This window comes from Misgurnus anguillicaudatus, chromosome 22, assembly GCF_027580225.2.
Source record: "Misgurnus anguillicaudatus chromosome 22, ASM2758022v2, whole genome shotgun sequence".
NCBI lineage: Eukaryota > Metazoa > Chordata > Actinopteri > Cypriniformes > Cobitidae > Misgurnus > Misgurnus anguillicaudatus.
In genome coordinates this window covers 38,112,921-38,222,962 of record NC_073358.2, presented here as the reverse complement: position 1 = coordinate 38,222,962, position 110,042 = coordinate 38,112,921, and the positions used below count along the sequence as shown (strand labels likewise).

The 110,042-nt window shown below is 37.0% G+C and overlaps 11 protein-coding genes across 25 annotated transcripts; 4 read left to right on the top strand and 7 right to left on the bottom strand.

Annotated features, from left to right (window-relative positions):
• Positions 1–202: 202 nt before the first annotated feature.
• Positions 203–12,769, top strand: tp53 (tumor protein p53). Of its 9 annotated transcripts, none has more exons than XM_073860487.1 (11): positions 203–354; positions 1,059–1,175; positions 1,457–1,508; positions 1,601–1,777; positions 7,037–7,220; positions 7,352–7,464; positions 7,579–7,688; positions 7,780–7,920; positions 8,577–8,670; positions 8,808–8,911; positions 11,827–12,769. In XM_073860487.1, exons 2-11 carry the CDS (start codon positions 1,120–1,122, stop codon positions 11,921–11,923), a joined length of 1,128 nt encoding a protein of 375 aa, XP_073716588.1. In that variant the 5' UTR covers positions 203–354; positions 1,059–1,119; the 3' UTR covers positions 11,924–12,769. The 9 variants fall into 9 exon arrangements, with proteins under 9 accessions (XP_073716588.1, XP_073716591.1, XP_073716587.1 ...); XM_073860490.1 differs by having other exon boundaries at positions 207–363; positions 1,604–1,777; XM_073860486.1 differs by having other exon boundaries at positions 207–363.
• A 1,240-nt stretch (positions 12,770–14,009) lies between these two features.
• On the bottom strand, positions 14,010–29,249 carry LOC129439991 (butyrophilin subfamily 1 member A1). Of its 5 annotated transcripts, XM_055199000.2 has the most exons (13): positions 29,150–29,183; positions 28,199–28,219; positions 26,035–26,055; positions 24,482–24,537; positions 24,254–24,378; positions 24,071–24,151; positions 22,669–22,785; positions 20,335–20,463; positions 20,130–20,252; positions 17,377–17,428; positions 17,252–17,278; positions 17,132–17,158; positions 14,010–16,916 (listed from the first exon to the last, which is right to left on the bottom strand). In XM_055199000.2, exons 4-13 carry the CDS (start codon positions 24,504–24,506, stop codon positions 16,384–16,386), a joined length of 1,239 nt encoding a protein of 412 aa, XP_055054975.2. In that variant the 5' UTR covers positions 24,507–24,537; positions 26,035–26,055; positions 28,199–28,219; positions 29,150–29,183; the 3' UTR covers positions 14,010–16,383. The 5 variants fall into 5 exon arrangements, 3 of the variants coding, with proteins under 3 accessions (XP_055054975.2, XP_055054974.2, XP_055054977.2); XR_008642979.2 differs by lacking the exons at positions 26,035–26,055; positions 28,199–28,219 and having other exon boundaries at positions 14,010–14,628; positions 14,938–16,916; positions 29,150–29,249; XR_008642980.2 differs by lacking the exons at positions 26,035–26,055; positions 28,199–28,219 and having other exon boundaries at positions 14,010–14,628; positions 14,994–16,916; positions 29,150–29,249.
• Positions 29,250–29,374: 125 nt separating this feature from the next.
• On the bottom strand, positions 29,375–39,428 carry capga (capping protein (actin filament), gelsolin-like a). Of its 2 annotated transcripts, none has more exons than XM_055199014.2 (10): positions 39,290–39,428; positions 35,801–35,954; positions 33,951–34,147; positions 33,576–33,730; positions 33,290–33,451; positions 32,367–32,516; positions 31,239–31,325; positions 30,457–30,589; positions 30,283–30,374; positions 29,375–30,097 (listed from the first exon to the last, which is right to left on the bottom strand). In XM_055199014.2, the coding sequence occupies exons 3-10, from the start codon at positions 34,141–34,143 to the stop codon at positions 30,032–30,034; spliced, it is 1,038 nt and encodes a 345-aa protein (XP_055054989.2). In that variant the 5' UTR covers positions 34,144–34,147; positions 35,801–35,954; positions 39,290–39,428; the 3' UTR covers positions 29,375–30,031. The 2 variants fall into 2 exon arrangements, with proteins under 2 accessions (XP_055054989.2, XP_073716596.1); XM_073860495.1 differs by having other exon boundaries at positions 33,951–34,143.
• LOC129439990 (uncharacterized) lies at positions 39,358–49,506 on the top strand. 2 transcript variants are annotated; one of them, XM_055198998.2, is made up of 10 exons: positions 39,358–39,439; positions 41,831–41,894; positions 41,988–42,656; positions 43,022–43,663; positions 45,458–45,588; positions 45,686–45,764; positions 45,871–45,919; positions 46,031–46,102; positions 48,591–48,743; positions 48,902–49,506. In XM_055198998.2, exons 2-9 carry the CDS (start codon positions 41,851–41,853, stop codon positions 48,732–48,734), a joined length of 1,830 nt encoding a protein of 609 aa, XP_055054973.1. In that variant the 5' UTR covers positions 39,358–39,439; positions 41,831–41,850; the 3' UTR covers positions 48,735–48,743; positions 48,902–49,506. The 2 variants fall into 2 exon arrangements, with proteins under 2 accessions (XP_055054973.1, XP_055054971.1); XM_055198996.2 differs by having other exon boundaries at positions 39,382–39,605.
• A 1,335-nt stretch (positions 49,507–50,841) lies between these two features.
• Positions 50,842–54,357, bottom strand: mrps31 (mitochondrial ribosomal protein S31). Its single transcript, XM_073860264.1, is given in 7 exon segments — positions 50,842–51,282; positions 51,412–51,549; positions 52,534–52,607; positions 52,695–52,841; positions 52,946–53,099; positions 53,441–53,838; positions 54,100–54,357. Coding segments are annotated over 7 exon segments (1,248 nt in total). The 5' UTR covers positions 54,210–54,357; the 3' UTR covers positions 50,842–51,055.
• A 62-nt stretch (positions 54,358–54,419) lies between these two features.
• Positions 54,420–61,577, top strand: slc25a15b (solute carrier family 25 member 15b). Its single transcript, XM_055199016.2, has 7 exons — positions 54,420–54,626; positions 55,396–55,525; positions 56,951–57,209; positions 57,480–57,617; positions 58,950–59,125; positions 59,835–59,993; positions 60,144–61,577. Exons 2-7 carry the CDS (start codon positions 55,471–55,473, stop codon positions 60,263–60,265), a joined length of 909 nt encoding a protein of 302 aa, XP_055054991.1. The 5' UTR covers positions 54,420–54,626; positions 55,396–55,470; the 3' UTR covers positions 60,266–61,577.
• tm4sf21a (transmembrane 4 L six family member 21a) lies at positions 61,454–65,026 on the bottom strand. The gene is made up of 5 exons (XM_055199018.2): positions 64,759–65,026; positions 64,169–64,234; positions 63,127–63,260; positions 62,843–63,029; positions 61,454–61,864 (listed from the first exon to the last, which is right to left on the bottom strand). Exons 1-5 carry the CDS (start codon positions 64,933–64,935, stop codon positions 61,856–61,858), a joined length of 573 nt encoding a protein of 190 aa, XP_055054993.2. The 5' UTR covers positions 64,936–65,026; the 3' UTR covers positions 61,454–61,855.
• Positions 65,027–68,238: 3,212 nt separating this feature from the next.
• Positions 68,239–70,925, top strand: mpdu1a (mannose-P-dolichol utilization defect 1a). The gene is made up of 7 exons (XM_055197966.2): positions 68,239–68,652; positions 68,881–68,946; positions 69,271–69,403; positions 69,485–69,570; positions 69,651–69,769; positions 69,862–69,972; positions 70,510–70,925. The coding sequence occupies exons 1-7, from the start codon at positions 68,565–68,567 to the stop codon at positions 70,654–70,656; spliced, it is 750 nt and encodes a 249-aa protein (XP_055053941.2). The 5' UTR covers positions 68,239–68,564; the 3' UTR covers positions 70,657–70,925.
• Positions 70,926–79,693: 8,768 nt separating this feature from the next.
• sox19a (SRY-box transcription factor 19a) lies at positions 79,694–82,102 on the bottom strand. The gene is made up of 2 exons (XM_055199019.2): positions 81,107–82,102; positions 79,694–80,974 (listed from the first exon to the last, which is right to left on the bottom strand). The coding sequence occupies exons 1-2, from the start codon at positions 81,760–81,762 to the stop codon at positions 80,734–80,736; spliced, it is 897 nt and encodes a 298-aa protein (XP_055054994.1). The 5' UTR covers positions 81,763–82,102; the 3' UTR covers positions 79,694–80,733.
• Positions 82,103–87,710: 5,608 nt separating this feature from the next.
• Positions 87,711–97,912, bottom strand: eif4a1b (eukaryotic translation initiation factor 4A1B). Its single transcript, XM_055199020.2, has 11 exons — positions 97,802–97,912; positions 97,179–97,227; positions 96,611–96,743; positions 96,287–96,426; positions 93,916–94,084; positions 93,709–93,818; positions 91,838–91,981; positions 91,521–91,658; positions 89,283–89,372; positions 88,925–89,004; positions 87,711–88,610 (listed from the first exon to the last, which is right to left on the bottom strand). Exons 1-11 carry the CDS (start codon positions 97,822–97,824, stop codon positions 88,466–88,468), a joined length of 1,221 nt encoding a protein of 406 aa, XP_055054995.1. The 5' UTR covers positions 97,825–97,912; the 3' UTR covers positions 87,711–88,465.
• A 626-nt stretch (positions 97,913–98,538) lies between these two features.
• senp3a (SUMO specific peptidase 3a) lies at positions 98,539–108,329 on the bottom strand. The gene is made up of 11 exons (XM_055199021.2): positions 108,139–108,329; positions 106,470–107,175; positions 104,568–104,723; positions 104,361–104,472; positions 104,122–104,269; positions 103,621–103,668; positions 103,370–103,447; positions 100,517–100,654; positions 100,320–100,403; positions 99,361–99,411; positions 98,539–99,203 (listed from the first exon to the last, which is right to left on the bottom strand). Exons 2-11 carry the CDS (start codon positions 107,131–107,133, stop codon positions 99,093–99,095), a joined length of 1,590 nt encoding a protein of 529 aa, XP_055054996.2. The 5' UTR covers positions 107,134–107,175; positions 108,139–108,329; the 3' UTR covers positions 98,539–99,092.
• Positions 108,330–110,042: the final 1,713 nt, after the last annotated feature.

Genomic DNA, 110,042 nt, shown 5'->3' with positions numbered 1-110,042 from the left:
ACGGAAAGAAATAGACACTTCAAAACGACTTCCTGATCCGATTCCGCATATTTAAATCATATTCGGTATTTGTTTATATACCCGTCAAAGTGAATAATAAAATAAAAGAAAAAATATAATGTGTATAATAATCATTAATTATGTTTTTAGCAATTTCTTACATTTTATTCTTTTACGCTGTCCGTCATGTGACGCTGACGTAGACAGGCTCCTCCTGTAGGGAAATCCCCTCAAACGCGTGGCCTTTGCTTTTGGGTTTAACAGGAAATTAACTTTTCTGTTTTGTTGTTTTGGTCGGTGTGTGGGGAAAATAATCAGCGAGAGTCGCACTGGAATATCAAGACAAGCAGTAAGGTAGAGGAGGTCAGAATTGTTTTACCATATGGTAAAAGAAAGACGTTTAGCAATTGAATTGTAATATATGTTAAATGCCGAAAATCTTGTTTGTTTCGGAGCGGTACGGTTATCGTGTATTAAAGTTTGTATTTGAAGCACAATAGTATAATATGCTTGCAAAGTCGGTAAATTAATACTAGTATTTAACGGGCTAATGCTGTCAGTACAGAAAACGGGTGTAAAACAATTTCTTTTCACCCTAATTTTAAGCGTAAAACTGATGAATTAAATGTACGACCTGATCAGTAAACGTTACTGGAACGTCAGTGATTAGCACAGTGCAGGTTAGCTAGCTAGCTGTGGGAAAATTCATTCAGTATTTATATTTGAGCACGTTCTCGTATGTTTTAGACAACGAGGTCAAAACGTTTAACTTTTTGGTTGTCTGAACGCAAATTGGTTTGTATGATTAACTTAGCTTGTGAAGTAAATTAGCTAGCTAGCGCTTAGCTAAGCGGTAAATTCGCGAGTTTAATTACACGAATTTGACAATAATTCGTACATTCCCTTAATATTCTTCGCTATTAAAAGTGGTTAAGTTATTTAGAAATTTATTTCACATAATTAATCGCGCGGCTACGTCAGTTGCCTACAAATTGCTAACGTTATCTAAACTAAGGTGTTTATCGTAATACCGTATTATCTTTCACCCCTTTATTTAGCTGACTGAAGTTTTGTTTCTTGTCTGTAATCGTGCGAACCTGAAACAGAACAAGAAAGACCATGGCGGAAAATACAGATAGCCAAGAATTTGCTGCGCTCTGGAGCCAGAACCTCATGTAAGTTTGCATTCACCTGTCCAGGACGATTATCACTTATCTTTTGTCCTGCAGTGTCCTCGGTCTTATGTGAATGCAGGAAGATTTCTGTCAGGTCGTTGTCATTTTACACCCTGTGGGAATGGGTTTTTAACTGATACTGGTCATGTATGCATTTATCTGTATTTGTTTGGTCGAGACACATCCATTGAATTACCATTGCACACCAAAGCTTGTGATCAAAGTACATTGTGTTTAAGGTTCAAATGCTTTCTTTTCTTTTTCTTCTTAATTTGTTTCAGGTCAGAGGCTATTGAAACACCAGGTGTCGGCTTCTGGGAACCCTACGATGAGGTATTGTTTCAGTGTTTTGCATGTACATATATACTCTATGCATTTAAGAATAAAATGCTTATTTATCACTTTATGTCTTATGTTTTTGTAAGCAGTACCTTCCGAGCTCATTCGACCAAAATATTTTTGATAACGTGCCGACCGAACAGCCTCAGCCATCCACCTCCCCGCCAACATCCTCTGTCCCGGTATCCACCGACTATCCTGGAGAACATGGCTTCAAGCTGGAATTCCCACAATCAGGCACTGCCAAATCTGTAACCTGCACAGTGAGTAAAAAAATGGCATGCCATCTCAAATACTCTTGCATACAGTGCTGTTTTATATATATTTTTAAAAATCATAGCGTTTGATCACTCTTGTATACCACACATTACATCACACATTCTTACATTAAGCCATGTGCACACTGTTCAATATTAAATATTTATGGAGCTTAAATGCAAAGCCCCTAAACACCACCTAAGTCAAAGAAGAGATGATGATATTAACTGAATGCTTTTATTATGTATGTATTATACGTGCATCAAGTACTATTGCTTAAAATCTGCTTAATCCCAGCCTCTGGTTGGTTAAATGTATGTATGCACGTATATGTATATTTGAGAGAAAGAGAAAGATAGAGAAAGTGAGAGAGATAAAGTTGCCATAATGTGGTCATTATTGGTGTACCTGAGGTACTGTAGAGACTCCTTCTAGTGAGCGCCGAATCGTAATGTTGCCAGGATACCACGAGACTTCATTCATTCTTCACCTCTTCCTCTCCTGAATAATACTTCTGACATCCCATCATTTGTGTGTTTGCAATCCAGTTCAAGATAACTGTTGTAGTCATTCAGTTTGTCGATTTAACTATTAGAGCCGGCAAATATGAAATCAAATTTACCAGTTTCGTAAAACATCAACCGAAGACATGAATGGGCATGTTCTTGCACAACGCGCTAAAAAGTTTTCCGGCAGCGACGAGGTTAAAAAAGTGCCGCCCCGCCGCCACCCACCCCCCTCTGATATCTTTATCTTCTTTCTCCTGTTGCGCTTTTTGTTTTAGAACTTTTAAATCCTTTTCTGGAAATATTTACTTAATACGCTAGAAAACAGATTTAAACATTAGTTACAAGGAGTAAACAGAATATGTTTGGAGAGGTTATGAGGTAATTTTTGTGATTTTTATGAATGTAGTTTAACATGCTTATTCACTATTCTGTCTGTGATATATCTGGAAAGAGGTGTCTCTCTAACCTTGCAACCTTTGTTCATCGTCAAATAAGCTTTTGTTACGTAATAATGAGTCATATAACTTGCTGTTCAAGTTTGTAAGTTATGTTTAGCATATATAACATCTCTGAGTTTGATATATTTAGGGCAGCTATTAATAAATTGGAGTGCAATGCAGGAATGTCCTCCTAATTAATTTTCAGTGTTTTCTCTTTGTGCCTTCATTTGTTTAATCTGAAAAGCAAGATTTTTATATTTTTGTATTATCAAGGCAGTATTTGTACAGTGTGAACATGTCTGAACTTGTCCTCCTAGAGATGTGGGGGGAGGGAGTGTCTGGTTGTACCAAACCACAGACTCCAGTCAAGACACAAGACTTTTGGCATCCTAAAATTTTCATTTTAACCATTGGAGGGAGAAGTGGGACATGAAAGGCACGACTGGAGTTTAAGAACAGATAGGTTTGGTTTAGAGTGGGATAGGTGAAAGATAGTCAACTTATGCGTTTCAGATCCTGTGAGGAACTACAGGACAGGATATGACCCAGAGGGTAAGAAGGAAATAACAATTTAAAAACTACAAAATAATCTGAAAATAAATTGATTCAATTTCATAACACAAAATTTAGTTGTATTTTTGTTGGCTTCTCAGTTGTGTGGTGAATTGTGTGGATGTTTGCTAACCTCTATTTTTTACCTATCTATTTTCTTTATTTTGCATGATTTTTTATTCCTGTAGTTTTTTAAATATGGATGTACAAAAATTAATGTCTCCATGTCAAGTTATTGACAAGAAAATCTGCTTTTTGTACATCTGTATTGTGTGTTATTCCAGAAAAATATCTATAGTCTCTGGAAACTAAAATATAAAGTTTATTGCCAAAGTCGGTAAATTTATCACATATTTGTAAGTAGTGCTTATAAAGGGGACGAATCAATGTAGTGACTCCATTACAGAAACTCTTAGCATGTTGTCAGCATTGTTAAAGGGGTCGTGCCAGTTTCTTTTTATTATGTTGTTTGTTTTTCTGAGGTGTACTTATAATATTACCTAAGTTTTTGCCGAAAAACTTACACTTTTAAGTAATTATGACCTTTTTTCACCCTGTATTTCATCCTCTGATTAAAACTGTTTTTTGCGTTTACCCTTTAAGAGCTTTCGGCTTGGCTCGGTGTCCTGCCCACTTCTATGATTGACAGCCTGCGTGCTGTTATTACTGTGAAGTTTTACTACAAACGCAGTCTTATTAAGTTCACAGCTAGTGTGTACAACCACCACATTGTTTTTAGTCTTTTAAAGGAGACGTATCATGTAAATCTGGCTTTTTCCATGTTTAAATGCTATAATTGGGTCCCCAGTGCTTCTATCAACCTAGAAAATGTGCACAAGAACAACCCAGTAACTCGGCAAACCATTCTCTGCAAGCATGTGAAAAAGTAGGTAATTGAAATTTGGCTCCCCATGTGATGTCAGAAGGGGATCATCTTATAATAATTCCGCTCCTTAAAGGTGCAGTGTGTAAATTTTAGCAGCATCTAGTGGTGAGGTTGCGAATTGTAACCAACGGCTCAGTCCACTGCTCATCCCTCACTTGTGTAACGCATAGAGAAGCTATGGTAGCCGCCAGAGTCAACTTAGTTAAAAAAGTTTGGCTTCTGTATAAACATGGTGGCACAAAATGGCGACTTCCACGTAATGGGACCCTCGGTGTATGTAGATAAAAATGTCTCATTCTAAGGTAATAAAAACATAACGGTTCATTAATAAAAGGTCTTTATACACCAATGATAATATAGTTTTGTATATTATTTTGCATTTCTGTCAAGAGATCCTTCTAAAAATTACAAACTGCACATTTAATCGGCACTATCCAACCACGGCACTGCCATTTAGTGCAGAAATCAGCTCATTTCCATTTAAAAGGACACGTTTTTGTTCACGTCTACAAAGTGGCAATGTTATAATTAGGGATGTCAATTTATGCAATTGTCCATATTCGATGATCGTTTAAATTAATCAATCAATCAGTCAAGTAATCGTTAACAGTAATAGTACAATAAGCCTTTACTGCAGTGGCATATAGCCAATGCCATATAAGTGTTCTTAAAAACGACAGCTTTCTCACACGAATTAAAATATTTTATTTTGTCTAAATAACATGCTAGTGGGATTGTAAAATGAGTCAATTTAGTTGGTGTTTTGGTAAAATCATCAATTTAAACTTATCTCATAATGAAATATTATGACTAATAGACACAATGTATTACTCCGCCTCACGTGGGCACTCTGCAACAGTCACATGAAAGTCCATGTGTCCATAACAAAATAAAAGTTTCATTATCATCAATTGTAATATTTTTAGTTGTTCACCTCGCTTTCCGAGTCATTGATACACAGTTTGTTGTAATTATATCCAAGAAGCACACGAAGGGCACTTTTACCATTGTCACATCAGCTTAGACCTGCGGCGTACTTTCAGCAAAGATGCTTATATTATGGAGGTATTATGGAGACAACCTTTCATTAGAAAACACGCAACAGTCAGCTTGGCTAGTGTGCAGCACCTCAGCCAGTCAATAATGACAAGTGATATATGTTGCGGGCATTCAGAGAGTTAACAGTTAGTTACTTGACAGAATTTAAGATTACATTTTTAATCTGGTCATTAAAACAGGACTTTTGGCCTTCTTCCCTGTGTTTAGCAGCGTTGCTATGCTAATCTTGCAGGCTTCCCTGAAGAGGGTCTTTGCTTTCAGTATCCTACGCGTATTTGCATTTTCTGTATTGGACCCTCTCAGATCAACTCAGGATGTAATTTAATTGCTTTGGCAGCCAGCCTCATCCGCATGACGTTAAAAAGCCCAGGTGTGTGTGTGGCATCGAGCGTCGTTGTGATCATGGCTAGTTTAACTTCTGTGCCGCGCGCTCACTTCATTTTTTTCTCCGGCTGTATGTGTTTTGCGCAGGTGCTGCACACACATGCATGATCTTGCATATTCAACAATTGTTACGTTTTATCGATTTAATTCTTATCGACAATTAATCGAAGATCGATTAATTGTTAACATCCCTAGTTATAATAAATTATCTATATGGAATTTTAAGCTAAAACTTCACATACACACTCTGGGGACACCAAAGATTTATTTTACATCTTAAAAGTCTTGTGAAATGTCCCCTTTAAACAGAGATTTGCACCCTAAATAATGCACTTATTGGCAGCAACTATGAACACAGATTATCAAGATCTCTCAAATCCAGCTTGCGCGATGTAATTCAGAACTCAAGGAAAAATGGGTCATTATCGGTGGCAATATAGTATTTAAATGTAATGCGTTACTTGCAGTTTGCTGGAATTTTGTTTAGTTCAAAACGGTAGTAGGCACATAATTGAGCGCTGATATGACATCCATTTCTCTCTGATGTCGGGATCCTTCAGAAGCCTTGCAAAGATGCTTGTTTTCCGCAGACAGCAACAGCACAATATCCGTTTGGCATCGCAATCTTACTGTTGTTACAATCTTGTCATGAGTGTAAACAACTACTCCTTCAGATCCCTTTGACTGGCTGCCCTGCCTGAAGTTCAGTCACTGAACGCCAGTGGGCGGAGCCAACGATAGGATGATGTGCTGTGTCTTTCTCTGGGGAGGCTGCAGACAGGTCATATGAAAATTAAATTAATATATCTATATGTACGTCACTGATCCAGCCATTTTTTTATCCGTGCTTTTTTCTGGAGAGTGATTACATAAATGCTTGTAGGATGTATTAATGATACCAAGACCTATATGTCAATAGATCAGGGCAAAATTGATTCCTAGTGTCATGAGTACTTTAAACCCTTTATGTAAATATTTGTTAATTTATTAAATTCATATTTTTATAAAGACCACAGTTAAATTATTTAGGTAAATAAGTTGCCCTTACTTAGGGGTGCCCAAATGGCTGTTGAATGTGCGCAGCATGTATCGCTGTAAAGTTTTATATAGAAACCCAAACCATGTCCATACCACAGATGGCCACACCGTTTACAACAGTAAGCTTCTTCTCCTGCTTGGGGTTCATTTGTGGGCCATTATGATCTTTGTGTTTCTCTGTGGTCAGTCTTGCATGCATTGTCTCGTTCCATTTTATGTGAAGTAATGCTATCTGAGTTAGTCAGGTTTAACTTTTATTTTGTTGCTATATATTTTCATGTTGCCTAACAATAACCTTACTAAATGACTACGTTGTACATCCTGTCCCTTGAACCTATCTCTTGAATTTAAATTTTTTTCCTTAATTTTATTCTTCCTCTGTTTGTCTGATTGCAGTACTCCTCAGACCTAAATAAGCTCTTTTGTCAACTGGCGAAGACGTGTCCCGTTAGGATGGTGGTGAACACTGCTCCTCCCCATGGCTCACTGCTCAGAGCCACAGCCATATATAAGAAGTCCGAACATGTGGCTGAGGTGGTCCGTCGGTGCCCACACCACGAGAGGACCAATGACACTGATGGTATGAACAGACACAACATACTCTTAAACTATTGTATAAACTGTACAGAAAATACTGGAAAATATCTTTCAACTGTCTCATTCCTGTTGTAAAGCAAAGAGTTTAATAGGTATGTTTAACTCTTTGCTCAGGACTCGCTCCCCAAGGTCACCTAATACGAGTGGAGGGAAACGTGCAGGCTTTTTACAAGGAAGACGACGTCACGTCGAGACACAGTGTGATGGTGCCATATGAATCTCCACAGGTCGGTCTCAATCTTTGGAGCTCTTATAACATTTAGATTGTTTGTTTAAAAAGCAAAATGCATAGACAAAAATGTGAAGAGTCGAAGAGATCGTAATGGTAATTTTTTTCGCAGGTGGGCGCAGAGTATACCACAGTACTGTACAATTTCATGTGCAATAGTAGCTGCATGGGTGGCATGAACCGCCGGCCCATTCTCACCATCATCACTTTGGAGACCCCTGAGTAAGTAGTGCATGTTTGGGTTTTCTGTTTGTATTTGGTTTCCTGTTTAGATGACAGGGAACATCAAATCTGCTTTTTGTTTAAATCGTAGCGGACAGTTGCTGGGCCGTCGGTCTTTCGAGGTACGTGTGTGTGCGTGTCCAGGCAGGGACAGAAAAACAGAAGAAAGCAACTTGAGAAAAGAGCAGGAACCCAAACCCTCGGATAAGACCCCATCGACCACCAAACGCAGTAAGTATATGCTTGCGTGCGGTTGTTTTTGGAGATAGATTCACGTCTGACTTAAAGGGACACTCCACTTTTTTGACTAGGAGCTGTACTCTCATTCTGGCACAATAATCAAGTACTTTGCTGTCGTATCATGGCTGCGGCAGGCGCAATGATGTTTCACAGCGCCTGAAAGTAGTCCCCTTAGTGACTTTTAATAGCAGGGGACTATTTTCGGGCACTGTGTACTATCATTGCGCCTCCTGCAGCCATGTTATGGCAGCAAAGTCCTTGATTATTACGCCGGAATGAAAGTATAGTTCCTAGCCATATCTGCCTAGAAAATCACAACTTTTAATTTTCCGTCCGTCTTAGTACACAATATTACTACAGAACAGGAAAAATATCGAAACTCTTTGGTTATTTTTGAGCGTGATGCTAATGGTCTAATCAGATTCAATGGATTAAGCTAAGCTATGCTAAAAGTTGTACCGCCAGACATGGAGATCAGCTGAATGGATTCCAAAATCGTAAAAATCAAAAGTTTAACTGTATGGGAGCTGGAGATTAGCATAAAATTAGCAATTAAGTGGAGTGTCGCTTTAAAGGCTATGGGTTTTATCTGGTGTGCATGTCTTAAGAGAACTCTACATTAATGCCTGTCCTCTTAAACATATGCAGCATTAAGGAAACAACCTCATCAATTCCTCGAGCCGAGGGAAGCAAGAAGGCTAAACTGAATAACAGCAGTGATGAAGAGATTTATACTCTCCAGGTGATTTCTTGCATGTACAAACACACAAAACAGTGGTGGTAAATGGGAATAAATCAAATACTGAGAAAGTGTTAATTTGTCAATGCAACTTTTCACCATGTGTTAGCATGACTCTACTGTTCTCTGTCTTCATGCAGGTACGGGGTAAAGAAAGGTATGAAATGCTGAAAAAAATAAATGACGGTTTGGAACTGAGTGACATGGTGCCCCCATCGGACATTGACAAGTACCGGCAAAAATTGTGAGTTTCGTCCTATAACCACAGCTTACACAAAACTTTTCAGTTTCAGCTCTCATCAATTGTGATCTAGTCTGTTAAATCCCAGCTAAAGTCATATTTTAGTAATTTACTGTTGTCTGTAACATCATTTTACATAATGTAAATAATATTCTGCGAAAAATAACCTTGAAATATTTAATATTGACTAAGGCCATGTCAAAGATTGAGATCAGTGATTTAAATCAAAGTTTGATGCTTCAAATCTCATACTTAATGAAACTTTAGGCTGGATTTTACAGACAGAAAAACGTGATTATGTGATCGCATGTTTTAACGCATAATCAGCCAAAGTCTGCATAATTATGCGGGGGCCACATTTTTTCAAATATGCATAAATTGCAGATTTCCGTGTGCAAAATATGCGGGGCTTGCATGATTTTATAATCTCCGCTATTTTTTAGCAAAAATCACATACATCTTAGCAGAAAGTTGAAAAATGTTGCATTTACTTCACACAAGCACAGTGTAAGGGGAACAAATATGGCCCCAACCATCCGTTTGGCCCAACGACGGAATCCAAACGCTGGCGAAGAGTTAAAACGCGTTCGGTCTTTTCCGGCGCTTATTAAGACAAATTAACGTTACGCAACTTTACACCTGACTCCAAAGATATAAAATGTATTGTTATATGAATCAAATTGGTATAAATATAGAATTTTGATAAACATTTGATCATTCTATTTATGTTAACATTGAACTCATTCATTTCGATTACCAATATCATATCAGCCCACATCGGCCGTTGTGCGGGTTCTGAAACATAAACTTAACCACACCAGAGGTCCTGACTTATATAGCCCACGTATATTAATCACAAATATACCCAACTTAGTTAGGGTTAAATAGTTAAACTTAACCGCACCAGAGGTCCTGACTTATATAGTCCTCGAATAATCATTACAATTACCCACAACTTAGTTAGGGTTAAATAATTAGTCTATCCGTGTAACCAGAGGAAATGGTTGAAGCAACTGCCCCATGCTGGCGTGCCCTTAATTATCATTAGAAAATATTATGCAACCCAGCCAACTATATTCAACTTAATACAGAACTCAAGACTATAATTATAGTAGAGATACTGATCAGAGGTCCTGACTTATCATCTGATAGTCCACATATAGTAAAGTAATGGCTGAACCTCTAGTTCATCGGTATAGACAATTAGCATGAATTTACACCCCGGTTATAGATTTATGGTGACAAAGGATATCGTTATACTGATTGTAATTTAGAAGAGTCAATGATACAGAGCAAATTAGAATGAATGCAAATGTAACAATTTATTAACCAGGTAGGTAGCACATAATTCAGAAGCCAATTTACATTCCAATTCAAATACGAAACAAATGAAAAACCATTGCATACCTGGTAAGAAGATGAAGATCTGGTTACAGATTCCTCAAAATTTAATAAAAAGAAACATGATGCTGTATCAAAGATACAGCATCATGGGGGTGTATTTCTAGATATTGAAAGTCCCGCCTAAATCTTCTACACATCTCCTTAAATAACCAGAGAACAAAGCATATAGGAATTTGGTACTGATTGGTTGTTGTAAAACTAAGGGCTGTCCTTAATTTGTATACAGTGGGTGATTGGCTTAGGCTTAGAATGGGAGTTGTCTATCAACATTGAATGAATTTTCACATATACTTTAACATTGAATTCTGTTGTTATATGAGTGAGACCATTGTAACCACTTGCAATGAGACATTTAAATAGAAAAGAGCTACCCTTGATTGTCAAACATCACATCTCCATACAAATGGTAAATCCGCAGACAGATAGATACTCTTGATTGTCAAACACCACATCTCCATACAAATGGTAGATGAGAGAATAAGAATACAAATGTATGACACCCTAAAGGTGTGTCTTGAAACCCAAATGTGTCGGAAATCCACTGTGAATCGTAGAGAGTTGCTTTCCTGGGCACTCACTTTCCCCCCCATGCAGTGTCCTTTGGGGAGGTGCTATATTTATTCAGGAAATTATCTTACAACAGCCATGTCCCCTGTTGCCGTGGGAACGTTATGAAGTGACGTGATTATGCGACATGAACATCATTGAAAAGCTGCGAACAGTTTTTGCAAGTTACCACAATTTCATTGCATAAAATTGCATAAACATCCAGCATATTCCCACATTTTTTAAGATCAAAGATTTTTGCCCGCAACAATCACAAAAAAGCTTTTTCTGGAAGGACTGACAATGTATAGGAGTGGGAAAGATTGTGTTTTTAATTTCAACACTAAGGGGAAGTGTACATCAAGGTGTATGGCAGGAATGTGTTTTAAATTGTTTCCAATGGAAGCGGCATGCTTTTCAAAAATGGCAGCAACTGGCAGGTTTGTCCGTGCTGAGCACCAGTGCTCTGCAGTTTTTCCACGCCCAGTGCTGAGTGCCCAGAGTTGAAAAATCTTCACCTTTGGGTGCTTGTCAAGGTCACTTTTCACTTAGCCGTCTAATCATGTAGAGAAGGAGCAGAACAAATACCACAACAACCATAAACCGGCGCATCGTACAACATCGCTTAGCTGAAAAACCGCCGGACAGTTGGCATGTGCCAAATGTTTTTAGCCCTGCATTTAAACCCTTTGGCCAAAAAGTAAAAGCGGCTACAGCCTAAACCAGAGGTGGGCATTCCTGGTCCTGGAGGGCCACTGTCCTGCAAAGTTTAGCTCCAACCATAATCAAACACAGCTGAAAAATCTAATCAAAGGCTGCAGGATAACTTGGAAATGACTTCCAGATGTGTAAACTTTGCAGGACAGTGGCCCTCCAGGACCAGGAATGCCAACCCGTGCTTTAAACAGTGATATTAATCAGAATCTTAATCAAAATTTTAAACAATTCACTATTCTTCAATTTTCTAGGCTGTCCAAGAACAAAAAGGAGAAGGATTGCCAACCTCCTGAACCCAAACGTGGGAAAAAACTACTGGTGAAGGACGAGAAGAGTGACTCGGATTGAGATGGAGGGATGTGGAGCGAGAGAATTTAGCTTTTTTTCCACTGGCTTTCTTTCCCTTTGTTTGGATGCTTCAGGAGTTTATGCCCTGTATTGTAGTTGACTTCATCGGACCTTTCTACATGTCATGGATCATCTTGTTTGTTTCACTGGGATGGTTAAGCCAGAAAAGCAGTCTAAGAATGAGGTTATGGACAGCTGGGTGCTGTCTGTGTGTGATGATGTTGTCTGTATTCTCATTCAGCTTGATGGGATTTTGCTTGTTGTTGGTCAGTGCAGGTCACTTACCTCCCAAAACATAAAATTTATGGTCTACGTTAAAGGGGTATCATGTAGCTAGGTTCAAATGTGATGGCCATTTTGTACCAATGAATTCTAATTTTTTGTATCTTGTTTTTTGTATCCTGTTTTTTTTATAAAGAAAAAAGTGTTTGTTAGATGAAATTAGCAAAACTATAAAAAATTTCAGTTTGGAAAATAAATGTGGAAACGTAATTTTTGGATTTATTCCATACAGAATGGGTTAAGTGCTGGTTAACAGTAATTACTGTATTCCATATTTTAAGTTCATATTCATTGCAATTGTATAAATGACATCACTTGAATTCTAGTTGGAATTATGAAGGGTCGTTTTATGCTAATGTTTTCATCTTCCCATTTTAAAACGTTATTGCAGACTTTTGCATTGTTTTTGAATATGACATGTAGATAAACCGGCCGATCAGTTTTGCTATATTCGCTGTTGTTGTATAGGTGGTTATTGGTTGGATGCCTCAGTATGAGTGAATTGTTATACTCAGGGCATGATCTAGTCCCTCCTGATAATCTTGATAAAACAACTGTACTGTACTGATCTTGCTAAATATTTTGTTCTTTCTATGATGTTTTTTGCATTTCTGCTTTACTACTGTATTGTATACACATAGTTTATACATATACCCATGCATTTATTCATCTAGCTGTAATAGGTGGTGTTTTGTAAGAAAAAATCTTTTAATACACATTTTTTGAAAAAAAAAAGAAACATTTAATGTGTCGTCGTTGATTTATTTTGGCTGTTAAAAGTAACAAGAAACAAATATCATATAGCATAATTACATAAGGCAATCACTCACTGTATCTTATATGGTTGTGTATCTAAATCTCTTGAGAGAATGCACAAAGAGGTTCAATTTTTGATTCTCAGCTTTGGTTTGGGGAACTATGTGCACATTTATTGTTTTCCTTTCTTAACAATTCAAATGATCAACTCAATGGATCCATAAACAAAACTGGGTACCCCATATAAGAAAAAAATATACAGTACTGTGCAAAAGTCTTAGGCTACCACCGCCTGACTTTAAAAGTTTTGATCTCCACCCATATTTATTTTCTAATGTATTTTATTAAGATACAAACAGAAAATATAGGAAATATGTAAAAATAAATACAAATGTCTTCTTAAGGTATCGTCAATGTTTAGTGTGACCTTTCTTGGCACTAAACACATCTTGAGCGTTTTTGAGCAGAACTTAGTAAAACGACAAATTTCTTTAAAATTAGAAATTAGGATTTAATTTTATTTAGGTTTAAGAGGTCCTGCAGTTTCCTGCTATTGCTCAAGTGGAATGAGAGTTTACCCTAAAAACTTGACACATCAGTTAACATTTTTATACAGTTTTTAATTATACTACATTCACATTTTCTGTAATTTCTGGATGTATTTTATTAAAGAGACTGAGAAATAATTAGATGTGATCACTATAACATTGCAAAAACAACACATCTAATTCTGGCATGGTGGTCTAAGACTTTTGCACAGTACTGTAAATTGAGAACCTACAATATTCTGGTTTAGATATATAGGCTGTTGTTCCCCTTTATTAGAATGCACTTTATAGTTTTTCTATGCGTGGCAAGAATTGTTGGCCTACCTTTTTAAAGACAACGTTTATAACAGACTAAAAGCAATAAAGAGCCAAAAAATTACTTTTTACAAGACTAATCTAGGCTTAAAATTGTTTCTTTTCTAGTTTCATCCATAATTAAAAAACATTAGTTTTTGGGATGTCCATAAAGTCAACAAACATCATCACACATGAAACAACAATTTGAGTCAATTCAATTTTATTTGCTTTCACAATTGTTTAGTTGTTACAAAACGGCTTTACATTAATAAAAAGGAAGTAGTATTAATGTAACGTAATAGAAGAAAGCTCTAAGTTAAACTAATGTCAGCTGGCTCTCAAGGGGTTGAAAAAACTCCTAGGAGAAAAACCCTGTGGGAAAAAAGTCCTAGGGAGAAAAAAACCCTTGAGAGAGAGCCAGACATAGCTAATCCTATAGAAAATATACTATATATTTAATACTATATTATAAACGTTTATTATTACTATTATTATTTAAAGTTTAAGTTAAAGGAAGCGGTTTCCTATCCAACCTAACATATTTTTGAAAAGACAATCCTTTATTTATTTGCTTAAATCACATTGGTGTTTACCATTAAATACTTCGAAAATTAGATTTAAAAAATCTAGGGCCTGCACTGCTTCCGACCGTCCTACCTTACAGTGCACACCCTACTTTTAACTCTTAGACCCTGGGGTGAACTGCAGCCCCCTGCCCGCCCTTTATCATACAGGCCACTATTCTAGATTCTGTCTAAACCTATGGTCTAAACACAATAAACTATGGACAGACAGCCGCTTGTCCCGCCGAGGGCGCTGCACCTGAGTTAAGAAAAAAAATCAAAGAATCTAAGAGCAAACACCAAACACAACTGTGGCAAATCTCAATCAGGATGGGTTTGTTTTGAAAATGTTTTAGTAATGTAACTTACAAATCATTTTTCATTATGGTCATTTAAAAATCATGTTATTGTTTCATACGATAGCACGTAACGTTATTACCATCTAACATTAAGTTTAATATTTAGATATTAAATAAAAATAATACTTAAATATTACATATAAAACAGCTAACAACATCTAACACAAGTATTTCTTCCACGATTTAACAATGTTTTCTAACCGTGTTACCTTTGAGTATTTTAACCTGGGGTGTTCCAGAAGTTTGCCATCCCGTTGATACTTACCTCAGAATGACTCGATTCGTGGAACGCTGCGCTTTATATACCTTCAGACCGCCCACGCTCTTCTTTATGACGTCATAATAGGAACGTTCCATGGAAACCATGGAAACGCATCTGTGTCACGTTCACTGATCTGGTCACGTTATAAAAGCATATGTGCCACGTGACTGTATTTAAACACACAACGCACACTGAGGATTTATTCAAAATACCAGTGGTGGACGAGGTGCGGATGGCGCTGATAAGAAAAATATTTGCTAGAAAACAGCGCTATTGTAAATACCTACAGCATTTTAACCAATCAGATTGCACTGTCGTATTTATTATTTACACTATGCGTGTTTGACTTTATGCCGCGCTAGGCAGACTGACGGGGTCTGTCAGATCAGGGAGACAATAGGCCTGCTCGACCCTATGTGACACCGCAAGAATCGACAGCCGGATGACGTCAAAGCACCGCGAGAGCGATTCGCGAAATCATACGCAGGAGTTTGCTTTAAATTGCTCTCGCGGAACCTTGACGTCATACGGCTGTCGTCTTCTCGGCGCCGCGTTAAGTCGAACAAGTCTAATATAAAATGTTTCACGAGGTACAGAAATGGACAGTGGATCTCAAACGTTTGATTTTAAGTCCACCCCCTTTGTCCAAACGAGATTTTTGAAAAGTTTTAAAAATGTATCTCATTTTGGAACCAAACTCTTTAATTATGTGAGAGCATATGTAGATGTACATTTGTTATATAAACAATACCAAACACTGAGAAATATATTCATTGTAAGTTAATTCAGTTTAATGCTTGTTTTGTTTTATTTTATGTATTTTGTATTTTAGCCCCCAGGTTGATAAACACTGAGCTAAAAGGGTCTAGAATGACATTTTATCATTTAAATCATTCAGGGCACAATAATTAAATGGTTAAAGTTAATATGGATAAAAAATTACTAAGTCTAATCTGTAAAGATTCATGTAAGCTAAAATGTGTGTGTAAAATCTAGAGACATGCCATATAGCAATCATTTTTATGAGTCGGGTATATTTGTCGGGTGAAATTCAATAATAAATGCCTTTATATCGTAAACCATGTTCACATGGACACCATGACACATTTCTAAGGGTAAATAGTAAATATAATCTACATCTCATATCTGCAAGACCATGATAAAGTTAAAATTTACCACCCAAATGATTTATCTACTACAGTTTCTTAAGGATCTGTTCCTTTAGTTTTGTAAAGAGTTAATATCAGTTTCTCATTTTTCCATTCTGCTGTGACGGCTAAAATGTGGATTATTACCTACAAACTGGTCTCACAAACGTGCAACTTACTTCCCTTCACGAGCCCCTTATTAAAAGAAGTCAGTTAATTGGATTAAAAGTGGTAATTTTTTATTTCTATAACGCTGCTATTTCAGTTGGCGTGGACAGTGTTAAAACCGTGCGTCCATCCAGCGGTGAAAAGAGCGGGTACAACTTTTCACCGAAACTTGTGGTAAATGTGAAGATATGCGACTGTGTCTCTACATTGTAGAAAGACACTTGTCCTTCTTCATAATCCAGATAGACTCCCAGTTTTTTGGGCACAAGCATCAGGGGTAGCGGAGTCTCTGGTTTGGTGCATGCAAAAAACTCCCGTGTGCTTCTCCATATTGCCCAGAAGCCCTCAGAAGGGTTCATGGAAAAGCGGCCATGCCTTTTGGAGGAAGCGGTGGTCACCCCGATACGCCAGTAGCCGTTGTTGGCAATCTCAACTTCCCAATAGTGACGACCGGATGAGAGCCCCTCCCAGCCCAAAACACAAGGCCAGCTGTCGAAGCGCTGAGTGCTGAATGATACTTCAGTTTCACTTAAAGCTTCCTGAACCTTCTTCCTGTCCTCCGACATCTGCAGCCAAGGATGGTTAGTCATGGGGTCCAATGTGATGTCGGCTAAACAGAGATGAGTCAAGATTTGACAAGTTAAGGTCAATTTAAAATCTTAAAAAAGCTCTGGATTAATGATTTCCCCTGCTTTTCAAATTTGAAGAAAAGATGACTTGTAAATGTAATCCAAGACTATTGACCACAATAGAAAAAAGTGTGTATTGTGTATTTCATTTTTGTCTAATAAATTAAATAAAAATGATGTTATAAATCAGTGATACCTGATGCACTGTAGATCCAGCTCCACACTACAGAAACCAATGATAAACTTTATTACTGTTGCAATGTTGTCGTCATTGACTGTAATGTTATAAAGTGTAGACAAATACATAAATCAGTACCTGAGTTTGGAATGTATTTGGGCATTCCTGTCAAATCATACATAACATTTTTTTAGAGATGAGCAGTCAACATCATTTATACAAAAAAACCTTCAGTCTTTTTAAGGGTTCAAGGAAAGTCTCACCTGTTTTCCAGACACGTTGTTTGCTAAGGAGCCACATCTGTGGAACAGCATCCTAAACACATTATATACAAAAAAAGAACAAAAAATGAGTATTTCCTATAAAATAATATGTACACAATTTTAGTTATTTTAGTTATCGTAACATTTAAAAAAATACAATTTTAGTTATCGTAACATTTAAAAAAAGACAATGTCATCATGCCACTGTCAGAAAAAAGGTACAAAAATGGTACCCTCAGGTGGTTCATTTCTATTCCTTTATGGGTATATAACACATTAAAATGTTGTACCTTTTGGGGTACAATATAATACCCTAAGAACCTATTATGTTTAGGGGGAAAAAACAGATAATTGTACATTTAAAGGTACACAATAGATCCTTAAAAGGTATAACACTGTGTTTTGCATTCCTGTAAAGAAACAAAACGGAACATAGGGTACCACCCCAGTGACAGAAAAGGTACAATTGTGTACCTTTATTTCTGACAGTGGAACCATTTTTGGCTGTATGGTTTCTTAAAGCACCTCTGATATCTGTAAAACCTTTTTGTTTTACAAAAGGTATAAAAGAAACAATTATTTTAAGAATCTTTGACTGAATTATGCTTTGGGGAACCAAAAATTGTTCTGGTAACACTTTACTTGAAGGGGTGTTCATAAGACTGACATGACACATTCATAATCATGACACGTGCTATGAACATGAAGGAGATTTTATTCACGTTTATGACAACTGTCATTAAATGTCATTCGTTCAATTATGTCATTTTTAATGCAAAGATGGCATTGTTTGAGATGTCTTTGTTATGGCAGCTTGACATTAACCAATACATCATAACTTGTCGTGACAACTTGAGACAACATAACTGACCACTTTTTCCAGTGATACAAATAGAATTTGTCATTAAAATGTCATTAAGTGTTAATACTCTGTCATATAGTTTTATAACAGCGTCATAAATATTTTTCTTGACCTCAACTACAGTGGTACAAATATAATTTGTCATTAAAATGTCATTAAGTGTTGATACTCTGTCATATAGTTTTATAAGAGTGTCATGAATATTTTTCTTAACCTCAACTACAGTGGTACAAATATAATTTGTCCTTACAATATCATTAAGTGTTAATACTCTGTCATATAGTTTTATAACAACATCATGAATATTCTTCAGTTCTTAATGTTTTTTTTATTTCCTCCATGTGTTTAATAAATAAAATCAATCATTCAGTAGTAGTAGTAGTAGTAGTAGTAGTAATAATAATAATAATAATAATAATAATAAAAATAATTAAAATTGATAAAATTATATTTTATTGCATTTGGAGACTGATTCACCTAAAATGACATGAAAACAGTACAATAATGGGTTAAGGCATGCAGCCATATCGCTGCAAAGTTAATTAAATTAATTAATTAATTAATTAATTAATTAATTAATTACAATTAATTAAATGCTTTGTTCGTTTTTTCTTCTATGTCAGAAAATTTCAGAATTTGTGTGAGGAAGAACTTCTATTAGATGTATTGTGCACATACATAAAGTTAAGTATAATATTTTTACGTGTCTGTTTGCATTGTGTTAAGGTATTTAAAATTATTTGACAGAGTATTAACACTTAATGACATTTAAAGGTGCAGTGTGTAATTTTTAGAAGGATCTCTTAAAAGAAATGCTAAATAATATACAAAACTATATTATCAGGGGTGTATAAAGACCTTTCATAATTAACTGTTATGTGTTTATTACCTTAAAATTAGACGTTTTTTATCTACATACGAGGGTCCCCTTACATGGAAGTCCCATTTTGTGCCGCCATATTTCTACAGAAGCCCAAACTTTTTTACTAAGTTGTCTCCGATGATGACATGGTTATCCGGTTGCGGCTACTGTAGCTTCTCTATAGGTTTCAAAAACAAGAGGTGAGCAGTGAGCCGTTGGTTGTAATTCGCAACCTCACCACTAGATGCCGCTAAAATTTACACACTGCACCTTTAAATGACAGTTTAATGTAATGTTAACCCATAAAGCTAGGTAGTTTCTTAAGTTAGATAATTACTCTGCTGTGTCATGTTTATGAAAGATTTATGACTGGAAAAGTTATGATTTATTGGTTTATGTCAAGTTGTCATAACAAAGACAACAAAACATTGCCATTTTTGTCATTAAAAAATACATAATTAAACAAATGACATTAAATGACAATTATCATAAATGTGCATGAAATATCCTTCATGTTCATGACACGTGTTATGTCATGATTACGAAGGTGTCATGTAAGTCTTATGAACACCCCTTTAAGTAAAGTTTTACCATTGTGCTTCTATGGCATTGCTGTGAAGAACCTTTTGCAGCATCTTTATTTTTAAGAGTCTAAGTAACACTAAATCAGGACACATCATCCTCCAAATAATTTAGGAAGGTCTATTATTTGCAGCTAAATTAAATCTCTACATTTGCATTTATTTCTAGAGGCCTGTCATGTTCGAAAAACTATATTATACACAGCATTTTTCAATATAATGCAATAAGCAGGAGAAAGTTCTGTGGGTGTGTGCTAGGTATGATATAAACTGTTTGTATATTATAGTCATGCTGTTTACATAAGGGCCATAATAAAAGTGTTGCTTACTAATAGTAATATTGAGCAGTTACCATGGATCTGAGATAGTTTATGGTTTTAATCTATGAACTTTAGCTAGGTGTCTTTTAAGTTTATTTGGGCCTTATCTTAAATATGCTCAGTCTCACCTTGTTGTCCTCCTTTAGCACGGACCAAGTTAAGAACTCCAGAAAAGGCAGCAGAACTTTCTTCTTCCTCAGTTCCAGCTGCCTCAACAGCTGAATTAATTCCTCTCTCGTTACACCGAAGCGCTGTACATATACATTCACACATATAATGGCTTTTAATAGTCATGGGTTCACACATTACAACCTACATCTTATGTTCTCACACCTCTGACACAGTCTGCAGCTCTTTCGCCCACTCCATGATCCTCTGGTCTGCGTGTTTCATAGAGTCTGTCTTGCTTTCTTTCTGCTCACTGCTTGCACCTCTTTGTCGCCATGGTCTTTCACTATACATCTATAGGTAAAAGAGAACAGAAAGACTTATACAATAAGTCAAAAAGTGACTTTAATGCTGTTAAGGTGGGGCAGTGTTCTACCAAAATATTAATCCACTTGAAAATATAGAACTCTATGGGGTGGTTTCTCAGACAGGGCTTATTTGCTTGTCCCAGACTAAAATGCATGTTTGAGCTGAAAACATCTTGCCCTGACATATATCAGTGCCATTGTTTTGTCAGTGTTGTTTTTTTAAAGTTATTTTTGTAAAAACTACTTAAATGTCCTTATGGCATAGTCCTGGGTTAACCTAAACCCTGTTTAGGAAACCGCCCCTAGATGAACTCGTAAATGTTTTGTAATGTGAGATGAATATGTTTTGAAATTTTAGCGCACAGCTTGGTTGGCTATGTAATGATCGAGCTGAGAGGGGGAGAGTCTGCCTCTGTCCTCCCGTGCTCAACAGCACCCCATATTTTTCCAATGTAAATTTGTGGTGAAAAATGGAACTGCATCGAGCCCTAATAGAGAGCCATATGGGCAGATTTGAATCTGCCCCTCTAGCTTTTACGCTATGTGAACATAGTTACGTACAATGCTATATTATTCTGAATAAGCAAAGTGCATATCAGCCTGTGGTTGCGTGACAACGTTAGTCAGGTCATGAGCATAGCGAGTGATGCAAATCAACCCGATTGTAATCATGTAAAGTTTTTATTACAGAATTAATTTGAAAGATTTCCAGTTAATGAGAAAATGGACATCAAACAACTGTCCATCAAAATGGAGCAACAGCCAAACGATGAAAGCCGTTCAATATGGCATTTAAAGGGTCGTGGGATGACATAAAGCTTTGGCTGTCTGGTTGTATGGAATAAAGTGTTTTATTTCTCATGCTTACTTTATCATTTTTCAAGCACTTATCTGAAAGGATAAAACCAAAATAGCATTGGAGCACCCCTGTCATGCTGACTTACGAAAGGACACTAGATCTCTGGTCACTTTTATGCATGCGTTCAGTGTTTAAAATGTAAAACTTATACCACTAGCAGTTAATTATAGGTTAGTCATATAGCCTACAATACGACCCCAAATCTGCCCCACCTAAATTTATAGTCAGGAGCAGTGGGGCACTAATTCGAAATAAGTGTTTGGAGTGTCGTGTGTGTGCTTGCGTTTTCAAAATATGTGTTTGTTGCGTCATGTAAACCATGTGCATCACGTGTTTTGTCAAAATAAGTGCCTGCTGCAAACGCGTCAAAACCATTTATGATAAAAAAGACGCTCACATTCACAAAATACATGCAAGACACTCCCTGTAAACTTTGATTACGCATGAGATTATGCGAGTATCTGGCAAACGCGAGCGTCTCTTTTATCATAAACCCTTTAAACGCATCTGCAGCAGGCACTTATTTTGACAAGACACGTGATGGACAAAGGATCCATCGAAGCACAGAACACATATTTTGAAAAAAGGAACCACACACATGACGGTCTACATACATGTTGTGACAAACTTCGCATCAAGCCCCTTGAAAAAAGAAGTCACCTTCCGCCACTGGTCAGGAGCCGCTAATGCTAGTACCGTGTATGGTTCTACATAGGGGCTATACAGCACTTAAAGTGGTTCCCCTATGATTAAGCGCCAGTGAACCACTTTTAGTGCTATTTAGTATCATTTTTTTGATTGTCTTTCTAGTTATTGTTGTCTGTATTCTTGTCTTTTTTAGAAACTAGTTATACAGGAGTTAAAAACTAATCTCATTTGCACCTGTTGGTGCATTATCTGTTGGGTTGTTTAAACCCATTGTTTGGTACAATATGGACAAACCCAACTGATGGGTTTACATTAATTTATGTTGGGTTGTTTCAACCAAAATATTTTGGGTTGTTCAACGCTATCTCACGGAAATTAGTATGTATTTTACAAGGTGGCTAATTTATATTAATTCGTATAATGATATTCGTACATTTTCCCCTGTGACGTTGGGGTTAGGGGTGGGGTTTCATTTTGTTTTTCACTTCATACGAATTCATACAAATTAGCCAACAAATTATCCAATTCATACAAACTAGGCTTGGTTGTTTTGACCCATGGTTGGGTCAAACATGGACAATGTAACCCAACAGATAATAAGGGTTACATTTCAAGGTTAATGTTACCCAACGGTTGAGCTTATCTATATTTGACTCAAAAATGGGCTTTTACCCATCAACTCACATTTTCAGCTTTCTTGAGCTCCTGTGCCCATTCAAGGATAAGCTTTCGACATTGCTCCAACCTCCGGGGCTCGGCATTCACATAAATATTTTGAACTTCGTCTCCATTGGTGTCAGGCTAAAAAAAATGCACACACATTATTTTTTTGTAATTCAGCAGTGTTGGGGGTAAAGCATTACAAGTAACGTGCATTACGTAATAATATTACTTTTCTGAAGTAACGAGTAAAGTAACACATTACTTTATAAATGTACACATTAATATTTGAGTTACTTTTTCAAAAAAATTATGCAAGTTACTTTTTTTGTTTAATTAATTCTACTACTAATTATAATTTAATTAGTTTAACATAATTTGAAAAATGTATGTACTGAATTAAACTAAATGTTTAGAAACAGTTTGAGTCAGAAACTGAGATGGCAAGCCAGGGCTCGACATTTTTGTGTTGAAATATGCAATTTCTGAATGCAGAACTTTTCAGTCATAAAAAACACCTGCAAGGCCTGAAAGAGATCAAGCTTCAGCCAAGACAAAGTAAGGCAAAAGTAACTAAAAAGTAACGTAAGCATTACTTTCCATGAAAAGTAACTAAGTAACCCAATTAGTTACTTTTTTGGGAGTAACTTAATATTGTAATGCATTACTTTTAAAAGTAACTTTCCGCAACACTGTAATTCAGTGTACATTCATAAACAGAGGACCATGCAATGCAATCATATATTTCTATATTACAGTTCATGCGGTCCAAAACATCCCCCTCCCAATGCTTTACAAAGGTTAGCTGGATGTTTAGTGTTCCATAATACGGAAACCATACCTATCAGGTGCAATCTTCATGATCTGTTGTTATCAGTGGCTTTATGGCACATGAAGATGAGTTTTGGTTTTCCAAAGAAAGATAAAAACTTGTTCATGAGCATATAACCCTTATAAACATTATATAAATACACTGTCTGTTTACACATGTCATATTATCAGTACATTTGTCACTACAGAGGGGTGATAAATATGTAATTCAAGGGCAATTCTTATAATTTTTTTGTGCTATTGCATCTTTTTTCTCATAAAAAAATTATTGGTTTGTGTACTTGTGTATTGATTTGAGAGCTTTGCTTGATGAGATGTTACAGTAACTACTGCTGTGTATACTGTAGTTTAGGTGGAAATATTTAAAGAGATAAGTCAATCACACTATAGAAGTCAATGGGTAAAAACAATTGTATGCTTACCATCATTTATCAAAATATCTACTTTTGTGTTCAAACTCATAGGTTTAAGCTACATGAGGGTGAGTAAACGATGACATATTTTTAATTTTGGGGCGAACTATCCCTTTAAGAAACAAAAGTTTCATTAGGTTAATGTAGCAACCAAACCTTCGAAAGAAAGAATCACACATTACCTTGCACACCTGTTCCACCTGCTGTTTCCACTGAGTGATAAACTTCACACATTCCTGCAAGCTCCGGAGATCCTTCAGGTCCTGTAGCATAACAGAAATATAGTTTTCTCTGTATCTAGACTCTAAAAAAGGTTGGGTTATTTTCAACAAAATGGGGTCTATCAAAAAGGACCCATCTATTACCTTTTGTCTAGGAATGGATGTTCTCTTGCTGGGAGCGGAGCTGTGCAGCGAAACATCCTCATCAGGCAGAGCCCATCGTACAGCTCCAATAGAGTTACTCAGACTGGCCTCAGGCTTCTGAAATCCTATTATGCATAAATAAATTATTTGGTAAGGGCCGCTTTTGCTGTATTGCGTTAACTTATCTTTTAACATTTTAAACATTCAGACTTACGTTGCTGAACTTACGTTTGTCCTTTAAGATACTCTTCATTTTTTCTTTCCTCTCGAGGAGCTCAGCCTTGCTAAACAAAAACTTTTTTAGTTTTCATTAAACATGTTTTGGTTAGAGATGACATCCAATTCACACTGAGTTGTTGTTATTTTTGACCCATGCTCATTTCCCTCTGTATTTATGAAATTTAGGCTAAAGTCTCATAATCTAATCATTCGATTCGGAGCAACAAAGCTTGATTTGACTTCATTGATTTCACATTAATTAATTTTTTTTACATGACCACACAGTTAATATTAAAGATATCAAGGTTAAATTTTCACAAAATGATCTTTATATTTTGCATTGGGCTCCAGACTAACTTTTTTTCACTAGGAGCACAGTGGCCCCCAACTGAAAATTTTAGGGGCGCAACCAGAAAATTTAGGGGCACATACCGTAAATCAACATGCTAACCAAATATTCACATTTCTACTAAGTAATACACTGTATTACTAATAAATACTTTGATGATGATAGATGCAGAAAGTACAAAAAAATCACAAAAAAAGGTCAGATTTACTGGTCGCACATGTGCGACTGGATGTAAAATTCAGTGGCACACTCTCAAATTTTGGTGGCAGTCTAGAGCCCTGATGCAGGATGATTTTAAATAAAAATGTGACCATGGACCACAAAAACAGTCATAGCCATTGATGTATTTGTTAGGATAGGACAATATTTGGCCGAGATATAACTATTTAAAAATGTGGAATCTGAGGGTGCAAAAATTTTAATATTGAAAAAAATCGCCTTTAAAATTGTCCAAATAAAGTCCTTACACGGTAAAAAGTGAAAAGTTGGATTAATTTTTTTAACTTAAATTTTTCATTTAAAGTGTTTTTCACTTGTATGTTGAAACAACTTAAAATCAAGTAATTTTTTAAGTCGATCCAACTTTTACTTTTTACATTGTATGTATACAATGTATTTTTGGCTTATATACATTGAAAAAACCTTGTAAAATTTACTTTGCATGCACAAACTTCTTTTAAGTAAAATTTACTGCTTTTTTAATTACAACTTACCTATCAAAATCAAATAAAATTTGTAAGTAAATGTCACTTAATTATGTTTGTTTTATAAGTACCTAATCGTTTAGGTAAAGTCTATTACTTTTTTTGAATATTGAAGCATTGCTGTCCTAACAATTTAAAATAAATCGTATGGTAGATTGTATTAACAGTTTGTTATTTTTTTTAACATGGTTGTATGGACTTAGTTACTCTTAGTGTTATACATGGCATTGAATAAACTTGATTCTCCACATAAACACACACACACAACTGTGCATTGTCAGGAGAGAAATAGGCTACAATTAGGGGTGCACCGATAAATGCCGATATACACTTATAATGCGTGGCCGATAACTATTCTGAATCGCACAGAAGATATTATTCACAGCTATTTCATTTACTATGGCTTTTGATCAGTAAGTCCTTATCGATCTGAAATCTCTTTTCGCTTGACTCGTTTATAGCATGCATTTGAAAAAGCAACACTCAACAAACATAATCATTATACATACCCTTTATTATCATGAAAATACCTGAAAAGGTTTGAAGAACAGCAATGTAAAATATATCCTTAAGCCATTTCCTGGATGTCATTAGCGATTAGATGCGTGTGTATGGTTCTTCGTCTACAGCGCAAACTGAGTTTCTGCACGAGATCGCCCTCTGGCGTTTGGATGTACAATATAATGTTCTGAACAGGGTTCATGTGATTAAACACTGATTACCTGAACAAGGACTACACAAAATTATCATTTACAACAAAACAACATCAATAATATAATCAACATGAGCTCACGGCAAAGGAGTGTTATAGTCACAAAAAATCTAATTAATTTATTCGTGTCCACGACCCAAAATTCAGCTCCTTTCGTGCCTTCAAGTTCAAGTTCGTTTATTTCTATAGCACTTTTTCACAGTTCAGGACTGCCCAAAGTGCTGTCCATAGTGGCAACAGATCAACACATCAACAAAAGGTAGCAGATACAGAGAAAAAAACAGCGGAGATAGAATTGAGCCCTGTAGAAGGCCACATTTACTAGCAGCAGAGGAAGTGCAGTTACCAATTTTGACTGAGAAATAACGGTCAGTTAAAGGTGCAGTGTGTAATTTTTGGAAGGATCTCTTAAAGGCGGAGTCCACGATGTTTGAAAAACGCGTTGGAAAAGGAGACGGGCCGACTACCAAAACACACTTATAGCCAATCAAATCAAATCAAATGCCGGGTTGCGTATGTGTGGGGCGGGTCTATCAACAGAAGGTCCAGATTCTATTGGGGTAGGGGCGTGTTTGTTTGGGTGATTTCAAATATCAACACTGGCTTTCAAACATCATGGACTCCGCCTTTAACAGAAATGCAAAATAATATACAAAACTAAATTATCAGGGGTGTATAAAGACTTTTCATAATGAACCATTATGTGTTTATTGCCTTAGGATAAGACGTTTTATCTACATACACAGAGGGTCCCCGTACATGTAAAGCCACCATTTTGTGCAGCCATGTTTCTACAGAAGCCCTTAATGGACAATCTTTTTTACTAAGTTGTCTCCAACGATGACATGTTTGTCCGGTGGTGGCTACCGTAGCTTCTCTATGTGTTTCAAAAGCAAGAGGTGAACAGTGGACTGAGCCGTTCTTTGCAATTCGCAACCTCACCACTAGATGCCGCTAAAATTTACACACTGCACCTTTAAATAGGAATGAAACCACTTTAGAACATGGCCTTTTAGACCCACAAATTCATTTAATCTCGATAAAAGCAGCTGATGGTCAATAGTATAGAAAGCTGCAGTTAAATCAAAAAGAATTAAAATCACAGAATCCCCTGAATCAGTGGTAACCAGAATGTCATTCAGAACCCTTAATAGGGCTGACTCCGTACTGTGAAGCCCTTTAAACCCCGACTGGAAGCATTCAGAGATGTGACAAGTGCTGAGGAAGGATTGAAACTGTAGTAACACAATTTTTTCCAATACCTTTAAAATAAATGGTAAAACTGAAATTGGACGAAAATTACTCTTTATAGACGTATCAAGAGAGGGCTTCTTGAGCAGGGGGGTAACAGCTGCTTGTGCCTTGACCACTAATGTCTTTTTCCTGTCACTCAGCGCAAATTAGTGTTACAAATACCCCTACAACATATTTATTGTAACATCTATAAATAGTTTTTTGTGTCTTTGGCACGACTTTTTATTTCGTGTCATTTTATGTATTGTTTTCTCATTCCCCTCCCCCTATTTTTAAATCATTGTCGCTTGGGGTTGGGGTTAGGATTTACGTTACGTATTGGTTTCTACATGTTTTTCTCCTTCTTTTTTAAACTATTCTCGCCTGAATTTGGGGTTAGAATTGGGGTTTGGGTTAGGATGTCTAAAAATGTAAAAGAAAGTGATTCTAACCCCAACCTCAAGGGACAATGGTAAGAAAATACAATGATAAAACAATACATAAAATAACACAAAAAAGAAAGTCATGCCACAGACACAAAAAAAACTATCCATAGAAATTCCTGCGAGTGACACGAAAAAAAGCTTTTTGTTCTATGGACACGAATAAATCATCACATTTTTCGTGACTTTAACACGACTTTCTTTGAAATCAGTCTAATATAATAGCTTAAACCATTATGACATGTTATTAACAAATATTTAAGTAAGTTTTTAGTAAGTTCTTACCAGTTCTATTGTGTGAAAAAGCTTAAATAATCAAAATATTCAGTCAGAAAGGATTATAGGTATTCCTTACAACATGTGCTAATAATTTTAAGTTCATTTCACTTGAATGTTTTAGTTTAATGGATTTTTTCAGATTTTTGACCTGAACGCGGTAAAAGTTTTGATTAAAATTGACTTGATTATTTTTGCAGTAACTATAAAACAGTTCAATAATACAAGAAAATATATAATACAACTTACTATTCCCACACAGTTTATATTGTACATTAATTAATTGTGTATTTATTGTCATTTTACTTAGGAACATCTAATTCTCAATAAATGTTAATATTACTATGTAGAAATTATGAGGGTTAATTTAATATATTTTACTGCTACCAAAAACATTTTTCAGTGTACCCATGCGTGCTACTTAAGACTGATTTTGTTGTCTACGGTCGTATGTCCAGCAAGTGCATAACATAGTTTAAGAGGCATTTACTGTACCAGTTGACATTGTGATCCTGGTTTAACATTTTAAATGTTACAAATCTAAAAAAATATGAGTGTTCCCATAATTATTTATTCGAATAATAACCCAGTATTTACAGTCGGTTTACCTTTACACATGTTTAATTTTTATTAATGTAAACTGAACACGAGCTGTATACAACTCAAATACAGGTCTATCTGAATCGAAAGAGTTAATTTAGATAACATTTAAAGAAATATATATACAAATAAAATGTATAGAGTATTTTATGTTTTTAGTAGTGACAAGTTTACTAGGTTGTGACAAAGTTCTGTTTTACTGTTCAGGAAATGATCATAATTAAGTTATGTTTAGATACGTTTACCTACAACAAAGGATTTAAGTATAAAGTTCAAGTCAGTTTTAAAGTCCAACACTTACTGTAATTTTGAATTGGTATTCAACCTGCATTCATATTTAAAACACATAAGGAACCTTACCTTCCCTTTTGGGAGCAGCCCAGACACTTGTGGTGCACACCAGCAGAACCCGAGTACAAGAGCACAGAGACCTGCAGTATCATTTCATCTTTAATGACTAGACAATGACCTTTGCCTCAAATGCATGATTTCTCATCTACCAACTTATCTTGGGCTGTGCTTCCCTTACAATCTTTAATATCATAAAACTACCCTTAGTGTAAATTCAGTAATGAATCATGTGAAACTGTTCATATCGCATAAATGACAAGTTATTACAAATGCAGTTTCATTTTGAACTAATGCAGAAATATTTGGCACAATGTTTAATGTGTAAAGTTGTATACAGACCCAACAAAATGTGTTATGTATTTGTCACACCTCTAACTGCGAGTCCATTTATGTATCCTTCATTGTGATGTTGCTTCTGAAAAGGCAAGCTTAAATAAAACTACTTTGGCCTACCGTATATTCACCTTCAAGATATATGACAATCATAAACAGTTTATGGAATGATCACATTTGGTTATATAACTGTTATTGCATGGTGTCTGTGCATAAAGTTAATGCCAATATGAAACTACAATTTACAGCAGAATAGAGAAGTCATGTGAATAATAAAACATAATGTAAAAACAACAGGCGGTAGACAGTTTTTTATTATTATTATTATTATTTTATAGGTTTTTACTACATATCTAACAGAAAATGAAACGTTTGCTTTGTAAAAGGCCTTGTAACAGTCTTTTTATGCATTTGACAGCTCAATAATTCTTATTTTACTGTGTATCTTTGCAATCTTGGCTAAAAGCAAATATATTCCAGATCTTACATAATTAACATGCTGTGTTATCATACAAAATGGGTGAATGTTGTGCATGCATGTTATATAATGGTGCGTATTTAACTCCAGCTCTCAAAGAACTGTTTGAAGAGGACAGATTCACGACCCTGAGGGAGAATTTCCACCTGTACACAAGAGAAAATGCTACATTTATGCATTTGGCATACCAAAACAACTTACAAGTTATACATTTTATCATGTGTGTTCTTGGCGAATCAAACCCATGACCTTAAACACGCCCAGCGATATCACAATATATAACAATGCACTTTCAGTTTATGTAAATGAAACATTGATCAAATTATTATACCTGTGTTCGCATTCTGGGATAGTTCATTTTTGTAATAAACTCATCTGCCACCTTCAGAGCAACTCTCTTCTCCTCTGCATTGGCTCCATGACCTGTCAGTCAAAAAAGAAAAGCAGTGACTCCTACTGTGAACCTCATCTACACACACATCCACACACAAATACTCAGATTTACCCTTCCAAACATAGATCTTCCCATTAGATCCATTGTCCAGTATGAAGCAGTCATCCTTCTCCAAGAGCTCTTGACTGAACGGTCCTCTGTTACACAGTTTTGTCAAGGTCATTTGGCCTGTTGCATTGGAAACCTGAGAGAGAGAGAGAGAGAGAGAGAGAGAGAGAGAGAGAGAGAGAGAGAGAGAGAGAGAGAGAGAGAGAGCACATAAGCATGGTTTTTCATTCTCTGTCCCCTTTAACTCATTCCCCGCCAGTTATTTTTTTTAAAGTTGCCCGCCAGCCTTTTTTTGTGATTTTCACAAAAGTTTCACAAAATTCCTTCCAGGAAAAAAAATTCTAAAAATAAATGAACATACAAATATATCAAACGAAAGAACAGACCCTCTGCTTTCAAACAAACAACAAACAAACAAAACGGGGGAAAAAATTTTCATCCTATCTATATTTTTTTCTCTGCTTATAAACTCTTAAATATCTGTATTTCTCTTTAAAAATATTCTTTTTTGCAAAAAGCTGAAATAATTGCATTTTGTGAGGGAATTTTGTAAGAGATCAGATTCAGAGCGATGATCAAAACATACACGGAGTTTAAAATTAGTAAATAACGTTTTAGCTTTAGTTTTTTCATAAATTGGGTAAGTCCATCTAGTGGATAATCGCGGAATTGCAGATTAAAATAAAAATTCATCAGGAACACGATTTTTATTCAAATTTGCATTAAACATGGAAAAAAAAATCAGATTTTCACGATATGTCTCCTTTAAATGAAATAGATCTGACCTTGTAAAGGGAGGCAGAATTTGAGATGTCAGCTGCAGCGTCCTCCTCTGCTGAGCTCTCTCTTAGAGCTGGGATTGGACCAAGTGCCTTTCAGTTAGAGAAAAAGCTGGTGTTAAGATTTTTCATTTGTTCGCTAAATTTATGCATTTACCTATACATGGATTTCCAGTACACTCTCTATAGATTCCTAAATCTTTGTGTTAAAATGTGTATGTAAGGCTTGGTCCACATGTACACAAGTATTTTTATAAACAAAGTTTTTCCCTCCTTCGTTAAAAAAATCCACACCATAGACTATAAAAAATGGACGTAGTGTCCGTGACATCACCCATAGGTTTCTGAAGATCGTTTTTGAAGCCAATAGTAGGCGGTGCCTGCTGTTGCCATTTTGGCCACGCGTCACTGTGCATCACTTGCGTATATCTGTACATGGATAAAGAGGTGGGACGTGGGTGAAGCTGAGGTGGCTGGTTGCTGAAACCACACCCGCCTAGCTTGACTCTAGTGACAGCAGTGGCAGTTCACACCTCACTCAAGTGGCCACACCCTTAATTATGCAGAACTTTAAGGCTTAATATCATTTAAACAGATGAGTTAAAAAAATTCACCCCCTCACATTTGTCATTAAGAACAAAATTAGCTATACAGCAAAAAAAAAAAGTTGTACCAAGCTGCAAACATATTTATTTCTACTGCAAAGTTGGGCATTTTAAGATAGGGGTTTTGGGAATTGACTCTCTTTGGAGCCAGCCTCTAGCTGCCAGTCGATGAATTGCAGTTTAAATCACTACTGTATTGGCTTCATCAGAGAGATAAGGTTGCCCCTCGGTCCACACGAACGTGCAAAAACCCGTTATGAACCCAAACCAACAGAAAGCAATTTATCCCTAAGCCATGTTGGCCAATCAGAAGCCATTGCAGAGAGCCTCGGCACAAACAACAACGTCACAAGCCAAACACTATGGTTTCACTGGCTACACAACAACACTGCAACCGGAGTTTTTAAAAAACTTTACCCTAGCAGGAGTTTCGAAAAAAGTTTGGTTTCAGTCACCTGATACTGCGTTGGTGTGGGCAAACGGTTAAACCGAATACAAAAGCTACGTTTTGAAAATAGGGTCTAGTCACCTGGACCATCTCTAGTGGTTCCTCTCCCTCGGTCACATCGATGATGTGAGCTTTGCCGTTCCTCTCCGTGTCTCTGATTAGCGATGCTATTTCACGCACCTTCTGTCGCTCGAACATGTTGGCTTTGGAGCCGCTCCATGCTACGATGGTCTAAGCATATACACACATACATATGCACATTAACTATTAAACACTAACACAAGACAGTAAGAGATAACAATATAGTCAAAAACCATTAAAAACACACCAATTGTTTTTTATTCTTAGTCTTTTTAAGGTGCAATGTAGGACTTTTATATGAACTTTTATGTGGTGAGAATGTGAATTGCAACCAAAGACTTACTGTGCGTTCACACCAGCCACGGTAGAGGTGGCAAAAATGCGCTATTCGTGCATAGTTGGACTCTTGAACATTTTGAGTCATTTGTGCGTCAAAGCGTGCAAGAAATTCTAGTCATTCGAGACATTCACATGGAATCCCGCTGCAACGTTCCATTTGCGCGAAACGCACCATTAGCACCACTCGCATGTACTGTGCCGCAGGACGCCTATTTGCATCTTTGCATTGACTTAAAATTTAAATCACTCGTGCTTGCCGCCTCTTCCGCGTCTGTGAATCCCACATTAGTCCACAGCTCACCCCTTCTTTTCAAAACGTATAGTGTAGCTATGACAAATACGTCATTGTCTGAGGCACCGTAGTAACAAAATGCAATCTATAGAACAGTTTGTCCATGTATGTACATAAAAAATAGCTCATTCTAAGGTAATAAAAACAATACAGTTCATTTCGTAGGGTCCACTGATGATATAGCTATGTATATTATATTGCACTTTAGAGATCCTTATAAAAGTCCCATATTGCACTTTTAAGTATATGATCATAAACACAAATACACACACACATGTACACACATACATACCTCTCCCAGGTCCAGTATGAAACAGTCTCCCTTGTTGAAGCTTCCCCAGCTAAGCTCCACCTCCCTTGCTCTGATGTTTTTCTTTCCTTTGACCTGGTAAAGATGCGTAACGGGGCAAGTCCTTGACCTGGCACTCTTGAACCCAGACTCCACCCCTCCCACCTGAGATACAGTAGAAGAAGAAACCACTGTTTCCGGCGTTCTCCGACAAACAAAGTTACACCCCAGGACATGTTTAACGTACATATTGATGCTCTTCCTTACTTCCAAATTGACCCACACTTACCCTGTAGCTGATTCCTTTAGGAAAAAGTGTCATGAACTCAGGTGACTCAAAGCCTTGGACCTGTCTGTGTTGTACTGGCTCTCCTCCTAAGAAGCTGTCCAATTGCGTGGCGAGCATAGCACATGCACCCTGCTCATCCGGAGATGACTTCTCACCTTGATTGAAGTACATTAAAGTCTTTAGATAAAAAAATGTAAGAAATTTTCCTGTATACAAACAACATCAGAAGGAAACGTCCCAATAGCCGCTCACTGTGTACAAACACTCACTTGGTAAATAATGTTACATAACATGTGCTAGCAAACAGGTGGTATGCCTTTATAAATTTGCCACTGTTCTGCATCACAAATCTCCATTCAACAAACAAATACACACCCATCCACATGTGCAAGTCACTTCCATCTTTCCCCTGGTTGTTGAGCACAATGTATGCATCTCCATTGTAGAAGACACCGTACAGCGATGGATCAAGGAGCACAGCCTTCATCTTTTCCACCCTCCAGATCCACAGCCCCGGCTCTCGCACATCATGGGTAAACTGTCTGGGTGCTGCCTGCAGATGGAGCATCTTGCTGAAAGAAACAAAAAGAGTAGGAAGTGTGTACAGTACGTGAAGGTCGGGGAACTGATGCGACTGTGTTATGAAGAAGGCAACAGGTGAGGAGGAGGTGAGATAAGAAAAGGGGGAATGAAGCGAGGAGAATGCTGGATGAGAAAGTGGATGAGAGAAAGAGAGAGGGAGAAAGAGAGAGAGATAGAGAGAGAGCAAAGTTACTGGTTAACAATTTAAAAAAGGAAATTTAGATTGTGTGCATGATTTTTAAGGCACAATACCCAAATAAAAGATGAAAGGATAGAGGGTGGAGAAAGATAAGAAGATAAAAAAGGTCCATAAAGGGAATAAGCAATAGAAATAAAAAAAATAAAAAAATTAGTGATGGAGAAAGAGACAGAAAGAGTGGAGAGTGTATTGCAGCAGCGACGATGGGGCAAGCCTTGATCCAGAGAGCAGAGGCGGAGATCCTTAAGGTCAAGGGTCAGAAATGGAAGCAGAACCGAGGATTGCAGGCTCCATTTAAGAGAGACAATAGGAAGGCCAAGGGAAGGTGAGAGCAGAGAGATCACATATAATAGAGCTGTAAAATGAGATGCAATTGTGCCACACAAATTATTTATGAGACCAACTGCTGCACAGCCATACAGACACGCAGATACATAGACCCGGCCACGCACCCCAGAGACAGACAGACCGAATAAGTTCTGCGTTTACAGTGATTACTTAATCGCATCAGCCAGTCAGATGTGAGGTCACAAAAAGGAACTAACTACATGAGCGTGACGGATCATCTTATGACCGGTCCAACAGTGTTGGTGTTAAAATGTACACATATTTACCATCTCCAAATTAAAAACTGGTCTTTTAGATATTGCGAAAATGAGATGACTACAATTTGTATTGTGTCAGTGAGCATGAATCACGATGGAGCAGATGTTGCACTTGCTTTGATGATATATATGTAGGTTACCCCTCCTTCTTTCACTTCCATATTTTAGTCAAACCTAGAAGTATTATGAAATCAGAGCCAAAAATATAAAATCTCGAATGGCTGTGTTTTGAGTTCTAGAAACAGCTCGAATACGCCCTTTAAGCTTTGGATGTTAAAGAAATTCAGCTGTGTTATATGTGATCCTGCTTGTGACAAACCAGCTATATAATATTTTGTGATCATTTTTTCTATCTTCCACATCTCTTATTAAAATTTACTACAGTATTGTTTAATACAGTAACCATGTTTTTTGTATTAACCATGTTTTTTGGTTGAACTGGGTTGATAAGGGGTTATCCTAAAGAAATATAACCATGCTATCTTTAATATTAATATTAAAAGTAAGGCCATGTCGAAGATTGAAGTCAAATTTTGATATTTAGATTAAAACATAGACAGAGGGTCACATATGTCCAAGCAGCTGAACTTTGAAGTAATAAAACAAATAGTGTAATAAAATTATTACACAAGAAAATAAAACAAATCTGAAGACACAAAAGTACCAAAAATACATTTGTCAGGATGCAGAAAGGAAACCGCAGGAGTTGAAGATGTACAGTTCACATAACAAAAAAATAACTGAAGAATGACAGAGAATATATTGTTGATATTTTATACACTTGCACCCAGACAAAGCAAAATATTAAAAAACAATGAAAATAGGAATTTATAACTTACTTTAATTCAACAGTTGTTGTCGATGTCAATCCAACTCCAGACTGATCTTAAATGTAACTGCTGTAAATACACTTGACTGACTTGCTTCCTGTCATTTCCACTTCAGTAACTTCCAAAGGCTGTGGACAGTTATTGAGGCATAGACTGTATGGTGCTGTTGATGGAAACACAAAAGCATGTCAACCAAATGATTAGCCACAGGGTGAGTTTCATCATCATCATCTCACATCTGTTGGAAACAAGTTGTATGTAAACACATTTGTTTTTGAGCAAGGTGTCCTGTTAACTGCATAAGCAAATGTATTTGGCCATAGCATTTACACAAAGAAAGAGTTAGGGTAAGAAAGAAATTATTGTCCTATTATTATTGGTTTTTATTATAGGCATCCTCTTAAACAAACAGACCAGGAGCCACAGTGTGCCAGTTCCCATCAGAGACCACACAGCCTGACTGGACCCAGGTCACTGCACATCACCATTAGTCACATGGTGAAATGGTGCCTGTGATAAAAATCGACCAGGACCACATAAAGCGAATAAAACAATGACACTGACAACAGACGAATGACACTAGCAAAACAAAATATGATGATATGCATCTTTCTTGCTGCCACCATTCTGCAAGTGCTAAATAAATGTACATAGGCCTACATGTATGTACTATATACATAATGTAATTGGCTTCATAGACATTTGTCATAAAACAAGGGCTAGAGTACACTCTAAAAAATGCTGGGTTGTTTTGGGTAAAAATGGACAAGCCCAGCAGCTGGGTTGAAAATAACCCAGCATTTTTTTTTAAATATAGTCTATGCCGCTGGGTGGGAAAGATTCAATGTGTAGAGCAAATGGAAAAACAAAAATAAAAACAGATGTTATGAACATATTTGGTAGAGTATGTTACTATTGTATAATATATATTTATTGTTTTCCTAAAGATTTTTTTTTCATGGTTTCAGGGTGTTTTGGAGCACTTAACATAACTGCAAAAGTTGGCACACATGCCAGAGTCGTGTGCCATAGGCATGGGCAAATGTTGGCAAATAAACTTATACAAATATACAAAATAAATAATTAAAAGAAAGAAAGTAGGAAAGAAAAAAAGAAAGAAAATTGTCCAGTTGAGTTTAGAAATTGCATTTATGCAACATATTCTTTATATATTTCTGTTTCTAAAAAGTTTCTCTTGTTTGAAATGTGACCCAAAAAACCGAGGGCTCAGCACTTTGCATTTCATGTTGTATAATCTGCATAATCATATTATCTGCCACCAGAGGACACCAGTTTGACACTGTGATCTGAGATCTGTTCAAATAAATGTTGCTGTGATTGTAAGTGTTTTCTTGATGGTTTCTTGACTAATTTTCTTAACCACATAAGCTAACGCAAGCATGTGTTTAATCCAAGGCTAATTTTACACAGCCCTATTCCTTATACAAAGCAAAACATAATCTTGGTCTTGTAAATCCTGGTAGCTTTAAAGGGAACATATTATGAAAACATGTTTAAGTGCTACAATTGGGTCCCTAGTCCTTCTATCAACCTAGAAAACGTGAAAAATAACAATCCAGTAACTTTGTTTTGGTAAACCATTCTTTGCAAGCATGTGAAAAAAATCGTTGTGACATAGAAAGCGGATCTTATTGCAATAATAACCCTTAATCTGCACTATACAAGCACAACACTGTCATTTAGTGCACAGAGAGAGAGAAAGAGAGAAAGAGAGAAAGAGTGAGAAAGAAAATAATTGATGGTGATCAGCGTTTGCAATTTACCAGCCCATTTGCATTAAAAGGGACAAACCCCAAAACAGCAAATTTTTTCTTACACCTACGAAATGGCAATTTTAACATACTATAATAAATTATATTTGGTATTTTGAGCTAAAATTTTACATATGCACTCTGGGGACATCGAAGACTTACATCTTAAAAAAGTAAATTGAGAAAACACTACTTTAAAGGGGACATTTCATTTTAAAGGCGGGGTGCATAATCTCTGAAAGCCAATATTGACATTTGAAATCACCTAAACAAACACGCCCCTACCCCAATAAAATCTGGACCTTCTTTTGATAGACCCGCCCCACACATACGCAACCCAAGCAACCATGTCGGTTAGTAGACATGCCCCTTACTACTGATTGGCTACAAGTGTGTTTTGGTACTCGGCCCGACTCCCTTTTCCAAAGTGTTTTTCAAAAATCATGCACCCTGCCTTTAAAGTGAAATGTCCCCTTAAAAGTAGTGTTTTCTCAACCAGGGGGCAGAGCCACTAGGAGGCCTCAATAAACTTTGAAGGGGACTTAAAGGTGCAGTGTGTAAATTTTAGCGGCATCTAGTGGTGATGTTGCAAACTGCAACCAACAGCTCAGTTCACAGCTCACCCCTTGCTTTTGAAACGCATAGAGAAGCTACAGTAGCGGTCACAGGACAAACATGTCATTGTTGGAGACAACTTAATAAAAAAGTTTGTCCGTTAAGAGCTTCTGTAGAAACATGGCGGCACAAATGGCGTCTTTAATGTAAGGGGACCCTCTGTGTATGTAGATAAAAACGTCTCATTCTAAGGTAATAAAAACATAACGGTTCATTATGAAAGGTCTTTATACACCCCAGATAATAAAGTTTTGTATGTTATTTTGCATTTCTGTCAAGAGAATCTTTTAAAAATTACATACTGCACCTTTAAAGATGACAAAAATGCATTGTTTTTTTATATTTACATATGTATGTAAGGTATGTAACTTTATTATGTGCAAAAATTATCTAGAAAGTTTGTACATGTCCATTTACAACTTTAGGATTTGTCCTTTGAATGAAATGGTTTATATTTGCCCTATTTGAAAGGGTCAAGAATAATAATGTTTAGCTCTGCTCTGAGGCTCATGCCAGTAGCTCACATTAGTATGTTGGTCTTATGTTGAGATTGGCCTGTTTTTCAGCAGTCTTTTGCATGCACAAGGTTTACATAAGAATGAGGAAACAAGAGTTATGTACATGTCACTACCATGTACATAATTCTTAATATTTATCTATGCCTAGGTAAATATAGTTTTGCATTCTATGGCACCTTTAAAATGATAAACGCACACAACACAACAAGTATTAAAAATTAACTAAATACACTTAAAATAATATATTTAGTGTTTATATGGTGTTTGGTTATTTTATGACAAATGTACATCTTTGGGTAGAAATTGAAAAAAAAAGATGCTTTAAAGACAAGAACCAGGCAATGTGGTCACCATTTTTTTTATGTAGACAGAAGGAAGGGTTCACTTTGGCAAATTACACTGGGTTAAAAAAATGTTATTGACAGACAGAACAGGTGAGGTTTCTGGTCCCCAAATAAGAGAGTAAAAATAATTCAGGGTATTATCACCATTCCTCTATGTACTGTATTTCAAAAATAAGATTTTTTAAGAATTTAAGATTGTTTAATCTTTCCTATTAGATATAATTTTATGTGCATTAAAAATATGCTTACATGGGCGCAGTCAATCTGAGCCCGTAAGAGTGAGTTCACGTCCCAACGTAAACGCACCCTGATCCGGTGACGTCATGGCCGCAGCTGTTCCTGTCTGACTACGATTTCGTAGAAGACGACACTTCGCTTTCTCGACTCAGCAGCTTTAATGTAACGACAAAAAGACGATTTTCTGTTATTTAAAAGCAACATATGGTTTAGTTTTGGACAGATGAGGAGCGACATTCAACTGAAGACGTTTGTTAGCGGTCATCGATAAGCCTTTAGCGAAAACCCAGATCTGGTTTGTTGAGCAGTTTTTACTGTACAACCTTGGGTACGTTATGTCGAAACAACTCAGTTGGTGATGTTTTATTGTTTTGTAACTTTATATATTTATCGAACTTAAGGACGTTGTCGTCAATATCGTTACATTGTTTTGTTCGGATAAGCGGTTTCGCTTTGTCGTAGTTTCACACTTTCAAACTAAAACCGAAAGATAACATTACTTGTATGTATTTCGGTGCTTAACCGTGCATATTTCACGTATATAGCTTTATTTTAGGTTTATTTGGTAAGATATTATAAAAAGTGTACTGAATAATATATATTTGTTACGTTTTATCCGTCTGAATGCGAAACTTGGGGCCTTGTTAGGGCCCAGAGAGACGCCATCATGTTAGGCCAGGAATGCGCCGCGGTGTCGACGCTTTCGTCTTAATTCGCGTTTGTCCCTACATAATTTAACAAAATAACTGTTACTTATTATAATTTTATTTTAGGTATACTGATTTTGAAGTATGAATGCATTTTAAAAATTAAGTTGACTAATCGTGCAAATCATTATTTGGTCTACCTATGCACGTGCCCATGCAATGACGGACAAGGCAGTGCTTGATATTGATTATTGATATAAACGCAGTTTTAGACTAGATTGTCGTTTGTGGTAAATATGTTAATATTGTTTAAAAAGCATTGGCAGCAGATACCTTTAACTATCTTATTTTATTCAGATGTTTAATAACAAATTTTTTGGACGGGGCGTATCCTAGTCCCAGTCTAAAATGCATGTTTGAGGTCCCTTAATTTAAAAACATCTTGATTTATTTAACCTACATCAGTGCCATTGTTTTGTCTCAATTTGCAGACCAGTATTGTTTTGTAATGTATTTTTGTAAAAACTACTTAAATGTACTAAAATAACTAAGGCCTAGTCCTGCCCCTAAATGTTTTCGCTTACAGACACGCATGAAGAATGGCATGAGGTGCTTTACTCATTGTCTTTTTATTTGCTTCGATGTTTGTTTTTTACTTGTAGGCGGCCCTTAAATTTGTTATGCAAAGATTAGTACAGGAACTGGTTTTTGCCATCACAGTGCCAACTAGGGCTGTGTATCGCCAACAATTTCCCGATACGATGCTAGACTACTTTGAATTACATTTTTTGTTCAGAATTTAGTAACATTATTATTGTTGTTATTAATATCTGTTTATTGTACATTGAATAAGCAGTGTTGTAACAGTTGTGTTTTTGCCATTCATTTATTAGCTTTTGGGGTAACATAGAAATGCTTAAAATCCCAGAGTTAGTACTTATGTTTTTTTTAAAGCAGTTTTACAAAGATTGTGTCTTACTCTAGGCATTATATTTGTCTCTCATTATTCTTTATCTATGAATATATCTATAAACATGCAGTCAGAGTTAATACTATTTAGTAGAAATCAGATTATTAATGTGAATGCTATAGTTTGAAGTAGCTCTGTATCTCTTCTCTAGACGGACACTTTTCACATGCAAATCTTTGTCGTGTTTCTTCTCAAATGCGTTAGTACTGTTTTATAAGAGAGTGCCTAATAAAGCCCTTTGCAGTGGTATAGGCTAAGATATCTGTGCTTTCATACTGAACTCATTGATTTTAAATACGCGCGCGCCAGCGAGACAGACACGCAAAGTGAAAGTATACTCCGCTACCTTTAACTCTACGTACTCCACGGGACACATGTGTCCTATCCATATGGATCACGGATCAACAGCGATTTGTCACGTTACTTTCAAAAGTGCATCCGAATCGATACGGAAGGTGCTGTATTGATGCGTGCATCGTCAGGCGTCCATGACGATGTATCGTCGTATCGATATTTTGAACACTGCACTAGTGCCAACCATGGCCACTTTTACTTTAGGATTGTAAAGGCAGACTTAAAATAGACTTTTATTTTTTGGTAGTTGTATGTTGGTCTTATTAAAGCAGTGGGGTTTTTTTCGTGGACCTCAACAAACTTTCAGGTGGGCCTGAAAAAATGATCAAAAATTAGACACAACAAGCACTAAAATAAACAAAAAAGTAAATTAGTTTTGTTATTTATATAAGAAATCTACATCTTTTTAGCTAAATCGTTGTCAATTTTAGAACTTTAATGTGTAGAAATTGTGTGTGAGGAGGCTTCAAATGGTGTTGTAGACAATGGGGGAGCCTTGAAGTAAAAAAATCGAGTAGTCATTGTCATTAGTTTACCTTGCCCAAAGTAATTTTTAATGTCATTTTTTTTATTTCACCAAAGGTAGGTGATAAAGGCCAAAAATGGTGAGACGACGTCGTTCAGGATCTCCTCGTTCCAAACACGGGTATAGTTAGCATTAGATTATGATATAATCTTGAGTATATGCAATTTGTAGTACGTCAAGATGTTTACATTTTCACATTTGTTTCTCTTGCAGGCCTTTTACAGATAACTACAATGCCATGAATCACGAAGGGCGATTTGGCCCCCCTTCAAGAAGTCATAGAGGTTTCAGAGGACCTCCTGGAAAAGCCCCACCCAGCTGGAGAGAGAGCAACAGTAGTGGACCCCAGCCATACCCCAAGAGGCCCTCACACATGGGTGAACATAGAGAGAGACCTGGACAATGGATGCAACAGAACCAAGATCACTTCCACGGATTTCCCAGGTCACAGGATTCACAGCGGGGCCGCAGAAGGCCTTCTCCACCCCGCTCGAGCCGCCCTCCCCCAGTGCAGCACAGGCAGTCCCCACACGGCGGTCCTATGCATGGACCACCTAGTCACAGAGCACCACTCTTCCATGGAAACCACGTCAACCTCCCATCTCCATCTCGCCATTTTCACGGGCCACCATCAGACCGGAGGGTTCCATCTCCTCACAGTTCCTTCAGAGGTCCGCAGCGACGCCCAAGCCCTGCTCAAGAGCACGAGAGAGGCTGGGGTCCTGGACCTCGGGAGAGGCCTTTCGGAAGATCGGCATTTGGAGGGCAGAACTGGAATGGGCCGGGGGGTTACTCACACGCCCCCGGTGGGGATTCTAGGCCCTCTGGCCCACCCCAGAGAAAACCCAGAGAGTTTCCTGGAAGGAGTTCATATCAAGAGAGGTACACGAATGAAGCGGTGCAGGCTGGGTAAAGTGATAAAGAATTGAGGCTTTAAATGTGCAGTTAAGTGTTAAGATTGCAAAATCCATTACACGGCAGGGTGATGATGCGAGTAAAACCCAGCTTCCTTCAGCTTTCTGTCATTGTAAAGTACCACAGGATCTAATGATAAAGTCTGGAGAAAATGTAAAACCATTTGAAGTTTTTTCACCTTTAAGTTATTCGGGCAAAGAAGTGATATGGCAATGAGTCAACAGCCTGGTGCTGGATCTAAATTAATAGAAGTTAAAACCTTCCTCACAGCTCGAGCAGCAGAAACTGGCATTGTAACCCACATGTTTGTATTGTTTGTAATGGATATGTAGGTGGTCTGGAGAGAGAGATCAACGTGCCCCGTATCATGGAGAAGCTGGAAGGGAGTCTCGTCGCCCCAGCCAGGATTGGGGGCACAGAGGAGAGGCCAGTCCAAACTCTCGACCCCCTTACAGATCACCGGCACACAAGCCAGGTCCACCCTCATTGGTATCATCTTCCAGATTCTATCCTCCTCTACGACCCCAGGACAGGCCCGGCGGACGGCCAATGAAGAGGAGAATTCAAGACTTCAGATGTCCAAGCGATTTGGATCACGGACCACCGAAGCGCTTCCGAAGAGAGTTTTCAGTAAGACCTCTTCCTCTCAGAGGCTTCAGAGGTCACGGTTTGACCCTTAATGATAAGAGTCGACTGCTAAAGGTACGGAAGTTTAGGGAAGAGTCAGTGGCCAGGTTCAAGCTGCCCCCACCGAGGCCAAGACTCGCAGACAGATCCCAGAATCCAAAGCTTCAGACAACACCACGCAATAGCAAAGATTCCACAGATGGTCAACCACGCAAGGTCTCCCGGAAGAAAGATACGAAGATGTCATCACCCAGAGAGTCATCTCCCAACACAGACTCCAAGACAGCTGAGCCAAAGAGGGACTCCGAAACAAAGGTGGAATCCCGTCGCTCTGTGAGCGCACACAGGTATGGTATCACCCCTCATACTGTGGCAATGGGCGCGTGATGTTTAGAAGGTCAAGCTTCCTGTTTTTCAATAGCACAACTTTCATCAAAGGGGTGTCACCTTGTCAGATGAGATGGATGAGGAGAGAAAAAGAAATCGTGCCTTTGTCACCAATAAGATGTTAAACGTCTGTGGTTACCTAGAATATCTCTGTCCTTGTCAAGAGAATGTGATGATGAGAGATCTGAGCAAGTGGTGTTTTTCAAGGTTTCAGAATTGCAGTTCTACCTCAGAACAATGTGCATCCATGTTGACTCGGGAGAGATTTTTAAAATGTGTTCCGGGGAGAAAAATATTTTTAAGCCTTAATCTTAAAAACTTTTTGGTTTGACCTACATTGGCTGCAATTTATAAGGCGCAAAATAAGAAATGCCCTGCCTAAATATTGCAAAATAACTGGTGTAACACGCAAATGTCTATCAGTCAGACAGTGGATAGTGCCGTGAAACTGGGCATAGAAAGGACATTTCGTTGTTTTCCTCGAGAATTGAGAAGAACAGCAAAAATGCTGGATTTTGATTATAGCCAAGCACCAGTTTTGCAGATATTTAGAGACAACGTAGGCATTTTCATGGGAACGACATAAAAATGATTTGCTGGATGAAGAAACAGAATGACTACAAGGCTAAACATCACAACAAGCTTTCAGCGTTTGCCCTTGATGCAGCATAAGCACATTTATATGTATGTTTAAAGAAGAAAAGGTGCTGGAAACAGTTGCCACATACCATACCGAATACAATAATGCAAGATTTGGTCCAAAACAGTTGGTCATGATCGCAGAAATAATCAAAGCTCTGCAAATAACTTCAGATCTGAAGAAACATCAATCCAACTGCAACCAACAAGAAACCTTTTTTCCCCCATTTTCATGTGAAAACTACAATGATGAAGACCGTTATTCTGAAGCTAAGGCATTGATCCAAAAGATGTTTGCCATGATGTCAACAGCTGCTTGTAGTCACCATCAGCAGATATCCTGCACCTGAAGAATAATCCAAACAATGTACAGATGTCTACCTGCTGAGTCTATGCACATTTGTCTATGGAGATTTTGATTTGAAGATTCTGCAGTACAATCAATGGAAACGTCCCAGAAAAATACAGAAGGTCATCGCTGCTTGATACCATGGAAGAGCACAGAGCTACAAACCACCATCAATTTCTAGTTTGGATTTTGGACTGAAATTTGAAAGACACAAGTGTTCAAACTGAACTCTCCGATGTGCAGCAAAATAACTGCATCGAATGCAGAAGATTGAGGAAAAATGCTACAAGAAACGTCTCTGGCTTCTCAAGTCTGGATAATGAAAGGAATCTGATCCGTTTTTTGGAGCAAATGATGATTTATAGATGCCATTCTTCATTCAGTCTGGCGATATATTATTCGCATTAGAAAGGAAGGCAGCTAAAGGCCAAGGTGAATGAAAATTAATCTACCAATTCAAACTGAAGCGTGGAGATGAGATGATGGGCTTGCTTTGCTGTAAGTACCCATGTAGTAATCCAATATTGGTCCTGCATTTGCTTCAGTACAGTTGGCTTCTTGAGGACTGTGAACGCTTGAGTAATTTAGTTTGAAGTGTTTTTTTTCTCTCCTCAGTTCACAAGGCACAATTTAGTTCAATTTGAAAACAAAAATGACATTTGCATGCATTATGTTTGTTTTAAATACGGTACTTAATTCATACTTTACTCCATGCCATGTTGTCAAGAATATATTTGTTCATGCAGCTGATTGGTTATCTTTTCAGATCCTCGCCAATAGACAGGAGACTTTCACGTGACCTTGTTGTGGTTTCTCATTGGGAGGCGGGACACAAACCAAGCACTAGCCCTAAAAATAATGCACCCTGGAGGAATAGAGCCCCAAAGAACAAGTCAGGTAAAAGTCTGCCACTTACAATGATATTTTACTCAGAATTTGTTCCTTAATATGTGACTTCAACGCGTTTCATTTTTCTTTATTTTTTTAAATGCAGAAGGCTCAGAATCTGATGGAAGTTTAACTCTTAATGAACGCTTTACCAAGCTTAAGAGTCCAGAACAGAAGGACAGACGGTAAATAGGCTTTTTATTCTTGTTCTGTAAAGGTTTCAAACTTGAACAATGTTGTCTTCAACATTTAGGTTTTTCAAGGGCTTTGAAATATTTGATTGTGTTGTAGGCCTTCTGGAGGACCGGAAAAATCCCTGAGAAAGCCTGGTCCATTTCTGGTAATAAAATTATTAAAATTTCTTCAAAAATTAACTTTGATTTTTACTTTGATTACTTTGATACTTTTCATGTGTTTTATTAAATTAAAAATAAACACTTTCTGTACATAGCGGCCTAATTTCCGGCCAGTTGGAGTAAATACTGGACCAGGCCCACTTGAAATTCCTAGGAAACCCTTGATGGTAAGTGATACTTTTAAAATGGTTGATTTTTAAAGGAAAACAACACAGTTTTTCGGTGTTTTGCTGTGTTCTTGCCTAAACTTAGATGATTTAATACATCCCTATCTTTTTTCAATGCATGCACTTTAATCTTCGTGCAGTGGTTCTTGGGTGTGTTGGCATTTAGCTTAGCCCCATTCATTCCTATGGCTCCAAACAAAAGTTTTATTTTGTGCCCCCATACTTAATCGTGTAACTACTCATGTAACAGTCTTCAAATAGGAAAAACATGGAAGTGTTTGGTGGCCTCTAAATTCCTCCCTGTTTGGAGCCATATGAATGAATGGGGCTGGGCTAAATGCTAACACATTTACAAGGTGCTGTACAGGGATTGAATTTGCACGGATTGATAAAAGATAGGTATGTATTCATTCATCTACGTTGAGGTAGGAACATGGTAAAATGTTGAAAAACTGTGGTGTTTTCCTTTAAGGAGGTGTAGTATAGTCTAGTAAAGCACTGCTGTTTGAATGTAGCAATGTCTGAGAGCATTAATTGCAGCCCATGTAGGCAAATAGTGGACTGCCTAGGCAACACTGAGAATATGTGTCCCTACCTGTGAAAACGTGTGAAGGGATGGCGTCCGCGCCTCTAGTCCAATACAATGGTAACTCCGGTGCGTAACTCCAAAATATAGATCAATGCAAAGAAGAAAAGTCCGCACACAGAAATCCTACTAATGTGAAACATTTAATCAATGCCGAAAAAATCGAATGGCCAAAGATGCAAAGATACAGAGATACAAACGTTTCGGGCTGTGAAAAAACAGCTAAAGTAATTTAGGGATGTACGATATATCGGCCGATAACTGCTTATTTTTAATAGTATCGGTTATCGGTCTGATAGCAAAATTAGGCCGATAAATGAAAGCCGATAAACTATGGATTATTATAAAACGGGCAGTTCTGGTTCTTGATTCTGATTGGTTGAAACGCGTTCTAAGCCGTGATAAAATACACCGGTAACCTCACGGTTCAGACCACATTACATAAGTATCACTGCGCCACTGTTGCTGCGTACTGATTTATGAAAATAAACACCACAGTCTTTAATCATATTTTTAATTTGTCTACAATTGCACAATTAATGGCGATATCCAGATAAATGTCAATAATATTGTTGAGTCATCTCGTCGATAAAGAGAAAACGTTGTCTGAGGATTTTATAACTCAAGTTCATACGTCCGCTATTATCCACTGGGTGGCGATCTTACCCAACTTAAACACTGACGCATTCACTGAAAACACCGTGTAGTACTGTTCATGGCTCCGTCTGAATCTGATCTCTTACTAAAGTTCTTCACAAAAATTGAATTATCTCCGCTTTAATACAAAAATTTGAGAGGTGATAAGAGAACAAATAAAGGTAGGACGAAATGTTTTTTTGTTTGTTTTTGTTTGAAAGCGGATGGTCTGTTCTTTCATTTGATATCTTATGTTTTTAACTGGGTGGCAACTTAAAAAAAAAAAACGCTGACGGGGAAAGAGTTCAGCATGCTTCCAAGCATATTTGATCATCACTTCAACAGTTGCATCTAATTTATACATTAATATAAATGTTAATGTATAAATTAGATGAATGGTGATTTATAACATAAACACCACAGTCTTAAATCATATTGTCATTGTGTCTTTGCTGCGTCTGTGTTGTTTGTGAACTGCGCTCTGTTTCAGTCACACTTGATTCTGAGGAACTACTTTGTTTGGCGGAAGAGCAATATTTGTACTAAAATAATTACAACTTATTTGGGTTTTATTTGATAAAATCCCGCTAACGTTATGCATATGAAGTAACCGTTTTATAAACGCAATAAACCACTCGAAGCGTTGGGTTACCAGTGCATTTTATAACAGCTAAGGGGGTTTTAGGCACTCCGCTTCGCGTCGTGCCTAACAACGCCTCTTAGCTGTTATAAAATGCACTGGTAACCCACTGCTTCTCGGGGTTTATTGCTTTATTTTGGTTTGTTGAACCACTTCACTTGCTCATTGCTGGCCATGTGGAGTTTTGATTAGTGCTTTCTGTGACATAGCACGAAGATGACACGTGTTGCGGGCTTAAGAAGAGTATGCTAGTCTAGCGCAAAGACAAGATATCCGCTGAGTTTTTCATTGTGAAAATAATATGAATATTTATCGGCCCCCAAATTTAAAGAGTTATCGGTATCGGCCAAAATTTCCATATCAGTGCATCCCTAAAATAATTTTTTTCTTACATAATGTAAAGAACATTCTGTGAAAACTTTACATTGATATCCTAAAAATATTGACTGAGTAATATCATGTTAAAGATTGAAATCTAACTTGTGTGCTCCTGATCTTATAATGGGATTTCACATATTTTTGAAGTGGGTTATTCTCAATCTCAGCACTGATGGTTATATAAATTGCTTTTCAGTAGGTGTGATTGAATTACTGTTAAATCCTACATTTTTCTTCACCGTTTTAAGGCCACTATTATTCCAAGACCACCCTTTAGTTCGAAGCCTGTCTTCAAGAAGAGCCAAAGTATCATGTCAAAGTACAAGAACTTGCAGTCGCTACGGCACAAGGTTCCCCATCAACGGCAGGCCACTAGCTATCGCCGGTGGTAATGCACAATGGTGAGTCATATCACACACATTCTTTTTATTCAGGAAGGTAGTGGTTGGCCATTTAAATGTATTTTATCAGTAATAATAATCCTTTAGTTTTTCAACTGCTGTATTATCTGTTAAAGTTTGAAGTCCAACAGCTAATGTGTTTTGTGTATTGTTTTTAGATCACGCATCATGGCAAGTTGTCTATCATCTCTGCAGAGCTTCCCTACTTTTGACCCCTGTCCTTTATCTCTTACTGCAAGGCAGTATTAATCAATGTAAAAATGGCAAAAAATCACTGTCTTTATTTCTTCTATGATTTTGTTTTATGGAGTTGTTTTTCTTTGCTATTATTTTGCGCAGTGTAGACCTAAAGGCCTTGAATTTTGTGCACTGGTCCTTTTGGAGATTAAAGAATATGTCTGATGTTTGAAATATACCCTTAACTTATGTACAAAGCTTTCTCTTTACAAGAGTTTTGTGAATCTGATTTTATCTTTGGTTAAGATTCTTTCACATCTCTTGTCGTTTTATGTTTATACGTTTGGTGTCTGAATAGCTGCTTTCCAAAAGTGACTGTTATCAATTATATGATGCCTGTAGAATGCTTTGTATGGTGCTCACACTTTTCAGTTGGTTTCTCTTAATGACAGCGGTGTGTTTCGATTGGCTGAGCTGCACGTTAATAAGTGATTTCACCAAAATGTTTTTTTTTTGTGTGTGTGCAGCTCCTAAAACACAATGTACAGTCTTTGTAGTCACACTTTGAATAAAACTGGAAATATCAGATGTGGTGTTGCTTGAAATTAGATTTTTGAACTTTTAGAAGGATTTTTAAAATCTACACAGCACATTTAATTTGAGGATTTTGTATACTACTAAATAAAAAAACACAGATAATGGTTTTAGATTAAGGAATTAAGATTAGAAGTGGAGTTTGGGCTCTTTCAGTCTAAACTGGTCAAGTTCAGGGCATTTATACAGGAGACTGACAAGTGATAAGCTATGGTGACAGAAAGGTCTTGATATACAACCCCTGGCAAAATATATGGAAACACCACACTTGGATGGTTCACCCAGATGTTTCGAAAGCAAATGGGTGATTCTCGTGAAATTAGACTTGTGAGGTGTCATGAAACATTTTGATAAAGATAAATGCAAAGTAAGAGTCAAAATAAGAAGCTTACAGTTACAAACATCTCTTCACGTACCATTTCGCACATGATTTCAGATAACATCATACAAACCAATTTTGTTGCTTTTTCCACATTTAAGGGGAACATTTTCATTACCGCAACGTGTCCATGACTGGGTTTGGGTTCTTTGACATGGAAATGTTTATAATTAAAAAATAAAAAAGCTTCAGCGCATGTTATAATATAAACATTTACAGTAAAGAAACGTGGTATTTGGTGATCATTGGTAAATGAAGAGACAATAATAAAGAATATAAAGAAAAGTTTTCTCATCCTCCGCAACAATTTTCTATCATTGTTTAAGCCCTCAAGGAACTAACATTTTCAAAAAAAAAAATGTTGGAAGGGACATAATTGACTGCGACACTCAAGATGGCTACCAGGTAAGCAGTTCTTATTTTTTCTTCTCTAGATAAAAGTTAAAATTTTGTTTGTCATAGTACCTAGACAACTTTTTAGTTCTCATTACCAAAACATGAGTTTGTAAATGCATATATTAATGTAATATGATGTTGCGGTAATGATCATTTTTGATAATGACAATCTAAAAAATGTAAATAATTCTATAGGAAAAATTTGTTAAATCCTCTTAAAATAATGGTTAAGTTCAGACCTTGGTCTAATATGTGCAAAAAAAAGTTGGCTTCAAGAGCTTTTTAAAAAATTTGTTGCTGGACACCTATTAAGTCTGGGTTTCGTTAGAATCACACAAATTGACAAATCACAGATATGACACAAAAACATTTAATTGCTTTGATTGGGCAACCAATTATTCTTGATACAATATTTATAGGGTTTGTCATTGTCCTTGACTTTGTCATTTGGGTGGATCATAAGGTAGTTCATTGTACGTTTTAGATCATGTATTGGAAAGAGTGCTGTACAAAGAAATGCAGTTATATTGAGCATAAGCAATGCCCAGACCATTTCTTGTAAAACAGCTTTATTGTGTATTTGTAAATAAGAGACATTAAACAACTTTACAGCACGTTGTACAACACAGCTGACCACAAGGAAACAAGAATTAATGATATAATTTACCAGTTTCCTTAATTATAACAGGAGTTAGGCTTTTAAGAGGCTGGTTAATATGAAATATGCCTTTTCCATTATTGTCCAATCACAAAGCTTGGTGTTCAGTTATGCCTCAGCCTCTTTGAGGACACTGTCTTTCTGCTGGAAATAGTCTTTGAACCAGGTGATATGTTCCTGTTTCTGCTTTACTGTGAGGTGGTGATTCTTTGCAAGTCCTGTAATAACCAGCTCAATGAAGTGCCTGACTGGGCCTTGCCGGGGGAACGATTCATCAAGGTACTTCTCCAGGAACACATGCTCGTGGAAGGGCACATGCACCTCATCCTCCAGACCTGAAATACAATGAAAAAGAAAAAATATGAAAATATGTTGGTTGGCATAAAGAGAACATGTAAACAACAGAAATGGAGGGGGAGGTATTTTTTCATTGTTGTCCAATAGGGTTTTTAGTTGAGACTCACCAGCCTCATTGTTGATCGGATATTGCCAAAGCTTGCCCTCTTTGGTCCACGCTATCAACTCTTCAAAGCCATTACGAGGCATCTGATTTGTTGACTGGACAACCTGATTGGCTTGATCAATGTCCCAAAGGGTGGGGCCTAACGTTCAAAGCAAAGAAAGCACAGTATCATTAAAGTAAATTATTTTACATGGAAATATTTAAATATAATTTTATATGTGACGAGTTCAGATGCAAAACCTGCTTAAGTTTGTCTGACATGTTTTCTTGTAAATTACCATTTTTTATCAGGCTCGTATGTTTAGATTGAGTTATTGCACTTTAACAGCAATGAAAAGGTTATTATTCACTAATTGAAATGCTTTATTTTCACACGTTTCACAAAAAAATTTACTTCTTTGGACAACACAGTATTAAAACACTAAAGATGCAACTAGAGAAACAAAAATGATCAAAATAAGAATTTAAGTAAACAGTAGGTTCAAATGAAGAAACTAAACCACACATTAGGGGGCTCTGTGATGCATGTTTCTGCCACATTCGGGTTGTATTGAGGTCCAAGGGACAAAAGTTTTAATGTGATTTACGGTCGTTTCACATTCGTCTTCCGTGCACTTTAAGAACTTTGCAGAAAAATCGGCGTGGCGTTTAATACATTTCTGCCAACAACCCGGTGTTTCTGATTGGCCTGAGGTTGAGATTAAGCAGATTTTAAGTGAAAGTATTAAATGAACATAAAATAAGTGCAGAGAGCATTTGGTTAAGTTAGTGATCTCATTTTTTAACAGGGGGCTTTTGGCGGCTTTTGCATCTGATCTCTAACGCTGCTTCTAACCATTTCCATACAATATAGTAGGTGAAAAGTAGTAGGCAATTGTGCTGTTCAGCCTCATTCCAGTTAACAACTAACTTCTTGTTATGACGATGTACTGTATGTCACGTAATGCGAATGTAGTACATCCGAATTCATTCATACTATTAATAATCATACAGTACTATATAGTACCTACTGTTTTAACGGATGATGAGTAGGTACTTCTTCTAATTCAGTACCTACTGTCACAGTAGGCGATTTCGGTCGCAGCGTATGTATAACTGTCATGTATTAGAAGCTCTTTCTTACCCAGATCCGACACTGCATCATGCTCCGTGGAAGCAGTGAAGATGTTCAGCCTCTTACCAGTGAAAGGACTCTTCCTTTTAAACAAAATATACACGGGATCGGACCACAAAGATCAGATTTATAAAAGTAAATAAAGAATAAATCACATGCTGCTTTGTTACCGTCTACGAACTCCATCAAGTTCACCAGTAACACCTCTGTCTTGAGTATATCCTCGCCCATCATCATCAAAGCGGATCTGACTGGTCGGCCTGCCATTTGATCTGCTATTTTGCCTTTTTCCTACTTTCATATCAGCTATTATATCTCTGAAACAGAAAAATGAGCTTTACATGGTAAATTCCTCAACAAATAACAATCACAATGTTTTACAGATTATTTTCATGCAATGGTGGCATGAAATGACTCCTACCAAATGTTTTGTCCCTCTGCTCTCTTCTGGGTGTCAGGTATGGCTTCATATTTTCTCAGCTGCTGAAGGAGCTCGGACTCAGCCTGATGGCTGTTGGGCAGCGTGGACGCAGCTGCTGATGCTGCAGTAACCAGTGCTGAATTCAGTGTCTCACTAAAATACATTTAAAATAAAATTCTTTAAAACTATAATATTTATTTTAAAAAATTCATATTTTTTTTAGAGGCGGGGTGCATGATCTCTGAACGCCAATGTTGACATTTGTAATCACCTAAACAAACACGTCCCTACCCTAATAGAATCTGAACCTTCATTTGATAGACCTGCCCCACACATACACAACCCAGGCAATGATGTCGGTTAGTAGACATGCCCCTTACTGCTGAAGTGCTTTCAAAAATCGTGCACCCCGCCTTTAATATATAAAAACACTTTAGCATTTGTTCATTTGGTTCTACTTTAACCAGAGGTGGCAGCTGTGCATGTATAACTCACGCTGTGGTGAACCCTCGGCTGTAGCATGCTGAAACATGCTATGTGCGCTTTCCATTGGCTTTGGTTCGGGTCTCTCACTGGTTCTTGGAACCAATGGTGGTCTTATTTTACGTTTGGTTGTCACCTCCACCTTCATGGCTCCAAGAAGCTCCAAGAGACTCTGTTTCCCAGTTTTCGTCTTCTCTAACCCTTTGCTTTCTTCAGGTGTGTCTGTGGCTTCAGTCTCGCACTGTGTTGTCGACGCTGCTTGTGAAATTTCAGTGCCCTCCTTTTTAACATCTGTGTTAGCTTCTACTTTGTTTTCTTTCTCTTCTGAAAAAGATGTGGTGCCATCTTTAGTTTCACTTAAAGATGTGCTGCTGGTTCCCAGTAGCCTATGGCTTGCTTTACCCGTGGGCCTAAAATAAAATATAAGGTAAGATAAATGTTTGTACCAAGAACCAACAAGAATAAACTCCTGAACATAAAATTTAAAGCATTCAAATATTATACCATCATTGGCCTAATATATGAACTGTAAGGAATAATCTGGTTTTACAATATAAAACACATTGCAATTAATTTTAATATTATAATTATAATCACTTTTTTACAATTTATAAAATAACACACATCAGTCAATCCCATCAATCTGTCACCTGTCAAGATGTGTAACTTACCAATTTATAACCTCTCCCTCTTTACATTTTCTTAAAGGTGGCCGTGGATTTTGTGTATGAATTAATCCATTTCGGACTTGATAAATATTTAATAACAATCTTCTGTACATAATTGTTCTTCTCAGAAAACCTCAATGTCGTCCATGCACGTTTCCTTGTGCAGCACCGAAAACAGTCCGCCAGATGCTCTTGAGCCGTTTAAAGGTTCCGGGTCCCCCATACCTTTTTAACGGATATAACGTTACTGCATTTGCCGTTCCTCTGCAACTTTATCTGTTAATTTATTTGTTTAAAGCTTAAATCTGTCTGTACCACATGTATCGTTACAAACACATTAAATTGGACCGCAACAGGAAGGGACAGAGCTCGACAGTGGTCCAGGAGGGGAGGGGGTTGCTGCTGTCAACCTCCATCCTTTTAATGCTGTGTAAAACTCGTTTTACTCGGATCTTTAAAGAGAGGCTAGACTTTGCATCGCAAATGAACCAGTTCAGTAAAAAACATCTACGACCATCTCGCTTTTTTGGGTAAGCTAAGCGCATGCATGAAATCAGTTTGCGCATGTACAGTTTAACTTTAAAAATATTTTGATTCCCTATAAACAATTTTATATTCAGGCATTGCAAGATCACGTGTCTGTAGTCAACAGTTTTTGATTTTTTGATTTAATCGTATGATAAAACCATACAGTCGCATATGTACATATGTAAATCCATAAATTTCTGTGGTTAAAAAGTATGTTAACTATTTTAAGTCACGTGGCAAGACTTTTGACATTGTGCGCAAATGAACTTTGAATGAAACCTGAGATACAGCTGATGCAACTGTGTACAGTCATGCGCACGGATTACACTTCAAACCTACTGTAACTAAACATTGTTTGTTTTCTTCATATACTTATTGTGTTGTCCACAATAAGTAGGATGGGATTATACACCGTAGAGCCCATGCTGAAAGACACAATGGAAATTCTAATGGTTGCAATTTCAAATACCATTATGAACCATCAGTTGTTTACCTTATAACCATTTTCATTATGTAGTGTGTCATTCCAGTAGGATTTAATGGTGTTCAACTGGTTCCCATCTGCCAGTTAACATCCCACCAATAGAACCCAGCACGTTATCAGTAGAGACCCACAAAGACCATTATAGTATCCATTTAATTAATGCAATTCCTATTAAAATCTAACAGAATTTCTGTAATGGTTTACATTTTTTTTTAACTATAAACTGTGGTAAGCATATAATGATTACATTGTTTTTAACCATGACTACTTTTTATTGTCTATTGCAGGGTTTGTGTCTCTGAATCAAGTCTAGATTAAGATCTTGGAAAAGGGATTTCTGAAACTGCTCAATTCATTTCAACATGTCACCCCATCCAGTGGTTCAGGCAATGATAGACCTCTCTGCTGGGGCTATAGGTAAATTGATTTTTACATCAAAAGCATCACAAAGTCTAAAAATGTGACATTTATCATTTTGTACAGGGTCTCTGTGAATTCAAAAGGCAACCTCACATCAGTCCTGTTTTTTACCTACACTTATCCTTTTGGCCATGTAGGGTCAGATAAGTAATTTGAATAAACAGCATGTGCATCGATTTTTTTTTTTATTATTTTTGTCTTAATGTAAAAACTTGATTTAACATTTAGGTAACAGTCACAAGTACTTTGTATAATGTTAATGGTATGCAAATGCAGTGTAGGGTGGGATGCATTTCAACACCATTTGCAATGTAAAACTTTTCTTTTGTTAGTCTATGTTACACCTTTGGGCTGTGTTTTTGGTTTCATGGGCTGGACCCATTGGTGGACCCTACCCCACAAACACACACAAACATTCCTCACTGATGAAGTCTGTTCTCTTCAGCTTTGATCTAGTCCTGATAAATGCGTGAGGAAGCCTGTAGTACACGTCTCTGTTAATGAATTCATCCTTTAAATACATTTAGGATCTCAGTGTTTTGCTGTTATAGTGCCTGTTTCAAAACCTCTTAAGTTTTTTAACAGCAAGATGAAGCAATCCACAAAGAAAAGAATGTATTTATGATTATTACAAAACATTTAGGGGCGGTTTCCTGGACAGGGATTAGATTAGTCCTAGACTACACTGTAAAAAATGTCTGTAAATTACAGTATTAATTGGTTTTACTGGCAAATAGCTGCCAGTAACTTACTGTAGATTTTATATTTATGTTATTTACTGGCAACATTTTGTTCAAAGTTAAATGAACATGAAACATTTTTTGACTTTATCTTCTACAGTAAGTTACTGGCAACCAGCTGCAAAATTACAGCACATTTTTTAGAGTGTATGTATGTGTATGTAAGCGCTGTCCAAATTGATAACAACTTGCACTGACATATCTTAAAATACATCAGTGTTCTTTGTTTTGCCTCAAAATGCACACAAGTAAATGTGTTTAGTAAGGCATGTTTGTTAAAACTAGTTATATTTCATAAATAATTATTTCACTGGCCCTTAGTTTCAGTCCTTAATTCTGATTGGTCAATAGCTGAGTTTTATTTATGATAAAGGGCCTCTATGTCCACTTCACCCAACGATTCTGCATAACACTTCTAATATATGTCATTTTTCGTTTAATATTTGTATTGTATGGTACCCATTTTATAAAAGCAATAAGGTACTCGAGGCCATTGCTGTATCGTGAATAAATCACAGCTGAAGGCATTGTTTTATGTCGTCCCTAACAACGCCCTTTAGCCGTGTTTATTACATGATATAGCATAGCCTCGAGTACCTTATTGCTTACTAAAAGCAATTCCTAAAATCTTTTTTGAGTGCTTCAGAAGAAAAAATAACCGTAATATCTCTTTTGTCTTTAGGGGGCACAGCTTGTGTGTTTAGTGGTCAACCGTTGGACACAGCTAAAGTGAAAATGCAGACGTTTCCCACTTTGTATAGAGGCTTTGTGCACTGCTTTGTTTCAACGTACAAACAGGTGGGACTTCGAGGGCTGTATCAAGGTACCACTCCTGCCCTTATGGCTAACATCGCTGAGAATTCAGTCCTCTTCATGTCCTACGGTTTTTGCCAAAAAGTGGTGCGTTTCGCCTCTGGTCAAGAAAAAGGGGCTGTTCTCAGGTAAGGGGATTATTTTTTATTTTTTTTGCTTATATTTAGGCATCCTGTGGCTCAACATTTTCTTTTACATCAGACTTTTTTATCCACATTTATCTTACCGAAAGGTTTAGCACAGTGCTAGCAATATCAAGGTCATGGGTTTAAATCCTGGGTAATGCACATGCAAAGCCTGAATACAATCAAAATGACTGAATGATAGCGTCTGATGAATGCATGCATGTCTTTTATTCGCTTTATATCTGCAAATTTGTTTGTTTTCGTGTTATACAGTAACATGCAGAAAGCATGTTCAGGCTCTGTAGCCTCTGTGTTTGCCTCTCTGGTGCTTTGTCCCACTGAGCTGGTCAAGTGCAGACTGCAGGCAATGCATGAGATGGCTTCATCCGGCAAGATCGCAACCCATCAAAAGTAAGAAATCTGTCTTCCAACAATCTCTATGGTGAGGTCATATGCTGTGTTCAGACCAGTTGCGGTAAAGGCGTCAAGCGCGAGTGATTTCAATGTTAAGTCAATGTAAACACGCGTTTACGCGCGTCTGGAGGTTTTGCGGCGCGAATGAGGCGTTTAGCGCGGTAGACGCGAATCTGCTTCATTCACGTGTCTAGTTTGCGCGAATTGATTGTTTGTTGCCGCGGGAAACGCGCAAGTTGAAAAATCTGAACTTTGGCGGAAAATCGCACTGCGTTAACCAATCAGGAGCTTGCTCTGGTAGTGACATGATTTAAAGGGATAGTTTGGCCAAAAATGATATTAAACCCATGATTTACTCACCCCCAAGCTGTCCGAGATGCATATGTCCATCGTTTTTCAGACAAACACATTTTCAGATATTTTAGAAAATGTTTTAGATCTTTCAGTTAATTAAATGTGAAGTTACGGGGTCCACGTCCTTCAAGTCCAAAAAATTTGCCTTCATCCTTTACAAAATAAATCCAAATAGCTCCACGATGATAAACAAAGGCCTGAGGATAATCCGTGCCGCTTTGTTGTAGAAATATCCATATTTAAAACTTTATAAATGAAAATAACTACCTTCCGGTAGCGCTGCCGTCTCAGACTCCTCTGTATTCAGGAGAGAGTATCAGCGTAGTGTACGCACTTTTTTGTGACATATGACAAATTTGGAGGGCGGGGGCACAGAGCAGCAGCAGAGAAACCTTCGTAAGCTGCGTAAGCGCTCATCTTGAATGCGGACGCGACTAAGATGACTGCATTACCGGAAGCGAGTTATTTTAGTTTATAAAGTTTTAAATGTGGATATTTCTACAACTAAACTGCGCGGATTACCCTCAGAAGGCCTTTGTTTATCATCGTGGAGCCGTTTGGATTTATTTTGTGAAGAATACATACAATTTTTTTGGACTTGAAGAACGTGGACCCCATAACTTCACATTTTATTAACTGAAAGATCTAAAACATTTTACAAAATAACTGAAAATGTGTTCATCTGAAAAATGATGGACATATGCATCTTGGACGGCTTCGGGGTGAGGAAATCATGGGTTTAATATTATTTTTGGCCGAACTATCCCTTTAAGGAAGCGAGCGGAGTAAACTCAAAATGTTCAAGCATCCAACTACGTGTGAATAGCGCGTTTTTGCCGCCTGTACCCATTTGGTGTGAATCCAGCATTAGACTCATTCAGTGTCATTCACCTCACTGATCAGATATTTATTACGTGCTGTGTTGTTGGGCATGCACTGTATCTTCTTTACACATCACCTGTCTTTATTTTTCAGCTCAGTTTGGTCAGTCATAAAGTCCATTATGCATAATGACGGTCCTGCAGGGTTCTTCCAGGGTTTAACCACCACTATAGCTCGGGAAGTTCCCGGATATTTCTGTTTCTTTGGAGCGTATGAACTCTGTCGTTCTTTCTTCGCTGACTACATGCACTGTGGCAAGGATGACATCGGTATGGAAACACTGTTATGCTACAACATTTGACCTTACGTAGACACTATTAACACAATGACTAACAGCATACTTAGTTTCTCATTTATCGATAAGTCTGGTATGTTTGTGTTTAATCAGGGAGTTGGCCCTCCTACGTAAGGAGTCAATTATAAGGACATCGTCAAGTATAACGTGCCTTACAAATCAGTCAGGACAGGAAACAATGAGCTTTTTGTATTTAACAGTTGACGGTTTAGTTTGCTTAATCAATAGCACTGACATTCACAAGAGGCTAAAAGCATAATGGATGGAAAGAGATATTTTACTTTTGAACGTTACAGGTCTATAATGGAACAACATATTTTAACTTCAAGTGAACATTTATAGTCTTTATAATTTGTAGCCAAAACAGATCACCCACACAGGAGCATATATGAAGTTAATCCGATAAAATGCTCTCTATACTGAGTATTCCTAATACCACTATGCCACCAACAAGCAAAATCAATTAATAAATCAAAGTTCAATGCAGAACATTAATACAAAAGCTATAAATAAAATCTTAAACATATTCTAACCCAGCTTCCTGTTTTAATAGGATCAAGGTGAATGAAAAGAAATTGACTGAGCTATTCAGTATACACTTTAAGTATCAGATTTGGGATTTTATTGACATTTGTGATGTTCATCGATGGCATCTTTGATGGTTGGTATGTGTGTGTTTTCAGGTGTAGCCCCCATTGTGTTCAGTGGGGGTTTCGGTGGAGCTAGTCTCTGGCTTGTGGTGTACCCAATAGACTGTGTTAAATCCAGGATACAGGTCATGTCAATGACAGGCAAACAAGCTGGTTTCCTCAAAACCTTCATGCATATCTTCAGAACAGAAGGTGAGAGCTTTAGGTTTAAGTTACGGCTAAAGGGCGCTGTTAGGCACGACGTAAAACACAGTGCCTGCAACCCCCTTTAGCTGAGACTTCGATACAGCATTAGACTCGGGCAGACTTGATCAGCTTAATTTGTTTTTTTACACTTTCCAGGTGTAAGGGCTTTATATTCTGGCCTTACTCCCACCATGATTCGGACGTTTCCGGCCAACGGTGCTCTGTTTTTAGCCTACGAAGCCAGTCGGAAGTTTATGATGGCACAGTTTGACAGCTGACCCTTCACTGACATCCATCATGGATGACCAGTCTGGTCTTACTCTAGTACACATGCCATGCGCACAGTCCCTAATATAGACTTTCAATACACAGCTTTTTAATTTATATTTTTATGTTATTTTTATGTTTTAATGTCATGCAGCAAAAAAATATATAGTTGCTTTATAGTATTGTACTATATTTTAAGTATTAACCAAAGTTTTTAGGCCACTGGAGAAATGGTCTTTCATGCTCTCTCCAACTTAAGATTTATCACTACTTTACTCATTTATTTTATTTACTAATTTTGTTAAGAAACTACATACCGTGTACTTTACTTTATACATTTGTGTGTTTTCCAATTTGAAAAATCTAAACAGTTCCGCAGAATAAACTACAACTATGCAACTACATTTTAAATACTTTAACACTAATAGGTAAAGGAAGATTTAAGATTTAAACCCTATGGGGTGGTTTCCCAGACAGAGATTAGCTTAGGCCAGGACTAGGCCTTAGTTTAATTAGAAAATAACTAGTTTTAACAAACATGCTTACTAAAAACATTACTTGTGTGCATTTTGAAGCAAAACAAAGGCACTGATGTATTTAATAATATGTCAATCCAAGTTGTTTTTAGTTTGGACAGCTCTTACATTTATTTTAGTCTAGGACTAGTCTAATCCCTGTGCGGGAAACCGCACCTAAATAACAAGTGCCTTATCTGGAACCACAAATGATGTGATGATATGTCTTTGAAAATGTGTGTGTAGTCTATTCTCCTTTTGTGTTAATATAATTACAAGATCAGTGTTATTGTTGTTTATGTTGTGTACACTTTTTTTGTGTATTTTGAAATTGTGATATTTCCTTGTTCAGGTACGCATTTCTTTTAAATAGCTAAATGTTCCTGTATGTCTTGTTACATTCCATCATATTGCAAAATGAAACAAGCATTTGTGGCATATATCATATTCGTAAAATTTGAAATCGTCTGACTGCAGTTTTTTGCTCTGAATGATATATTTCAATATATCTACCCTTTAAAAATCAAATAACTCTGTAAAGGCAGTATTTTATTTTTAAATGTATGCATATTTTAAATGGTATAATGTTTTTAAATGTTTAAAAATAACGTTACACTAAATTATAGATTCTGTGAAGAAGTATATTGTGCAATATTAAATGTGACTGACAAAACACACACTCTGTAACTCTGTAAAAGTTTTATTTTATTTTAAGTGTTTATATTATAGTTCCTAAAAAATGAGCACACAGACAAATAGAAAACAAGTGCTATTTTAAGTAATAAAGGCAATTTCCTTTACAACATTATTCAGTCTCTGAATCATTTCACAAACAGTATTAATAAAAAACAGTGTCAAGCCAAAATATCAGTGATAAAAATCAATAAGTGTTACTAAATAAGTGTTAACTAAATATGAAAAAGTACCAATAAATTTGTATTGAAATGTTATACATAAGTTACAACATTAATGCATTTAAATGTCACACACATTCAATGAATGAACTACTGAATGATTTAAATATCCACAAGATTCAGGATGGTAGATATTAAGGGGGCGATCTCATTCACCCAAATCAGGAAAGATTTACAGTGGCTGAAAAACAAAACATAAATGTAAGACAACAAGTAGCACAATCTCAAAATGTTTAATTTTTTGATTTCTTAAAGTGCATCCACATTCTGCCCAGTGTTGGGGAAAGTTACTTTTAAAAGTAATGCATTACAATATTAAGTTACTCCCCAAAATAGTAACGAATTGCGTTACTTAGTTACTTTTCATGGAAAGTAATGCTTATGTTACTTTTTAGTTACTTTTGCGTTACTTTTTCAAGGCTGAGGCTTGATCTCTTTTAGGCCTTTGCAGGTGTTTTTTATGACTGAAATTGCATATTTCATCACAAAAATGTTGAGCTCTGGACTTGCATTACTTTTTTGATAAGATACTCAAATATTAATGTGTACATTTAAAAAGTAATGCGTTACTTTACTCGTTACTCCAGAAAAGTAATATTATTACGTAATGCACGTTACTTGTAACGCGTAACCCCAACACTGATTCTGCCTTTATGAACTGGTGATATAAAGAGGCTTTCATATCTGGATATTTTATAGATGTGTATCATTTATCTTTTTATGTGAAATTAGGATTATAAAATATGGTTGCATTATGAATTTGTGATTTTTATTTTTACCCTTTTTTAATACAAATGTGGGTCTTTCAGTGTTGCAATGTGGTATATCATTATAATTCTTGCATTATTTACAGTGGAAAATCCTGCATGCAGTACAAAGAGCTATCTCTGGGATGGTATCCATAAAAAAAGGTCCAAATGTGTACCATTTTGGTTTAGATATATATTTATTTAGCACCAAAATGCACCTTTGAGGTACTCCTACATCCTCTTTAGGTAAAAAATTTGTACTTTTTGCACCCCAGTGACAGCTTTTGAACAGATTTTATTTCTGAAAGTGTACAACATGATTTGTCTATTCCGAGTTTCAGATTTTTAGCTTCAACCGTCATTTGTAGACATATTTAACTGTAGGTAAATTTCATATTGGTGTCTCTTACATCTTTATCTCTGCAGGTTCCACAAAGGCATCCGAAAAGGCCGTTGATCATCTGTATAGCACAAAGGATGAACTGCAGACCGCTGGCCACCAACAGCGTTGAGAACAGACCCACATTGAACTCCACCACATTCTTTGGCTCAGTGCATAATCCCCATAAATTACTATTTTTAAGGTAGCTTTCAGTCCTGAGAGATATAGAGAACACATTTGAAAGAAATGAACAACAATTTAAATGAAAAACATGTCATGACATAATCAAAAGTATATAGGTGTGGCTCTTACTGGTTTTTAAAGGGAGTTGTCCAGATCAAACCGACTTTACAGTAGGGTCCATTGATTAGGCCCACCAGTGCCACTACGAAGCTATAAAGGGCACCAGCCACACCCACTGCTGCAAGTATAATGGACAGAAACATCTAAAACAGAAAATAGGCATCAGATTATTTACATGTGTAATTCATTTTTAATCAGTTGAACTGTTCTAAGCAAGCATTGTATGACTATTATTTAATCAAGCTCAATCTCTAAATCAATCAACAATATAACTACTTTGTGTTTGTATTTAAGTGCGTCTGTTTTGTGTGTGTCTTGTGGACTCTAATCCTTAAATTGCCTCCAAACTGTCACTGTTAAGATTTTATACCTGTTAAAGTGTTGAGGTTGTTAAGCATGCAAATATTTGCGAGCCACAGATATGAAATATTTCAAACCTCAGACTCACGAGTCAACCATTTACAGATTTCCAGTTCCATTACAGGTCTTTTTACAACATAGGAGGGCCTGTGTTTTATCAAACTCATCTGTTTTATTCACTCTGTCAAGCACATGACAAACGTACCTCCCATCACATGTAAACAGTTACACTCCAAGTATGCTCATGTCCTGCGTTATAAGAAGCTTCGCCCCTTTGTAACGTAACTTTGAAGTTATTTATAAAATGCAATCTGGTATTTCTTTATCCTATGGTTCTTATCTGTAAAGGATAGTGAGTTTCAAAATAATTTGGGGGTTTTGGTTCTTGTCCTGATGACTGTGAAAATGATCAAACAAGAAGCAATTTGAGTTCCGGGATCTTATGGTATTGGGATTCTTCAAGTTTGATTAAAATAGACATCGCATATGGGTTTAAATTTAAACTGAAGCATGTAACACAACTCACTTTTATTTTTATCCCGAAAACAGGGCTAGGCCTAGTGTACATTTCATGCTGTTTATAAATGATGTTAAGCGCAGGCGCTTTCTCATAACTGAACTTGTAAAGGATTGTAGATATATTTTAAATTGCAAACAAAAAAATAAATGAGTATGTTGGTTTGTAACTCACCCCACAGCGGTTAGCACAGCAGCCCTGCTTTCCAGTCAGGTGAATATGAAATGCAGGGATCAATACCTGCAGGCAGAGTCATTTTTTGGTTTCATTATTTTGTCATTTCATATATACTGATATCTTTATGATTGTTTTCAATGCTAAATAAATCATCTTGTACATTCCCCATTCAAATATTGGTTCAACGCCCAATTGGTGCAATATCTTTACATATACACATGTGTTGAGTCAGACCTACCCAAGAACCACAGTAATGAGTTTCTCATAAGACATACGTTTTGTTTGCCTACTTTTCTTACATTTTTCATCAAACTGATTAAATAACTGTAACACTGTAAAAAATTTCTGTAGAAATGACAGTATTACTTGGTATTACTGGCAAATAGCTGCCAGCAACTTACTGGCAACAGTTTGTTCAAAGTTAAATGAACATGAAACATTGTCAGTTTTTATCTTCTACAGTAAGTAACTGGCAACCAGCTGCATAATTACAGCTAATTTTTAAAGTGTAAAAGTTATATAAGCATATACATGTAATTACATTTACATAGGATATTAATATCCGAATTCTGTTTCTATAAACTCACCAGTAAACCTCCTCCAACCAGTCCTCCCATGAATTTCACCTCCTCTGTAATTTGTTCATTTTGCGCGTATTTAACATCCCAACCGGGAAAAAACAGTATTATATTACAGATTATGCTGATGAGAGCTAATGGGTACAAACTTCCCGCGACGCACAACGCACACTTTCCCGTACACATATTGCGAGCTGTGTGTTACTCCTTAAGAAGGTTTGAGAAGATTTGCGTGTCACAGATCCACAATGGCTCTCTTTCAGAGTGCTGAGGTCTTTATAAACACTGGCTGGACATTTATTATTGAGTTTAGATAAGACCAGCCCTTGAAATTTTTCCTCTAACCACACCCTGTGAGAACTAACAGTGCAACTCAATAAAACCTTTAGTATATTAATATCTATATAGTATGTTCTTTGGTGTTGTTTTAGTAGTGTGCCTAGAGTATAACATTATAATTTAAAATAAACATAACACACTCCTTTTTACAAGATGGGTTTTCTGCTTCTCCTAACAACCAGTCAGTATCCAATTAAAACCACTGCGTAAAATTCATACACAACACAGGTCTAGCCATTTTATGCATTTAATAAAATCCTTTAAGACCACCAAACCTGGCTCTGGTTATTACAACAAATAAAAACAAAATATCTTTTAGTTGCAGTCTGACTCATGAAGGATTTTATGACATATTCAAACAGTGGTGACAGGCACAGATGTATACAATGTGCCATTCATAGGAAGTGTGATGTTTGCACAGGTTACTCTAAAAGAAATGGGACTTTGGACTGTCTCTGTAGTGAGGAAAACATTGTATAACAAACAGTATTATCAGTATATTGTTTTCTGTGCCAGTATAAGGGCGTGCTCATATTATACCTAACCCAGTGGTCACCAACCCTGTTCCTAGAAATCTATACTTTCCTGCAGAGATCCTCTCCAACCCCTTTCAAACACACCTGAACCTGCTAATCAAGCTTTTCACAGCTACCAAAAAATTAAAGGCATGTGTGCAGGAGGGTTGATTACCAGGAAAAGGGGCAGTGACCTAACCCAACCGAAACATGCCCAAGCGCGATTGCCCACCCCACTCCCCCAAAAGCACGCACTTACACTGTACTTTAAGCGTTCCGGGCACACTTTCGTCATTAGGATGCGATTGTTTTAAAGAAAACAGGAACTTAAGTGCTTTTTAACAATGGAGCCCACCGTAATGTTAAGTGAGTTGTTTGGAGCACAAAGACGCACTGCAGTCTCACATGCCTATCATATTGCTTAGTTGATCTGTCACGTGTGCAGCTCAGTAGGGGGGACAATCGCGCTCGGGCACGGTTCAGTTGGGTTAGGTATGAGTGCGCCCCAAATTATAAAGTTGGGCTTTATACATCTGTGGCTGCGTTCCACTCCAGTTTTAGACACACACTTGCAAACTTCCCTATAGACTTCCCCTCAGGGGAATTCCTGTTGCCATTTTGAAGTGCGTTCCACTTTGTCAAGTGGATGAGGGAAGTTTAGGTGGACAGACCCTCGCTCTCTAGATTTTTTTCTACTTCATATGTACACTTCAGGCAGCTCCATATACCAGAATGCAACACGATTGTGACGTCACGCTTTGCACAGTTCAAATAATAGAGGGGAAAGTAGTTCACACCTGTAAATTAGGGCATTCCATTTGAACCCACTTCAAGTGTTCCACCAATAGTGGGCACTCGTACAACGTAAGCAATGACGTACATCCGAATGAACGAGACTAGGGGAAGTTAGCGTGGGAAGGTCATAAAAAAACGAACTGGAACGCAGCCTAGAAGTGTAAAGGTGTTTTAGTGCCCCCCATTATAGGGCTTGGAACAAAGGTGGTCCCTCCCAATGTTGGCTTTGCTAACCACGCAATTCAAGAAAAGTACTTCTTAATTTATTATATTCAAAACTGCTGCGCAGGAGAATCCCATTATATTTTAACTGTGTTTATCAAACTGCTATAAAACCATATCAGTATGTTCAGCTTTATTTCAGCTTTTGTATGGTGGCCATATTTAAAATCTGTGTTATGATGAGTAACACAACATGTCAGACATAAAGGCAAACACACCTTTTCCTGTTAAAAGCATATGAATCAATGCGTTTCTTTGGTGTTTAGGAATGAAATGTTTCTGTTGGTGTAACACAAAGCACACACAGATTTGTTCAGTCATTTTATTTTGACAGTATGCCTATATTGTGTCATATTCCTAGTTGTCTTGATACATATCTATAGTTTCTATAGAGAACAAATATTAACTATTCATATTATACAGCATACAACAAAAATCATCAATGAAAATGTTTATTGATAGACAAACTTATGCCCAATTCTGATAACTAACAAGACATTTTATTAGTTTATTCAGGAGGCAGGGTGACAGGGAGTAGTTTTGGAGTGTGTATGTGTGTGGGGTCTCCAACCTTTTTTGTGAGCAAGGGCTAAACAACCTTTTTTGATAGTCTACTCAAAAGTTTTTGTTCTACTGATTTTATTTTATTTTGCTTGTTGATATGTTTTATCATTGTTTAAAATGTTAACATATATAGAAGGAGCCAAGCTAATAGAGGGTATGCATTGACGCCACTTTTCCATATGACCACACCGGAGCACGCCCTGTTGAGTGGCAAAAGTTCAATAAAATGCCTGGTTTTCATAGCGCCCGCTGCGAAAATGCCAGTAAAACTGACTATTATCAGCTTAAATTAAATGTAGTTGGACTTGATAGCAGAGGTGGACAACACTTTGTTACATTAGTTACATTTTCCAAGCATCTGTGCTTTATTGGGGTGTTTTTCTTGGGAAAAAAATTACTTCACTACATTCTAAAGCATAGAATTATACTGTGAATTCTTTAATTTTGCATATTAACATTTATTTAATACCCAATTACATAAAAATTGTGTACTTTTACTTGAGTAAAAGTACCTTAATGTACTTAAATATTAAATGTAAAACAAAAACTTATATTTATGAAATTGAAAAAATACTTTTAAGTAGAAAGTAAAACCTCTGCTTGATAGTGACCCTAGCAACTTGTCAACACATCTGTGGTCTGGACATTGGCATGAACGATCAATTTACTTCTCCTTTCGGTGTTTTTTGAAAGTCTGTAAAACGATAGCTCCAAATACTTGTTACTCTGTTAGTCTATCGCACAACAGCTCTTTCCCATTTAAACGCGTTTTTCTCGTGTTTTCGCTGATTTCACACTGTACACAAATGCTGACGCTCTGTCTTTTGCCACTCAGTGGGCGTAACCGCAGTATTTTCGCCGAATGTGACGTCACGTGCATACCCTCTATATAAAATTATTTAATAAATAAATATTAAAATTGAGGCTATTTATAGAATTTGCTTTGGTGGCCAACCTGTTTATTGCTGCGCTTTTAGTGGTCATAAGAAAACTATGGATTTAAAAATAAAGAAAATGTAATTTGTGAAACCGTTACCGAGCTCCTGAGGAAAATACGACCCACTGCAGAATGTTGACTGGAGATTAGAACAGAGAACCTCGCGCCAGCTGACCTGTAACCGAGCACGTGCACGCCCTTCTAAACGTCAAATCCTATTGGTTTAGACCCTCCAGTGGTGGTATTAGTGGAATGTACGAAATAATTCAGGATCGTTGTTTATGAATGGATAGTTGTTAAAAGGTGTAGGTTAGAAGATACAGGCACATAATCAGTCAAATTCGATAACTTATCGGAAATCTACTCTGTACTACAGTTACTGTATAAACTTAACAGGACCACCAACAGGACACAAACGTAAGGACGCATCTGACGAAGAGACGATGCCTCAAGTGAAAGAATTTTTATTAACTTTTTTCATGCCAGAGAAATGTTATGACCAATTTTTCCTTCATTTCAACGTTATTCACGGTGAGGGTAATTTTTTTTCAGTTAACGCATCAAATTGTTTATAAAATTACCATATGAAAGCATTTACCACAGAAGTTATATTACACAGATCACTTGTTCTGTACTACGGGATTTTAAAGATGAGTCACAGTTGATAAAGAAATGTAGGCTTTGATTTGCTGTATGTTTGGCATATACCTGTCTAGACATTTTTATAACTTTAATTATTGTGTCTGTCTTACCCTGCAGTACCCTGTCTGAAGATTGTCATGAGTAAGACTATGGGAATACTGATATTAATGGCAACTGTTTTTGGTGAGTGTTTGTGTGACACTAACATGTCAGTGGATCTTAAATGTTTGATTTCAAGCCCGTCATTGTCCACACATTTATAGGTCACAAATAAAATAATATAATAAAATATTCTACAGCTAAAATAGATGTATATTCATAATTTAAATAACCAATTACTAAGAAATATCTTGATTGATTGTTGTCACTTGGAAGTTTCTTTTTAATCTCTCCAAGTGGTCTCTCCAGAAAACTCAATACAGTCATACATTTCCCCTTTCAGATATCGACCAATTTTATAATTGTTTTATCTATCTTTAAAAAATAAGCTTATGTTTTCTCCCACAGCCCCATTGGCTCAGATTGGGAAAGTTGTTTGGTGTGGGAGTTCGGATGGATTGTGTCTGGAGTCTGTCTTCCTGGAACTGCTGGCCATCTCTTCTTATGGAGGCTTCTGCTACAAACAAAACTTTCCTATTGGGTAAAACAGTGTTTATATTGATGTTTTGGGACATAGTATGTGTATACAATCATTCTAAGACATGCAGGTGTGTTTATACAGAGCCTGGGGGGAAAGTTTGTTTTCACTGATCCAGATTGCTTTCCTGGCTTTTCTCATCCAGTACTACAGAGGAAAAACTATAAAAGGTCAGAAGAGAATCGGTATTGCTTTATTTTAAGTTATATACCCCCTGTTATCTAAATATGTGTTGGTTTGTGTCATACAGGTATATGTCTTCTTGCTCTATACTGTGTCTTCATGTTCCTCCTTGCCTCACCTTTGACCCCTGTGTCAGTGGTTCAGACCCTGCATGATTGGAATGTGCTGTTTGTTATCGCTGGCAGGGTGAGACATGACTTGTGAAGTCAATAATAAGAGAGTGCATGTGTACATTGTCTTTGCAAGAAGCAATCCTTTATTTGTTTGTACATATTTAGTTTATCCAGGCAGGCAACAACTACAGATGTGGTCGCACAGGGCAGCTCTCAGGTCTCTCTGTTTTCCTGGCGTTTCTCGGCTCTTTGGGACGTATCTTTAGTTCGTTACAGGTACACACAAACAAACATTCAGGCCACAGAGGTCAGTGTTGCCAGATCCCACAAGAAAAACAAGTAATCTGACATAACAAGACCAGAATACGAAAAATGAATTGGTTAATTTCTCTGATCTTTCTTTTGTAGCAAACACTTAAAAAAATATAGATTTAAAATGAAAAAAAATTCTTTCATATAACAGGAAGGAGAAGCACTAATTCATGCATTATTGGAAAAGGGGAGGGGAACAGTTAAACAAACTACCATGATTAATAATGACATTATACAGTGTGTGGTCAAAAAGTAGGTGTGGAGATTTGATAGCTGATTTGTAGTTAGTCACACGTTATTGTGCTAGAGGTCAACGAACTAGCCTGAAATATGATCTTTCTGAAAATAAACCCAATAAGCACAATCTGTGACTACCCACATGTACAATTTATATTACAACTATACTGTACTTAACTATCGCAGAAATTGTACATATGTGTGTCATAATACCCATTATTTATTATTATATTTTATATTAATTCTCTCTTTTATATTCTTAAGGAAACTGGCCTTTCTCTCCCAGCTCAGTTGCAAGGAGTGGCCTGTTGTGGCAGTGGGGTGATCCTAATACAGATTCTGTTATACTGGAATAAATGCAAGACACACACAGAGAAAGAGGCGTGTGCTGAGAAACAGAAGGCTGTGTAGAGGAGGTAACTTAACCTCTGCGTTTGTGCAAAATATCTCATAGTGCCTTTTGTAGTACAGTGTGTTGAAACGTTTCTGTGCACCCGAAAAAAGGACATGAGCATTCGCTATATGCAAAAATACTACATTAAACCATTGCCGTGTCAACTGTTGTGCTGTGTTTTGAACAGGACAACTTTGCTTTGAAACTTACTGCATAAATAATATCTCTACACATTTATAGTATACATATGTTTACTGTAAAAATTTGCTGTAGTTATGCAGCTGTTTGCCAGTAAATTACTGTGGATTTGAATTTATGTTATTTGCTGGCAACTGTTTGTTCAAAGTTAAAGGTGCAATGTGTAACTTTTGAAAGGATCTAATGACAGAAATGCAATATAAAATATACATAACTATATTAACAGTGGTGTATAAAGACCTTAAATAATGAACTGTTATGGGTTTATTACCTTACCTTGGAATGAGCCGTTTTTATCTACATACACTGCGGGGTCCCCTTACATGGAAGTCGCCATTTTGTGGCGTGCCGCCATGTTTCTACAGTAGTCCTAAATGGACAAACTGCTGTACAGAGCACATTTATCACTACTGTATTGTGTCTTAGACAACAACATGTTTGTCCTGGTTACTGTAGCTTCTCTATGCGTTTCGGTTAATGGTGGACTAAGCCGTTGGTTGCAATTCACAATCTCACCGCTAGATGCCGCTAAAATCTACACACTGCACCTTTAAAGGCGGAGTCCACGATGTTTGAAAAACGCTTTGGAAAAGGAGACGGGCCGACTACCAAAACACACTAATAGCCAATAAGCAGTAAGGAGTGTGTCTAAAAACCCACATCATTGCCGGGTTGCGTATGTGTGGGACGGGTCTATCAACAGTTGGTCCAGATTCTATTGGGGTATGGGCGTGTTTGTTTAGGTGATTTAAAATATCAACATTGGCTTTCAAACATCGTGGACTCTGACTTTAAATTAACATGTCTTTACGGAATGGGACTATAAGGTGGCAGCCTCATGCAGAGCATTCTGGGAACCAGAAATCCTCATTAACCTTTTTCTGTTTATTCATTCAGATTTTGGATTCCAGAATGCTTTGCATGAGGCTGTTATTTTGGTTTTATTTTGTAAATACTTGTTGATGTTTAATGTTCATTTAACTTTGAACAAATTGTTGTCAGTGGGTGGCATACATTTGAATTTGCAGTAAGTTACTGGCAAACAGCTGCCAGTAATATTGTAATTTCTACAGACATTTTTAAGTTTTGTTGTTATTTTTACATTCTGCATTACAGTATGTCTGTCTGTCTTTCTAAAAAATGCTGTGTTATTTAATCCATTGCTTGGTTAACCCATCTATCTATCTGTCTATATTTCTTAATATTCTTTGACAGCATTGAATCATTTAGAGCATGGGTCTTCAAGAGGGGTTCTAAATATTGTTTGAATGCAAAATAATATTTTGCACAAATTAAAGTAGGCATCAAACAAAAATTTATTAATATGCTAATAACAACAACAACAAAAAAAAAGAAAAGCATAACGTACCCACAATATGATGTATTCAGGTAAATTAAAATTGTAATGTAGTATGCCAAAAATTATTATTTTAATATTTTTGTAACATCACCATAATAACAAAGTATGTATTAGAAATAACAATAAATACAGTCCTAATTTGATACATGTTCTGGGGGTCCCTTCATTAAGGGGTCCCTAGCCTGAAAAAGGTTGAAGACCTCTGATTTAGAGGATAATAAACACAAAGTGAAAAGAAAATAATTGATAATGGAATTATTTAAATTGACAATTGACTTAAATTGACAATTTAAATAATTCCATGATATTTAAATAATCCCATGATACAGATCTTTTTGAGTAGATTGCAGTAATAGGCCACTAGGTGGCAGTAAAGTAGTTTTAAATATGAAACTCCACTTGTTTTCATCACATGTTTTTCTGCCTTAATTTCAATTCGGGATGGATTTTCAAAAGTTCATGTAATACCTTTTGTATTTCTGTTATAACGTAATTCGTATAATTATACTTTTTCTGCTTTAATGCTATAACTTATGCAATACACTGCACATTTTTAAACTATTTTTTGAGCATCATGTATTTATCAGGCATTCCGTATAATATTATAGAGAAATATACATTTTATTGTTATATGAAATGAGTTTGTAGTCAAGTTGGGTATAATTTTTTAGGGGATTAGTTGTGAGGTCAACGAGTCTTTCAAAGATATTAACAGCATGTCTCTTGCTGTTGCTTAGGAGCTGTGTTGACGGTGTGGTATGGTTTGTTTGTTGGGTCTGCTTGTGTAGTCTTGGCTTGGTCTGCTTAGTGGGAGGTCTCCTCTGCTCGCTCCGTGCATTTCCGGAGCAATGAAAACTCACTGAAACATGAGTCATAAAGCGTTGTGTGAATGCGTGTGGTTCTCCTTATCTACCTGTCCGACAGATCTCAATCTACCATCATAATGATCTAATCTGCTTGTCTGTGTGGAAACACCACGCCATGCATGTGTTTGTGTGGCCTACCCATGAGGGTCTGAAAGTTTGCATGTGTTTGTGAGCGCACTGCTCGTGATGACTTGAAAGATTAAAGTGACTTACATATTCCTTATTTATAACTTTAACTTGCATTCTTTTTCCGTTAATTTTACAGGAGTTTTAGCTTATTATCTCTGCACTTTGATCTGTGCTGTTTGGGTGTGTTTGATAAGCAGCCCATTGATGCGGTTCGTCCATATATCTGAAGAATGTGGTCTTGATGTTTAGTGTGCATTTCTATCTGTGTGGGCTTTTCGATACAGATCTTTACCGTGTTTTGACGTTTTAAGCAAACACGTGCAATTAAACATATTGAATCGGATTAAGCAAACCTCATTTACATTAAATTCAGTAAAGTGGAAGGAGACTCTTTTAGATATATAGAAAGTCTTGCTTCATGTCTGTTTGTCTTGCTCTTAAAGACTAAAAAAGAACAGCTGCAGTAAATCAATACTCAAATCTGGGTGTTGTAATCCCTCTGTAGTTCAGTGTGCCACATCAAAACTAACACTCGCCTTCTCTTAAACCTCCCCTGTGCGCACACAAAGATATTAGCAAATAATGCATTGACCAAAAATAGTACCGTGGTTGAAAAATGAAATGACGTACTGTTTGCTTGCTTAAGCAATATGTGTGCGATAGCAAGTAGAAAAGAAAAAGAAGGTGTGGAAAGGCCACCTGTCACCCATCATAGTTGTTCCAGTTTTTGATTTTTTTTCTTGGCCTGGTCAGGATGAATTCGTAGGAGGCAAAACACTTGGGAAGTACACTGTAAACATTTAAGTTTAATTTTACATTTTTAAGTTTAATCAACTTGAATTTACAAAAATTTCAACTTTTTGACTGCTCTCTAAAATAACGGTGCTAAATAGCACTAAAAGTGTTTCACTTTCTTGTAATCATAGAGGAACCATTTTTAGTGCTACACATTACAATGTAGAAGCATATTGTGCTATGTTGAACTATAAGTGGTGCTATAGTCATGCTTTAGCAACATTTATGGTTCTACAGAGGTGCTATATGTGCTCTGTAGTGCTAAAATGGTTCCCCATATGATTACGAGCTTTAAGTACTATTTAGTACCATTTCAATTTCATTTAGTACAAATTTAAGTTGATTAAACGTAAAAATGTAAATGCAACAAGGATTTTACTTGAAAACAGCTAACCAATTTTCAGAAAATGCTATTATCAGTAGTTTTAATTAAAAGCTCTCACGTAAAGTTTTAAGTAAAGTAGCTTTTACATGACACTTTCTGGAAAATTTACTCGCAGTCAAAATTGTTTCTAGCTTGAACTAGCTTTTTTAAGTTTTGGGAATGTGATTTCTACACTGTAAAAAAAACTTTGCTGCCTTAAGTTTTTTGTTAAATCAACTCAGATCTACAAGTCATGTCAACAGAGATGAGTTGTCACAACTTACAAAATACAGTTGAGAAAAGTCAACTCAACTTTATAAGTTAACACAACTCACCTGTAGTTATAACAACTCATCCCTAGTAAGATAAATAATAGTAAGTTGAAAACAAAACATTTTAAGGCAGCAAATTTTTTTATTTTTTTGTAAACCTTGAAAATCAATTGTATGATGGAATTTTTTTATGGCATTTTTATCAATGACAGCAAAATGTGTGACCTACTTAATATTTAAGGTACAAATGTGTCCCGAGAAGTAAGCTATATTGTTTTTCCTTTGGGGACATTAGAGATGTCCTCATTGGTAAAAAATTCTATATAAATAAAATAGGTCAAATTTAGGTAACACGTTAATCTAATTAGAATAAGCTATATAAAGAAACAAAAAGTGTCTATGGTATGCCATCAGTACACATACGAAAGAGAGGAGAAATATGGAGGCACTATGAATGAAGTTATGAGCAAGTGTTGAACAAGGTGCTGAAAAGCTACTTCGTATGAATTGCTTTTACGTCAATGAGAATCTTGCAGCTATGACAGAAATCCTCTTAAAACACAAACTTTAAATAAATCAGATACTTTGACATGTTGCTTCACACACACTGAATGTGCTTCATTAAACTCTCGAATATAGGCCTACTATACTTTTTTAGATTTTATTTTGCTAACACTTTACAATAAGGTTGTATATTTGTTTACATTAGTTAATACATTAGCTAACAATAATCAATTATTCTATGAACTTATTAATCCTAGTTTTTATTTATTTATTTATGCATTTGGCAAATGCTTTTATCCAAAGCAACTTACAGTGCATTACAAGCTATAAATTTTTTCTCAGTACGTGTGTTTCCTGGGTTTGAACCCATGACCTTTTGCGCTGCAAACGCAATGTTCTACCACTGAGCTATACAGGAACAAAAAAAGTTTGTTCATTTCTGTTAAAAGTGAAAGTTCGATCTACTTAAAAATTGCATCAATTGGTTAAATTAAAATTCCTTCAATTAAAAAAATGTATACTGCGAAAAATGCAGCATTAAGTTAAACAATTTTAACTTGTTTTTATGACAGGTCAAAACTTAAAAATGTAGGTTGAATTGACTTGCAAAATCAAGTTGTTTTAACTTTTTTTAAAGTGTAAGCTTTTTCAACTTAACTTTTTTTAAATTTAGGTGGAAAATTTTGAGTTTTTTAGGTGTTACCAACTGAAGTATTTTTTAAGTTAATCCAACTTTCACTTTTTTAAGTGTACTGTAAAACACATTGTTAAAACCAAAAGTTGTAACTGTTAACATTAGTTAATGCACAGTGAACTAACATGAACTGTATTGGCAATAACTAACATTGACAAAGATTAATAAATGCTGATAAAATATATTCTTCATTGTTAGTTTATGTTAGCTAATACATAAAAAATACAACCGCGTTGCCATAATTTTTTATTAACATTTATTTTAGTTGGTATTGAGCTTTTTTACTGGAGAAATATATACAGATAATCTTAACAAAAAAAAAGATCCTCCATATTTATTAATGCATAGATGTAAAACAAAATAAGGTACACTGTCTCCTGCCTAGTTAGGTACTGTACATACTCACATACAGAATATTATGCACACTTGCAAGCACAATTAGCCCATGCGAGCTGTTGTACAAATACACATATATATGCATATACTCCAACCCAAAATATTTTAATACAGAACAATTCCCCGCCCACTTCCCACCGGTACACTGAAAAAAAAATATTCATTCAATTTACTCAATTTTTTAAGGTAAGTGGTTGCAATCAATTTATTTAAGCTACATTTAAACAAAAAAATAAGTAATATAAAATAAAATAAAAAAACTTTTGTTAAAACGTAGCTTAAATAAATTGATTGCAACCACTTACCTTAAAAAAATTGAGTAAATTGAATAAATCATTTTTTCAGTGTATTGAGCTTTTTTTATGAAATGTGGCTAACATCAATATGGCGAAAGGTGCACTGATTCTAAATCAGCGCTTATGTTCATTCATGTTCTTGATTGACTGGTGCTCAAGTGTAAGTCCAAAATAAATAAGGCTTCTAAAACACTGACTCACTATTGGGAGGTGTTTTGCATGACGTTAGTTAAAACATTTATGACGTTATTTAGCGTGTCAGTTGAGGTTTATTTGTCTGTCATTGATTTTTTTTCTCATGCACATTTCGTTGGTAGCAAATTGTTGTATAACTCTCCCACGAACGAACGCCACACCTACAATCTGACAGACAAACCTGCAATACTTCTCTCTCTCTCTCTTTGTTTGAGTCTGTAAGTCAACCATAATTGGGTTCTAGGTGGCATTCAACCAGACGGCAGTGCAGAAGTATGCTGTTGATCCTGCTCTTTGTTTTAACTCTGAACTGAAGCATAGCAATTTTGTCTTGTCTAGCCACTTGCACACAGATATAGAGCCAAACTTAGACCCTCGCTGGTGAAATACATGTGCTCGCACGGTCACATTGTAGACGGTTTAACTTTATCTCATAACTGTATCATTTTGTATACACAAACAAACCTCTTAAGACTTACTTGCTGTAAAGACACTTTTGTGGATATGTTGTATAGACTGGTTGTCGTCTAATGTTACTAAACAACAAGTGTGACTTTGAGGAATACATTTGTGGCTTATTATAAGTATTCTTAAATCAAGTTTAATACATTTATCAAGATATTTTGTGCTTTAAATTCGTTGTGCCGCACGTTGTTTGTGATGCCTTTTAAATATCCAGAGCAAGTCCTATAACATTTAAATGTTTCTCAACTAAAACTGTAAAGTCTCTTTCTTGTCCCCCCACCCTCTCTCTCTGGTGGGTGTGGGGTTTTGGGGTTAGTTTTGGGGGATTGCTGTTGCTTTGGGAACAACCTGTGGAAGCCTCTGTTTGTTGCTAGGAGATTTTATGCTTTCAACAAGAAAATCTGGCTCCCCCTTCAACCGAACCCCCACACATGCACACCAACAGTTACACACGCACACACATAGACGCACACCATGTTCACTTAATTTTAAAGTTTGCCAACTAATTAATTGAGAAAATAAGATGTTAACATCAAAACAAATGTAACAATTTGTTATTTTAAAAAATATATATATATTTTGTTGTTCTTCATACATATATTCTACACATATATTCACCATTCCTATATACAATTGCCACCTGTAGATAGGCTATATGTCCTATAGATGTTTTCTCTAAATTAAGCTGAACATTTAATAAAGTTTACATTAATATCTTTTTAAATCTCAATTCTTCTTCATTTATCTCTCATTTTATTTGATGCAGTTTTATAGTTTAATTGGGAAACCATTTTGTAGTGCAAAAGTTTGTGGGTTTGAAATACACATACCCTACCGATTAAAAATGTGCATTTTGAATGCACTGTAAGTTGCTTTGGATAAAAGCATTTGCATTAATTTAATTTGATAAAATACAATTATGATTGTTTAATTATGTTAATTACGTTTAAATATTCTTCCTCTAATAGGTAGCTAGGCCTATATATACAAACAGTGGACTTCCACTCTATACGACTTCCTGCAATAGACTTTATGGGTCCAGCAATGGGACTATATTTGTGGTGATATGCGTGAGTGTTTATAACTCCCATCCCCCTTTCAAAACTCTTCCTCGCCATCACCCCCATTGCTCCCCTCCCCTCCACCCCCGATTAGCCGGTCCTGACTGCACTATTACCATGAGAATAGCGGAGAGCAGCGAGCGGGTTAAGCTCGGGACTGCTGAGAGGGGAGACGAGGCACTCAATGCAACGCTAATTTTCTGCCCGGTGGGAGAGCGAGAGAATGGAGAACAAAGGCGAGCATAAGAGGCGCTGAGAACCGCGCGCTTTTACTGCGCGCACCTGCGTGCTCAAAAGCACAGGACAATGAGACTCCGAAACGGCCAATTACGGCCCGGACAGCCACTCGCTTTCTCTCCTGGAAAAAGCGGGCAAAGTATTAAAAAAAACCCGAGAGAAAAGGGAGGGATAGTCCTCCGACCTCTGTGTTTTGATCCCGCTAACTTTTATCAGTTTTAATCGATGTCCGCTTTCTTCTCCAAGTTAGGTGACGGAGGTCAGATGTCCCATCAGCAAGACCCCATCCCTTCCAAACCGGTGTCCCCTGCGATCGTTTCCTTTACTCGGCTTAATTTGCTGCGTTTTAGCTAATTATAATATTAGTCATATCGACTTAAGTGCGTTAATATCGGGACCGTAAGCCGCTATCGTATTAACAATGAATTAAACGAGTCTGGTCGGTTTTAAACGAGCAGGCGTATGAAAACAATCTCTATTCGGATTGATCAAACATTGGGAATAAAGCTCGTGTCAGTAATTTCGCAATAAAGCAGGGGTGTTTGGGCTGGGCTGCAGTCTTGTTGGCGTACACTTATCACATTATCATCTAATGCGTGAAAGTGTGTAGGTTGTGGCGCCTTAGTAAAGTAACACCTGTCATCTTATCATTAAACAAACTTGAGCCTTTCTGTGCAATTTCATACGTACAATTTGCTTCGTTTATCAACTGTAAAATATTTATGTGTGCAAAAAAAAAATGCTGCCTTAAAATTTATCATATTGGATTCATTTCAGCTTATGCAGTTTTAAATATTGTGTAGTGATGAGTTCCTTTAACTCATTAAAAATGTTTCAATTGCTAAGAATTATTTTAATGAGTTAAAGTAGTGTAAAAACATGACTTTTTCAGTTTATGTAGTTTTCCAAACATTTTCCATAAGTATCAATGCTTTATTTATTACAGTAGCAAACTTCAGTTTTTTAATTCAATTGTCAAAATTTAAGTGCATTTTTATTTTTTTCAATTCGAATCTGCAAAATGTTGAAACATCAGTAGCATAAAATTTGAATGTAGACTATTTTAAAGTTTAGCTGCAATATGGGAAATTTTAAAAAGTAGCTTAATTTTAAATTTGAATGTTTTTTAAAGTTTAGTTGCATTAATAAAAAAGAAAAAAATTTTAAAAAGAAAAATAGCTTAATTTTCAGATTTTGGAAGGAGAACAAATAAAGACGAGTGTACAAAAATAATAAAATACTTTATTACATTTTTTTTTGTTTTTCTATCAAGGTTGTTGAGTCACATACAAGATTATTAACCCTTACTATAAGGGCTTTAAATGAAAAAGAAACATTTCACAACAATACATTCTTAGTCAAACACAGTCTTTTTAAAAGCTCATCGTTTTTTGCATGAACAATATTCAAAACGTTTTGACTCTCCCACTTTTTACAAGACACCTCTATTCACAAAGCTCTATTTCTCACAGGAGTTGAGAATTAATTGTTCTTTTTTATAGAGAAAATACAGTCAAATCCCTCTAAACAGGATCTCTATTTCGTTTTCATTTTTTAAAAATCTGTCAAAGCTCAGGGCACATTGTATCTATACTAATGTTGGAAAGAAAACAAGAATGTCTAAACCGTTGTGCATTTAAAATGTTTGCATTACCTAAACAATGCTGAGCAGCACAATGTTACAAAGTCTTTATGGTATGAGAGCTTAAAAGTAAAATCTGGATGATTTGTTTTGAGGTGTTTAGAAGCAGCGACCAAGGGAATGTGTGCTCGGTTTCTTCCCTTTTTCATTGTTTACAGTCATGCCTTTGAAGTCAGTAATCGGTGAGATATTAACTAGCTGGCATAAGGTTTTAACTATGCAAATAAGCAATAGTCAACCAGTCGTTGGTTATGAGCTAAAACCAATGACCAGTCAGTTAGAGGAAAAAAGTGTGCCATGTTTTTACTCAACTATATGCGCAGTTCCACAATAGTGCACCAGGCCACAGTTAAGACCATCTAAACGTTATATAGAAAACAAACACATGGACCTTAGAAAAATGCAATGACATCATAGGATGACACACAAACACACACACACACTCCACACAATATTCAGGCACTTCGACAAGTCCAGCTGCCTTGGGTCTTCCAGTTCGACCGTGTGTCCACACACCCTCATCCTTTATACATATCAAGTTAATGTTCAAGCATTTACTACAGCACATCGAGTCGTGTGAGCCCACAAGCCTCCAGACTAAATACAGGACAGTTTCTTGATCAGATGTGAGTGAGAGGTGCTGTACCAGTGAGGTAATGCTGTTGGATGTTGGAGTAACCTCTCTGTGCTCCATTCTCTGTGGTGTCTCCTCCAGGGATATACATGCTAATCATGTCCCTCAGGTCGCCTTGTAAAGGACCCCGCTGGTGGGCTCCGGTCGGAGAGTGGGACACTTGGTCTGGTTTCACCATGGACATGACCGGACTGGGCTGCTGTGGAGTGCTGCTGTAGGACATGGGGCTGGATAGATAAAATAGGAAAATATTTATTATAAAATCATATCGTAAATATGTTGTTTTTGTCTGTATGAAACAATGTGAGTATAATATAGTAGACAGTGCACATATTTTACGCACAAGACTATTAACTTACTTGTAGGAGTTTGCGCCATTCATGTAAGTTTGCGCCGTGGCCATGGCGGATGGATACTGCAGAGCAGACAAATCATAGCGGTGCAGCTGCTGACTGTAACCTAGGGCATCAGTCTGCATGCCAGCGTATCCACCTGTGTGACCCCAGCCGTAGCTATCCATCCGCGGGCTGCCTCCCGATCCTTGCGCAGCGGCCGCCGCCAACAGGTTGCCGGCTGATAGTGGATACTTAGCGGCCGGGTTGTCCTTCTTCAGAACCGGTTTCGTCTTGCGACGGGGCTTGTATTTGTAATCTGGGTACTCCTTCATGTGCAGGGCACGAAGTCTCTTGGCCTCGTCGATAAAGGGCCGTTTCTCCGCGTCGGTAAGCAGCTTCCATTCCGCGCCCAGACGCTTACTGATTTCAGAGTTGTGCATTTTGGGGTTCTCCTGTGCCATCTTGCGCCTCTGACCCCGAGACCATACCATAAAAGCGTTCATAGGCCGCTTAACCTTGTCCATGGGATCGACACCCTGTTGTTGGTTGTTGACAGCAGGCTTGGTGACTCCGTGGGTCACCCCGTGATTTACTCCACCGTTCAGCTGGGTCATTCCCTGCCCGCTTTGGTGCGTCTGTGGCACGGACGACTTCATGTCATGTTCCAGCATGCTGTACATAGCTGACCAAAGAGATTAGAGGTGATACTGACGTATCACCGTAAACTAACGAGTGACTTGAAATGAAATCCACTGACTTTCAGTGCGCGCCGAACTTAAATGATTACTTTTACGCGGTTGTTTATGGACACATAAGTCCAAAAAAACTAGAGGAGACTGACTAAAACTATGACAAAAGCTGCCTATAAATACCCAAAGACAATCAACACGTTGTGAAATGAAGTGAGTTTGTCTTGAAATGAAAACAGGTCCGAGCTCAAACTCTTGCGTCTTGCCTGCGACTCTTTCAGTGCTTGAGTGATAATAGAATTTCATCACTGTCCGCCTACAGCTGCTTTCTTTCTCTCCACATTAGCATCACTAAAGAAGGGGTGCGGTGAATGTGGAGAGGCCATGAGCAGGAGGAGGACTCCGTTTGGGGGAGAGGAGTTTCTGTATTCACCTGCAACACTTTACGCTGAGAGTACAAAATAACATTTTATACTAGTTTTATATAACAGTGACCGCATATTATGCAATGCTGATCATTAGTTGTAAAGTGACTGATCTGTTTAGTAATATAAGAGGTTATAAATTAACACACATATACATATAAATCATATACATTTAGTTCATTCGTAAATATATTAACATAAACAGTAATAAAGTTTAAAAAGTTTCTTGCTACTACAAGATCATCTTTATATGGTGAAGTTTTTGCCATGGGATAGAAAAGAAACCATATGCCATCTTTATATATCAAACTTTGTTAAAGAAATCCATAAACACAATGTCTAAAAACATTAAATAAAACATATATTACCTTTTAAATTCAAATAAATATCAGCTGAAATTTTCTGCGATATTTTGTTTTTAAGACCACTTTGTAACTTTCACTTTTCGCCCCAGGCCCTTTAAATTTTTTACCCTGAAGAAATGTTTTGTGTGTTTTCCAAACTTTATTGTAATAAAAAACTACATTTTATAATAATGTTATGTTTCTTGTGATAATTTAAACTAGCTGTAAACTAATGTAAACTTATTAATAAATGCATTTTTGTCAAATCAACATATATTTTTATGCTACTTTAACTAAAAAAATTAAGTTAAACAATTTTAACTAGTTTTTATATGTTTTATAATGCAACTATTCACAGGTCAAAACTTAAAATGTAAGTTGAATTAACTTGCAAAACCAAGTTGTTTTAACTTTTTTTTAACTGTAGTTAAATATACAATGCACTTATCCACAATTCCCAGGTAGCCAAACATGCAATCACATCATCATTAATCGCATAAAGCAAAAGTTGCAAAAAATAGCAAAAGTTGTTTATTTCCAAATTATGAACAATGCAACATTAGCAATGTAAAAAAGGCAAGCTTTTGGACAGCTATACATTTGTATTTTTATAATAGTCTTTAAGTTTTGTTTTAACACACTGTTAGGGATAGTTCACACTATCTCAACAAACACTAACATCTCTCTTTGCTGGGTTTTTTGGATATGTGTGTTAACCTTGTTGGCGTTTGTTGAAGAAGTGTGAAAATGACAGATTTCCAACAATCTAAGCTGCATTAAATAAATGTGTCTGTAAGGGCTGTGTGCATTTAAAAGCTATTCATTTTTTTAATGCTTTTATTGTAACTCGATGTATTCAGATTTATCCATCCATTGCCACTTGAAGCACACTACACTGCTACATTTTTATGTTACTTTAACTTTACAATTTAAGTTAAACAATTTCAACTTGTTTTCGTTCACCTTTCACAAGTCAAAACTCAAAAAAATTGGTTGAATTGACTTGCATAACTAAAAGTTGTTTAACTTCATGCTGCATCTTTTATTTTTACAGTGAAACACCCCTATAAAGTGATATTAGAAAAACATATTAAAAAGTATATAGGGAACTTTATTTTTTAAGAAACATCATTTTTATTTAGTTTTCTATGATGCCGTTGAATTCAGATGTGTTTCACCCCAGTGAGTCGTCTTTCTAATGACTGCAGGTGTGAGTAGTTACTCCTTATCACCCAGTCAAGTCATACACATTAGTTTCTATAGGCATCACTTCACACGTCTATTGTGGGCCTGTATCCCAAAACACAGCCACTACGACTGACCATCAGAAACAAGTGTGACAATGACCTCCCCCCCTCTGAGTTTAGCTTGTAATAACACATCAGTTGAATGTTCCTATAAGGACTACATAATGCTGGTAAAAGAATGACTTCATCTGGGTCCTTACAGCAGCAGCGCATGACAGTGGTGTGTCTATTTATGAAAATTTGCTAGTGTACTTGTGCGTGTATGAGTGGTTTGCATGAATTTTAAAGCAAGGAGAACTTTCTCATATCAGAAAACTGAAAAAGAAAAAAAGGATGCTACAGGATTTCATACGAGTTAAAAGCAGATTGTGTCGTTAGATGTAAAACATGCTGATGATGTTTACCAGCAGTAGGTTGTAAAACCTGAATCTCCTATTGGATTAGTGCGTGTATCTGGTACGATGACATGTTGAGTGAGTTAAACCTATGGCCCATTTAATATTGCGCAATTGCATAGATGAGCAACAGGTGGTATTACCTCGAGCCTGTGGAAAAATGTGAAAAATTTCACGCGTGACGTATTTTCTGCTGGCTCAGAGCCCGACGGTGCAAACCCCACTGTACGGCGTCAATATTGACTCGGGCTATTGTGGCGGCCCATTGTCACGCACTTATTATACAATTAACCTTACTTTATGTGGAGGCTGAATATGGAGTGTGCCGGAGCTATTGTGCACGAGTCATTCTCATGTATGGGATCAGTCTCATTATAAGCAAGGGCCGGAGAATAAAGAGAGGAAACACATTGATGTCTCCTGGTGTTGTGTCGACAATCAAATCAAAATTTAAGTGGGGGCCTCGCGAGAGAACCGGATAGTCCGGAGAAAGCCTGAAAAAAGCCAAGCATCATACATGCGAGAGATGCGGAGATCCCGAATGACAGATTGGATGGTCCGAGATAAAAGAGAGAGGAGAAATGAAGTGTGTGGGGGAGAGCTGAGAGCAAAGAAAGAGAGATGGACAGAAGCAGGGGAGGAAGAAAAGCAAGGGGGAAAAAGGGGGTCGAGAAGAAAGAAGAAAGTAAGAGGGAGAGAGGCAGGAGGGGGTTGGTTAGTCGCTGGAGAAAGTTCTTAAGCTTTTTCAATGACAAGCAGATTGAAAGCCCCTCTATTCAGAAGCTCTCCGGCTTCTGTTCTCATGTAAATGGAGTCTGCGGCCTTCCCTCCATCCATCACACTGCCCGGTAGTCCAGCCAGGCCTTTACGAGCCTCCCACTTGCGAAATCACCATGCCCCCACAAACACTATGGCCACGAAGGGGGGGTGGGGTGGGGTGGGGTGGGGAGGAGAGTCGGGGTGCGAGGGGAGGCAGAGAGGCCACCTACACTGTGTGGGATAGTGGTAAAACTGCAACAGGTCCACTGAGTATGGTAAGGTGCCACCAAGTAGAGATCAAATAGACAAACCATATCCAGCAAAGTTACATCTCGAATGAATAAGTGGTTTGCTTAATATATGATTGTTAAAAGGCAACAGAAAATGTATTATTGTTGAACAAAAGTCATCCCAAAATCTTTAGAGCATTAAATATTTTCAGCTGGACCAGCTTGAACTTACAGCTTCAAAGTCAGATACTTTCCGAGTTTCTATTTCTTTAGAAACCAATGCAAAGGCTTTTGGAAACTACTGGGTTTCTGTTTTGTCTGTTGTTGCCTATCAAAGGTTCAGAGGATTTGTGTGGTGTTGTGTGAAGCCTCCCTCCAGTGTTACATTTTTGTATTACAACTTGAGCAATACATGCATGTTCGCAATATGGTAAAACGACATAATTGCAAAAAAGTGCACACTCAAGTATTAAAGGGGACAAATCATGAAAATCAGACTTTTTCCATGTTTAAATGCTATAATTGGGCCCCCAGTGCTTCTATCAACCTAGAAAACGTAAAAAGATCAACCCAGTAACTTCGTTTTGGTAAACCATTCTCTGCAAGCATGTGAAAAAATAGGTTATTGAAATTTGGCTCCCCCTGTGATGTCAGAAGGGGATAATAATGCCCCTTAATGCACTAATCAACCACTCGCACTGGCATTTAGTGCAGAGATCAGCTCATTTGCATTTAAAAGGACACACCCAAAAACTGCTTATTTTTGCTCACAAAGTGACAATTTTAACACGCTATAATAAATTATCTATATGGTATTTTGAGCTAAAACTTCACATATGTACTCTGGGGACACCAAAGATTTATTTGACATCTTAAAAAGTCTTGTAAAATTGCTGCTTTTTATTGATGTTTTATTTCTGTTTATTTTTTTTGAGGGGCATTCATGACCTAATGGTTACAGGAAGGTTTCCCAGATAGGGCTTATCCTAGTCCCAGACCAAAAGGCATGCTTGAGCTGCCTTAATTTAAAAACATCTTGCCCTGACATATCTTAACATATATCAGTGCCATTGTTATGTCTCAATATGCATACCAGTATTGTGTTTGTAAGGTATGTTTGTAAAAACTACTTAAAATGTCCTAATATAACAAAGGCCTAGTCCTGGATTATGCCTGGGAAATGGCCCCACTTAATCCGAAGGTCCAGGTTAAATTTCCAAACCATACACCGGCAGTTACATCACTTTTATTTGACCTGGAGTTATTTAAACTACTAAGATATAAAGTATTATATAAAAGGATTACAACCGTAGACTCCCTTTTACCACATGCTTTTAATGATGATTTACATAGGACAAAATGTTGAGGTTTCTTTCTAACCTACATTAAAAGTGTACCTTATAAAATATGGCTACTGCAGTGTGTTTATTTTGATCATGGTGCCATGACAGGGTTCCCACACCAGTTAACTTCAAATTCAAGGACCTTTCAGGACTTTCCAGATCCAATACCCTCAAATTGAAGGACTTAATGTGGGGACACATTTTAAGTGAGAGCAAGGTTTCATCAAGTTACCTTTTAAGATACATTGTTACAATTCCCTTTCAAGGGAACTCGTGCTGCGTCACTGTGGTGACACTTTGGGGACGCCTCCAGAGGTAAATGCATCTGAATGTGTATATCAAATTCAACCAATGATGAGGCTTAACGACAAAGACAGGGTGACGCGAGAGCCAGGAAGTATATCGCTATCTGAAATATTGCCAAAGACGGCGTTACAGGGATGTAGGAAATATGGCAAGGGAGACGCAGCGTCTCTTTCCCTTCTCAGGGAACAACAGTTACATACGTAACCCGAGATGTTTTCATGTGTCAAACACAACTATGCAAAAAAGCATTTTGGTATGAATCAACATTTGCAAGGAACATTTGCAAATGATTCATGAAGTCACACCTCTGCAATTATTTGATCGATTGTGCTTTAGAAGTATGCCCAAAGTCTAATGAGAGTAATGTGATCGCAGATGTGCTGGTAGAACATGAGAGCGTGAGAGAGCACGGCCCAGTACAAAGTGGAAAAGATCGATGTTATTTGAAGTCGGCCCTTAAATGATAAAACACCCAAATAAGCTATTACATAGCTATTATACACATTTTTTCAGGATGTTCTTGCGACCCGTTGGCAATATTTTATACTATAAGTACCTACTGTTTTCGGTTAATGACTACTGTCACAGTATGCAATTTCGGACGCAGCCAATGTAGGGACGAAACGCGCTCTGTAGTTTGTCCATTTAGGGCTACTGTAGAAACATGACGGCGACTTTCATGTAGGGGACCCGCATTGTATGTAGAAAAAATGGCTCATTCTAAGATAGAAAAACAGTAGAGTTTACTATGTAAGGTCTTTATACACTGATAATATATTTATGTATATTATATTGCATTTCTGTAAAGAGATCCTTCTAAAAGTTACACAATGCACATTTAAAAAGTGCAATTAAATTATCATGGTTGGTAATAATGAGATAAAGAAACATTTTAGAGAGTTACGCTGCAGCTTTATTGAACTCCCCCGTCCCCCAAATAACCAAATACAAAAATAACTTAATGTAGAAACAAATGTAAATACCTCGATGTTGCACATTTTTGTTTCATTCAAAATTCAACTGATCGAAGCCTTCCAAAATTTATAAATACAGGAAACCCACAAGACTTCCTATATTGAATGCAAATCAAAGGTGATCAAATAGCTCCGGTCCACAGTTTTACCACAAATAGTACAGTAACTACTTGGATTTTAAAATCCGGAAATTGTAATTTTACAATCCAAGTAGTCAGATTTGAAAAAAAAAAGAATCTTACCAATGCTTTTTGTCAGGTTTAAAAGCTAGCACACTTTACCACGTATCCAAAGTACACTGGAAACACAGCAACGCATAAACAAACAGTAACTGTAATCGATTACAAATCCTGCGATTTGCGCTAAAACAATGAGCTCAGGGTGACTAATCGAGAGCAGAAAGACAGAACATGCTGCTCGTCTCGATCATAGGTGGCCGAGCTTGTACTTCACAAAGTTTATTATGAGTTGGATGGAGATGCACATTCAGCATTTCTGTTTTATAAAATGACTCTTATAATTACATATTGGGGAGGATGAAATGCCTAATTCGTGATTGTGGAAGAAAGAGAGAGAAAATGAACGATCCTCTACTCCACTTACAAGTGCATAAACTACAATATAAAGAGCGAATGATTGTGGGGTTGGAGAGAGGGGGGTCAAACATATCTCTAGATCAGGTCAGCCACATTCATGGGCATCTCTTCTACGGTAGTGTTGTAGAAGGTCTCAATGTCTCGCAGCGTACGCTTGTCATCTTCTGTCACCATATTAATAGCGACACCCTTTCTGCCAAAACGTCCTCCTCTTCCGATTCTGTGAATCATAGAAGACAAACGCATGTAAATAATAATCATTTAGCTAATGTCAGCTGTTTTCACAAATATTAACTTATTGCTTTACACAGACATCCCACTAAGATGTAGAGATACATATATTTATGCATTTGGCAGATGCTTTTATCCAAAGCGACGTACAGTGCATTACAAAATATACAGTACATGCACTCGCAGAGCCCCTCAGGGTGGATGTCAGGGTCAAGAATAAACGTTTCTAACCTATTATGTCCACCTTGAGACTGCAGGCTCAAGTTAAACAGTCTTAAATTAAAGATATATGCAAACACAAACCTGTGAATGTAATTCTCCCGATTGGTTGGGAGGTCATAGTTGATTACCAGAGACACCTGCTGAACATCAATACCTCTCGCCTATAAATACAGACATGCAAAAAGTGAGAACCAACTCGCAGTCTAGCACTTACATCTGAATCTAGGATACTATCAGTGTCGATGCCAATGTAAAGAGTTAATGTTTATTGTAAAAGCTATGGGGAAACACACAAACACTTTCTCTTCAAGATACTGTTACTACTACAAAGCACCAGATGACACAGAGTCAAAGAGGTCAAATAAACAAAAGTGAGCATCCCATGTCCAACACTTTTTGAATGGATTAATGGTTTGAAAGGAAGAATGGAAGTGCTCGCCAGCAGATCTGTGGTAATAAGGACACGACTGGAGCCAGAGCGAAATTCCCTCATGATCAAGTCACGATCCTTTTGGTCCATGTCTCCATGCTTGACAATTAAACAAACCAAGGTTAGAAACAACAATGCTTGACCACATGCCTAACTTTTAAAGGCACAATATGTAGAGATGGCTAAACAACAACATTGGTAAAGTACTATTCGCACGGGATTAGTATTATCTGGGGGCATTGTGTGATTTAGAAATTACCCCCCTACATCAGAGTTTTGCGTGGTCAGTTTGTACTGGATCAGCAAAGCCTGTAATTTCTCATATTTACTGACTTATCTTTTGGATATGATGTTGAGGCTTTGCGTCCTAAACAGACAACCTCTGCAAATATTACAAATAATTAGAGGTCACCAGGTAATACTAATCCCATGCGAATAGGGCTTAAAACAAAACTAATTTCTTATCCATTGTGAGATATTTACAGTTATCAACATAATGAAATTTAACCATGATTTTATTAGTTTAGTAACCATGTTTAGCAGATTGATAGCCATTTGTATTACCATAGTTTTACTACAAATAAAACACCATGGTTATTATGATTAGTGTTGCCTCACGATTAGTCGCGACTTATCGTTTGCAGAATAAAAGTTTTTGTTTACATAATAAATGTGGGTGTACTGTGTATAATAATTATGTCTATATAAATACACACACAAAATATATTTATATAATAAATATTTATATCTATATATAATATAAATTATATATAAATATAAACGTGTATATATGCATGCAAATGTTTCTTAATTATATACATGCGTGCGTGTTTGTGTGTATTTATACATAACTATTATACACAGTACACACACACATACTATGTAAACAAAAACTTCCATTCTGCAAACGATCAGCCGCGACCAATCGTGAGGCAGCACTAATTATGATGAGATCATAGTAAATTTGTGGTTACTACAAAAAAACTATGCTTACAAATAATTAAATCATGCTTCATTTTATTATTTATTTATTTATTATTCATTTTATTTATTTATTATTTTATTCATTTTATAACCCTGAAGAAAAGATGTTAAAAAAACAGGAAGGCAGGTTGTGATCTTTAAAAACTGCAATTGTGAAATATTTTTCTGTCCATTCTGTGTTAAACATGTGACATTCTGTTGCCATGCTGGCACGCTTATTTTTCCACTAATTCATGTAAGTGCAGCGACATCTATTGGACTGTGATTGTATTGCATCAATAGAGTCAATCTGGACCAAAATCCAAACTCAAATGCAACATTTAATATATTTATAAACTGATTTACGGGCCGGATAAAAGTTCTTGTTGTGCCGGATGTGGCCAACAGGCGTAGTTTGCCCACCACTGATATAAGCATGAAGGCTTGATAGAAGCAACAAGAGTTGTAGATATTGTGCCTTTAAAGGGGACATTTCACAAGACATTTTAATAAATGTTCGTCTTTAATCTTTGGTGTCCCCAGAGTACATATGTGAAGTTTTAGCTCAAAATACCATATAGATAATTTATTATATCATGTTAAAATTGCCACTTTGTAGGTGTGAGCAAAAATGTGCCGTTTTTGGGTGTGTCCCTTTAAATGCAAATGAGCTGATCTCTGCACTAAATGGCAGTGCTGTGGATGGATAGTGCAGATTAAGGGGCAGTATTATCCCCTTTTGACATCACAGGGGGAGACAAATTTCAATGACCTATTTTTTCACATGCTTGCGGAGAATGGTTTACCAAAACTAAGTTGCTGGGTTAACATCTTTTTCACATTTTCTACGTTGATACAAGCACTGGAGACCCAACTATGGCACTTAAACATGGAAAAAGTCAGATTTTCGTGATATGTACCCTTTAATTAGCATTTGTAAATGTATTACCTGCACTCAAAGACAAATATACACGTTATATCTGACTCTTAGTGAATAGGTCAAGTGGGCTAGCAAAACTGAAGTGGGCATTCAAACTCAGTCTGAATCATAATGACAATTCACTTTCGCACTGAATCATTTGTTGCGATTGTTTCCAAACAAAATAATTGAATTCAAAACAGCACATAGTACCAAAAAGTAATGGGATAAAAATGAGCCATTAACACCAGCAACCAAGAGATCTGTGACTAAATGACAGCTAGTGAAAGACTAACTTTACTGTTTTAATGCATGTAAAACTCCAAGATAAGTAAAAACTGAATAATGGTAGTTTCAGTATTTACCAGGGCAGAGACAGTGAAATCCCTGGCATGCATCTTCTCTGTAAGCCAATCCACTTTTCGGCGCGTGTTAATGAAGATCACAGCCTGAGTGATGGTGAGAGTCTCATAAAGATCACACAATGTGTCCAGCTTCCATTCCTAAAACACACACAAAAAAAATGTGTGTTAGATGCTTCACATTAATACCAAGTGATACAATAAAATAAAATAGACTAGTGAACAGACACAAGTTAAAACAAAACATGCATATGAACTCAAAACTCTGAAATTCTCGTGTTTTACAGTCTTAACACATATTGTGTTTTCACAACATGTACCTCTTTCTCAACGTTGATGTAAAACTGACGAATACCCTCAAGGGTGAGCTCCTCTTTCTTCACCAGGATACGCACTGGTTCGCGCATAAACTTGGTAGTGACATCCAGCACCTCTGCAGGCATGGTAGCTGACAGCAGCACCACCTGAGGCCAGATGACAGAATGAATTTTACTCTTATGCTACTTTAAAGGGAACATTTTATGAGACGTTTTAAAGATGTATGTGAAGTTTTAGCTCAAAATACCACATAGATCATTTATTATAGTATAGCATGTTATACCACAGGTCTGTTGAATGCTGTATTCTGATTGGCTGAGAAATGTTCAGTGGGTATGCATTATTTTCAGATAACCGCACACCTAACTTGTCAAATGTCTTAAAAATAGGCACCCGAGCAATTTTTGTGGTAACCGTGGTGTAAGAGGAATGATTGACTCCAGTCCTTTGAATTGTTTGAAAGTGGTGCACACCCGCGGTGTAACGGCACGACGTTGCACCTTGGGTGTGCATTGTTTTCTTATGATTCGGTGGCCCGTTGTCAATTATTCCTTACTTATACCATGGGCCTGTTGAATGCTTTATTCTCATTGGCTGAACATTTTCCATGGGTGTTGATTATTTTTCTGTAAACCGCACACCTGATCTGTCAAATGTCTTAAAAATAGGCACCAGAATAATTGGCTATAAGCAGAATAATTAACTCTGGACCTTGGGTGTACATTATTCCTTACATTTTCCAAATAAATTTCTTATGAGACATGAGAATGTCGGCCAAATGCTTAAAGGGGAGGTTCGATGGTATTTCAAGCATTCTGACTTATTAACACAGTTATAGAGTCGTTTCCTCATGCTAAACGTAGGCAAAGTGTCAAAAAAGCAGTTGGGCCTGTTACATAATATATCTGTGCCGAATGCACTTCGCCAGGGTTCGTACAAGTTTCGGATTACAGGTCCAGCTGACGTTTCAGGGGTTTTCTATACGTATCACTTCTTTATATGGGCACTTCCCCCGGAAAACCCCGCCCACCCATCAATCAGCGGGAGATGCTAGAACTTTCAAACATCTTATCACGCGAGATAGCTTTGTTTAATTTCAAAACTCGACAAGGGCACGAATGAAGAAGTGTGTTTTTTGACGTAAGGAGAAGAAAGCCAGCCTTATGGAAACAATGGATATAGTTTATTATCTGGGGTAGCAGCGGAGTTTTGCGTGTGTGTTTGATGAGCTGGATTTCCCCAACCGGGTCATGAGTTGTAAGACTTCTGTCTTACAGTATGTTGGAAGTAGGCGCGTGCATATTGTGTGAATGACGAGAACATGTGGTGAATCATGAGTTATAAGTGTTGCATGACTCGTGCTCGCTCCTCCCGCGGTAGTAACTCCTCCTTCTTCATTTTTTCATACGTTATCGGAAAGATTCGGTAAAGCTAACCTTTCTTTTATAAATCTGATTAAACTAAAGACTCTCCGGAGATAAAAAGGATGTAATACTACTCTATAGGTACTCCAGATTAACATCAGAAATGCAGAAACAGCGTGTGTTACGTGAGCTTTAAAAGGTAAAGGAGCTCACAAATAGCATTGGGTGTCTTAGGGGCTGATCACACCAAAAGCGTTTATGGCAGTTGCAGGCGCCTTTTTTGATTGACAAGACAGCTGACTCGGTGGTTGCTTAGCAATATAAAAAGCCTTGCGTTTTCAAGCGTTTAAAGCGCTTTTGGTGTGATTAGCCCCTCAAAAGGCAATTTTTTACCCTCTTTACCAGTCATAACAAAATTTGATCTCAACACATTCTTGTTTCCATAACTCTTATTATGTTGTAATGATGTTGTATAGACATGAAATACACTTTGTGTTTTGTATCCTAACCTGTGTGCTGGTATTCAGCTTCTGGAAAATCTCATAGATCTGGTCTTTAAAACCACGACTCAGCATCTCATCGGCTTCATCCAGCACAAACATTTTGATGTACTTGGAGGCTATAAAAGGGATAAAGAAAATCAATGCCAAATTACTAAAGACTCATTTCTTAATGAAGCAAAGAGCAAGATTTCTGATCTCTCAAACAGTACTCACAGAGGAACTTGCGATTAAGCATATCATAGACACGACCAGGGGTTCCTACTACAATATGCGGTGCCTCTGCCTGGAGTTTCTGGACCTCATTGCGCACGTTTGTGCCTCCAATACAGGCGTGGCATGTCGCACCCATGTAGTCTCCGAGAGCCAGTATCACCTTCTGGATCTGCATTGACAGATTTCAGATTTATACGTTTTTAGTAACATACATAGCAGCTTTTAAACCTTTTGCATTTTAACTTTTGTTCACTGAATAAATAGCAAATGTGCCGGTGTCCATAGCCCGTCAGATATTATAGTAAGTGATGCATATCAACTTATCAAGATCAATGAAATACATTGTGTAACACACATTACCACTTTTTTTGACGTAATGAACAAAATACATTCAAAACACATTTTACATTTACTTATTTAGCAGATGATTTTATCCAAAGTAATATACAAATAAAAGTACTTGCTGCAAAATACATTTAAATACTTCTCAATTTCCCCCAAAAACAGTCAAATGTAGTTCTACAAAGTACATACAGTACAGTAGGCAACAAATGTGTAAAAACAATGTGACACTTTGGCCCTGTTTATACCTGGTATTAAGATGCGTTTTGGTCGATCGGATCACAAGTGGACGAGAGAGACACATGTCCATTCACACCTGGTCTCTTTTGTCCACTTTCGACCGCTTCTCTCCTGATTACCTCGAGGGGAGTACCGCTGCTTGTGTTGTTAGTAAACATGCTGCACAAAGTTTTGTAAATGTATATGTAAGGGCTTGCTCAAATATTCTCACGCAACTTTCATACGCTCACAAAACACACAAAAATCAGAGGCGGAGAGCAGCCGCTTTAGTTTTAGCAATGATAACCTACAAACTGTGCCGAACACTGTGGATTTGCGCTAGAAGTCTAGACTGATGTAGGGTTGCATAACGATCAATTGCGATTAATCTATTGCAGAATAAAGGTTTTTGTTTACATAGGTGCACTGAAACAATCCTTCCTTAAATGCATTAAACTTTTATTTACAAAGACGTGAAACTCACAGAGTGGTCAGGGGTGTTCACTGATACGCTCACACAAAAATCGCTGCAAATGATGCTTTCCAACAGGTGTTTTAGCATTCGTTGTAAACTTGTGGACTTATTTTTCCAAACGCCTCACACCCATATATTCTAACGTTGAGAGCTTGAATAATAAACACTCCAGCCCAGTTGGTGGTGATAATCCACCTTTGCCAATTGCAATAATACAAACAACTCCATTTCCGTTTCCGGCGTGGAGTAATACCGTACCTCACAGCACATCTAATAAAAGTCAATGGAGTTGGACAGAAACTATGATAGAACCTGTTGGAAAGCATCTTTTGTAGCGATTTTTTGTGAGCATATCAGAGAACACCCCTGATCACTCGGTGAGTTTCACGTCTTTGTAAACGAAAGTTTAATGCATTTTAGGAAGGATTGTTCCAGTGCACCTATGCAGCCATTGTAGAGGTGGGGACTGATACAACAAACACCCGAAAATTCTCGGGCCAGCATCATATATCCAAATTTCATTCAAAACCATTCCGTTTCATCATAAACAATCTGAAAACATGGCTTTAAGTGTAAAATACCAAACTTGTCCATAAACATATAAATATATATATAAATTTAACATGCATGTGTGCATATTTATATATATAAAATTATTATACACAGTTCACACACACATATCATGTAAACAAAACCTTTATTCCCCAATAGATCAATCGCGACTAATCGCCATGCAACCCTAGACTGATGGGAAAACATTTCTTGGTTACATCACACATAAATCAATAGGCGGTCTTTTGTGAACACATTTGACCACATGAGCATCTACACCAAAGCAATTCAGTCGAATCCGGGCGTTTTCAGCTACCTCTGAACGTGGTCGAAAGTGGAAACGATTTACCCCCTGTTTACACCTGTATTTAGTGTCGTCCACTTGTGATCCGATCGACCAAAACGCATCTTAATACCAGGTGTAAACAGCCTAATAATATTATGTTGCCTCATAATAACCATTAAAAATTGGTTAAAACAATCAGCTCTATGGTCTGCCCACAAACAAATCAACAAAAATATATATTTTTTTAAGTATCTAGCACATTACTTTCCATAATAAAATAAAACTGTAATATTAAAAAGTCACATTTCCTTCAGGGGGTAACACAATAATGCAAGTAACTTTCCAAAATGGACCCAAATTTTAAGTCCACAAAATGCAACCGGCAAGTATTTAATAAACCTAAACAAAACCATTTTTTGACAACCAACAAAAGCTGAACTGCTGACACCATCGTTCTGTATTAAGTGAACCGAAAAGCAAACTCAGGCATCACTAACCTGCTGAGCCAGTTCACGGGTGGGTGCCAGGACCAGGGCCTGTGAACCTCTTAGCTCAATGTCAATCTGCTGCAGGATGGAGATGGCAAAGGTGGCAGTCTTGCCGGTACCAGACTGGGCCTGTGCAATGACATCATATCCTTGTGTGGAGGAATAAACAATAGTGGATTAAAAAATTATTCTTTAGTTAAAAGTACAAGATGTTTTTCCTCAAGCATGTGAAGATGTTACAGCGATATCCATTTATTGCTGAATATAAACGGATCAAATGTATTATGCACAAAATTTAAAAATATATATTCTAAGAAATTAAATATAACTAACCCTTGATACAAGGGAGAATAGCCCTTTGCTGGATGGCAGAGGGCTTTTCAAAACCATAAGCATAGATACCCCTTAGAAGAGTCTCACGCAGGTTCATGTCATCAAAGCTGTCCACAATCTCATGCCAGTTACTCTGCGGTCACAGCAAACAAAAAAATCATTAGATGATTAATACCACAAACAAACTTATATACACTCAGTCTGAAAAGAAATTTGTCACTAATTGGCCAAAGGACAACAGGTTGGCAGTTGTTCAACAAAAATACCCCAAAGAAAAGTCAATCAATGACCCCTGCAGTGAGGACAAGACAATCAAAACAATGGACAGTGTGCCAAGTTGGCACTTACAGCTAGCCTGCGCCAAGAGGCACGTGCGGAGTTAAATAAATAAATAAATATACAATTGTGAACTACAATAGTTAATTGTGTTCCTGTAGTTCTATTTGCAAATCATTGTGCTAGCGACACAGAGGTCATATGTTCAATTCCCAGAAAATACAAATACTGATAAAAATGTATAAGTCATTTTGAATGTATAATGTATAAATGTAATAGGAAATAAACTCACTTCAATGATCCCATCTGGCTCCATGCCCTCCGGGCCATTGTCTCTTGGTCTGCAAAGGAATGTCACATAATTGACATGCATTACTGTTTGACAGCTGTCAACCAATCAAGAAAAATACTACACATTTATCTAACACTTAGGATCATGCACACCAAACAAGTCACTACAACACAGTAAATGAATGGTCTGCATATTTAGTTGGTTAAAGAAAACCTGCACCCTGGCTGCAGAAGTCTTACGTTAGCTGACTGCGTTTAACCATGTGCTAAAAATAATGTTTTTAAACACGCAAACAAGTGGACCGTTGAGGTATTCAGTTGATTATCACATGTATAATATTCATATAAACCATACTATTATTCTTGGTCTGAGGCATAATTTGGGGCCTATAAACGGTATAGTGATTGTAAAATGCTAATATGTCCAAGCAGGCCGTGTTGCGAAAAGCTCGCAGGCTAACGCCGGTGTATTTAACTCATTTACCACGTTCAAGATCACAAACGGCAACATATTCCGACATTTTGGAAAACATCTAAATGCTGAATCGCTAAAGAGTGACAATACGTGCGTATATGACCTTAAATAGCTAAATAAATAAGACCGAAAAATATCGCCTTCCCTACCTCTCTTCATAATCTGCCGACATTATCACAAAGGGCGAGCACAGCGCGAAAATGTTCTATATACTTTAACACGGTTTTCCTACAAAAATTGTGATTGCAGCATTCGGCCATCAGTCAGAACGTGACCCGCCTATTCCATAATCTGATTGGTTAAAGTAGATGTCTTTTAACGGATAGCACCCACCTTTTTTGGGTTAGATAGAGCTGAAAATGTCCGCCCTGAACCTGTAGGCCCGCCTCTCCTGAATTACAATTGGACTAAAATGAAACCTCAAAATGTAATTGGCTGGGTCTGCCGTGACGCAGAACACGTCTACATGAACTTGACACCGTTTTGGCCCGCCACCATATTGGGGAGGTCAGGATTAAACTGGGGAGAGGCAGTTTGACTCGATTAAAAGATTAATTCTAACTGGGTTTTAATGGTTTACGATATATGCAGTGTACATCAAGTGGTATTTGCCAATTTTATTGTAAAACTGTTATGAACGTATAGCTGTGGATTTCAACAGTCACATTGTGATGTGTTGCTCCAGTAAAACGTACAGTACCACAACCTATTCATAGTGGTTTTACATCACTATTATAAATAAGAACCAGTAAATTAAAAATTAAAAAAATATATATATTTAAAGTAATTACTTAAGTATAATGATTGAGTAGTCCTATTATTTACAAAAGCAATTAATTACACTTTGACCAATATAAGAAAGAACTGAGGATTCAGCTAGTTTTTTGTTTTGTTTTTTATTAGTACATCTTACAACAACGTATGCATCTCAAAAGATATAAAACAGTTTAATTTACAGCTGCTCGTTCTTTCTCTCTCCATAGTTTTCCATTTAAATCGTACAGATACATAACGACAAACAATATTGAACAAACAAAAATCCTCATAGTGTCGTGGTCCATATCTCAGTACATGAATATCGCGTTACATCTTTAAAATGTCTGCAGGACTTCTCCCTCCATCACTCAATGGTGTTACCATGTAGCATACGATTAACATCAAGTACGTAAAAAATAAAAAACTACACTTGCCAGCAAAATGGCGAGCACCTAAGAAAAAGTTCACCGACTTTTGATTCACCTCCTCCAATTTCACGAAAATAACTCCTTTGTTTTGATCTGAACAAACAAACAACTGGGCTGAAGATAGTGTGGCATTCACAAAGTCAAAATACAAAATATTTGGAAAAAAGGAGGGTGGTTAAACGTTTGCATGTCTTCCATAAACGCTGGACATGGAGCTTATGTAGAAGTGCAGGATGTCCCGTCTTCTTCTACGGTCTCACAGAGACAGTTTACAGTGACATAGTTCCTTGTACATTTGTCTCCGTAGCTTTGGCATATCCTGCTGTCCAAAGCTGAAAGGCTGCTCCATGGCCAGGCACTTACAGTACTAAAGTATAACAATAAGATATGTGAATATAAGAAACTAAGAATATGATATACTTCCAGCAGCAGCAGATTTACATAGGCAACAATCAAATGTTAAAATAACTTGGACAATATACAATACAGAGACCGAACAGTTACATAATTGAAAAAAGGCTTACCTGAAGGACAAAAGCTCCACAATCACTGTCATTGTTCTGCCTTGCCACATTCTAGAACATTCCAGAGACAGAAGAGTCAATAACACACACAACCGTTACACAAACATGCTGACATTATTTTGTACCTCGACTATGCTTTATATTTGCCATCTACTTCTAAAATCCATTGAGAGAAACACATTGCATATTTTCATTATTTCCAAAAATCCAAATGCTAATTTTAAGCTGTGGAGGCCTAGGTGCATTCTGGTTCGATGATGAATAATAATTGTTGTAAAGTATTAGTACAATTACTATAGTAAATACTATGGTGTCTAGTTTATCATATGAGAATGTTTTACTTCCCACTCACACCTTTTTACCTCACAGATCATCTTTATTTTTATGTTTTATCTGTATATTTTCTGTATTGTTCATCATTTATGTTACTCTCAGTTAGGGCTGTCACAATGATTAAATAATCGTCTCATCAGGATTGTTTGACCTCATCGCGATGATTTCAGATCACCGCAATGATTGCACATCTCCCTAAAAAACACAAGGGGGAGCTGCAGTGCCTGTATAAATGAGACCGTATCAGATTAGTTTTAAATATGTGTTGTGTATTAATATTTACTGCCAGGTAAACCTCGATTTATTTAAATAATGATTGATTAAAACTATGACATTTGTATTGTTTGTATTACACATTCATATAGCTAATCCCAGTGTTAATCTATTACACCATACATGCGTTTATAGTCGGAGTACACTATAATAGTACACAATACTATTAATTTGGCCAATTATAAACTATTAAAACAATAATAAGCACTTCCAATGTCACTTACAAGTCCATTTTTTGATGTTTTACTATATTTGTGGTCATTTTGAAAAATCTAGTACTTGCAAGTATCAGCAAACTTGTACACAAAACACACACACGCACGCACACACTTCAAATTCACCTTTCACCTTACCATTTTGAAAAAGCCTTTCCACCCCGTGTAAAATTCCTTTTGTTCTCTCTTGATTGCCTCTGCTTGCAGGTATTTGGCAATATGCTGTAAAGAAAGACAAACAGTCAGGTTCTAACTCAACAAGGCTACCATTCAGTAACACAGCCGTTCACAACACAGACCAGAGATGAATATCACACAGGAGTTTCTTAACTTACCTTAGGGCAACGGCGGTTAAGGGTCCTCTGGGAATCAAAGTAAGTGATGCTACGCTGAGGTACATTGACACACACTAAAGACCAATGCACCTCCAAATGAATAGGGATCAATAAGAACTTCTTCTGAAAAATATCAACCTGTGGAAGAGACTTAACAGTTAAATACTCGTGCATGAAGTCAGGCAATAAATACACAATACAGTGGTGTGAAAAAGTGTTGACCCCTTCCTAATTTTTTTTTGCATGTTTGGTACACTTTAATGTTTCAGAGCATTAAACATATTTAAATATTAATCAAAGAGATAACACAAGTAAACACAACATGCAATGAACATTTTTATTATGAAGGGAAAACAAAATCCAAACACACATGGCCCTGTGTGAAAAAGTGCTTGTGAACATTATACCAACAGTAAAATATGGGTGGTAGTAATGTGATGATATGAGGCTGTTTTGCTGCTTCATGACCTGGAAGACTTGCTGTGATAAATGGAGCCATGAATTCTGCTGTCTACCAAAAAAATCATGAAAAATAATGTCTGGCCATCTGTTCGTGACCTAATATTAAAGAGTTAGTTCACCCAAAAATGAAAATAATGTCATTAATGACTCACCCTCATGTCGTTCCAAACTCGCAAGACCTCCGTTCATCTTCGGAACAGAGTCCAAGATGTTTTAGATTTAATCCGAGAGCTTTCTGACCCTCCATTGAAAATCTATGTACGGTTTACTGTCCATGTCCAGAAAGTTAATAAAATCAGTGTTGTTAATTAGAATGTGTTGAAGCATTGAAAATACATTTTGGTCCAAAAACAACAAAAACCATGACTTTATTCAGCACTGTCTTTTCTTCCGGTGCTGTTATGAACTGCGTGCATGAGACTGAAGTCACATGACTGCAGTGACGTGGATGACGTGTTATCCTCAGACATGTTTGCGGTTTTTTTTTCAAACTTACAGTGTGCGTCTTCCTCAGACTGTAAACAAAGCTCGGGCGCACAAAACAAACAAACAAAAAAAAAAAAACACGCTGGGGCGCACCAGATAACACGTCAGCCGCGTCACTGCAGTCACGTGACTTCAGAGAGACAATGCTAAATAAAGGTCATAATTTTTGTTATTTTTGGACCAAAATGTATTTTCGATGCTTCAACACATTCTAACTGACCGACTTAAACTGTTTTCTGAAGATGAACGGAGGTCTTACAAGTTTGGAACGACATGAGGGTGAACTATCCCTTTAATATTTAAATTTGTTTCATGATCAGGGGCCTCATTTATAAACGTTGCGTACGCACAAAAGAAGGCGTACGCCACTCTCTACGCAATAGTTGTTATTTATAAAAAGCAAACTTGACGGGAAAATGTGCTGTCCGTCACGCAAGCTCTGACCCAGGCGTACGCACAAAAACGGGTGAAATGAGAAATGGCGACACCGACGGCAGATGGAAGAAACACGTGAAAGTGAAAGTAAAAATGACAACACTACCCCTCATAAATAACATGAAGACTTCACAAAGCAAGTCTTACAATTAACAGCCTACACGAACACCCGTTTGATCGATCAGCAGTGAAACAAAATAAATAAATAAATAAATCGAAAATTACAACAAAAATTCAAATGAACACATATTTGCTAAAAGAAAAGTGAAATATGTTCTGCAATAATATTGGCATGTTGTGTAATTCATCCTCATAAAGAATATAGTTAACAGAACGAAATAATGTACAAAACTGATATTCTTGTCAATGTGTCCGTCTGGCGGAGCAGATATAGATGCAATTACATAGACAGATAGATAGATAATTAAGGAGATATATAGTTAGATAGATAGATAAATAAATAGATAGATGTATTAATTGTCCACTGGGGAAAGTTGTTTTCATAGTAAACCATATCTTCATAATCTACGGAATTATGGTATTCATGCATATGCCTTTAGTGTGTTTTATTTTTGATATATGGCGTATGTCTCAACCATTCAGGAAGCAACAAGAAATTACATTTGCGCTGAACAATGTCCCATTTCCACGTCGATTATTACCGACATCTGTAGCTTGTCAGATGCAATTAAATGAATGGAAATAAAATGCCCCATCACAATGCGTAATGCCCACACTGTGCCCTCCAAACAACGTTTTTCTCCTCTTTTCCCCCTCGCCAACGATAACTTCTACTTCACATTGAGTGAATTTACGTTTTTTTTTATTTCCTCTATGTGTTTGCCATGATTTCGCAATCAATGCATATTAACTTGTGGGCGTTTCACGGACTATTTATGGGCAACTATGGGCGTGTCATGAAGCCGCAAAAGCTGCGCTACATTTAGAATTGATTGTGATTTATTAAGGGAAAAATGCGTAGGATGTGCGTGCGCACGGTTTTATAAATCCGAATATTTCTGTGCGTACGCCCGTCCTATGTTTCATCCGTACGCCACTTCTGACGCAAATCCTACGCAAAGTTTTATAAATGAGGCCCCTGAACAGTAAAGTGTGACAAACATGCAAAAAAAAAAAAAAAAAATCAGGAAGGGGCAAACACTTTTTCACACCACTGTACGTATATACACCACAGTAATTGACTCAGTAATGGATTGGATCTAGGATCTACATTCCTAGAACATGTACAAATGTTACATGATAATTTCTCAGATTTTAGGTAATATGAATATATAAGAGGAAAGTGTATGCTTTAGGTGTTGTGACTGGTCAGGGATGCTCATATTGTTAAAAAACAGCAACACATGGCTTTAGAGAACAGCATGTCAACTGTGTATCAACTACAAATGAACAACAGCTTTATATCAACTACATAAAACTTTGAGAGACAGACACAAAGATTGTACTGACATTTTTCGTCCACCGTTTGACCCCGTCGTAACCTTTCGTCCGAAGCTTGTCATAAAAGAAGCTGTTAAAAAAGTGGACCTGCAAGTAAAAAATGAGACATGGTAAGACCAATTGAAAGTTAGTGAGTCAACTACCTTTGTTTAATAACTTCTCTGTTAATTACTCTGTGTTTTATTGGCATTTCATGAGTTACTTTCCTTTTCTGTGCTCTTTTGTGTAAACATGTGTGTGTATCCACAAACTATGCCTACCTTTTCAGGGGCGGCGTCCATGACCAAATCCCCATACATGTTCATGACCTGGATGACACAATGAGTTACAGACGTAAGACTGTGTTAACTCAGCACAAACACAATACAATGACCCCCATTCGTCAAATAAAAGCTTGATAACTATGAATAGACCCATACAACTGTGTCAAAGTAAATCCTTATTTATACACCTTTTACAACCGTGTTAACAGAAAACTAGAGATGTTCATTGAGTTAACTATCAGTGAAAAAATTCCACAGCTTTTGTCTACTTCTATGGCAAGTTTTAGCTAATGATGTATTATCAATGATTTAGTTGAAGTGTATTTAGTAATCATATACGTATATAGAAACCATGAAGACATTTAATGAAATTTTTTTTGTGAGACTTGATAAGCATAGGAGTTACAAAATGATTAGATGAGATGGATGAGGGGAAAACACAAAAGAAAACTGGGCAATAAGAGCACATACATTACATTTTAAAACAAATGTACCCACCTGATCATTGAGCCAGTTCTGGCCATACAGTGTGCTCAGATCATCCATAGTGAGAACATGACGTTTGTAATTGACACGAAACCCTCGCATCACTGCGCTTCCTGACATGCGTTGGTAGGACTGCATTAAATGTTGCACCATTACTTTTCTGTAAAAAAGAGGAATAAATCGGTCTATGCACTTTAGGATTTCATGCAAATTTATCCGTTTGGCATTATAAATATCAAAAGCCTTTGGACCTGTGTGGACTTGAGAAGCTCTCGTTGAATATGCCTTGAAGTTTCTCCACCACCTCGTCCACATGGATGGGAATCAAACTGCCGTACTGCTGGAGAAACTCTTCGAGAAAACCTAATGAAGAGGAGGAGTGAGAAAAAGGACAAGTAGTTCCAGAAGGTGACAACCATCACAATACAATACTACTTTTTGTAAAAATGATACTGCACCTTGTACACAAGAAATGTGTTCACTGCTAAGCTGATTCTGTGTAGAGTTGATTCGGTTTTCCCGTTGAGACTGAACATTGGCAGGTGAGATCCGTTCTTTTAGGTTTGCACAATGGATACCATCATTTCCTTTGGAAACCCCATTCGTACAGGAATCTAAGAAATCAAATGTATCATTAGTGGTAAAAAAGCTGAAAGAACAGATTGCACTGACGAAGAAACTGATTTGAAACTCAACTAGCCCTTTTCCTAGGCATTTCAATGTTACAATGTTTGTCATTTTGTTCCTTTGATACCATTCATTCTTGGTTTGTAACCACAGATGTTGTAACATTAACTTTGTCTAGCACAAAATAGCTTAACTGTATGTGATATTTCAACACGTGCCTCTTTCCCCAGGTTTCACAGACAAGGCTTTAGGCTAGTCCTAGACTAAAACACATGTTTAAGGGGTCTCAACTGAAAATAACTTGCACTGACAGATATTAAAATGTGCCAGTGCCATTGATTTGTCTCAAGATACACACCGGTTACGTACTTTTGTATGTTTATAAAAAAAATAAACCTTCATTTAATTTAAATGAGGCGTAGCCCTGGCTTTAGCTAAGCCTTGCGCACAGTGTATTTATGTTAATTTTTTGCAATAAAAAATTACATTTGCACCATTTTTATTAAAGTTAAGACTGAATGGACCTGAAAATATCAAATGGTGTAACAGCCAATTGCGCCAAAGAATGAGAAATATTAAATATTTTATCCAACTTGATGGCATGCAAGCGTAATCATCAAAAAAATTATTTGAAAATATAATTTTATTAGTTATTTCTAAATGTAGATTTTAATGCGTTTTTGTAATATTTGTCCTGACATATGCTGAAAACAGCTCTGTTTTCTAAATCTTTGACAAATTATGTAAAAAATGAATGTAAAAAAAATCATATTACACTAAACTACATGATCATATTTATTTTATTCCACATTTATTAATATATTTATATTTTCATAAAAAAATACTAGTTACACTAATTGACACAGACCGATTACTTATACCACACCACATTTTTGCAATTACCCCCCAAATATTCTTTTAAAATGAAATAATACCAGAAATTTTAGACCTGGTCCCTTCAAAAAAGAGAATGTATGCAAGTAATCTGCAAATTAATTTTGCGATATTAACCCTTTTAAATTTAATTGAACCATACGGACACAAATAATTAATGTCACGTCATTGACCCTTATATTTATAATAAATGTTTTGAAACTTCCTTTATTTATTGTATAATAGTTGTCACTGGCATTGTTATGCAACAACATTACACCATGACAATTCCTTGTTCTGAAAGTACAAGTTTCTGTGTACTTGAACCAGATTATTTCACTACTTGGTGAGCAAAAGCACTTTCACTTCCACATGTAAAACATTTACATTACATCCTTCCTTCCTTCCTGCCAAAATAACTAATCCAAAACTCTTAAAATGATAGTTCACCCCAACACGAAAATTGTGTCATTATTTAATAATCACACTGAAGTTGTTCCAAACCTGTATACTTTTTTTATTTTACTGAACACAAAGAAAGATATTTTGAGCAATGTTTGTAACCAAACCATTTTGGGCACCATTGACCTCCATAGTATTTTTCATTCCTACTATGCATGCCAATGGTGCTCCTGTTTTTTGCTTGATTACAAATATCTTCCTCTGTGTTTAGCCAAATAAAGAAATGTATACAGGTTTGTAACAACTTGAGTGTGATTATATAATGACACAATTTTCATTTTTGGGTGAACTATCCCTTTAACAAACCAAAGCTGAGCAATAAAAAGCAAACCAGAAAGCCACTTCTAGGGAAAGAAATATTTCAAATTTAAATGATCACTCTGTACTGTCCTACTCACCTTCTGTCTCTTCTGCTGTCCCCAAAGGGTCTCCATTTAACAATGACTTGCCAGAATGTCTCTGGTAAAGTCGACTGTCTGTGCGGCGGCGTCTATGACATCTGCGTACCCTCCTGTATCCCATACTTCCCGCCCATTTGGCCCGCTGCCGCCAAGTTCTCCAGTGCTGGGCCAAGCGGTACTGAATGCTCCTGCACTTCAGGCCCCGAATATACCGCAACCGAGCCGGCCTCCTCTCTTTGAGTGGACTGAGCCTGGTCTGGTTCAAGCAGTGGGTAAAGTCACCTGTAACACTGACATCCATTTCCACAGGTTTTGAATGTTCTGGCGAGCCCCAGTCCTCATTACTTTTTTTATCACACCACTGGAAATCACCCACATCTTTCTTTTCCTCCAGATCTTCCTCCACATTTTCTTCCTCCATCTCTTCTTCCTCCTCCTCCTCTTCCTCAGGGACAGTATACTCTGCCCCCCACATGCTGACGTCTTCCTCTCTACGCCCCAGTTTAAAATGGGCGGGGCTGGGGGCGTGTTGGGCCATAGCTGGATTCATTAAATGGCCTCCTCCAATGGCACCCCCAACCCCGGTGCCTTCCTGCCCCGCGGTCAGTGTCAACTCATTGGACCAGTGTGTTTGAGCCAGGCTGCTGCCACTGTCTCTCATGATCCAAGAGCACCCTACGACCTGCGCCAGCCTGCCTCCGCACTAATGCATGAAGGTAAAACGTGTCAAGAGAGGAAAAAAACAGCAGAGTGCAAAAATGAACACAACCGCAAAATATATAAAACTCTAGTTGTTGTAACATTGTAACATTTAAGGTCTCTAATAAATGCATGGCTGTAATTTGCATCAACTGTATCAAAATAAAATTGATGAACCTAGAATGACCCCCGTCCTCTAAAAATGTGACTACAGTGACTTTTCTGTTAAACATAAGATAAAACTCTGTGTGGGAGGAGAGGGAGGTCAAGGACTGGCAACGTGTCTTGTTTTGGATGCACTTATGTAGCAGCTTCTTTTGCAAACTGAGGCAGAAAGGCGGAGGTGTTGTAGCTTTGAGCAAGTGCATAACCTTTACTGCTTTAGTGGGACTAAACTTAATAAAAAACAACAACTTTTGTAGATAATAATAAGATTCAGGCATGTTATATAATGACAAACATTATGGTTAAGTAACATTTTGCTTCTAATGGCGTCGTGAAATTCAATTAATATCTGGGGCACATAACACAACTGAAATAGTATTACTATGCATACCAGTACTTATATGTAACGTATTCATTACGATGTTTACGTAACTTATGTAGATGTTTTTGCATACATAAAGTTTTGCACGCATATTTAACTACATTTCGTCCATGTATCCCGCAAAACGCATCACAACACTGCAATGTGCTTGACCTGCAGAGATATGTGCACGATGCGCTTTGTTCTTCTGTTTTCTTCTCAATTATACTGAAGTGTGAAACGCTACCCTTTAACAAACACTGTCCAGAATTTAGCCAAAATGTTGGTTTGGGCGATTACGAGCAGTAGAGGACGGAAGCGTTCGTATCGATGACAAAACGATTTCAAACTGGCTAATCAAGCGCCGATCACACATAAACACTGTTCGGCCTCTCGTAGCTGGACTGAAAATGTGGGGTGTCGGTACCACCGACTACTCACCGTTTAACCGTATCCTCAAGCCAAAACCTGAAGCGTTGTCCGCCAACGCAACAAACGGATAACCGAGCTTCGCGAGGAAGGAAAATAAAAGGCGAAATAAATGTTTATTTTAATCTTGGCTCATTCAATGAGAGCTGGCGCTTCTTTAGAGCGAAAACACCCTCCTTCCGCCGCGTTTCTATGACGTCAAAGAGTTGTTCGCTGGAGGTAGACTGAAAAGGTACGTTCGACTTCACGCGGCTCTGAGCAGACGGCTCTGCTTATGACATCACAGTACCGCGAGAGAGATTTGCATACTGTGCTTTGGAATCGGTCTCGCGGTTTCCAACTGTCACATGCGCAGTACAGACGGTTTTTTTTACTGCAGCCATATACTGTATATAAATGTGGAGATATTGTGCAGTTAATTTTAAGACATAAAATGAGGAAAAACTCAACTATAAGTAGCCTACAAACTAACACAAAATTGACCAAGTATTCAAATATATGAAAATGTTCTCAGCATTTCCCTCTGATACATGATGTCAGCTACAGTATGGACCTTTTTGTAACCTTTTAGGGCGACTACTAAGTGGAAAGCAAGCGCAACGTTGAGATATTTCCTTTGTGATTCAGTCATTTATGCATTATATGTTCTGCATATTCAACTGCTGCACTAACTGTAAAACTTGCAATCTAGTGGCAACATCATTTTAATGGTTGCGCTTGGTGAGAAGCGCAAAAAAGCAAGTGACTGCCCTCTGTTAAACAAATTAGAGGCTTAAGGTTCATTAGGTTGCAGTCAGAAGCACTCCATAAAAAAAAATAAAAAAAAACTTGACAGGAGAATGGGCTTGAAGGGTGGGATCTGAGGATGATTCATGTACGCACACTTGCAGGTGATCTGTGATTTATAAAGGAAACATTGTTCTATAAGTCTTAATATTTTTTGGCTTATGCCATTTTTGGCTTTTGTGCGTACGTATACTTTTAGTAAGAATCCTGTTTTATAAATTAGACCCTTGAATTTCTAACCCTAGTGCAGTGCTCACCTAGTGAGTGATTCTCGCAAAATTAGATTTATGAGGTGTCATGAAACATTTTGATAAAAAAAGTAAATGCAAAATAAAAGTATCAAAATTAGAAACATACAGTAATAAACATTGCACATGATTTCAAATGACATCATACAAACCAATTTTGTTGTTTTTTCCACATTTAATGGGAACATTTTCATTACCACAACGTATCCATGACTGGATTTGGGTTCTTTGACATGAAATATTTGTAATTAAAAAATCTAAAAAATAAAAAGCTTCAGTGCATATAAACATTTACAGTAAAGAAACATGTGGTATTTGGTGATCATTGGTAAATGTAGAAAATAATAAGGAATATATATGTGTCCAAAAAAAATTTCTCATCCTCCGCACCAATTTTCAATCATTGTTTAAGCCCTCAAGAAACTAACATTTTCAAAAAAAAATTAGTTGGAAGGGACATAATTGACTGTGACACTCAAGATGGCTGCCAGGTAAGCAGTTCTTATTTTTTCTATCCAAATAATAGTTGAAATTTTGTTTGTCATAGTACCTAGACAACTTTTTAGTTCTCATTACTGAAACATGAGTTTGTAAATACATATATTTAATGTAATATCATGTTGCGGTAATGATAATTTTTGATAATGATATTCTAAAAAATGTAAATAATTCTATAGGAAATAAAAAATCCTCTAAAAATCCTCTAAAAATAATGGTTATAGTAAGTATATGTGGCTTCAAGGGCTTTTAAAAAAAAATCTGATGCTGGACACCTTCTAAGTCTGGATTTCGTGAGAATCACCCTAGTAAAATTTATTCTAATTCTAATATCTCAGACAATCTCAGATATTAAATTCTCTGTTCTGGAAGGTTCACCATGCT

Bases quoted from the DNA above. Each gene is read 5' to 3' on its own strand.
- tp53 (XM_073860487.1), top strand. From the start codon at position 1,120: ATGGCGGAAAATACAGATAGCCAAGAATTTGCTGCGCTCTGGAGCCAG. The intron at 1,509-1,600 runs GTATTGTTTCAG...TGTTTTTGTAAG, and splicing joins TCTGGGAACCCTACGATGAG to CAGTACCTTCCGAGCTCATT. The intron at 8,671-8,807 runs GTGATTTCTTGC...GTCTTCATGCAG, and splicing joins AAGAGATTTATACTCTCCAG to GTACGGGGTAAAGAAAGGTA.
- LOC129439991 (XM_055198999.2), bottom strand. From the start codon at position 29,232: ATGATACTGCAGGTCTCTGTGCTCTTGTACTCGGGTTCTGCTGGTGTG. The intron at 22,786-24,070 runs GTAATGTGTGAT...CATTTTTTTTAG, and splicing joins AGGTGGAACAGGTGTGCAAG to CCTGACACCAATGGAGACGA. The intron at 20,464-22,668 runs GTGAGTTGATGG...TTTTACCTATAG, and splicing joins AGCTCAAGAAAGCTGAAAAT to ATGTATAGTGAAAGACCATG.
- capga (XM_055199014.2), bottom strand. From the start codon at position 34,143: ATGCTCCATCTGCAGGCAGCACCCAGACAGTTTACCCATGATGTGCGA. The intron at 33,452-33,575 runs GTAAGTGTGGGT...ACTGTATCTCAG, and splicing joins CTAAAGGAATCAGCTACAGG to GTGGGAGGGGTGGAGTCTGG. The intron at 30,590-31,238 runs GTCAGATCTATT...TCTCTCTCTCAG, and splicing joins ATTCTGCCTCCCTTTACAAG to GTTTCCAATGCAACAGGCCA.
- LOC129439990 (XM_055198998.2), top strand. From the start codon at position 41,851: ATGGTGAGACGACGTCGTTCAGGATCTCCTCGTTCCAAACACGG. The intron at 42,657-43,021 runs GTACACGAATGA...ATGGATATGTAG, and splicing joins AGGAGTTCATATCAAGAGAG to GTGGTCTGGAGAGAGAGATC. The intron at 46,103-48,590 runs GTAAGTGATACT...CACCGTTTTAAG, and splicing joins TTCCTAGGAAACCCTTGATG to GCCACTATTATTCCAAGACC.
- slc25a15b (XM_055199016.2), top strand. From the start codon at position 55,471: ATGTCACCCCATCCAGTGGTTCAGGCAATGATAGACCTCTCTGCTGGG. The intron at 55,526-56,950 runs GTAAATTGATTT...TTTTGTCTTTAG, and splicing joins CCTCTCTGCTGGGGCTATAG to GGGGCACAGCTTGTGTGTTT. The intron at 57,618-58,949 runs GTAAGAAATCTG...TTTATTTTTCAG, and splicing joins AAGATCGCAACCCATCAAAA to CTCAGTTTGGTCAGTCATAA.
- tm4sf21a (XM_055199018.2), bottom strand. From the start codon at position 64,935: ATGTGTACGGGAAAGTGTGCGTTGTGCGTCGCGGGAAGTTTGTACCCA. The intron at 64,235-64,758 runs GTGAGTTTATAG...CTCTGCCTGCAG, and splicing joins TGGTTGGAGGAGGTTTACTG to GTATTGATCCCTGCATTTCA. The intron at 63,261-64,168 runs GTGAGTTACAAA...TTTCTGTTTTAG, and splicing joins GCTGTGCTAACCGCTGTGGG to ATGTTTCTGTCCATTATACT.
- mpdu1a (XM_055197966.2), top strand. From the start codon at position 68,565: ATGCCTCAAGTGAAAGAATTTTTATTAACTTTTTTCATGCCAGAGAAA. The intron at 69,571-69,650 runs GTCAGAAGAGAA...TGTGTCATACAG, and splicing joins CAGAGGAAAAACTATAAAAG to GTATATGTCTTCTTGCTCTA. The intron at 69,770-69,861 runs GTGAGACATGAC...GTACATATTTAG, and splicing joins TGTTTGTTATCGCTGGCAGG to TTTATCCAGGCAGGCAACAA.
- sox19a (XM_055199019.2), bottom strand. From the start codon at position 81,762: ATGTACAGCATGCTGGAACATGACATGAAGTCGTCCGTGCCACAGACG. The intron at 80,975-81,106 runs GTAAGTTAATAG...TTATCTATCCAG, and splicing joins AATGGCGCAAACTCCTACAA to CCCCATGTCCTACAGCAGCA.
- eif4a1b (XM_055199020.2), bottom strand. From the start codon at position 97,824: ATGTCGGCAGATTATGAAGAGAG. The intron at 96,744-97,178 runs GTGAGTTTATTT...CTGTGACCGCAG, and splicing joins AGCCAGATGGGATCATTGAA to AGTAACTGGCATGAGATTGT. The intron at 89,373-91,520 runs GTAAATACTGAA...TTAATTGTCAAG, and splicing joins ATTTCACTGTCTCTGCCCTG to CATGGAGACATGGACCAAAA.
- senp3a (XM_055199021.2), bottom strand. From the start codon at position 107,133: ATGAGAGACAGTGGCAGCAGCCTGGCTCAAACACACTGGTCCAATGAG. The intron at 104,270-104,360 runs GTCCAAAGGCTT...TCTTTTTTACAG, and splicing joins AGCTTCTCAAGTCCACACAG to AAAAGTAATGGTGCAACATT. The intron at 99,204-99,360 runs GTAAGCCTTTTT...GTTATACTTTAG, and splicing joins GTGGAGCTTTTGTCCTTCAG to TACTGTAAGTGCCTGGCCAT.